The sequence below is a fragment of the Phodopus roborovskii genome, unplaced genomic scaffold (assembly GCF_943737965.1).
Source record: "Phodopus roborovskii unplaced genomic scaffold, PHOROB, whole genome shotgun sequence".
NCBI classification, from domain to species: Eukaryota; Metazoa; Chordata; class Mammalia; order Rodentia; family Cricetidae; genus Phodopus; species Phodopus roborovskii.
In genome coordinates, this window is record NW_026126567.1 from 15,496,210 (window position 1) to 15,640,388 (window position 144,179).

At 43.3% G+C, this 144,179-nt stretch overlaps 4 protein-coding genes across 4 annotated transcripts; 1 reads left to right on the plus strand and 3 right to left on the minus strand.

Moving 5' to 3' along the window:
• Window positions 1-4,328: 4,328 nt before the first annotated feature.
• On the minus strand, window positions 4,329-9,068 carry LOC127235340 (cytochrome b-c1 complex subunit 7). The gene is made up of 4 exons (XM_051202588.1): window positions 9,003-9,068; window positions 6,809-6,880; window positions 5,069-5,235; window positions 4,329-4,527 (listed from the first exon to the last, which is right to left on the minus strand). Exons 1-4 carry the CDS (start codon window positions 9,019-9,021, stop codon window positions 4,450-4,452), a joined length of 336 nt encoding a protein of 111 aa, XP_051058545.1. The 5' UTR covers window positions 9,022-9,068; the 3' UTR covers window positions 4,329-4,449.
• Window positions 9,069-11,064: 1,996 nt separating this feature from the next.
• Window positions 11,065-24,608, minus strand: LOC127235298 (transcription termination factor 3, mitochondrial). The gene is made up of 6 exons (XM_051202535.1): window positions 24,425-24,608; window positions 19,684-19,873; window positions 17,401-17,548; window positions 16,965-17,036; window positions 14,643-14,804; window positions 11,065-11,317 (listed from the first exon to the last, which is right to left on the minus strand). Exons 1-6 carry the CDS (start codon window positions 24,591-24,593, stop codon window positions 11,123-11,125), a joined length of 936 nt encoding a protein of 311 aa, XP_051058492.1. The 5' UTR covers window positions 24,594-24,608; the 3' UTR covers window positions 11,065-11,122.
• A 1,667-nt stretch (window positions 24,609-26,275) lies between these two features.
• LOC127235240 (transcription termination factor 3, mitochondrial-like) lies at window positions 26,276-29,355 on the minus strand. Its single transcript, XM_051202473.1, has 2 exons — window positions 29,074-29,355; window positions 26,276-26,629 (listed from the first exon to the last, which is right to left on the minus strand). Exon 2 carries the CDS (start codon window positions 26,627-26,629, stop codon window positions 26,276-26,278), a length of 354 nt encoding a protein of 117 aa, XP_051058430.1. The 5' UTR covers window positions 29,074-29,355.
• A 220-nt stretch (window positions 29,356-29,575) lies between these two features.
• On the plus strand, window positions 29,576-76,352 carry Ptdss1 (phosphatidylserine synthase 1). Its single transcript, XM_051202486.1, has 13 exons — window positions 29,576-29,847; window positions 40,315-40,406; window positions 47,095-47,139; window positions 49,771-49,895; window positions 53,696-53,854; window positions 57,298-57,449; window positions 61,292-61,433; window positions 63,329-63,441; window positions 64,629-64,694; window positions 68,231-68,330; window positions 73,246-73,314; window positions 74,334-74,403; window positions 75,924-76,352. The coding sequence occupies exons 1-13, from the start codon at window positions 29,669-29,671 to the stop codon at window positions 76,031-76,033; spliced, it is 1,422 nt and encodes a 473-aa protein (XP_051058443.1). The 5' UTR covers window positions 29,576-29,668; the 3' UTR covers window positions 76,034-76,352.
• The last annotated feature ends 67,827 nt before the right edge of the window (window positions 76,353-144,179 follow it).

Genomic DNA, 144,179 nt, shown 5'->3' on the forward strand with positions numbered 1-144,179 from the left:
ACAGGGCAGGCAATCAGTTTCTGGAGTCACCACTACGAAAAACTACTGACTGTGGTGAGGGGTAGTGATTTTGTACTTTCCCAGCATGTATTAATTTGTGCCAGATAATTAAAACAGACCAGATTAGTGGGTGCATAATTAGGGAACCTAGTTTGAGCCAGTGAATATTGAATTTCCAAACAGAGCGCTTTCCTTTGCAATTACGTGCTATGGAATAATCCTGCACACTGTGAAAATGTGTTAATAAAAAGCTGATTGGCTGGAACAGGGCAGGAAATATGGACAGCAAAAGCAAACCAAGGCAAGCCAGATGCAGAGGAGGCAGGAGATGAATGTGCCATGCTAATAAAGGTGCTACCAAAAGGCAGAGCACAGACAAGAAATATATGCCAATTCAAAATGTGAGAGTTAGTTAGTAATAAGCCTAAGTTATCACCTGAACATTTACAATTAATATTGCCTCCACGTGGGTCACTTGGACGCTGCCGGGACAAGAAATCTATGCCTACAAATATGTGCAATTCTGGTTGATACACTTATGTCACCTCAGAGATTTCAGAAACAGGCCATGTGTGTTTCAGGTTACAGATCTCAGCAGCTAACATTACACTGCTGTGCAATAATTGTTCTGTGTGCCGTGCATATGTATTACTCTCATTGGTTAATAATGAAGCTGAATTGGCCTATAGCCAGGCAGAAAAAGGCTAGGTAGCAAAGCCAAACAGAGATACAGGGAGAGAGAAGGATGGAGTCAGGGGAGATGTGAGCCAGTTGCCAGAGGAAGAAAACCTGCTAGATAGAGAACAGGTAAGGCCATGAGCCACGTAGCAAAGTGTAGATTAATAGAAATGGGTTAATTGAGATGTAAGAGCTAGTTAGTAATAAGCCTGAACTATAGGACAAACATTTTGTAATTACTATAAGCTTTTGTGTGATTATTTGAGACTGGGTGGTCTGGACAAAGAAAAGCTCTGCCTCAGTATGCATCAAAAATGATCTTATTAAGGCCAGTCCTCTGCAAGGGAATGGCCTGTTCTTTTCCAAAATCAAGATACCTATGTTTTTCAATTATATTTATCTTTTGTAAAAGTCAACTATTAGTTTCACTTTTTAAAATTGATTTTCAGTAAATGCATCACTATTCTAATCTCTTGTTTCTTTTTATTCTCCAATGTTTTCTGGTCATTAAGAATTTCATTTGTTTTTGTTTTTGTTTTTCCAGGTACTGTAGATTACTAATTTCTGTTTAGAACAGTTTCTCCTGTAGATCAGGCTTGTCTTACACTATGTAATTGAGAATTGCTTTGAAAATATAATCCTATCTCTGCTTGGAAGACAATCCTGCAACTATTTCCAGGCTGGGCCCTGACTGGTCTGTGAGAAGGAAAAATAGACCAGTGAGTGTCTTCCTGCTTCTCTGGCTTTTATTGAAAACTTACAAATGAAGAGGGACCTGTGCAATAATTGAATTCACTGACTAACTGGAAAGCAGGTGCATTCACAGAACAGAAAGGGATGTGCAAGAAGGAAGGTGAAAGCTTTCCTGCTGTGACAGTAGTTGACATTAATAATGAATATGGAGATAAACAATCTTAGCTGATCAATACCTGTCTCAACTGGCCACAGAGTAGGAAATCAAGAATCTGGATAAACTTATCATAAAAACAAATTACTGTAGTTACTCTAGTTCAGTCAAAATAGAAGATCTGTGTAAAACGGTGTGGGCCTGCCCAACAGGACTGATATTTTTCCAGGTTTAAAATGTACAGCCTCACCAGGCGCTGGTGGTGCACACCTTTAACCCCAGCACTCAGGAGGCAGAGGCAGGCGAATCTCTGTGAGTTGGAGACCAGCCTGGTGTACAAGAGATAGTTCTAGGACAGCTTCCAAAGCCACAGAGAAACCCTGTCTAAAAAAAAAAAAAAAAAAAAAAAAAAAAAAAAAGTACAGCCTGAAAGAAAAGGCAGAGTACAAATCCCTAGTCTCCAGAGCACATAGCCATAAAGCCTGTTTCAACTTTTTGATTTTTTTGGGGGGGTATAATTACATTATTTCCACCATCTCTTTCCTTCTTCAAAGCCTGAGTGTGTCAGTCATTCCAAGTTGGGCCTTGACTACTCAGTGAGAAGGAAAGAGACAGGAGAGTGAGTGTCCTAATGTAACTCAACACTCATGGAGGAGTAACAATACAGAGGTGCTTGTGTAAGAATGGGAATTCATTATCCACACAGAACAGAGAGGGCAGAAAGGATTATATCAGACAAACCAGTTAATTACAGTAATCTGTTTATCAATACTATGTGATTTGTAAATGTCCCAAGTGGCAACATAGATCACGTTCCGTGGACAGAATACTGACCGGTTCCCATTGAAATGTTAGGTCTGCACCCAGGATATTCTATTCTCTTGACCAAGGGCCTTCTATTAACACACCTTCATTATCACTATTAACTTTCCTCTTCGTGAAGCCACCAGAGTCACTTATATCAGAGATCAGAGCTCCCAAAACACTTTTGCCATCTATGGACACTGGCAAGGATGAAACTGCTAAGAATCCCAGTGACACTTGACTTTTAGTTAAAACTGGATACTTTTCTTTGGGGGTGTCTTCACCCTAAACTACCTGGTCTGTTTCTACCTCTATTTCTTAGCACATCTCCCTCTAGAGAGGTAACTAACCCTAAATGCTGTTATGAGCTTGGATTAATGACTGATCTGGCTTTTTCCAGTTGAATTTGAGCTATCAGGTGTCAATTTTGGGACAAGACCTGGAAAAGGCTAAAATGTCCAAAGTCTATTAGATGTTTCAGTTTGACCTCTACAGCATCTGTGTGGCCCTGAATGTCCTGGAAATATGTATATAAAAAACAGACTGTCCGACCTCCTGAGTGCTTGTCGGGAGCATCTTTGTAGGGCTGCAATCGGAACCAGACGAGCAGCCCCAAGTCGGTACCTGAGTGGGGGAGTGTGGATGAGGGAAAGACTAGCTATAGACAGTAAAGAAAGACAGACAAAATAAAGGTCAGGAGGGCAGATCAGTCAGTACTGAAATGCCACAGAGTTTATTTTTCACCATTCTTACATACCATAACCAAAAAGGGGAACACAGTATCATGTATATGGAACAAACAGATTTTTCTTCCTCACTTATTCTAAGGGTTCAGTAACCACATCTTAGCCCTACTTCTTGTTTTCTAGCCTCGAGGTCAGGAGTAGCCACACTTCAAATTCAACTTCTTACCTAGCTATGAGAGTCAGGAGTAGCCAAACCTCAGATTCAGGTTGTTATTTAGACTAAGACGGCCAAAACATCCTTCTATAGCCACACCTTTAGGTCTTAGGACTTGCTGACAGCTTTGAACTCTGTCCTTGTGCTAAGATGGATTGCAGCCATCTTTATGGGCACCCACAAGTCCTAAGATTAAAGGCATGCATACTATGCCTAGCTCAATACCTAGTTCTTAAAAGAATATTCTAAAGGTAATAACTTAGTCTGCTTTTCCCTATTATCTTCAGAATCTTTTTTTTTTGGGGGGGGGTTGATTGTTCTAATTTAAGACAAATAGCACTTGAGAGAAAGATGCCATGACGAGGTTCAAGCAGAGGGGTTTTATTAGGGAAAGGGAATCGGGGAGACAGGAACAACATGAGGAAAGAGGAGGAGAAAGGGGGGAGACAGAGGGAAAGCGAAGATAGGAGGTGGGCAGGGCCCTTTTAAAAGGGAACACAGTGAATGTGCACAGATGGTGCTCAGCTATACTGAGGCCGTAAGCCTGTCAGAACCTCAAGGACAGGCCAGTACAGGTGTCTGAATATTAACAGTCGTTTTTAATTTTCCAACCTACATATTGATTAACGTAGGGTCATATGCACCTGTACATATACAGGTTAAGTTACACAACCCCAGATTGGGAAACAAACTTTTTCCAATGGGAGGATGCAAAATACATCTAGGTAGAGAGCAGTGTTGGGAAACGCTGTGTCAAGTCCATGAAAACCATTCCCTTCTTCCCATCAGTCACTTTGGAAGCTGACTGCCCATCTCTTCAGTGCTGGGTGCCTCTTCCCTCGTCTCACATAGGCCCTTGCTATGACTTCCCAGTGTCTCACTAGCCCACAAAGGGAATCCAAAGCTGACTACTCAGCTATATTCTTTAGAAACCTGGCTGATTATCTAGCCAACGAAGAGAAGACAAAACAGGCTCTCTCATTTTCAGGCAGTTAAGCAGCAACTAAAACATCTTAGAAGTCTAGGAAAAAATGTGTCAGAAAAATGAGTACAGTAATCATCAAGAGTGAGAATTTGAATTAAATCCAAACATTCCAACAATGGTTATAATAGACATTTATTTAAAGTGAGGCATCTACAGAGCAAATAACTCAAATTGTGAGAAATAACTTCTTAAAATATGCTGAGACCAGGCACATGCACAGATCTCAACCACAAGTTCATTTCTTCGCCCATTCTTCTTTCTCCTTCCTTTCCCGAATAACCTCTTTCAGATAGGGTTCAAGGTAAAATTTGTCCTAAAGAATGAAGAAAAATAATAGGACTCAAACCTCAAATTCATTACAATGAACTTTTTTGCTTGTAACATAAGAAAATATAATCTGAACTTCTACGAACTACATGCTTTTTTAAATATGAAAAGCTCACAAAGATCATGCAGTGAGGAAGTCAGGAGGAGAACCAGGGAAAAATGACCCATAGGCCTACCAGGTTTCAATGACAATGCCCATGCTAGGAACTAGAAGATCACTCAGAGGTCTTCATATAACTAAAATCTTTTCATGAGAGCAGGGACTGAAGTAGAGGGGAAAAAGAGGCAAAAAACCTGGACTCTAGCCCAGGCCTTCCATACTAAAGACTAGCGTAGTAATTTCAGAAGTCACATCAGCTCTAAGTCTCACCATGTTGTTCTTAAAATCGAGTTTTCCGCTAACCTCACTAAGCACGACCTGGAGAACTCTATAGCACTGCATACACCAGTGTGTTTCTCTTGTTTCTGATACTGAATGCCTAGTGACCAACAAACACTGTTAGACAAAGCAAACATGTTGTATGTACCTCCTCATATTTTGTCCACTGCTCCTTAGGCAAGATCTGATGCCTCATGCTCAGGTCCAGGGCTCTCTTAATTCGAAACATTCTGTCATTATAAAGATTCTCGGGAAGCCTTCTTATGGCTTCTTTGACATCTTCAGTCTCATATATTGTATCATCTCTCATTAAACCTGTGATAGGAGTATAAAAACTAGATTAGACAGCTATCAAGAAGAAGTGTTTTTAAGACAGGGTCTCACTAAGTAGCTCTGGCTAGCTGTGAACTCAGACAATATGTTTCTTCCCACCCAGCCTCAGACTCACAATTGCTTGAAATGACCATCTTCTTGCCTCTGCTTCCCAGCTGTTAAAACTAGTTACAATTCACACCTGGTAGGAGCACCACATGCACACACACGTACCTCCACAAGCAGCACGTGGAGGTCAAAGGTAAAAAGTGTCAGTTCATGCCTCTTCCCATTATTTGAGATAGTCTTTGTGCTACATTTAAGAGGCAGCCCACCAGCTTCTAGAGATTCTTGTCTCTGCATCCCATCTTCCCAGAGTGGAACACTGGGATTACAGCTGCTTGTGCTACTGTTTCAGCTTTTATGTGGGCTCTGAACTCTGGTCATCAGGCATGTGTGGCTCACTGAGCCATCTATTCCATTAAGGATTTTTCTTTTCTTTCTTTCTTTCTTTTTTTTTTAAAGATTTATTTATTGTGTTTACAATGCTCTGCTTACATGTCTGCTTCAACACCAGAAGAGGGCACCAGACCCGATTACAGATGGCTGTGAGCCACCATGTGGTTGCTGGGAATTGAACTCAGGACCTTTGGAAGAGTAATCAGTGCTCTTAATCTCTGAGCCATCTCTCCAGCCCCCAGGATTTTTCTTTTCTAATGAACAGCATATCTTTATGATTTAAAACTCAAAGTTTGACTGAAAGAAGCACCAAATCATTATGTAAGATGGAAATCAAAACCAATTCAGACCTGAGTTATTTCTTGGAGGAATGTGTGGGTCTTTTAAACCACGATCATAAAATTTCTATTTCATATGAACCAGTTCAGGAAATATTTCCAATGTGTATCTTGCCACTGAAACCATGAATAGACCACATCTCTTATTCTAATCTGAGATGAAGGAAGCTATGAAATAACTAAGACTAGTGAGATGGCTAGGCACGTGAAGGTACTTACTGCACAAGCCTAATAACCCAAGTTTGATTCCTATACCCCATGGAAGAAGAACCGACCCCTAGAAGCCCTCCCCCGAACTCCACAAGCACCCCCTGGTACGATAAATGCTTTTTTATTTTTTCGAGACAGGGTTTCCCTGTGCAGCTTTGAAGACTGTCCTAGAACTAGCTCTTGTAGACCAGGCTGCTCTCAAATTCACAGAGATCCTCCTGCCTCTGCCTCCTGAGTGTTGGGGTTAAAGGCGGGTGCCACCACCACCCGGCTGATAAATTCTTTTTTAAAATCATAAAGAACTTAAAATTGTACTAAGGAGTGCCACGATCTGCCGATGCTTCCATTCAGCTTCTAGACCACAAGTGAAGATCACAGCAAATCAGATGGCTCTAAGGAAGCTCACCAATCATATAAGGATACGAATTGAAGCCTTCTCTTCAAAACATCAAAAACTCAAAATAGTTTAATTTTAAATTTGATACACACAAAAGTAAAACATCCTTTTGGAACTGTAAGAGTTCTTAAAAAGTACCACGTTCAGGAAAAACAAGAGAACAGATACTCACCCAGCTTGTTGAATCCTGCAGCATTATAATACCATTTTCGAAATCCTTCCAGCCACTTGCTTGACGCTGCAACTGTAAGTACCACACTGTTAACTGCTACACTTACAGATGAGTGCATCAATAGCCAAAGGACTCTTATACTCCTACAAACCTAAGAATGATTAGCCCTTTGTATACGATGTAGATAATCATTTCCCTATGACAACACGGGAAAAAAAAACGTGAGTTCAAAACTAAAGGTGACTGATACCCACAGGTATACTTCCTGCCACTTTGCGTTCTCAGAGCCCAGTGCTCTCTGCCCTGCCATCACCTGCTACTATCAGAACTGAAAGGACAAGGGGCAGGAAAGAGATCTGGAGCATTTCTATCATTTGTAGTGGAAATAAAATAGGGGCTGGAAATGTAGCTCAAGCCTAGCATGCAAAATACCCCATGCAAAAACAAATCATAACCCTTGGGGAAACGAGGCTGAACCCAACGAATAAGTAGCCTAAAAGGGGTCCAGGGAGCAGGAAAGTGCCTGACATTGACAGATATGGCAAAGGGGGCAACACAAGCCTACCTTTCTTTTTAAAATGTAAGGGCTGGGAGAGGGGCCAGTGTGGGCCAGAGGGCAACATTAGGTCCTAGTTACCCTTTTTCATTTTTGAGATGGCATCTTTCATTGGTTTGGAACTTGCCAAGTACACTTGCCCACCTGAGCCCCAGAGACCCACCTGTCCCCACCTCTCCAGCACTAAGATTAAAAGCATGGCTAGGGCACAGGCTAAGGCAGGCCTCACCATGGAAGTGGCTGGCCTGGAACCACCACCACCACCACCACCACCACCACCACCACCAAACCAACAAATAAAATGGGTTCTGGAGAATGGATTCAGGCCCGTGCTTGCATTACAAGGCAAGCACTTTATCAACTGAGCTCTCTTCTCACACCCTAAACTTTCTTTTAAAATTCTGTCTAGGGCTTGCTTCTTACCAAGTAAGAAAAGTCCTCATTTAGCGTCTTTTGACTTCCGACTCCTTAGTTTAGATTACTACATGGCTTCCTCCAAAAGTTAAAAGGGGAAAGAAAAACAGTTAAGGGCTAATCACTTTGTTGGTACAGTGCAATGCACCACAAAGCCCCCGAGTCCCAGTTCCAGCATAGATCGGATGTGGTGGTACATTCCAATTCCAGCACTCAGGGAAGCAAAAGGATCGGAAGTTCAAGGTCACCCTTCAGTACACAGTGAATTCAAAGCTGGCTTGGGCTACATGATACCCGGACTCAGAAAAAAAATATAAAATTTAAAGAGTAAAAACCAAACCCAAAGACAAATCATAGGAGCTGGACTGTAGACATACCAGTAGTTATGATAGCGATTAATAGTCATTTAACACACAGAATGTGCAAGGCACTACTCTGCACACTCTTTCCACATTAGCCAGGTTAAAAGCCTGTTGCAAAAGAAGAAAGCAGGCTCATGGAAAGGAGCCAATCAGAACGCTGTTGAAATCGAGTCTCTAAGGTAACAGACACTTAAATTTAGTAAGGCTCCTAAAAGTTTTGCCATGTAGAGGTGACCTTCACAATTTCTAGATACTGAGAACGGTGAAGGGTACTAGCATTGTTTTTTAAAAGCTATTCCAATTTAAACCGGCAGGGGGCAGAGATTTGCTTAAAAAAAAAAAAAAAAAACCACATAACAGGGGGTGAGGGATACTTACACCTGAAGTGCACGATTTAAATATTCTGTATTTTACCCCACAGTAAACTTGTCCTAGTAAACAAAAGTCCTTGCAGATCTGCAGCTGCAGCTCACGGTCCACACGGGCCTCACTACAAACCGACTCATCTCCTCCGCATCTGATTCTGACAGATGCTCGGGGGGCGGAAGGCGGGCTCGGAACGCCACTGTTTGCGATCCCCGCCTGCAGCCGGACAGGGAAGCAGCGGCGGCTGGAGCAGGGGGCAGCGTCGGGCTCCACACGCGCCCGCGGCTCACTGCGGCGCGGCCGGCCGGCTGGCCCAGGCCGAGGGGAGGAGGCCGCAGCCGCAGCCCAGCCACGGCGGACGCCGCCCGGCAGAGGTCCCCGTCCCGACCCTCGGGCGCCACGGCCCCCACGCTCACACAGAGCAGAAGGGGAGCGAGTTGCTGGGAAATAAAGCCGCCCCGCGAACTCCACCGAGAAACACCCGTCAGTCACTTACCAGCAGGCCTGCCCGCCATTCTGTCCTGAGTGGCGCGCTGCCTCCTGGGTAAGTCCTAGAGGACGCGCGGGGCTCACGCGCAGGCGCCCTGCGGACCTTGGGGGGCAGGAGGAGGGGGGCAGGAAGAGCGCTCACGCGCAGGCGCAGTCCTACTGTTTAGTCTGTGTCTTACTGGGTTGATGGTTTTGCGAGCAACGTTTTTTTTTTTTTTTCCCCGTGACACAAAAGGAAAAATAGCGAGCAAGAAATTAGGAGACGGTGTACTTCAAGGTTCTGTTGCAGGAAGGTACGTTTAACGTACTAACGGAGCCATTGTTTAGAGACAGGTAATGTGGTAGAAGATTCTCAGGCATACAGGTCCTCAGCACAAGAGGAGGGCATTCTACCGAATGCCCTTATATAGTGGTGCGGTGTTTTAAAACAATCTACTTACATTTCCTGTATTCTTTAAACCACATCTAGATTACCTCTAATACAGGATATAAAATGTTTCACTGCATTATTTAGAATAACACAGGAAAAATGCACAATACAGATAATACCTCTCACCAATCTGTGGTAGATTGAAATCCATAGATGTGGAACCTTCAGGTAAAGCAAGGTGGATTTTTTTTTTTTTTTTTTTTTAACTAGAATTGAGAAATCCAGATTCAAAATCAGGCTTCCTTATTTCTAGGTTTATATATGCAGCACAACTAATGTCAGAAGACAAAACCTCTAGGCTTCACTTTCAACCCCCAAGCATTCATCATCTAACCATTTTAATAGAAAGTTAGGTTGATAAACTTTAAAAAATGTTAACTTTAACATTTACCCCGCTGTCTTTTAGTATTAAGTTGAAACCTGGGATAGCATAGAACTGTAGCATTATGAATTCAAAATGTTATTTAATGGCATTAGTCACAAGTTCTAAAGTTCTGCTACCTTATCTCGCTCAGTTCTAAGAGTGTATGCAATGGTCAACATGAAGTCTGAAAGATAGGAATAAACAAATACATCTGCTTTGCAAAAGATGTTCACTTAACTCTTCATTCCGGCAAGTTTCAGCATCAGAGTGAAAGTGTAGAGTGGAAGATTACATGTCAAGGCAGTATCAGATGCCCAATATATATATCCAAAAAAAAAAAAAAAAAAAAAAAAAAAAAAAAACTCCAAAACCCAGCTTTATAGGCAGGAAGCTGAGTAAGGATTAGTGTTTGTTCATGCTTGTTAATGTTGGTTTAAAATGTCTTTAGGGGATTGGAGAAATGGTTCAGTGGATACAAACACTTGCTCTTTCAGAGAACCTGGTTCAGTTTCCAGCTCATCACCACCTGCAACTCTTAGCTCTAGATCTGATGCTCTCTTCTGTAGGTACTCACATGCACGTGTGAACATATATTCATACACATATACATGCAAATTATTACAGTAAACCTTAATGTTTTAAAAACTTTTATTTCTTTCCTTCTGGCATAGATGCATTGACACTTTAAATTTTAGACACCAATGCGATACTTTGGCACTGCCCCCGCAAACAAGGTTTAAAGAGTAATCTTCAACATTTCTTTCCCCTTTAGGAGATGGGTGACACTACAGTCATAACGGAAGCATCCGGGGTGCATCAGTCTGTTCCCTTAAACCACTTGCAGTCACAGGACAGACATGCTCAAGAAACAGACATACGAGGTTTGAAGTTGCTTAAAATTTTAGGATTGTTCAGCACAGCTAACCTATTCTTTGTTTACTTCTGTGTGTTTGCGTGTCAACATGTGTGTATATATATGTGTACTTGTATGTGTGTAGGTGTGTGCATGCCAGAGGTCTAAGATGAATGTCTTTCTCAACCACTGTTCTCCTTAGCTTTTGAGATAGGATATCTCACTGAATTTGGAGCTCACCAATCCAGACAAGACTGGTTGGTCAGCAAGCGCCAAGGGATTACATGAGCATTGTAGCCCTCAGCTATTACTAGGGTTCTGGGATCAAACTAAGGTCCTGTATGTGAACAGCACTTGGCTGACTAAGCCATTGCCTTAGTCCCGAGTTACCCTATTCTGCGGCATTTATTTTTAAAAATACACTGATTTATTCATGTATACATTTACTTTACAAGAATACATTTAAACTTTCATCAACAACTAAAGCGTCTTTAAGAATTTCTCAAAATCATTTACTGAAGTTTTGGCAATCTCTTTGCAGAATACTTCATCAGGAATAGATACGAACTTGTCCAAAGAGACATAATTAGGTTTTGCTGGATCGTACTGCGCTTTTCCCAAGTAGGCAAGAAATAAATGTCTTTCTTTAATTTTAAATACTCTTGTATTAAATACCTGGAAAAGAAAGGAATTTACAATAAAAAGCTGAAATACTAACAAAATCACTTGGTTATTATTTTAATAAGTTAGTGACATTGGCTGTATGTTCAATAAATATGATTACTGCTACAGGACTTAAATTCTATAGTTTCTGTTGAGAAACTATAGTTAAACAGACTGAGGGGGTAGATCAATAGAAAGATAAATGTCTAGGATAAGAGAGAATCTGAGTTTGAGTCCCAGCACACATGTAAGTATTATTAGATTAGGAATTATGAGTTGAACATAGTGGGTACCACCTGCAATTACAGCATTTGGTAAGCTGAAGCAAGAGTAGTAAGTTTAGAGCCAGCCTAGGTCACATAGTGAGTTCCAAAGTAAGCCTGAGCTATTGGGCAGAAATCCTAGGCTGTAGGGCAAAAGCCCATCTTCAAGAAAAATGAAACCAGGTGTTGGTGGTGCACGCCTTTAGTCCCAGCACTTGGGAAGCAGAAGCAGGCAGATCTCTGTGAGTTTGAGGCCAGTCTGGTCTACAGAGCTAGTTTCAGGACAGGCTCCAAAACAATACAAAGAAACCCTGTTTTGAACCCCCCCCCCAAAGAAAGAAAGGAAGAAAGGAAGGAAGGAAGAAAATGATTATTTAAGAGGGACTAAAAACCAACACAGAATGATAACGAAAGAAAGCCTTTGCTGGGCAATGGTTGTGTGCACACCTTTAATCCCAGCACTTGGGAGGCAGAGGCAAGAAGATCTCTGTGAGTTTGAGGCCAACCTGGTCTACAGAGCTAGTTTCAGGACAGTCAGGGAGGGCTACACAGGGAAACCCTGTGTGTGTGTGTGTTTCGTGGAAGACAGCCAACATGATGTGTGTGTGTGTGTGTGTGTGTGTGTGTGTGTGTTTCGTGGAAGACAACCAACATGATGACTCCAGACCCAGGAGAGCATTGGGAGACCAAATCCTTAGGCCTCACCCCAAAACCACTTCTTCTGAAACTTGGGAATGAGGCACAGAAATCTGTTTTAACAAGCTTTTTAGATTCTAGATTACCTGCTAAGTTTGAGAACCAGCATTAGAGACCAAGATCTGTGTTAGCAAAAAGGAATTAATCATCTATGTAGTGTTGAAGTGTCTCTGATTTGATCTTTAAGTTCTGTTACCCAACAAGAATCAAAGTGAAATGAGGCTGCCCTCTTGGGGGTGAAGAGGGAAAGCATGCCTTTTCCTGTTAAGATCCCTGGGACTAAGGAAAGCACAGTGATTTGACACAGGAATCCTGATATGGCTAAGTACCTAGAGCCTCCTGTTGCAGAGTTGAAAGGAGGCCCAGAGAAGGGACCATACTGCACCGACACTCCTGAAGGGGTGGTCTCAAGCACTTGGCTGTATTACAGACACTGTGGGACACTCCACAGGGAGAATACTTCGAGGTTTCCTTCCCAGTGTACAAAGTGCTAACTACACAAAGGCACCAAGTTGGGGGGGGGGTAACCTGTCTTAACTTAACTTGCTTTGAGAACAGTGACCAAAGAAAGTACATGCTACTAACTTGGTGTGACATCGGTATGCTTCTGAAACAAAACAAACCCTTGTCTTTGCATTAATGGTCATGAGGTCCACAGAAAAACACGAGATGGAATAACATGTAGAGAAAGGAGACCTGTATGGACTGGCACAGGCCATCAGTGCTGACTTCCAGACAAAATGCAGGACTAGACAGCCCTGTGTGGTGTTACAGAGAAGAGTCAGAAGAGAAAAAACAGATTGACTGCAAAGACACGGGGAGGAAAACTGTTAGAAATGGACAACTATCAAGACAGGCAGCCTTGTACCCTCAAGACACACCTGCAGCCTCCACAATCATCAAACCCACTGCGGGGTTGGTGAGTCAGGGGTGGACAGGAATCTCACTGTGTCCCCTTTCATCTTTTGTCAAATTGGGCTATAATGAGTCCAGACACTCAAAGCAGTAAGAACTCTATAGGTATTATCATTTCAATGATTTTCTCTCTCCTCTATACTGAATTAACTGCCCATGAGCCCTCAACTACTGTGTAAGCTTATTTTAAACCTTTGCCTCTCACACTAGATTACAAGCCACATGTGACTGAGTTTAGTGATCTTAGTGCTCACACACATTCTAACCCAGGCCAGATGGTCCATTCTATAACCAATGACTGGACCCCACTTGTTGCGGGATAATCTTTTAGTACACTGTAAAGATGTGTCTCTGCCTAAGATGCCTTTTGATTGGTTTAATAAAGAGATGAATGGACAATGGGTAGGCAGGAGAATAGGCGTGACTTCCGGGGAGAGAGAGGAACTGGGGAAGAGAAACAGGGAGGAGACCCCAGCAATACGCAGAGCAGGTTGGGCATACAAAATGGGAGAGAGGTAAAAGCCATGTGGCAGGACGTAGATTAATAAAAACTTTGATTCTTTACCTGCCTAAAACACCCGATGGTCTAATAAAGAGCTGAGTGGCCAAAAGTGAGGCAGGAGCACGATTAGGTGGGGCTGGCAGGCAGAGTAAATAGAAGGAGAAATCTGGGAGAAAAGGCAGGAGCAACATAGAACAAGAGGAGGATGACGGGGCAGCCACCCAGCCACCCACAGAGCAAGAGGAGGATGCGGGGCAGCCACCCAGCCACCCACAGAGCAAGAGTGAAAAGAAGATATGCAGAAGGAAGGAAAGGAAGCATCTCAGAGGCAAAAGGTAGTTGGGATAATTTAGGAAAAGCTGGCAAGAAACAAGCCAAGTTAAGGTCAGGTATTCCTAAGTAAGAATAAGCCTCTGAGTGGATTTATTTGGGAGCTGAGTGGCGGGACCCCAAAGGAGCAAAGAGTAAAAAACACTCAAACATGAGCTAGTTAGGAACAAGCCTCAGCTAAAGGGCAAGCTTTCATAATTAATACAAAGTCTCTGTGCCATTATTGGGGAGCTGGTGGTTCCAAGAAAAGTCCAACAGAAAACGTAATTACACCCACAGGGTAGGACAAGGTGAGATTTCTCATATAACCCACTTTCAAACATCACTCTATGTGAAGGAAGTGCGTGATGCATTCCAGGTCTAAGAGTTAATTAAGGTCATAGCTCTTTTCACATATCTATACCATGAACAAAGGAAACTATTTTTAAATTTCATGGAGAAAACCCCAAGAGACCATGTTTGAGTTTTTACCCGATTCCAACAGGAATAGGTAGGAGTAGGTAAAAGCTACAGCGGCAGAGACAAATCCTCAGGAGCCCTGCAGCTGTGAACTCCCTACAGACACAGCACGATGCCTGAAAGCCTGAGTGCAGGGAGGGCAGCTGTCTGTTAGAGTTGGGAGATGTGTTACCTGTGGGAATCTGACAATGATGTGGTGGGGGATATTCATCACGTTGTGTATATAATCAAAAGTCTCCGTAAGTTTCCTTTTGTTTGCAGTTAGCATCTTTGGGATTCTGGTGACCATATGTTGAATTTCATTTTTCTTAAAACCAAGTTCAAGGCGATAAACCTAGAAGAAAGTAAATTCTTGGGAGTCATCAGTAGGAATGGTCTTTTGGTACTATGCTGGAGGGAAAACTAGTTCTTTTTCATTTTAAATTAATGACCTTTTTAAAATTTGGGGACATTTATATCAGTGCCCCTCAACTCACTGGTTGGGGGTCACCCAAATTTCAAAGCCCTCACCCAAGTAAGTGCTTCTTTACATTGGTGGCCATGAGGTCCACAGAAAAAGAAACAGGAAATGGAATAACACATAGAGAAAGGAGGTCTGTATGGACTGGCACAGGCCATCAGTGCTGACTTCCAGACAAAATGCAGGACTAGACAGCCCTAGAGAAGAGTCAGAAGAGAAAAAACAGACTTGACTGCAAAGACTTGGGAGGAAAACTGTTGGAAATGGAGAACTATCAAGACAGGCAGCCTCGTACCCTCAAGACACACCTGCAGCCTCCACAATCTTCAAACCCACTGCGGGGTTGGTGAGTCAGTGATTTCTGGACCTGGGGTGGACAGCAATCTCACTGTGTCCACTTACACTCTGGTGTGCTGAGACTCTGTGCCATCTTGAGAGATAACATTGTTTGGAACTGGGATATGCCGGGGGCTTGGATTTGGGGAACAATGTGACAGAGAGCTGGAATCCAATCTGCAATAGTCTCAGGATGAGAGACAGCCTGGGGAGGCAGCTGTGGAGGCAGGAGGCCTACATGGTGAATTACATAAGGAAAGGCAACCACCCCTGCCCTTGGTTGCCAGGAGCACGTCAGCTCTGGAGGACCCATCTCCCACCCACCGCTAGGAAGCCTGAAAATTGTACCTGGCATGTTCTGTGACAGAAGTGGAGCTGAAAAGTGCCACAGGTGCCAAGCACAACAATGTCGTGGCTTCTACTCTCTTCCCAGAAGTTCCTTTGAGTTGGCCTCTGTACTGGATGATGTGGGTCAACTTGACACGAGCTAGAGTCATCTTTTTTACTCAGTTGAGGAAAGGCTTCAGTGAGATCTAGCTCTAAGGCATTTTCTCATTTAGTGATCTGTTGTGGAACATTACTTTAACTATGTAAAGGTGTGTCACATTTGTTTATGAGGCATTTGTTTAATATGTAAAGATGTGTTGCTTTGTCTGCCCAAGGAATCAGACTGGTCAAATAAAAAATCCGATTGGCCAATAGCTAGGCAGTAGAGCGACAGGTGGGGCTGGTGGGCAGAGAGAATAAACAGGAGGAGGAATCTAGAAGGAGAGAGAACAAGGGAGACGCCTGGGGCTAGCCAGGCAGCTTCCAGACAGACAGACATGGAAGAAGCAGGAAAAATAGGACACACAGAATGAAAGAAAGGTAAAAAGCCCCAAGGCAAAACGTAGATGAGGAGAAGCAGGTTAAAATAAGTTATAAGAGCTGGTGGGATAAGCATAAGACCACGCACTCATAGCTAATAATATGTCTCTGTGTCATGATACGGGAACTAGTTGGTGGCTCCAAAGAAAGTCTGCTACAGTGATCACTGGGGAGGCCCCAGCCCACGGTGGGCGGGCGGGGCCATCCCTGCGCTGCTGGTCCTGGGTTCCATAAGAAGGTGGCTGAGGAAGCCATGGGGATCAAGCCAGTAAGCAGCTCCCCTGCACGGCCTCTGTGTCAGCTGCTGCCTCCAGGATCCTATCCTGGTTAAGGTCCTATCCTGACTTCCTTCAGTGTCGAACAGCAATGCTGAAGCGTCAGTCTAATAAACCCCTTTCTCCCCAATTGGCTTTTTGGTTATGGTGTTTTGTCACAGCAATAGAAACCCTAAGACAGCCTCCAACATCCTCAAATCATAAATTCTCATGACAGTCAAAAGTGGTTTCACAAAATGGGAAAAAGGCCAGGAAGCACAGACATTGCCTGTCACACAAGGTAACAGAAAGCAGTTTTCAGGTCCCAGCTACACCTCAATGCTTCAGAGTCATGGGTCCTAATGTCTGCAGGAAGTGACATAGGGAGACTGGGTAGCATGTATGTGCAAGACCACTTGCCAAAATAAACCGTCATTTCTGTCCTTTAGAAACAACTAATGTTAAAATGTGTTTTCTTTTGTTTTGTTTTGCATGAATGGTAACAGCAATATTTAGTCTCTTAAGAAAACTTAAGAATGTAAAGAAATCAGTTTCTCATAGCTTGAAGATATGTTACCTTCATATTTTCTTTCACAGGCTCCAGACTTCCTGTTAGTAGCCTTGGAAGGCGAACAACAAGATCTCTAGTCTACAGTTAAAACACAAGAATTGTCATCACTATACATGCACATTTAACTAGTTTGGAAAACTAAGGAATTACAAGGAATGCCAAGCTAAAATTCAAAATATAACCCAATCAAAGACATGACAGAAAGCTTGAAAGTATGTATCAACTTAACATTATTTAATGAGAAATCCAACATGGAAACATTTTAAGGAAGCTATTTGAGGGTATACTAGAAAGGGATGGAGCCTCCTTTTTAATCTATCAGGCTAACTCATTTTGTACTCAAGGTATCATGCATCTATAGGACCTTAGAAGCATCATGTTTAAAGGTTACTGAAAGAGGGAATACATTTTCTTACGTTTTCTTTCCTTTCTTTTTCCTTACCTTCTTCACACTCAGTTGGAGTTCTTTCTGAAAGAACCCCAGTCTGTTATCCAGTCTTTCCACGGAGAGGCTCAACAGAAATGGTGCCTTTCTCACCATCTGGGCAATAGCCGTCTTACTGAAATTGTTTGACTGTAGATAAGCTACTCTGGAGAAATAATAAAAAACAAAACATATGCATAGTAAACAATACCCAGAGAAGGGACATCAGAAGTTTTTTTGAGGCTTTGAGTACATACAGGAGTACTGTTATTTACATAATTTCCACCCCCATTCCTCCTATGCTCTGCCCCATCTCTTTTTCAATTATTACTTATATATATATATTTTTTCACACATTTATGTAAAGTAACAATAAAAAAAGGATCCTATAACTTCCCCATAAAAAAAGATCAATAAAAAAAGCACTCTGTAAGCTGGGTAGTGGTCTTCACTCCTTTATCCCAGTAGAGGCAGGCAGATCTCTGAATCTGAGGTTAGCCTGGTCTACCGAGCAAGTTCCGGCACAGCCAGAGCTACACAGAGAAACTCTGACTCAAAAATGTGCCCCTCCTCCAAAATCTCTGTAATAGCCCAAATATGGACACATTTTCAGGAGAAACACCTGACAACTTTTTTTTTTTTTTAAATATTGGATTCCATTTACTTTTATTTAACAAACTAATTCTAATACAGTTTGGGAAGATCTTAAACAAATCATTAGCATATGTGTACCATGGGGGGCAGCCACATGCTTTGGTGCAAAGTGGAGGTCAGAGGGAGTCTTGGGGGTCAGCCCTAGCCTTCCACCTTGTTTTGAGACAGGGCCTTCCCTGTGTCCCCGGCTACAATTAAGCCAGGTTAGCTACGGTCTGATCTCCACAATATTCTACTCTCTGCCTCCCATCGCCAAAGCCTACTAAGGTTACAGATATGTGGCATAGCATATGTGGGTTCTGGGGTTCCATACTCTAGTCTTGACACTTGGATGGCAAGCACCTTGTCCACCAAGCCATCTATTTCCAACCAAAATTTTTAATTTTGAGACAGGGTCTTATATACCTAGCCCAGGCTGGCCTTGACCTTTTCATTTTCTTGGCTTAGTTTCCCAAGTGCCGGGATTACAAGCACGTAGAGCACCTGCCTCAGCCTCCTGTGTGCTGGGATTAAAGGTTGTACGCTACCACCCAGCTCTGGGTGGTACTCTTAATGTCTAACTCATCAACATCTTACAGTAAATGTTCTCACAGATTAATAACTCTGATAAATGAAGTGCAAAGATGTTTATAAATGTTCTATTTAAAGAAAGGGTTGTCAAGCAACATTGGTTGGCAACTGGAAAGAAAACACCTGGAATCAATTAAACCCAAGTTGCTGGGTACACCTGTGAGGGATTTTCTCAATCAGAGTATTTGAGGAGGAAGACCCACCTTAAATCTGGGCCACACCTTCTGGCGGCAGCCCACATAAAAAGACCTGGAAGAAGGAAGCTTTTGATTTTTATCTGTTGCCCTCACTCTAGCCGATAAGAAGTTCTTTTATTTCCGGTTGCTTTGGTATTCCCTTGATGGTATCAGTACCAAATTCTTTGGGATTCTAACATATACTGAAGACACCCTACATGCCAGGATTTCTTTGGGATTCAGCAGCTGTCTAGGTCTGCTGAGACTTCCAACTTCATGGACTGAACAACTAGAGCATTCTTGGCCTCTTGATCATGAGACAGCCATTGTTGGACTAGCTGAACCACAGCTTGTAGTCCATTCTAATAAATATGTATTAAAAGACTACCAGTTTTCTTATTTGGAGAACCATGACCATGACAGGGAATAACCTTTCAATTTATGGGAAAGTATATTATAAACAATTTGCTCAAAGAATGCTAAATGTCTGCCAGATAGGAGGGTTATTAGTTCAAGGCCAGTCAGGGCTACATAGTGAGACCATGTACAGGAAAAAGTAAAGAAAAAAAAAAACAGTAACAACAGTAACAATCTGCCCAACTTGTAAGTGTACTCTTAGATGATCCCATTATTTGTCAATAGAGACTTTAGAGAGAAATTTCCAGGTTCTGAAGAGAAATATTTCAATACTAACTCATCAGTATGCTGCAAAGAGAAATAATTAACAGTTGACAAAACAACTATTTTAAATACTCTATTTAGATTGAAGTCCATAACCAAAAGAACCATTCATAGTCATTCAGTAGATCCTTGCTAGGAGACTAGAAAATTTCTCACACATGCATAAGTAAGTCTTCCATAAGCACTTCCTAGGTTATGTGAGAATCATTTCAAACTTTACCTTATCTTAAGATTTTCAAGGTCTTCAGAGAAAATAGTATGATTTTTTGTCAGGAATGGTCCCAGGTGGTTATCTTCTAAACCCAAATCTTTAAGAAACAGGAGTATTTGCTTAATGTCTTTTTCAAAATCCAGCCTTAGGAGGAGGTTGGCTGAATCTACATGTCTTTCTATCTTAGACAAATCCACTCCTGTAACAAATGAAAAGGATTGGTTTGAGGACAATTTCTTATTCAGCTATTAATTTCATACAGGAAAAATTACTGATGAATAATCTAAGTGAGAAATGACAGACAGATGGAAACTTTTAAAATGAAGCTGGTTGCAGAAATAAATCAAAATCAATCATAGTGTTTATGTCAATGGTCAATGTAGAAAGGAAAACAAAACATTTGTGCTTACATTTTCCCCAAAGAGAAAAGTCACTAAATCACACTGACAGCTACTTGGGAGGCTAAGTCAGGAGGATCCTAAGTTTGAAGCCTGCTTGGGTTATACAGTGAGTTCATGGTCAATGTGAAAACTTGAAAAAACTATTTTAAAACACAAAAATAAAATAAAATTTAAAAAGGCTAGAGAGGTAGTTCAGTGGTTCAGTGCTTACTTAGTATAGACCAGGAGTTCAATCCTCAGTACAACGATAGAAAACACATTTGTTAGAAGCACCTTTATATTAGTCTTACTTATAAAGCAACAAAATAACATTTCCCCCTAATAGTGTCTATAATCAAAAATGTCATCATATTCACTCTCCAATTTTAGAAACAAATGTAATACGAATCTAAATGTTTTGATATGACAAATGTGTGCACACCTACCTACACCACACATGAAACAGCAACCAGAAACATCCAGAATGAACTATTTTACCACACACAGTGACAGTATTTTAATTCAACTAGAAAAATAATTAAAGTACAATGGAATCACTAGTTACACTGAAATGTTTCTGTGTTATATTTCCAGATTGATTAATAATCTAAATATATATTAGTTCATGTTGTACAAAGAAAACAAAGAATATAAGCGGATATTAATCATGGAATATAAAAAGCCCATGGCTAGTTTTCCACTTACTTTGTAAGAGAAAAGTTTGGAAAATTACTCAACAAACTGGTAATAGTGGTTATACTTGGGTATCTCTTGGAATAGCCGAACTTCTATCAACTACATGTAATTCTTTTGTAACTTAAAAATTACACAAAATCAAGTGTAATCAATGAATGAAAAAAAAAAAAAAATGAGATGGAAGCCAGTTTCAAAAGTCTGTGATAAATGGGGAAACATAGCTTTAAAGATAACCTAAAAGACTCGGACTCCAAGTGAGTTTACACATGTTGGAGGACCTTGATCTGTCACACCCTAGCTGTGAAGAAATGAAAAGCCACTTTTTAGCAGCAGTGGCAGAGTGGAATCCCATTAGGAGAGCTGATGTCACTCAGCTCACTCAGAATTCTACTAAAACAAAAAACCAGACACTGACTGTCCACTGTGGACCAGACATTTCTATTAGAGTATATTCTCTAATAGATACTGACACTGTTACATATATTTACTCATCAGTCAGATCCGGAAATCACTAAATGTTATCCTACAGAGCTCAAATAAATAGAAATGCAAGAGAGTGGTATGGGCAGAGCTAAGTGGACACACAAAGGCCGTCTAGCAGCAGAGGTAAGGAGACCAAGCCTTTTCTAGAGCCAGAGGGAACTGTGAGCTGTTAGGGAAGCGCTGGTAACAGGAGCTGTTGCCATGGAACGAGCAGTTAAAGGACCAGAAGAGTGAGAACGAGGAAAACGACCGGACCTGGCCCTCCTGGCCTTTATGCTGCTCTGGCAGAAACTGCCTAGAAGCCCCTGAGCACAGGACTGGCCCCCCTGGGATGTAGAACAAGCAGAGAAAGGAGGAAAAGAAGCAGAAGACGACCACGGCTTTATTACTAAAAACACAGAGAGACAACACGGGACCCTCTGAGTTACTGCCATTTACAGTTCTAAGACATGCCATTGATTAGCACATACAAAAAGAATGGCTGGCTCATATCAGAAAGCTCTGAGGATACTGTAAATTATTGACAGGTCTGGACCATGTTGCTCCCTCATCACCCTGAGTGCCTGCTGTAGGCTAGGGAAGCTCTTCTGGAAGGAAAAGTAACTTACTCTTCTGCTCGTAGCAGGTATCAGATGCCATCTCTCACCTCTGAACTTACTATAGAACATCTTTTAAAGCTGTGGACAATCTGAGGTTCAATAGATGCTTTAGGTATTTAATGATTAAATGAAGCCAATTAGCATCACCACATGTATTTTTTTGTGGGTACTTAAAACTTACTTAGTACATCACAGATTTCCAGAACTAAGTATGGAAACTTTGTACCCTTCCACCATCTTTCCATGGTCACCTCCCCTATCCCAAACCATCATTCTTCTCTCTTCTACTGATGAGACATGCCTTTGCATGCAAATCCCCCAAGTCCTGTTGGAAACGGCAATACTTCACTCTCTGCTACCGATGGCTAGTATCCCATTATGTATACGTGCAACACATTTCCTTTAAACATTCATTAACTTACGGGTGCTCGGGTTAATGAAAGAGCCTTTATTTGTATTTCTCATTTTCCCTCCATCTTCATCTTCCAGTTCTTCTCAAATAGGTATCTGTAATCCCGACTGGCCTAGAACTCCCTATGAAGACCAGGCTGGCCTTGATCTAAGATCCACCTATGTCTGGCTCCACATGCAGAGATGCTACACCTAGCCTCATGTGAAGCTTCTTGAGAACATAAGTAATTTCCTACACACTTGGGTAATATCTGGCTAACTAGGTCCCGAACATCGCCATATATTGTCATTAGTGCAGGCATAAAAGCAGCCAGAGTGGAACTCAGAAGGGACAACTCTGCGGGTAGGGCCAGTGAATACATTTCAGAAGCTGGTTGAACTTGAGATAAGTTCTCCAACTGTTGGTCAACCAAAGGAGGGAAGTGGGCAAGAGAGGAGCCTGACAGATGAGCCGGAGGAAAGCAGGGAGAACTCAAAGGCCTTGGAAGATTTTGAAGATTTGTAGCAGTTAACCAGTGCCATCAATTGGCAATTTAGAAGGGACACTAACACTAGAGAGATTTTTCAGGACCAATATAACTGAATAGGAAGTTATTCAGTCAGGGGCTGGAGTTAGGCTCAATAGGCCTTGTAAACATGAGGAGTTGGGTTTGATCCCTAGAAGCCATGTTAAAAAACAAAACAAAACAAAACAACAACAACAACAACAAAAAACCCTGGCAGGGTGATGTGCACGTGTAAAGCCAGCGCTGGGTAAGTAGAGACAGACAAATCCCGGGGGCTCACTGGCCAGTCAGTTTAGCCTATTTGCAATTCCAGACCAAGGCCAGAACCTGATTTAAAACAAAAGGAGCCAAGCAAATGAAAATAAAAATTATCTTTTGCTCACATGTATACATGGGTGCGCGCACACACACACACACACACAAAACCTCAGTGACAAATGAGTACTAAGGATAACTACAGGATAAGAGCAAACAAAGAGACATAGAATATGGAGGATAAAGTTCTGAACAGATATAAATGAAGGAGGGAGGAAGGGAGGGAGGGGAAGAGGGAGGGTATGGAGGGAGGGTGACAAGGACAATCCCTTAGGGTCTCTCTCACGGCACAGGCATTCTTTTCCCTTTTCTAATAAACAAAGCAGCTTTCCAAGATACGGGGAATGAGAAACAAAAAGGGGACTTCTTTGCTAAAACAAGATTTATCTCTATGCCCCAAACACAACATACACAAACAGACTTCTCAGACAGAATAAGAAACTGGAAGGCCTAAAAATAAGAATTCTAATGTAAGATGCCAGTATGTGAAACTTTTAGAATTTGGACTTTTGGGGGTTTTGGATGATCAACTGGTAAAGTCCATGCAAATATTACGAAAAATATGTAAAGGCCGTGAATCTCAAACACTTCTGGTTCCAGGTATTTGGGATAAGGAATACGTTGATTGAATGAAAATGACTCCCACTGGCTCCTAGGGAATGGTACTGTTGAGGTGTGGTCTTGTTGGAGGAAGTGAGTCACTAGGGGTGGGCTCTGAGGTGTGAAATGCTCAAGCCAGGCCTAACGTGACTCTCTTCCTGCCGTGTGGATCCACACGTAGAACCCTAGGATCCTCCCCAGCACCATGTCTGCCTGCGCACAGCTATGCTTCCAGCCCTAATCAAGCGTCTTCCTTTGTAAGAGTTGCCATGGTTACAGTGTCTCCTCACAGCAATAGAAATCCTAAAACTAAGACAGTAGTCAACACATATTGAACAACCACAACCAGAAACTGGAGGTCCAAGATGAAGTACAACAACAGGGAACTATGGATGGCTATTTGTGGGGACTTTGACTCCTCAATCTCTTACCTATCCAATTCCTCTCAACTCCTCAGGGTCATTACTGAGAAAGTCAAGTAGAAGTGGCAAACCAGACGCAAGGAAGACAGGTTCAACAAGGTTGCTAGGTTACAGACAGGACCAAAGGAAGGTGTGCAACGAACAGCTCTGGCTTCCTTTAATTACCTAGGTTCAAGGATAACCTACTAGCCAGCGTATTAAGAAAGTTATGGTACAGGCCGAGAGAACAATCTGGATGAGGGCGGTGGGCAAGGGGATAACTTCACAGAGAGCAGTGCACCATGGGTCAACAAATTAACACAACACATCACGGGCTGACCGGTCGGTTAGAAACTTACCAAGCTGTACTAGCCGCTGCAAAGTCTCGGAATGATCTATGTAGTCTCCAAGTGTGGAGGAGGAGAGAGGCAACAGAGGGTGAGCAACAATCTGAACAGCCTCCTCCTCTGAAACTGGTTGCATGGGAGACAATGGAGGTAAGTCGTCCAAGTCTTTGCAGTGAGTCATGAGGAAAGAGAGAAGAAAGTCAGCACTGTCATGTACACGTGAGAAGTTATTTCTACAAAGGGGCTACAGAAGAGTACTTATAGCTCTTGTACTTTGTATCCCAGCACCTACAACAGGGAGCTCACAGCCCTGTAACTCCAATTCTAGGGCCTCCAATACCATCCTGTGGGCTGCATGGGTACCTATACTCAAACGTATACACGCATACACATATGCACCATTAGAAATAAAATTCACCTTAAGAAAGAAGGCAACCCAACATCTATTTCTGTAAATATTCTCTTCCCTAGTTTGTGTCTTTCACTGAGTAAGTACTGAGATCATTTCAGAATTAGATGTTTATAAAGTTCAAGCCTAGAGTGATAGGTCACACTTGTAATCCCAGCATTCCACCGGGGAGGCTGAGACAGGAGAATTACAGCAAGTTTGAAGCCAGCATGGCCTACCAGTTGTGACCCCCACAGCACAAAGGTCCAGAAGTATTTGAGCAACCAGAGAGACCAACTATTCTCCCTTCAAAGTAAGAAGTTTGTTGGTAAGGTTCAAGGTATTCAATCCATTTTTGAGACAGTGATCACAAACATGGCAACCTCCCACCACAGCCTCCTAAATGCCGGGGTTACAGGTTACCTTGCCTGAGTATTAAAGATCTACTGGTCTTCAACCACATTCTGAGAGGCATGGTTTGTGAACTTGGCCAAAAGTATGACTTTTTTTTAATATCCCAAATCCACATTCTAAAGTTAAGCTATCTAGAATTTATTTATTTTGATCCAATGCCCTCCTCTCCAAATTCTCTTAAGAGAATTTCTATGTTCCTACCATCTGTAATCCTTTGTCCAACCTCTATTCTGGCCTGATACAGAGCTCTTTGCTATTATTTTTAATATGACTTGGTATGGGAGACATTTGAAAATTTAATTTTAAGGAACTCAGACTATGATCTCTTATTTTACTCTATTAACTATCCTTTCTCATTCTTCACAGCCAGCTTCTCCTCCCTGCCTCCTACTTAGCATTCATTCACATTTAATAATGGAGTATTATTCTACCTATGATATACCAATGTAATCCTGTGTTAACAGTCATGGAGAGGAGTGTTGACTATAAAGCAATTCAAGGGAAATTCACTGTTCCCATTTGTTAATTATTACACAGTTAAATATACATGGCAAAACTGTATACTTCTATAGTGGATTTTCTGGGGTGGCCTAGGGGTGTGGCTTCGGGTGTGTGGACAGACATGACTCCTTACAGGGAAGAGAGGGACTCTCTCTCTCACTCTCTCTCTCTCCCCCCTCCCTCTCTCTCTTGGGTTGTGGTCAGTGCATCTGCATCTAGTGTGCGGCCCCCGTCACAAATCCTCTGGCTGAACAGGATGCTGCTACAAACCCCAAAGACAAATATAATATCAACGAAACCCTAATAGTTCTAATTAATGCCAAAAAGGACACTTTCCAAAAAAAGCTACAAAATCAAATATTTAGAAAGCAAATTTTTTTTTTTTTTTACACATTTAGCTATAACATAATTTGACACAAATTAACCTGGGAATTTACTAAAACAGCAGTTTAATGGAACCGGCATTGTTCCTTTTCCTGCCGATTATAAAACAGGACATGAAATGGGTATTGTCTAAATATGTAGCATGATCAAAACTACCCCTGAAAAGGGGACTTTTCTCAGTGTCCAGAATTACCTTCCAGAGGCAGCTCAGACTCAAGACTGGGTGCCATCTCTGGCTTTTCTCTCACTGCAGGAAGCAGAGTGGTTTGCGAAGAACTTTTCTCTTGCCCACTGGAGTTGGCAGACTGGAAACTATTCCACAAGGAGGAAGTCCTGTAAGTCTTAACTCCCCACTGGAGAAAGCAATTGTCAGAGGACCACAGAGCCTGAGGTGAGACGATGTTTGACAATGTTTTTCCTGGTCTTGCAGGCTGTTTTGTGATTTGTGAAGCTTTAATAAAGGTACTCAGTTTAACTGAGTTGATCCATCTGGGTATTTGTCCCACTAACAGAGCCATTTTCCTCTTCATCTACAAAGGAAAAACGGGACCATCAAGAGAAGAAAGATTAACTCACTCAAATGCTTAAAACAGTAGTCAAACAGCAAATAATAGATAAAAAATTACTTCCTAAAATAAAGGATTTAAACACATATGTCCAGGGTAGTCAAATGTTTCTTACACATGAAAAGCCACAAGCAAAGGCAGTCTCAGCTACCAACCAAAAGAGGAACTTCACAACTGGAAAAATAAAGATATGCTTTACAATTTAAAAACAAAACAAAGAATCACTTTAAACCAAAAAAAGTCTAAATGCTCAAATTTACAACAGAGCCACATCAACCGTTAATCTGCTCTTTAAAAGGAAACTGAAACAGCAATGCGATGAAATGTTCTTGGAACTTGGTTTGAAGAGAAGTTAGGAAATACACTGCAGATCATAATGCTGAGCTATTAAAATGTGTTCTATGCATATTAATTAGTCACAAAGTAAACAAAAAGAAACCCACTGTTTTAAATGAGTCATAAATAACATTGCTAAACAGAAGACTGGAACTGTTGACTGAATCTGATACCCAGTCCTTCAAAAGAGAACAAAGGTGGTTTGGTAAAAAATCCCGCTGCAAGAAAAGCAACAGCTTTCAAACAGAAAGGGTCAAAATAAGGAGCAGTTAGGCGTGGTCATGAAGGCCTCCTCTAAGACACAGACAGCATCAAAAGTTTAAGGAAAGCTGGAGAAAATAAAAAATAACAAAACCCAAACAAGTAACAAACCAATTCCAATATCAAAACAGCAGAAACAAAGAAGTGACCAGCTATATTTAAATATTAATTAAGATAATCCATATATAAACCAGTATGGGGCATTATGCCTGAAATCCTAGTACTTAGTAGCCTGAGGCAGGATTATTCAAAGTTCAAGCCTAGAATGAGCTACAAATGTGAGACAGGTTCAAATATATAATATGTAAATGGGAAAGGCTCAATAAATGGTAGACATGATTATTATGGACTAGACAGACAAAAATGTTAATTATCAATTAACTCTTGCTTATGACTCTGTACCGTGTTTCTCTACACAATGGGATTCAGCTTGTTTTATGCCCTGAATTGAGTGTCTAATGTCTTGGAGGATCTAATAACAAACATCCTTCTGAGATGACCCAAGGAACGATGTGTTTGCAACAACCTTGTGGGATAGGTAACTCTTGCTACATTTTAGTTGAAAAGGAACTTCCCAACCTGTCAAAATTTCCCTCATCTTCTTCTGGTCTCCACAGTGGTCACATCAAAGTGGGAACTCAGTTAAGTCACCTAGACAAGACTAAACTTCTAGTGCAGCTTCAGCAAAGCCAGCCACAAATGGCTGAGGACAGCTATGAGAGGTGTGGCTCAATACAAAATCATAAGCTTTCTTAAAATATCCCCCCCCTCACGGGGGTGGTAACTTGATAGCCAGGTTCTTGATGTGAACTTGGCAATACCAAGACTGTACGTGCCATTCTAGCCCACGATGAAGACTCGAAGTCTATTCTACACACAATGGTTTTGCGTGTGCTGTGCTGGAGAAAACTCAACAGCTACAGTTTAACCTGTGCTACACTCTCAGCTCCCACGCATGTTTTTATAAAGGTGGCAAATACAATAAAACGATCTGTCAAAGCACTTGGCGATACTTCCAAACTAACGCCCAGAACCCCAACTTCATTCTGGAGTCTGTCCAGACTCAAATGCAGTCACTTTCCCACATCTACTGAACTCACTGTTAAATTGCATTTGCATTCAGAGGTCTGAATGCTGAAGACTAATTTTTACTCTCCGCTTTTACTTGCCACTACACTCCCCTCACATAACCGATTCAATGTCTAAACCATCTGAACAGAAGGAAAAAGCAGAGCTCCGCCCCCTCCTTGGACCCACTTTCCCAGGGACTCTTCAAACTAGAACCTTGAACCTCAGGGGATTCCAGTTTGTTGAGTGGGAGTGAATATACAGCACTCAGAAATGAGTACAGCTTTGCACTCCTGTACAATGCTCTGCGGTGTGTACATTAGTTAGACGAAAGAAGAAGAAAAAAAAAATCCTTAACATCTCTCGAGTCAACCTTAGCTTATTCCAGTTCTTGGAGGTACCTTTGTATTATTTTGTTAGGAACCGGGGAAAAGCGCGGAGACAGGCTTTTCTGGGTTCAAGATCTCTACCGTTAACTAATCCTGCCTGAGTTCCGGAGATGAAAGGCGCACTTCGTAATAAAGGGCCTCTAGGCAGCGCGGCCTCTCTCCCCATGGCCATTTAACCAAGCGTTCTGCTAGAACGCCTGGGAGTCCCCAACAGAACTTCCGCAGGAGGCCGGGGCACTCTCCGGGCCCCGTCCAGTGCTGATCAATAAGCCCGGCAGGCAGCCTTGCCTCTACAAGGTCCAGGACCGCACAGGACAAGCCCGAGCCCCCCTCTCCGGGCCACCGAGAACCTACCGAGCCGCGAGGCTCCCAGCTGCTGCCGGCTGCAGGCAGACCACACTCCGGCACCGCGGAGCCGCCGCCTGGCGCTCCCACTCCACCGGGGCCGGGTCCGCGGCGGCGCACACCGAACCGGGCCGCACTGCCGGGTCGCCCAGCAAGCCAGCGATTCGCCGCTCCCGCCCCGCGCCGCCACCCACGTGTGCGGCTCTCCGAGTGGGCGAGACCATCGGCGCAGGATCGGGAGGGGACACCGCAAGGAGTAGTCGGGGACAGAGGCTGCCGGGGTCTTGGACGCCCTGCACCCCGATCGACGCGTCCATAAGAGCCGTGTCTCCGCGGCTGTGTCGGGGAGGGTGAGCGCTCCGCGATGTCGCCGTGCCAGGGCCAGCCGCCGCCGCCGGCCGCGCTCTCCCCCCACCTCGGGCCGCGGTGGTGGCGCCGCGACCCCGCCCTCCCGCGTCCGTCCTTCCCTCTGCTAGCACCCTTCGCAGGGCGCCAGACCGGGTCCCAGCGTCAAGCGGCTACATCGCCGCGCTCCGTCACTGCCAGGGTCCCAGCCTTCGCGGGCCGGGGCCTCCCCCGCTGCGGCAGGACGGGGAGAAGAACCATGGCGTCCTGCGTGGGGAGCAGGACCCTGAGCAAGGATGATGTGAACTACAGGATGCATTTCCGCATGATCAACGAACAGCAAGTGGAGGACATCACCATAGACTTTTTCTACCGGCCGCACACTATCACCCTGCTCAGCTTCACCATCATCAGCCTCATGTACTTCGCCTTCACCAGGTGAGGTGGGCCCGGCGGCGCGCGGGGCGCCCGAGGGCAGAGGCGAGGGAGGGTGGCCCGGTGTGACTGGTGGTGAAGCGAGTAGCTGCTCCACGCGTGCAAGCTCACGGACACACGGCCCACGCAGCTCCTCCTCCCACCGCGCGTGCTAGCAGTCCTCTCCGCCTACTCTTCCACCTGCCACCCCTCACCTACGAATCCTACGTCTCACATTCGGTGCCTTGGGCCACACCAGGAGCTCATGCAGGTCACCTAGCCGGGTCACCCACATCTCTCGCTCTGCATCATTACCCACACGTCACTGCCGGGACGCTGTGCTCACCAACCACTTCATCCGCGGTCTGTTCCTAGCACACCGCATGAATCATTTTATGGCTGCACCGCTTTCAGGACAAACTACACACGTAAAACACACCATACACAGGCCTGGTATACACTAGATCTCCAATGAACTCCTCTGGTATTCAGTATTGTCAGGCACACACACACAGGGGCGGGCACACGCACACACACACACACACACACACACACTGCATATGTGAGGTGCACCACCCCCTTTCCCAATGCCACACCTTCTGTATGCATTGCATACAATCATCTAACATAACCTTTTCCGAAATCTCAAATGGCACCTGTCTATGCCACAGCCTCAACACACATCCCAGTGGACAGACACCTCGAATCAAACACAGCCCAATACCAACTAGCTCCAATGCACTGTACTGCATAGACTATAGCAGATCACACATCACATGGGGCAGACCCCGCCCGCCCTGTCATCCATCTCCTGGCATACACGCTGAAAGGAGATTGTGTAGTACCTGGAGACTACTAAACACTATTCTAAACAAGACACAGTGTACACAACATAACACAGCGCTTATAAGTGCATATGTTCATACTTTTCAAGGGCTTCTGCATCTGTGGCCCCTCAACCCCAGCCAAGGAGCTAATGGACCCCACAGCACACATACCCCATTTTTATTTATGATTTATATTACCTGAATTACATTTTTAAAGGGGGGGTTCATACCCTACCCACCACACCACTATGGCTTCTAAGAGTGACAGAGAGAGACTGTTGGTTTCAAAAACTGGCTGTGGTTTTAGTGGAGTTACTTATCTTTGTTCTGAGTGTGAGTAAAATGTTTGTATTCACCTCAGGGTTATGAAGACTAAACAAGTGTATGCAGACCTGTTGAGTAGAGCACCTGGTATATGATGCCCCATTCACAGCAGCTTTCTTCAGTTCCCAACCCTTTTTTTCTTTGTGATAGGATTAGACATGTACCCCAGGCTGTCCTTGAAGAATGATAGGGTTAGACATATAGCCCAGGCTATCCTTGAATCCTCACTCATTCTGCCTTAGCCTAGTGTTGTGAGCATAGGCTTGTACCCACCACACCCAGCTTCTCTTGATTCTCTTGTCCAATAATCCATCACAGTCAGGGGGAAATATAAAGAGATAAGTTGACCAGTCACAAGGACAAAGGCATGTAATGCTACATAGGAGACAGCACTGTACAACTCAAACTAAATTGCAAATGTTTATTTTATGAATCACTTCAAAGATAGAAATAGTAGGTAACAGTTATTCTTTCTTAAGGGTGCCGTGACCATCAGCATAAAGTCCCATGGTATTTTGCAGATGAGACCTATAGTCTCTGGCTTTGGAGAGAACTCCCTCCTGAGACTAATTATGGTTACATTCAACTACTCATCTTGCCAACTGATTTTACCACATAGAATATGTATGCCCACATGAATTTGTTAAGCCCCATTTTCCATATCAATACGCAAAGTGAAAATGTCAGTATTAACACCTTGTAGAATTTTCATGAGAATCAATCTTTCCTGTAGTTGTTTAGCTCAGTGCTTGGCACTGGGTTAAGTGGTTAAGAAGCATGATTTCACTGTTTGATAATGCTTTCTAAATTACATTTGTTACTGAATAGGATACACTTTGTTCTGGGATTGAGAAAAAAGGTAGAGGGACTGGCATATGAACTTAGTATGACATACCTACCTTTCACACTAGCTTCATCTAGTAAGTGGGTTTGAAATGACAGAATGGTGAGGTGGAGGGGGCTATCTTTTGAAATGTGAAAAGCAGTTACACTATTTTATTTTAGATGGTAAAAATCGATATGCCTTTAATATGATTGTAGGCCCTTTCAAAAATAGATCTGCCTTTCTCTTTTCTAAGGCAGAAAGTAATGTTCTGAAATTTTCTTTTTTATGCTATATTCTGTCTAGTTGATGCATTGTGGCAGTGAAGTATGAAAAATGAGTATGAATTTTAGCAGCTTGTCAAAAGTAATAAAAAAAAAAGCATAATCTGAACCTTGGGCTATGGACCTTTCCAGAAGTTATAGCAATTTTATTTCTTATGCTAATTTCATAAAGAAATCACACAATGAGGAACTAATTAATCATAGTTTACCTTACACAAAATTAGAAACATACTTAATAGTTATTAGTATCTATTTTTGTAATAATTTATGATCCATGTAAGTGGGATATTATAAAAATAGCTAAATTTCAGTCCAAGAAGGCTGAAAAATGTTCTTTTTTAATTTTTTATTTCTTCTTATGTTGTTTTGCCTGCATGTGTGAGGGTGTTGGATCCTCTGGAACTGGAGTTACAGACAGTTGGGAGGCACCATGTGGTTGCTGGGAATTGAACCCAGGTTCTCTGGAGAGAGCCCCAGGTGCACATAACCACTGAGCCATCTCTTCAACCCCGAAAGGGATGGTTTGTAAAATGAAAAATTTTTACTATGCTCTTTTGTAATGACTGACTGCAGTACATTATATGAACTTATAGTTAGACAATGTTCAGTGCAGTTCTTTCAAACTTTTAAAATATGGCTGAATGTTGGTTTTGCAGAGACCCAGTTCACTTGAGAGAATAGAATACTTTGGGAGTTTTTTATTACTAGGATGTGAGAATAGTGCCTGGTGAGATTACGCCCTATGATTACCCTGCAAGAATTTTGGGATGTGAAGGATTTGTTACCTCAAACAAAGGTCTGAGGTGAGGTTGGGTTTGTTCAGGAGTTCTTCTGTTAAAAAGTTCCTTTGGGTTGAGTATCACTCAAGGGTACTTATTGATGGGAGCTTAAGTACAGGGTTCGCTATTGGAAGATGGTAGAATCGTTCAGAGATAGTGCCTACTGGTAGGTTCTTATAGTCAGTCACTAAGGGCATATTCTTGGAGGGTCACTTTTATATACCGCACCCTGAAACATCACTAGTAAAGTCTTGTAAGTGGAGGAAACCTGTTCTCTTCTCTCCTACTTTAAATGCAGTCATTTGACATAGGGACTTTCCATCAGCCAAGGCTACCTAGTAAGAACCTGTCTCAAAACCAAAACAAAGCAACCCCCAAGATTACAATCACACGGGTTTCTGCTGTTGTTACCCATCATCTGAAGAGATGCTGTGAATTGGCAGCCTTGTTAGCACTTGCCAACAGGAATTGTTCCCTGTCTAGATTGCCTCATTGCAAATGGCTGTACCTATGTGATTGTCGCTCATTTGTTCTTTGGTTGTCAATCATTTGCTCTCATTTTCTCCGGATACAGAACCAAGAGAATAGACAACCGACAGAGGAGTGGGCAGATGTTTGATTTGTTTTTAAGTAATGGTTCTTACTTAATTTCCTTTAACCAACTTTGGAAGTTACACTTTTTCATTTTTCCTTGGACCATATTTCTGGCTCTCTTTGGAAGTTATACTTTTTCATTTTTCCTTGGACCATATTTCTGGCTCTCTTTAAGGTTCTCTAGGGGCTTCTCAAAGCCTTCCTGATTTTTCTCTGGAAAACACATAAAGACCCAATAGAAAATGCCTCCCAATGCTACCAATGAAGTTGTCTTTGTCCTGCTTTCCTATATCATATTTTTTCTCTATATAACAGAAGCCTTGATGTCTCTGGCACCAGCAATATTAATTGATGGCTCAAGAAGTACACAACAGAGGCTAGACCAACTCTAGAGGTAGACAGAGTATGTTAGGCTGAATTGTGTTGGGTTTCATTTGAAGTCCTCGCCATCGCTGTTTCCCAGCTATCTGAATCATTTTAAAATTAGAATTAAATAGACATTTTTTATGTGGTTTTAAACTTATCTTTCTTTCTTTGTTTTCTTTTCCCCCGATAAGATCCTAAACTTAATAAAGGCAAGAGCTATCTATTACTCTGAGGTCATCTGTAGAGAATAGGCCTTTGGATGACTCAGATGTTTATTTGGTTTCAATGGTGCCTTACCCTAAAGAGATTATATATCAAGGAATCGCTGCCTCTTGGGCTCCTCTTTAGTAAACAGTGCTAATTTAGATTGGTTCTTTCAAATACTTGTTTATTGTTTCAAATATCACGGTTTATCTTGGGATAGTATGCTTGGAGCGCTAGATTTATGCACAGGAGTCAGTTGTTTTTAAATTTCAGATAGTTCAAAAACCAGGACTGGTGCAGTGAGCTTGGTCTGCCTTGTGTTCAGTGCTGCTCATCAGCCGAGCAAACCCTATTCCATGGAGCCTACCTCTTTGCTACCTAAGGTTCACCTGGCGTATCTTTTGTAGATCTTTTGGGCCTTAGCTGTTCTCCTTTGACCATTTCAAACTTTAGCTGGGCAAATCATCAGCCCCTTGGGAGGGCGTACTCTCAGGCCTATCCGTCAGGCTCATTACCTGCCTGCCCCCTGCTGGTTGGGTAGCTGTCTGGGGAAAGGGCAAGCAGGTGTGGAGGCCCTACCTCATGGAGTAGGTTACTTGTCTTTTTGACTTTTGCTCTTCCATGTCTGCGCCCAGCGTACCCTTCAGGCTCAGGTAACTCCCTGGGTCGTCCCATACTGCTGTCTCTCTGTATCCTGGCTCCTCTGGCCCACTCACAAGCCCACAGCAGCCTTCACAGCTCATTTGGATGGTTCTTTTCCTGCACACCTTTCTTGGTGTTCCAAGAAGCACAGAGGATGACTTGTGTATATAGTTCTCAGTGCCTTTTATTATAGCTCTCATGGTTTCCTGTCAGTATTTGTTTCCTGTCAAATTGTTGAGGCCCAATATCTTTCATCCTTGGAAGGCCCAACCTCTTCCGTCATTGAAAGGATGAAGCATGTCCTATGCAAGCTTGAAAGAAGTTCTTTGGTGGATCTTTGAGCAAATAATTCTTGACCCAGCTCCCAAATTCCTTTAAGGTAGAATGAATGCTTTGTTAAAACCATGACGTCCGGTTAGCATAGGTCTACCTCATAATTTAGGATTACATTTTCCAGCGGAAGAGATGATTCTTGGTTGTGACATGATTTATCTAATTCAAGTACTCAAAGGAAACCAGAGGAGAATAGGGACACATGGCCTAGAGGTCTTTAGAGTCATAGTGAAGACTAGATCTTGTCATCTTTCTGGTTCCATGGAGAAAAGAGCCTTGTCTAAAGATCATGAATAAGTAGGGTTGTCTAGTCTTGTGGAGACTATACCCCATTTGTCCATGGGTGTCAGAAATGGAACTGACACAGAATCTGAGTCCCAGAGCTCAGCTGACTTGTCCTTTACCTGCTCTGGTCACACTCTCTCTGGGTAGTTTCTATACTACGGTGCCCATGCTCACTGAGTGGTGTTTGCAAGCCTGACTAGGCTGTTAATAGCTACTGTGGTCTCAGCAGGCTCCTGCAGGTGAGCAGAAAAAAAATCTGTCAGTGGACTCTCTAGGTTAGGCTGAGATCAGTGTCATGTTATCCAGTTCCCACCCGCTCTGCCATATCATCTGGAACATTCTTGCCACCCCACCCCCCAGTATATTGCAGATGCTTGCTGTAAACCTGCTGTGAGCACTGAGGTCCCTTGACAGAATCGGATGGTACCCGTGCCTTGGGGAACTAATGACAGTCTTGTTCACAGCTGGCACCTTTGCGTTGTCAGTGTCTGGCCAGTGCTCTTCAGCGCAGATCAAGTTTAGCAGAGAGAGAAGAGGACTTTGCCCCCACCCCCCCCCCCAGCCCATGTGATAATGAATGAGAAACCTTGACCTAGAACCTGCATTTCAAAGTCCCCCAACATAGCACCTATTAGATGAAGGAGCACATGGAAACAACAGAACAATGATGAGACATGAGCTAATGAGACGGGCCCTTTTGTACAGGGGATTCCTCTAAGTAGCAGCTGTAAGTCATTTAACCCTCATGAAGTAGAGCTTGCGACTAGTCCTTTTTAACAGAGGGGGAGCAGGTACGGAGAGGTTAAATGATCTGCCTAAGGCATTTCAGCTAGAGACTATATCCCTCATCACTGTACTGTGTAGCTTCTGCATGGGGAGCCGCGTGGGACCAGTCCTGGGACCAGGATTCATCCGTAAGGTATTGCTATGATCACCTCCCGCCTTAGAGTGGTAGGACGACTGAGCAGGTGGTTTGCTCACAGAGCAGGTGGTTTGCTCAGTGAGGCACAGAACACAGTAGATAACCATAGATAGAGTCTGATTTTCACCTGAGTGGGACTGCTGGCATCTCTAAGTATGGCCCTTTCTGCCAACTTCCTTGTTATGCATAACTGGCAACTGTCTGTGCCTCTCAACCCAAGGCTAAAATTTCTCCATGACTTGGAGTTTAGAGAAGACGGACTCACAGCAGGTCTTGAAGTATGGCCGTGCGTGCCCAGGTTACCACGAGGCTAGGTGGGCGTCCCTGCAGTGTGCATACGGCTCCTTTTGGGGACTCTCAGCCATGCTAAGTGTAAGAGACGCCACATCCTTTCTGTGCCCAAAGCATGCCAGATTGTGAAGGTAGGGCTGTGGCCTCACGGGACTCAGATTACTAACCTCACCTGTCTCCCTCCTCAGACTCACTACTGAGTTTGATTATCCTGTTCAAGAATTTCCCAGTTTATTAAAGTCCTTATTGTCTTTGTACATTTTTTCTAGTTAGGCAAATACAAAACTTCCATTGTTAATGTTGTCTCATCGTATTTTTTCCTTCCAGACATTAAATAGGCCACATTTGGTTTTGCCCAGTAATGTTGCTCAAAAATTAGAGGTTACAGGTTTGTTTTTTATCATTGATCATCGTAACAATTAATAATAATAACAATAATAATCACTATTGTTATGACTTATTATTATTACTTTGAGATACGGTGCTTGCTTTGTTGCCCAGGCTGACTTGAAACTGCTGTGTATTCCATGTCAGCCTCAAACTCCCAGGCTACTGAGCTCACCAGTGTGATTTACTCACTCAGCTTTGAGTTTATGTCCTTAGTATTAATCTCAAGTTCTTATGTTGATGTGTGTTTTGACTAGTTGGGAATTATTTTTGAATGTGTTATTGTGTGTGTGTGTGTGTGTGTGTGTGTGTGTGTGTGTGTGTGTGTGGCGTTGGGGGATTGTATGTATGTGTTGAGGTCAGAATACATATTTGTGTATGTGGAGATCAGAGCACATCTTTGTGGAGTCATGGGGACTGAACTCCAGAGGTCAGGTTTGCACACAACCCTTTATCCACTGAGCCATCTCACTTTCCAGCACTTTTAAATGGAGATTGGTGTGCTGGTTTCTGTAGACATTTATTTACATTGTTTGAAATCCAGGTTATAGCAGAGGTTTGTGTAGGGGAAAGTCTCTCTTTCAGACCCTAACACTGAATAAAGCCTGTTTCCCTGTTTCTTGAGTGGTTGTGTGCAGACATTTAGCTTATTTTCCTACATATATTAACCCTTATTTGTGCAAATAATTGCTTATCAGACCTACTGTTCTACTGCTTCATGATGTCTTTTTAACTCCATGGAACGGTTTAATTTGTAGAAACGCTCATTCTTTTTTTATGGCTGTGAGTTTTGTTCTATGAGACTAGACTGTAACTTAATAAGGTTTCTTTGGTGACTGTCTATCTTGTGTCCAGTCGTGTGTGTGTGTGTGTGTGTGTGTGTGTGTGTGTGTGTGTGTGCGTGTGCACATGTCACTTCACATACACAAGAGAGTGTCTGAAGCAGAGGTTCCCAGAGTGGAATGGCTGAGCCACAGAACATACATGGTTGTCACTGTAGACTGTAACCCACTTACCCGCCATAAAAGCTGTAAATTCATGCAACAGCAGTTAATGCACAGGGTGCCTGCTTACTTATTTCTTCATAGCTCCCCCTGCTTAGTCAGATAAAATAATGGTCTCTTGGTGTTACTTTAATTTGTTCATCTTTTCCCATGAGTGTCTTTCATTTCCTGCCCAATGGTAATTTATTCACAACCCTTTCCCCCATTTTCATGTTGATTTTGCTATGACCGTTATGCTTTGTTAGTTGGTTTTTGAAGGGAATGCTTTCCATGTTAGAACACTCAGCCCATTGTCTTCATGTGAGCCACAGGACCTTTCCTCAACTTTGGATCTTCTCGGCACTCATTACTGATTTGGTTTCCTTCACTTAATTGCTGTGCTAATATATTATTTGGTCACGGCTTCTGTGTGTTGTGCTGTGCTTCAGGAAAGTGTTTCCACTATGAGGCGGTTGACTTGGTTTTAATTAATCAAAATCTTTCGTAGACTCCCCTCTTATTTTCTAATAATACACAATATTTTGGAGTAAAGTGTGGATTGTGGAATCCCCCTTTCTTCCAACTAGCGATTAATTTTACCCTCAAGTTTAACTTGCAGCAATATATACATACACTCACACACACACACACACACACACACACACACACACACACACACACACACATATATGGGAGAGAGAGCCTGTCAAAGTCCTTCCTGCCTGCTGGTTGCCTCTGTCATGACTCACACTGACTTCCTGGGTCAGGAAAAACCCAGCAGCTGGGCATGGGAGAAGCCTCATCCTTGGGCTTCTAGCAGCTCTGGTTCCAATACCCATGTTGCATCTTCTAACCTGTACAGCTGTGAGAAAGTTACTCAACCTTCCTGAGCAGTTGTGTCATTTTTAAAATGTGGTTGATAATATCTATTTTTCATTTGTCTGTGAAAATTAGCAATAATGTTAACTGCCTGTTAATACAAACTAGATAGTTGATAAAGAGGAGCTGGTACTATCCCTGTCTCACTCACAGCAAGTGGGATGTTGGTCTTATACAGCCATTCTTCGAGACAGGGTTTCTTTGTGTTGCCCTGGCTGTCCTGGAACTCACTCAGTAGATCAGGCTGGCCTTGGACTCAGATCCACTTGCCTCTGCCTCTGCTTCTCCGATGTTGGGATTAAAGGTCTACACCACCACTGCACAACATAAATTCAGCTTCTTTTTTTTTTTTAATCAATTTTAGTTGCTTGCTACTTGTCTCCCTGTCTTTAAAATATCTCCTTCCATTCTGTTTCATGTCATACTTTCTGCCTACTCATTCTGCATTTTAAAATCTGCAGTGCTGAACTTTCTTCTCCCAGCTTCTTAGAAATTATCAATAATTCAGGAAACCTTCTTGTCTTACGTTTCTATTTTCTCCTTTGCGTTTGCTTTTCTTGAGTCCCACATGTTACCAGTCTGTCTGTCTCAATCTATCAATATAAAGCGTCCAACATAGTGTTAACATAATATCTCTTCCTTATAAACAGTCAGTCTGCAATATCTGTTGAGTGTGTTGCATGTGTCAGGTCCCAAGAACAGAAGGGAGTAAGTCCCTATTCCAGAAGTAATCTCTGGCAAGGTAGACAGGGAACACGTCAACCACCAAAGGGACCAGTAAAATCGCTGGGGTGATGGAACAGGAGACAAGTGATGTTAGAAGGACCATGCATGGGAGGAAGGCTAGCCATTTCCTTATCATTCTGCTTCTGCTCTGATTTTAAATCTCGTGATTTCTTTTTTCCCCCTCTTGATTTTCTTTTTACTGGTCACTTTCTTGTTACCTGTTTTCATGTCTCTGCCTCTTCCTACGTCCTATAGGTGTCGTGTCGTGTCCCCCGTCCCCCCTCTTCCCATTTCAAGAGTAGTTGTTACAGTGGGCCTCCCTGGTGATTTTTTTTGTTGTTGTTGTTCCATTCTGACTTTTTGAAATTTGTCTTGCCACTTCCTGTACAACCAAGTGCAACTGTTGTTATTTTTATCATCAAAAAGACAGCTCTCAAAAACAAACCTTGTGTTTTGACATCTGGGGTTTTGTTTTTGTGTTTGAAGAACAGTGGGTCTCAGATGCATGTCTGAGTAGAGTGTATGCTGGTGTTTAAGATGATCGGTTTTATTTGTATATTACTTTATATAATTTTGGTGGCGGAGATGAGCTTTGTGCATGCTAAACTCACCCATCACTCCTGAGCTGTGCGTTCAGCCTCTGGAAGCCTTTCCTGTAAGAGCTGGTCTTTATTATGAGAGTGTTGGTTTTAGGAAGTGACACAGACTGGTAAACTGTGTGTAGTGACTTCCTTCAGTGAAAGAAAATCTCCAGTGTCTGGGAGTTAGACTGTGGAAAGGGTACTGCGTTTTGGTTTCCTGTTTAGATCTGAGAATGAATTCTCTGTGTCTTCTATTTTCAGGGATGACTCTGTTCCCGAAGACAACATCTGGAGAGGCATCCTCTCTGTTATTTTCTTCTTTCTCATCATCAGCGTGTTAGCGTTCCCCAATGGTGAGTGATGTCCTGATCTGTTGAAGTTCTAATGTCTGTCATGCCCTTCTGACTCTTTGAGATGCAAGTCATCTATACCATGGGCCTTGTGTAGCAGTCATGGGCACAGACTCACTGAGCAGACTGCCTGCTCTGCCTCCCCTCAGCTCTGTGGCCCCCACTGTCCTTACATGTGTTTCAGATTTTTGGCTGAGTGATGGGGATAACGGGAAGATATTGTGAGAGCTAACTAATAATGTTAAACTCATGTGTTGGCTTCGTTTTTGTCACTATAACAAAATATACGGGGCTTTTGGCAAGGTTTCTCATCTTTGCATCATGGTGCATTGTCTCATGATGGGGTTATGTACAAGAAGGGGACCAGGGGACCTTACCTAGTAAGACTGAATTTGATTCTTTATAATGACCCTTTGATAACTAGGGTCCTGAGAGAACAGTAGTACTCATTTTGAGGACAGCACCCAGGACCTCCTGCTAGATCCTGCCTCCTACAGCTTCCACTAACTTTTAACATTCCTCCATTGGAATCAAGCTCTTGACATATGAGCTCTTGGGAGGCAAGCCACATGCAAACTGTGACAAATGCTAACTTTTCTGTAACTGTTCTTTTTGTTTGTTAGTGGTTTATTTGGGGGGGGGGATGGGAGGATGACACAAGATCTCCCTATGTATTCCAAGGCTGTCTGGAATTGACTATACAGGGTGACCTTGACTGCTTGATCTTCCTGCCTTGGCCCCTGAGTGCTGGAATCAAAAGTGATTATAGGAATATTATAGGAATATACTGCCATGCCATGCCCTACTCAACTGTTCTTTTCCTTGATATACATATATTTTTATTATTAACAGCTATATAGTACTCAGTTACTTTTTTTTTTTTTTTTTTTTGCTAAAGACAGAGCTAGCTCCAATGCTATTTATTACTTAAACAATTTGTCATCTGCTATCAGTTATCTTTGCTGATTCTGCATTTGGATTAGGCAGACATTTGATGATTATAGACCTGCTTTGTCAGGATTAGAGAAAGAAGCAAAAACCTTTCTTTCATGCTTCTGGTTAACTCATTGTAGTGAGATAGTCCTTCTGTGGCACTGACCACGCCCATTGGGGGGTGGAGCGATGGGCGGAAGTGACCTGTGGAAGGAAGGAAGTCGGAGAGAGCCGGGAAAAGCTCTCTTTCTGGCGTGACTCGGACAGGAGAGGACAGGAGAGGAGAGGATCGGGTTGAATTTCCTGGTGTTCATCTGTCTAGGTTGTAAGTTATTTCTCCCTGAATAAACATCTATTCGGCCTATTTGTTTATCCTGATCCTTATTTAATCGCGATATCTGGTGTCAGAAGTGGGATTGGGATTTTCACAGGACCTGGGTTTCACCCAGGCGGCAGACGCCGCCCCCCCTCCCCCACCTTCCCCAACGGGCAGGGTTTAACCAGGTGGACTCACCACAGCTTTGGGACATTTGCCTCTCCCTTATGGCAAAGGAGATCTTTGCAGCCAAAGCGGACCTGATAAGGCACTCACCGCTTCTCATTTTTTGCCCATTTCCGCACGGGACTTTGCATTCGCGCAGAGCCGCTCGGCACCCACCCTGCTCACTGCGCCAGCCCCAAATAACACACAGAGACTCTATTTGATATTATACTGTTGGCCAGTTACTACTTCCTTATCGGCTAGCTCTGTCTTAAGTATTAACCCATTTGTGTTAATCTATGTTTTTCCACGTGGTCTTCTTACCGGGAGCCGGCTGCCGTGTACTGCTCTCTCCAGACTCTCCATCTTGGCTCCTCCTTCCTACTACTTCCTCTTTCCTCCTTGTCTCCTAGTCCCTCCTATCTTCCTTTCCTATTGGCCAACAGTGCTTTATTCATTAACCAGTATGAGAAACATATACAGAATGACATCTCTCATCAACTCAAACCTTCCCTCTGAAGTGTTCCTTATAAGTTGCTATGTTTTGTTCCTAATCCCTTTCCATATCTCCTTTCTAGCATATATTCTGTGCTTGTTCTCTGTACCCATTTCTAAATGCTCAGTTTGTGTATTTTTCTTACACGTCTGAGATTTTTTTTTTGCCATCTTCTTTGTGGGTTATGCTCCATGAATCTTAGATTTTAAATATCATCCTTCAAGATGTATCCATCATGCAGGCTCCCATGCTTCATTAGATTGCTATATACGGCAGAGGAATCTCATTCTGTATGTTACTGGATGCTGTTGGACATGGTCTATGGCAAAGGCCTTCAGGTCTTCCAAGGTGGTGGCAGTTAAATTTTGTTTTGTTGTTTTCTTTCTCTTGTGTAGCACTGTGTTTATAAACTTATGCTAGTTTTTGCTAGTAGCCTAGAAATCAAGACAGTAAACCCACCACTCCTAGTTTCTTCAGTAAGGAACTGTAAGTGGTCTATTATTTGGAAGCTAAGTTTAGCTTTCCTAAAATTTTAGCCTGTATTTGTTTTCATTTGTGTGGTGTGTGCGCTTGTGTGTATACATTTGTAACTGTATGTGCGTGGAGTGGAAACCAGAGGTCAACAGCAGCTGTTTTCTTGGATCACTATCCAACTTATATATAAAGGTAGGCCTCTCAATTGAACCCAGAGGTTGTCAATTCCTCCAGAGATGCTCTGACTCTATGGCTTCTGCTGGGATTACAAGTAGTCCGTTATGCCGACCAGGCAGCTATGTGGGTGCTGGGAATCTGAACATTTTGGGGACAGTTTCCTTATCTGTTGAGCCATCTCTCAAGCCCCAACTTCAGCTTTTAAACTAAACTTACCTTTAAAATCTTGCACTGTATGAAAGCCTATAGGCAGATGTAATACTTTTTCTTTTTCTTGATTGATGGTTCCAATTATTCAGAGTTACTAGGAAAGGAAGACAATGTACATTATTGACCTTGCTATAAAATTTGCTAAGAACAACCCCCACTGTCAAATGCCTTTTGGCACTGCCAGCTTTCCTTTCCTTCCATAGATGAATTATTTAAGGGCTTCAGATTTTAAGCGTAGAAGGAGCTCTTGGTCATTATACAACCCGTTGTTTCCTTCAAGGGCGCCATGTTGGAATGTTGCAGACATAGCCAGCCGTGAGTTTGTCCCCTATGCTATGAGACTAATGTTCTCATTCAAAGGTGGCATAAAAAGACAGCTTAGTTCTTAGTGCTCACTTTTTCGTGAGTTGAAGGTACATTTTGTTTGTTTTCTGGTTATTTTGAGCCCAGAGCTTTCCCGAAAATTCCAGGTGAGTGTTGGTAGCAACACTGATTTGCAAGCATCTTTGCTGATGCTTCTTCAGTAACCAGGCACTGGGGTTTCTTTTACAGATGCCAAAGGCTCAGAAGTCGAGGGATTAAAGCTATTAGCAGTAGCGTTTGGTGTGACTTCTGGGTTTTCCTCCGTTCTCCAGTAATACTCTCCAACCATGCCCTCTCGTTTTGATTTGGGAAGATAAACCTGTGCTATTGGTCCTGATGCGTTACCTTATTCTTTGCCAAACCGTGCAGACTCTCTAGTCCAGGTGAACAGAGGAACACCAGTCTAGACCTCATCCAGTGTTTATAGAGGAGACAGCTGAAACCTGTGACTCTGGGGTCATCATCTGAGGTCGCCTGCCTGCCCTATCTGCCTGGCTTTCAGGCTTGAGTATGCATCTTCCTTCCTCAGCCTTGCTCCAGCCATCTCTCATGTCAGGTGCACTGTGTGGGGCCGTCACCTGACTGATAAATGCTTCCTTTTCCTTGTGTTTCAGTTCCTTCCTGTCAGCTTTTCTTTTCCCACAGTGTGGACTTGGTTGACCTACACAGAGCATGCTTTGGATATGGCAGAAGGCAGGTGAAAGTTAGTACGGGGCTGCTCTGCTACCCACAGATGGTCTGTGATTGGAAGAAGCTAGAAGATTGATCCGAGCCTTCCTGGGAAGAGATAAAACAGGAACTGTACTTCAGATAAATAACCCAGGCTTGTGAGACCAAGAACTTAGTCAAACCCATGAGAATTAACATTAACCTAGTTAACGAAAGAGCTGCACTAATCACCCAAACGCCTCTTAAAGGCCCCTCTCCCCCAGCATGACCACAGCAATAGTCAGCCTAGGCAGCAATCAGATTTCAGCATGCATTTCTAGAGCTTCCAAGGGACAAACCATATCAAACCATAGCGTCAGGCAGGCAGGCAGTGGGATTCTCTTGGAACCATACTTGCATAGCATATATGTTTACATAATTCCTTAAAGATCACTTGTTCACACTTTACATAGGCTGTAAAACTCACTTTTCTGTGTGGAAGAGTGCTGTAGAAGTAGCTTCAGGTGGTCCCTGCAGAGGGTTAGGAGCCTTCCCATCAGCTCCAGCTTTCAGGCTGCTGACCTTCCTGGGAGGCAGCACACAAGGGCGCATTCTCAAGTAGAATATATATTACACGACTCATCTCTGGCTCCAGTGTTGTTACCCTATTCTCTGTTACCCTATTCCCAAATGAATTAATGAAAATGAACGTGAGAAGGAGACATGCCTTCAAGAGGGTGGTATACCCAGAATGCTTCTGTTTTGGCAACTTCATAGGCATTTATCCTTGACCTATTAAAGGCTGCTCCAAACGCTTGTATGTAAGTCTGTGTTTGCTCATGACCATGTGCCTCATCTTGTGTGAATTCAGATATAACATCAGTGTGGTAGTTTTGGTCTACTTTCATGGCCAGGGCTCTGTGACTTTTTTTTTTATAGAGTCTAAATAACTTGAGTACCAGAATGCTCTGCTCGGAGTATCTTAAAGGATAAGGAAATCGTTTACTCTCTTACATAAAATCGAGTTAGAGAGGCCCTTGAGCTTGGATAATGCAACAGGTGGCTATAGAGACCCACATTCTTCATCCCTTCTCTGTCATTGTGAGGAGTTAACCCTGGGCCTTTCCGCCCAGATGGCCTTAAGTATTGTCCAGCAACAGCTGACTGAGCTTGGATGGTTTTCTATGTTATTAGGAGTGAAGCGACTTGTTTTTGATTTTTAATCATTGTGGTGTGTATGGTAGGTGTGCGTGGATGTGCCCGTGTTGATGTGGGTCATGTATGCTTTGAGTCGGTGATAAGCTTGGATGTTGGTCTCTTTGTTGTTTACCACTTCATATGTCAGGGCATGTGGTTTGTGAGCTTCTGGAGATTCTTCTGTCTCCGCCTTCCACCTCAGCATCGGAACTCTGGGATTATAAATGTATGCTGTTGCAGTCAACTTTCTGGGATTTGAACTCAGGCCCTCACATCTGCCTAACAAATGGTTACCCAGGAAGACACCTCCCTCGCCTCCTGCTTTTGATTTCTGAGATATGATCTAGTTGTGTAGCCCAGGCTGGCCTTGAATTCCTAACCCTCTTGCCTCAGCTCCCAGTGCTCTTAGGCCATAGGCTTGTGCCCTAACACTGAGCTTGAAGACTTCCTTCTTGGAACCCTTTTCGTGTACTTGTCCTCAAGTCTTGTGGAATTGGGTCATGTACTTTTTCACCTGCCCAGAACAAGGATTTATAATATGCAGAGCCCAGTGGTCAAATAGATGTCCAATAGGAGTATGCTGACTGACAAGTCTCAGGGGACTAGGATTACCTCCGATTGTTTAGAGTGCACCCGAGTTAAACAGGAGAGATATGGACACTCACTAGAATACCTTTGACTGTGTGCGTGTGTGTGTGTGTGTGTGTGTGTGTGTGTGTGTGTGTGTGTGTGAAGATTCAATTCCTAGGCTTCTTCCTAGTCCTGTAAGGAGGCATCGTTCTATAGGGAGGTATAGTATAAGCCCTTGGGAGGCCAGGAAAGGAGAGGGTATGATGTCTTCATATCCCCTGCCATCTCCTCCTTTCCTATTCTCCATTCTTCTTTGTTTCCTTTAGCAGACGAATAACAACAAAACCTGGAAGCTTTTAAGTTCTACCTCTATCCCAGGATAGCAAATGATCAAGTGCAAGTTTAATTTTAACTAAACCACCCCATCACTGGGGTTAGATGCAGCCCATTTGAATCTGCAGTTGGGTATGAGACTTCTTACAAGAGGACCTTCCAGTGGCTCTTCTAGCTTTTGTGGGCCCTGGGTATATTCCCTGGAACTCTGTGACCTCTCGTGACTGCATCTCAGTGACATGATTATACCATTGGCAGACCATGTGACTGGAGCCAGATTACTTAATCATTCTAAGCCTGTTCCCTCACTTGTTCCCCAAACCTGCCCACAACACCTACTTGATATGATTGTTTTGAGCAATGGATACTAAACAAACGAAATGAGGTTATACTCTGCTACTTCTACGTTGAACCCTACTGGAACCATCGTTGCCATGACCTCTCAGCCCCCAGATGAGGGTGCCATTAACCACTACTGCCCCTGCTGGCTGGAGTCCAAGACAACACAGAGGATAGCTGCGAATCCTTCCCTGTTTGGTCACTAGCTCCTGAGGTCAGTTCCATCACAGGGCAACTGAAGGCAGAGCCTGTGCTGTACCTGCCTGGCATGTCCCTCTTGGCATGTAGGGTTCGTAATTCTGCGGTTTTCCAAGGTTAAGCAGGCTGTTTGAAAAGGCATGGGGAAAGAAAAGAGAAAATAAAAATTAACAGTAGAGAGCCTTTCTTACTGTTCCCTGTATGTAGATTAACAGAGCTTTTTTTGTGTGGCCCAATCCTGTTTATTCTAACTTCATGTCCTCTCTTTGCAGGTCCATTCACTCGACCTCATCCAGCCTTATGGAGAATGGTTTTTGGTGAGTCCCATTAGTAGACGACAGAATTCTTTCTACTTTAAAAAAGGATCTTTTCTTGCCTGGCAGTGGTGGTGCACGCCTTTAGTTCCAGCACTTGGGAGGCAGAGACGACAGGCAGATCTCTATGAGTTCAAGGCCAGCCTGGTCTACAGAGCAAGTTCCAGGACAGTCAGGGCTACACAGGAAATTGTTTCTCAAAACAAACAAACAAGAAACAAAACAAAATCTTTTCTCTGTATATCACAATAGTGGTTTAATATCATAGCATTAAAATAAACAAAACCCCAGCCTTTTAGTGTACGTAATACAAAAATGTTTCTAAGATTCTTCAATGCAAAGGGTTGCAGATGCGTAAATCCCCATACATAGGTGCTGTTTCTGTTTCCTGTACCTGCTTCTAATGCTTGTGTTTCTTAGTGCACACAGTTTGGTTTCAGCAAATGCCCCTATTTTACTCCTGCCAGCTCATCTTCATGCTCAGAGCACATTTATCTTGTTAGCGTCTGTGGAAACCCAGCAGTGCAGTGCAGTTTCTAGGGATTTGGAAACAAGAAACTAATTCTGGAAGACAGAGCCCTCATTTGGTCTGAAGTTTGTTATTAAGCATTTTGATTCTGTCATCCAGAAAGTCAAATAGCCTGAATGAGTGTAAAATAAAATTTTAATACTTAAGAGGGTTTTGTCCTCATCACGCCTAAGTAAGACACACAATACATTTTTGTAGGTTAAGGCAGTGTAACCCTGGTTGGAAATGTAAGAGGTTATTTTGCTAAAGTTGCCCGCCTTACATCCTTCAGCTAGTAAAGACAGCTCTTCATCTTTGTTTTTGTTTTTTGAGACAGATCTGTGTAGTCCTGGCTGTCCTGGGTCTCACTGTGTAGATCAAGCTGGCCTTGAACCTGTAGAGATTCCCAAGTGCTGGGATTAAAGGTGTGTCTACCACACCTGGCAACTCTTCATCATTTCCAGCCATATTCACTGAGTATGTGACAGATTAGAAGACCCGAGGCTATCGGGGAGGATAAGACATTGTCCTTTGGAGCCCCTTCTCCAGCCATGGATCAGAGGACGGCTGTAGGGAGCAAACTATTAAAGTAATCACTAGTCAAAGATCATAAACTATTACTAAGCATTTGCTAGTTAAAGCTGGGTGAAGTGACAGTGGCTGAGTGGCTGGTGTCATTGGGATAAGGAGGAAAGGCCTAAGGGAGCGACTCTATCTAAAATTTGGATGCAACTAAGGGTCTGTGCATGTAGCACAGTCAGGGAGCCAGGCCTTAGTTAAAGAGGCTGCTAAGGTGGTCTCATGGCTGGAAAGTGCTGGCAGTTTACAGGCCCAGGTGGGCAGGGAAGAACAGTGAGCAAAAGAGCAGACAACCAGCATAGACAGAAACATGCAGGCTTGTGGGCAGGCTAAGGAGTGTGGTGTAAAGGGTATTGGGAGCAGTTCCCTAAGGTTGTTCCTTGGCCCTGGGATATGTGGCTGCCTTGGCCCTGCCCTACAGGGGCCTCAGTACAGTGTTCTCCTTGGTGAATGGAGAGGGGTCAAGCTAAAAGGCCTGGGGCTGTAGCCCTCCTTATGGATTCATTCCAGAGACACACATCTTTTCTCTGGGATGGCTATTTGGAGATCAGCGCTAAGCCAGTTTTGTGATTCAAAGTATGGCAGTGCCTGGATGCCCTGCATTTCTGATCTAATTCCAGCAGGCTTAACAGAAGAAATGATAGCCCCCTGTGGTGGCGGGGTTGGGAGGGGAGTGTCAAATCTTTTAGAAAAGTAACATACAAGCTTTTGCTTTTGCCTTGCAGTGTATTAGTGTTTTGTTTTTGGTTTTTTTTTTTTTTTTTTTTTTTTTTTTGAGATAGGGTTTCTCTCTGTAGCTTTGGAGGCTGTCCTGGAGCTCGCTTTGTAGACCAGGCTGGTCTCAAACTCATAGAGCTCTTCCTGCCTCTGTCCCCTGAGTAATAGGATCAAAGGTGTGCACCACCACTGCCTGGCTAGCTTTACTTTTTTTTAAGTGACATGGTGCTTGTTTCTTTAGGATAACAATTATGAGAGATGCGACAAGAAAATAATACTTGTCATGGCTAATTTGGAGGATAAGTCTCAGACAGAATATGAAAGTGTGACCCACCTGTAGTTCATTCACCTTTATAAAATGTTTCATTCATTCCCCCCCCCCCCCATTGACCTTGGGAGAAAAGCAGAAAGCCCTGCCTCCTCCTTGTCCCCTAATCTTGTCACTTCAGCACCTGTTAGAGCATTCCACTAACAGCATTCACTGCAGCCTCACAGCATCCCGAAGTCCCTCTCTCCTCCCTACCATCACCCCAGCCCCACAGCGAGGCCATATATTTATGGCCTTTCTCTACATCATACTCCCCCAAACCCACCTTACACATCAGCTGGCTGCTGGTCCTTCCGGACAGCTTAAGTAGCATTTCCTCAGAGAGGAGAATCCCTCTCCACCTGAATTAGGACTGTGTGTCGGATCCTCTTACCGAAGAAAATGCCTGGCTGTGACAGATCCTCAAAAGGCTGTATTGTGACATTCATGCGTACTGTTCACGCTGAGCCACTGGGTCTACTGTGTGTCTTTCCTACACTTGACCTTGTTTTGTTTCCATCAGGCCTCAGTGTGCTGTACTTCCTCTTCTTGGTATTTCTCCTCTTCCTGAACTTCGAGCAGGTCAAATCCCTAATGTATTGGCTAGATCCCAATCTTCGATATGCCACAAGAGAAGCAGACATCATGGTATGTACATGTTCATGGCCCCTGGGTGTAGGAATTAGAGTCCACATATTAAGTTGATCCTTTCCTTATTTCCTGGGTGTATAGCTAAAAACTGGATCTCAGGGTGCACCATTGTATGCGTTTCCCAAAGTGATACACTCCAGGAAAATGAAAACCTCTCATGAAACAAGGGCATATGCTAAGAACACACACACACACACACACACACACACACACACGCCCCACATGGCCTTGGTCCTGAATTCTGCTTGTATCACTTATCTTCTCTGCAAGGTGGAAATGGGAATTCATGTGGTAGATGGGGAGGGCTTATTATTGAACAGAGTAATGATGGCTATAAATCCCAGAAAGCCTGTGCAGTGCCTGGCACATATGGATCTCTACAGCTACTGCTGTACCGGTCAGGGTCATGTTCAGCACCTCTGCTGTTGTGCCTGCAGCCTGGTACTATAGTCCTTTACCTGCTTGCCACAAAGGGTCCGATTTCATTTGTTACGTGTTTAGGACACACGTGCATGAACCCTTTGTAGTGTCAGCTAAAACAACTATTGTTGTGACTTTCTTTTAGTGATAAGACTCTTTGGGAGGAAAAGTCAGCAATTTCTTTATACTCACAGCAATCATTTCTCTGATGAGATATTATGGGTTTTGCCTACACCCCAGTTCTCCAGCTCTTCTGATACCAGCAGCGTGAACTATGTTCACGAACTGTTAGCCTCCATAGCTAAGAAGCCAGTCCTCGGGACTGACTGTATCCCATGTGAGTCACAAGTCTAGACTGCCACCCGTGCTTCTGAATAGGTGGCCACACACAGGAGCATTGCACCATCTTGTGACTTCAGCCTGCAGGACTCAGGGATGCATTTTACCGATTTATTTAAAGGGATATGGAATGGGATGCAGATGAATAGCCAGGGAGGAGGGACTTGGCTTGAGGGCAGACAGGGTTCTAAATGCAGCAACTTCTGTCCTTTTAGAGGTCAGGAGTACCACAGTCCTAGTGTGCAAATGTGCCACTCTCCTCAAAGCTCTCCAAGCCCTTCAGTAGAGTGGTTGTCGTGATGGTTTTGTCACAGGATGCAGGGTGGGACTAGACATTTGGCTCCTGCTACTTCTTTGTCTCTTGGGTGCTGAGCTCCCATGCACGTGTTGCCTCATTACAGTAAGGGATGCTGCGAACATTCTGGGATTTCCAAAGCATTAGGAACTCCCTGTGAAACAGTTGAAACTCCATTAGTGCAGAAGATGCCCGCAAGACCCCTTCACCTCAGGGAACTGCAAGGGAGCCAGGGGCTAAAGCCAAAGTCAGTAGCTGTTGTTTTACTGTGACATTCCCATCTAGTGTTTTGAACGGCTCCTATCCAATGCAGGTTGAAGGAAAAGCTGATGGTGTGCTGGAGAAAGAATAGGCATTTGGGGCACAGACATTTGCTCTGGCAATGAAGAAATAGCAAAGGGATTAAAAGATCAGGAAATAATCATCATCACAGAATGGCTAGAACCTTCTTGGGATGATACTTCTAAATGTTAACTTTCCTGGGATTCACGGTGAAAGCAAAAACCAAGGTTCATTTGGCTTCCATGTCCCAGTTAGCTGATCACTGAAGGACATCATGGCAGGAACTCAAGCAGCAGCAGAGGTTGGAGCTATGGAGGAATGCTGGTTACTGACTGGCTTGCTTCCTTGGCTTGCTCAACTTGCTTCTTATACAGGGCCAAGACCTGCCCGGGCGTAACACTTCTCACAGTGGACTAGGCCTCCTAGTACAGAAAATATCCCACAGACTAATCTAATAAAGACAGTTACCCATGTGAGCTCTCCTCCTCTCAGGGAGGAGTCAAGCTGACAAACACCTAACCAGCACAAGGTTGGGATGGTGTGGTAGCTTGAATATAATTGGCCCCCATAATATCGTAGGGAGTAGCACTATTAGGAGATATGACTTCATTGGAGTGGGCACAGCCTTGTTGGAGGAAGTGTCATTGTGAGGGCAGGAGTTGAGGTTTCCTATGCCCAGGATATGCCCAGTGTCTCAGTTGGCTTCCTGTCGTCTGCAAGACGTAGGCCTCTTAGCTATTCCTCCATCACAGTGTCTTCCTGTATGTTGCCCTGTTCCCTGCCATGATCACAATGGACTGAACTTCTGAAATTGTGAGCAAGCCACCCCAAATAAATGTTTTCTTTACAGGAGTTGCCATGGTCATGGCGCCTCTTCATAGCAATGGAAGCCCCTAAGATAGATGTTGATTGGATGCTACTTCCTGCCCCATTATTGTGGTGTTACATCATAGTTTGTGCCATCCCTGATGTCATCCATGGTTTCAACTAACGTCAAGTCAAAAAATAGGAAGGAAAATTACCACTTTACTAAACATGTACAGATTTTTTTTTTTTTTTGGTCATTATTTCCCAAACCATTTAGAATATTTCTATTCTAGAACATGTAACCTAGAAATGACTTAAAGAATATAGGAGGATGTTCGTAGGTTTATATGCAAAAACTGTCATTTTATATCAGGGATGTGAACATCTGGATTTTGGTTATCCTCCATGTATTTTGGGACCTATTCCTTGGGAGAGAGGAGGCAGCCAAACTGCTATGCCTACACCCTAAGGGCGTCTGGAGGTGGTTAATTGGTTAATCTACTCTTTAAAATTCTAATGCTAGGATAGGCAACTTGGGTCTTTATAGTTTTTTTTAATGTCTTCCTATAACAAAAGCATAAATGTATGTTCAAAGCCCCCAGAAGCACTTCCGTCTGATTATTGCTAAGAGTTGCCACTGGAAACAGACACTCCCAACCTAGGTTCCTAACAAGCCCTAAGCAGCTCATTCCAGAGTAATCATAGGGTGAGAGGTTGAGAAATTCTGGGCTGGTGGCTTTAGCCCCAGGATGTTTCTCTGTCAGCCAGGAAGACCCTGTAAGGAGAACACGTTGTTGCAGGATTTGGAACTTCACCTCTAGGATTCCTGCAGTGAATGAAGAGATTTATAGGACTCCAGCACTCCCACATTTCCTGTTCAATTTAGAAAGGATTATAGCAGGATGCTTAGCGTTAGTGGAAGGACGGTTTCTAATTGGAAGTTTCTAAATGACGGTTGCAACACTGATAAAAAGGGAAGGAAAGTAATTCGGCGAAGGTTCAACATTCCTTTAAAAAGAGACATCACATGTACCTGGCCACTGAGAAGCTGAGTAAAAGCTAGCAATGAAACGTAATGAGTCTGATAGACTTGGAAATTTAAAAGCACTCTGTAAAAATCGTGGGTGGAAGAAGATAATCCGGGCTGAAAAATTTGTACATTCCCTGTGACAATGAAAATGCTGGGAACATACAGGTGAGGGACTTCTGGGGAAGGCGGAAAGCCTGGCCTGCGTGACTGGACAAGCACTGATTCCCTCCAAGGGAAGAGTCCCCACCCAAAAATGTATTCAGTATCACATAAACCCAGAGCTGAAAGTTCTCAAGCCTTAAGAATGTTGGTTCCGGGCTGCAGAGATGGCTCAGAGGTTGAGAGCACTGAGTGCTCTTACAGAGGCCCTGAGTTCAATTCCCAGCAACCACATGGTGGCTCACAGCCATCTGTAATGAGGTCTGGTGCCCTCTTCTGGCCTGCAGGCATGCATGCAGGCAGAATACTGTATATGCAATAAATAAACAACATCTTTAAAACAAAACAAGAAGAATGTTGGTTTTTCTAATCTTAGCTTTAATAGATTGTATATTTCTGAGTAATTTTAAATCTTACATTTGTTATGCAAGCAGTCATCACGTTTGAACTCTTTATGTTAACCAGGAGTATGCCGTGAACTGCCACGTGATCACCTGGGAGAGGATCGTCAGTCACTTTGATATATTTGCCTTTGGGCATTTCTGGGGCTGGGCCATGAAGGCCTTGCTGATCCGCAGTTATGGGCTCTGCTGGACAATTAGCATCACCTGGGAGCTGACAGAGGTAAAGCATGGAAAGGGAGGTGGGCACCTTGGGGGGTGGGGACCCCAGGGCCACGAAGTCACAGTATATGTAGAGGAACATTCGAGTTGTCAGATGGTAGTCAGTCATTTCGTCCTCCAACCCCTGGCGTACAAAGCAGAACTTAACAGCATCCCATGACAGCACTGTGTATTTTTGTTTAAGAAGCAAAAACTAAACAGGACTCTCCATGTCCTTAAGGACTTCTGCTCCTTTGTGGTAAGTCTTAAAGAAAAACAAATGAAACCAAGATAACAGATGAAGTTGGTGTCCGGGATGAGACAAAGGATATAAAGAGGAAGTCTGCGTAGGAGTGACTCGATTTGCCCACATACCAGCTTTCCTTTTGAGATCCGTAGAACTGGGTGTTCTGGATTACAAGGGCAGGTATTTTGTCTCTGGTCATGATTTCCCTGAGAAACTATTAACAGAATGAAAACTGAAGAACTCCTTCCATCTAGTCTTACATTTATTAATCATTCCCAGCACACAGAATTTGGCTATGTGTAGAGTGTGTTTCTCAATGCCAGCCACTGCTGACCTGGATTTACAGGGGCCTTCCAGCTAGGTGGGCCTCTGGCAGTGTGTACTCCCCCAGTTTGGGAGGCCAGCGTCTACTCAAGCTATGGGCAGGGTTGCTTCCGTCAGAGCACTGCTGTGGCCACCCTTCCAGGGCGTCCCTCTTAAGAGTCTTTAGCATTCCTTGACTTACAGATGCATCACTGTGATCTGTGACTTCATCATTTGGTAGCTTTCTCCCTGTGTGCCTGAGTTTTCGTGGGCTTCTTTTTGTAAGGGCATGAGTCATAAATGGATCGTGTTCTTACCTGACTCCTGTGTGGCCTCTACTTAAGTCACTACCTCTACAATGACTACACTTCCAAGTCCGTTTGCTTTCTGACGAACTGGAGCCCAGGGCATGAGGATTCCGAGAGGATGGGGCTACTCGTCCATAGCGCTGCTCAGTCCCTTACATCCCATCAAGAAACCTCCTAATTAGTGGGGAGAGGTGGTGTGTATATGTTCCCATTGTACAGAGAGAAGAAACTGAGTTTGTAGAAGAACCACACCTCCATCACAGATGTACGCTCTGCCTTTCTTCCGTTATATCACATTCTACCTGGGTAAACGTCCTCTCCCAGTTGTTCTATGACTGTAAGGCAACTGGCAGTTCCCAGCCTCCTCTGCTCTCCCTCACCTGGCAGGGGTACCTTTGCCCTTCTTTGCTGCTCCCCAGCATCCTGTGGTCCAAAAGACCTGGGAAGTCTTTCATTCCTCTTCTGCCACTCGATGTCTGATCCATCTTTTGCTGAAGTGTTTCTCTTCACACTCTGTGAAAGTGAGCCTTTTCAATCCTCCATCATATCGAGACTTCTTCCTACAAACTCTTTAGTGGTCCATTGCTCTTTAGAGTCAGCTTATGAGTCCCAAGCGGAACTGACTACTACCTCCCATCCTGGCCTCACTGAGCCCATCTTCCCAAGCTTATGGTGCAACTGTCTTTGTTCTTTGTATTTTTGAAGACTTTATCCATCAGAGCCTGGGCCCAGTCCTTCCCTCTCTCTGGCTGTTTCTCTGGCTGTACCTGAACGAGTGCCTATTTTATCCCTCCACTACATATCTCATGATTAGATGCAGAAAGGACACCTCCATCTTTCACACTGGGCAGTGGTGGCGCACGCCTTTAATTCCAGCACTTGAGAGGCAGAGGCAGGTGAATCTCTGTTGAGTTTGAGGCCAGCCTGGTCGACAGAGCAAGTTCCAGGATAGGCTCCAAAGCTACAGAGAAACCCTGTCTAGAAAAACGGACAAACAAAAAACAAATTTAGACCTTTCCTAGGCATCTCTTTTCTCCCTTAAGAGCACGAGTCTCATGTCCACATGTCCCACATCCAAGTACTATACCTTACACATCACAGGTAACCCACAATTCTGTTTTGAGTGAGTAAATGAAGGTGCCCATGCTCCCAAACTCCATCTCACCCCAGAATCTGTTACCTTTCAGGAAGCACCCATGCTGAAGGGTGTCTTCCCATGCCCATGCCTGGCCATAGTTTTGTTTCTTTGGCTTCTGTAGTTTCTTTCTTCCTAATCTTAGGACTAGTGTTCCAGCTCTGCCTGGTTGCTTACAACCTGGAAAAGGGCATCATTGGTAATGCCATCCCCTCCTAATGGAAGGAACACAGCAGCCACAGTCCCAGCACGCAGTAGTGGTTGTCCTGTGGCCTCTCAGTTGTAGGCACCTCAAGAAGAAATGTGTTTGCTAATGATGGACAGACGGAAGGAATGCTTTACTGCACTGCTGTAACTTCATAGGATTCACTGTTACTAGTGATGACATCTTTGTAATTTCATTTTTAGCTGGATCTTCTCTCAGTAGGGTGTAGTGCTTCAGACGCAGCTGACACACCTTTTGTTTCAGACAAAACAGTTTCCAAGAGACCTTTTCTCACTCTTGATCTTACTGGGGCCCTCTCAGGAATGGCCTGTTTTTCCATGTCTTGAACTCAGTCATTTCTGTTCACATTCCCACTCCAATGTGGCCTCCTTTCAGAGACCATCCTCAGTGCCCATCTTGTCACCACAGTCCATTGATGTCACCACTGTAGCACTTGCCAAGTCTGGTTTATTTTGAGATCTAACATTGCTGGATACTCAGCCTAGACTTCCTGTTATCTGACCACCATGAATACCATGGTGCCTGCTGAAAGGTGGCGTTGCTGGGCACCAATACTTTAAATGTCCTGTTTAGCCTTTCAGTTCCCTTCATTATACCATCAGCAGCCTTCTGTTCTTTTTTTTTTTTTTTTTTTTTTTTTTTTTTTTTTGGGGGGGCGGGGAGTGGAGACAGGGTTTAACAGTCCTGGCTGTCCTGGAACTCTCTTTGTAGACCAGGCTGACCTCGAACTCACAGAGATCCACCTGCCCCATCTCCCGAGTGCTGGGGTTAAAGGTGTGCACCACCACCGCCCAGCCCAACCTTCTGCTTTTACAGTTACTCACTGATTGGCCACCATATCGAAACTGTTCCCAGACACATAGCTTGTGTTCTCAGGCTTCCCATTCTGAGGATTTTATAGCACTCCGTTGTCAGCTTTTAAACCTTTCTGTTTATTCTCCATAAAGATGCTTTCTTGTGTCATTAGCCAGTGTGACTCACTGGGGCTGCCAGTATTCTTGAAAACCAGGGTTTTGTTTTATTTTCCTTTGTTTTCAAAGGAGAGCTATTTGGGTAAATGTTGTTTGCAGAAACCTTTCGATGTAAAAAGCAAGAGCCTGTTTCAGGCTTTGTTAGTGTTACTTTTATATACATTCGGGGGGGAAAAGGAAACGCATATTTTTGAAACTGTGTTATTATAAAGAGTATATATGCATGGTACTTCATTGACAATAGTTTTCCAACTGTCCCCTCTTGCGTTCCTCAGCTTTTCTTCATGCATCTGCTGCCCAACTTTGCTGAGTGCTGGTGGGATCAGGTCATTCTGGACATCCTGTTGTGCAATGGTGGTGGCATCTGGCTGGGCATGGTGGTTTGCCGATTTTTGGAGATGAGGACTTACCACTGGGCAAGCTTCAAGTGAGTCCTCTTTGGAACCTTTTCATGGCGTTATGTATGAATTGGGCCTTAGTACAAATGGGTTTTAGTATGCTCTCACAATAATGGATGAATGGTGCATTGGCAGTTGAAGCAGAGATGATTATAAATCTGATTTCAAACATGCTTCTAGAAAATGCTGCTGGGTGTTGTGATTCACAAATGTCATCTCAGCCCTTGGGAAGCTGAGGCAGGAGGATTTTGCAAATTCAAGACCAGTCAAGGCTATGAAGTGTATTTCAAGCCAGCTTGGGCTACATAGTGAGACTCTGTCTCAAAAAATGAAAAACATGTCTAGAAAATGCTAAATCATTTACTATTTCCTCATTGAGCACCCTTTTGGTTCGGAATAATTCTCTCAGCCACTCCTTTAATTTTATTCCTCAGCTTGAATCCAAACTCTTATCCACTGATTAAATGGTCTGCCCCTAGGGAAGGCTTTTCCACTTTTTATCAGACTGTTGTTTGAGTGAGCTCTTAAAAAACATTAGGTTTTAGCTGGGCATTGGTAGCGGACGCCTTTAATCCCAGCACTCAGGAGGCAGAGGCAGGCAGATCTCTGTGAGTTCAAAGCCAGCCTAGTCTACAGAGCAAGTTCTAGGACAACCTCCAAAGCAATCCAGAGAAACCCTGTCTTGAAAAACCAAAAAAAAAAAAAAAAAAAAAAAAAACAAGCAAACAAGCAAAAAACATTAGATTTGTCCTGTCACACACCCTGTCTTAGTTGGGGATTGGGATTTATTGCTGTGAAGAGACACCAAGGCCACGGCAAGTCTTATAATGAAAGCATTTAATTGGAGCTTGCTTACAGAGTTCAGTGGTTCAGCCCATTCTGGTCATGGTGGGAAACATGGAGGCATGTAGACAAGCATGGTGCTAGAGAAGGAGCCCAGAGGTTCTACATCTGGATTGACAGGCAGCAGAAAGAGGGAGTGATACTGGGCCTGCCTTGAGCATCAGAAACCTCAAAGTCCCCGCCACCCCCACCCCCCAGTGACACACTTCCTCCAAAAAGGCCACTCCTGCTCCCACAAGGCTGTGCTTCCTAATAGTGCCACTCCGTGCGTGCATATGAGCCTGTGGGGGCCATTTTCATCCAAACCACCACACACGTCTGTTGCGGCTTCTCTAGTCTTAAGTTCAAAGTCTCTACCCAGAGACTGGGAGGGCAGGCCCTTTCCGTGCCACAGCAGGAATCTAAAGCCCCGTAGCCACCCACAGGCTCCTTTACTAGGGACTTGGTCTGCAGTATGGAGACTAGGCTAGCCCTGCTTTTCCTCTGCTGAGCCTGCTTACTTGTCATCTCATCAGGGAAGCTTACCTTAGCCCTAGTTTGAGGGTAGCCCCCCCTACTCTGTGCTTGTAGGAGGGCAGTTTGTGTCACTGCCGTTACGTCATTCTGTTTCATTCATTGCTTCATTCACTACTTCATCCTCCTTCTCTGATTGCTTCATTCATTACTTCTGCTTTATTTGTTGCTCCATCCATTGCTCCTTAGCTTGTGGCAGGGACCGTGGTTGAGGAAAAGGGCTAAGGGTATGATGGTGGAGTTAGATGTTTACATCACAAAATGTGACCATTTCCCCAAACCAGCCAATATTCTTCCCAAAGATGACTTTAAAGGGCCTTTCCATATATGTTTCAATTTATACACAAACCATAAAATAGTGAGTGGTTCGTGGTCATTTAGTAGTTTTTTTTTTTGTCTCGAAGGTTTTACAGTTACAAAGGCTAACAGTGAACATCATGGTACATCTATATACCTCTCTCTGCATTTCCAGTCCTTTCTCCTTTTAACAGGAAGCTTCTTACAAGTGGAGGTCACCGATTTACGGTCTCACCCACCCTGAGTGTGTACGTGTATTCACTCACTGTTTCCTGGAATGGATTTTTAAACCTTTCAGGTTCATCCCACGTGAAATGGAAAGGACTTCCGCCCAGTTCTTCCGGAGTTTCTTTTTCACGGCCTTTTGTAGTTCACGAGTGCTTGCAGGTTGCCACCAGTGGTACTTTGCTTTCCGTTTTGACAGACCCCAGCCCCACAGTAGTCGGACTGAGCCCAGTACCTGCGTAAGCTAAGCAAGTTCTCTACCACCAAGTCATACTCAGCCCTCTTCATCTCCAATCACATTAAATTGCTCTGGTGACCTTGAGCTCCCTCTGTAGCCCAGACACACCTTGACTTTGTAATCCCCCTGCCTCAAGCTTTTAGTAGCTAGCTGTAATTGCAGGTCTGCCCACTTTCAGTGTTTTGATTGTGTGTTTTTCATTAGAAAAAATATATTTGATCTATCTCAGAGTTTTGTTTATTGTTTGTTTATCTGTGTTTTGTTTTGCTTGTTGATTTTTTTTTTTAGATAGAATCTACTAACATAGCTCGGACTGACCTTGAACTCTATCTTCCTGATTTAGCCTCCTGCATGCTGGGATTATAAGCCTGTATGACCATGTTCAGCCTAGGTCAGATTTATGTGGGTATGTGGTACAAAGGAGAGATTTTATACTTTTTGCCATAAATCATGTAGTTTATTTAGCCTCTTTAGCTTACTGATAAGCCCTTCTTTGCTAATGACTTGAGGATTTTGTAATTATTTAAAAGTGATCTACCCTGTAACACTATCTGGACTAGACATTGCTCCGAGTAAGTGGAGCAAAGTGTCACTTTCGAGCTTGCATCAATCCTGAGGATAGACACTGCTCCTCTCTTTGGGATGGTAATGGCGAGGTCCAGCTTCAGTAACTTGCCTAAGGAGGCACAGTCACTAAGCAGTGGAGGGCAAATTTATATACCAGGCTGACTCAAATACAGCCGCAGTACTTCCTTGCAAGTCCAACTTTAGAATCATTTGTCAAGATGCCAGAATATAAGCCCACACTAAGCAAAGGCTCAATGTTTTCAAAGCCACATAAACATATAAATGAATATAGACTATTTTAAACTAAATTAACCTCTTCAGTACATTAAATAATCTGTTTCGGGGTTGCTCTGTATTTCAGTTTCTGTTTTGTTACATTTGGCATTTTGAAAATACTCTCTTCATGCTGCTGTCATCCCTCCAACCTTGCTTGGATATCTTCCCAGCTCCCCCTTATGCTGGGAAGACTCATAAGGCGGGTGGATGAAGGACCTGACCTGTTTTCCCACTGTCTTCCACCTCTCTCCTTCTGGAAGGAACAGTCTGGAATGTTGTTATTTATGTCATTGACACTGAGCATACAGTCTAAATGCAAGAGTCCTCAGTATAAACCTCAGTTGAATTATAAGTACCACCAGGTAATTAAATGGCTTGGGTTTCGGTTAGTTGGAGGGCTGGCAGACCTGTGTTGACAAAGCTGGTCTACACCATCTTTGAACCTAAATCTTCTCATGTGTAAGGAGACATTTGAACGTGTGATTCCCAGGATTAAACTCATGAAAAGTTAAACATCTCTGTTACCACAAACTCTGGGGAAGGATAGGGAGAAATAAATGACTTTGGTAAGCTCAAGAACATGAAATGTGAGCCCTTTTACCACAACACGCCCTCGGGAGACGGAGTGGGAGGGAATAGTATACTTGTTCCATGTACATTCTTCCTGGGTCCCTCCATGGCATCTTTAATTCCTGTTAACTTCTTTTGACACCCCTTCACAGACTTAGCCCCCTCTTAGCAGCATCCAGATCTCTGATCTCGTTGACATTCACAAAGCCCCCTGATCCAGTGGACTTCCACTAGGAAGGGTCTTCTCTGTCCTGTGGACTTGCTGGAATATTATCAGTGCAGTTTTTCCTTTTTCCCTCTTCCTTACCCCTGGATTTCACGGTTCCCATTCTCTTCTTCCAGGGACATCCATACCACCACAGGGAAGATCAAACGTGCCGTGTTGCAGTTCACTCCTGCTAGCTGGACTTATGTCAGATGGTTTGATCCTAAGTCTTCCTTTCAGAGAGTGGCTGGCATATACCTTTTCATGATCATCTGGCAGGTAATCTTAGAGATGCGCATTCTAAGGGGGTAAAAACCAAAACGTGAATCTTCCTGGAATTAATGCTAGATAACATTTCATGTCAACTGGATACTTTGGAAGAGAATTTGTGGCTGGCATATAGGGTAATTACAATCTAGGTTACTGTCTGAGGAGTTGCTTCAGTGTAGAGAAATTATAAAATTGGAGTCTCTGAATTACAAATTAAGAACTTATTTCCTGGAAAAGGTCATATTTACCACCCATCACCCACTGTTCTGAAAAATATTTTCAAAACCAAAAGAACTGTGTGAAGACTTTTTTTTAAATTTTTATTAATTTTTAATTTTAGTTTTTGTAGTGTGGGGTATAGATGTATAGATTCCTAGTATCCAGGGAATGCCCTGGAACTCATCCTCAACAGATACTGGGGGCAGTTGTTTATAAAATTGAGACAATAAGTGGGTTGGCATTAAGCTTTGTCTTTTCCTTAATTAGAAGGAAGCACGACTGGGTTTCCTAGAGGCTTAGAAGCAAGCACTCTACCACTGAATCTTTTCTTATATTCCTAATTCACTCTCTCTTATACAAAATTGTATCTCAGCCTTTCCCGGTGGGTATTATTTTCGGAAAGCTGTGGAAATGGGACCCATGGATAGTGTGAGTCTTGCAGCAGATTGAGGGAGAGGCGCATTCCAGATGTAAGAAATCCCAGTAGTCGATGGGAAAGGATTCTCTCGTCTCTGGTTTTGGAGACAGACTTTTTTTTCCCTTCCTGTCTCCAGGGGTTGTCACAGCTTGTGGAGACTCACCATGGGAAAGTACATTTTGCTTAAAAGTTCTTGCAGAATCATCAAACATAAAAGTTTAGGACCTACGTACATTGACTGTATTGCACATGCACATACACCACATATGGAATAAGTATGTAAATAAATGGTAATTTTTAAAACATTAAAATATGACAGAAAAGATCAGTGTGTATCACATGTAAGAGTGAAAAATCTTGTCCACATGTGGAAAGCAGTTCCTTTCTTGATAGATGGAGTCCATATTTATAGAAGTACAAGCTAGTAAACCATAGCTATGGTTTGGAGAAGTCACTCTGCCTCCTTACCTATAAGGTCCATATCTGAAGATTCAACCAACTGCAAGAACAATACTTTTAAAAAGGTCTTAAAAAGTGGGAGTGGTGACACACGCTTGTAGTCCTAGCGCTCAGGAGAGTGAGACAAGAGGTTTGATGCAAGTTCAGTACCAACCTGGGCTGCACGGTACCAGGTCAGCCAGCACTGTAGAGCAAGACCCTGTCTCAGAGCACCTCCAACAGAAGTTGCATCTTTGCCCTGAACATACATACTACATGCCTCAGGTAGTGAGTGCTCAGATGGACCTCAAGTGTCTTTAGGTCGGTGCTGATTTATCTAGAGTTGGGTTTTCTTTAGACTGGCCTGATTCCTTAAGACTATAGAAGTACTGATTTGTACAATCTGTTCTGGGCTCAAAAGTCTGTCCTGACTGTCCCAGAAGGTCACACGGAGGAATGAAGTGACAGAAATGCAAAACAGGAAACTTTTCAAATAGCTGATGACCTTCCCACCACTCCAGTCATACATGTACAGGCACATGCACACACACACACACACACACACGCACTCATGCACGCACACACACGTACACACATGCACACATGCATGCACACACACGCACACATGCACGCACACACAGTGACCGGCTCCCAGTTGGTCAGTGGTTATGTATCATCTTTTACTACTTTATCAATCTCTGGGAGACCCCATATATTTAACGAGGATGCTTTGGGCATGCTGGTTATTTTTAGCTCTAGAAAGCCTGTTTAAGGAATGTATGCAGATGATGTAACCTGGCACGGGGTGACTGATCTCTCTTTTCTTCAGCTGACTGAGTTGAATACCTTCTTCTTGAAGCACATCTTTGTATTCCAAGCCAGCCATCCCTTAAGCTGGTGCAGAATTCTCTTCATCGGCTGCATCACAGCTCCTACAGTGAGGTAATTCTGTCCATCCCCACTGCCATTTGTTAAGGAAATATACTTGCTCTGTGTTTTCGTCCCTAGCATAAGGGCTGTCACATCAACTGACAGATTTTCTGTGAAAATATTGTTCTAAATAATTGTCCAGAATATCAAGAAAATGTTTTGATCCAAGACCCCAGTATAACAGTGAGAGTTTTTACAAGATAGTGGTCACTTCATGGCATTCCCGTAGAAATGCCCTGCAGTCTGTCCCTGCTGTTACAAAACGTTAAAGGTGACACTGGGTTTCCTAAAAAATGAGATTATTGGTAAGTAGAAAAGTTTGTGTGCAAATGTTATATTTCTTTGCCACAGAGTCTCTCAAACCCTCAAGGGAACCCCCCCCTTCCCACCCACCAAATGGTGAGCTCCTGTTTGGCTTGCCTTCTGCAGACATGGACAGGGCTCAGAGTACTTGTGGGTTCCACACCACACTGTCTTATCTGACACCCACTCACCAAACATAGCCGGTCCGTATTGAAATGTGTGGTACATGTAAACACATATTTCACATGAGTTAATTCAAGAGCTATACAAAATGCCTCATCCTAGTATTTTGGTATAGTTTGTATACTGGTCACTTATTAAAGTGTCTTGTATCTGTCTTTATCTTCGTGTCACAACTAGAAACATCTGAAAGCGGTCTCTGGCTCGTATGTAGTTCTGTCAGTGGGTGGCAACATCCAAAATCCCGTCATGCATCTAGAGTCATGCAGCTGGGGCCCTTCCAGTTCCAGCAAGGCAAAGATGTCTATGTTTTGACTTGTATAATCAGCACCCGTAACCCTGAGGATGCCAGAAGAGACCGTTGAAGAAGCCTGGAGCTGACCCTCTGGGGTGGTCTCCACCCTACAGAGAGGCTGGGTCAGGCCCAGGTTGACTTCCCAGGGCAGTGGGAATGGTGCTGGACCATTGCTGTCTTTGCCAACAGTGTGATCCTGTAAAGTGAGTTCCCTTCACTCTCACCCAACCCAAATTCAGAATCTCTTACAGGAATGTTTGAAGAACCCTGGCTGGCTGTTCCCTTGAGTGGAACTAGACCAGGCAGATGGAATGTGATAAGCGAGGCAGGGCAGGTTTTTTATTCCCTTTGTGAAAGTGATGCCGTTGTGTAGAACCTTGGCCTGTAGAGGTGCTCATGAATCCCCATTCTCCTCTTTCAGACAGTACTATGCTTACCTCACCGACACACAGTGCAAGCGTGTAGGGACACAGTGCTGGGTGTTTGGGTGAGTATCTGTGATTGCAGGGGTTTCAAAGCGTTTTGAGCCCCTAAATTTCTCTGAATGTTTCTTGTTTGGAGTCTTCTAGTGTAAATTCCTCAGAAAGGAAGTTGCTGAAGGTCAGAAACTTTTTCCCAAAGAACTCAAGAGTCCTTCCTTTACAAAATAAATTAGATCCAGTATGGATCAATTGAATTTCTCAATCTTGTTTGAGTTTGGGACATCATCCTGTCCTGGGCTAAGCTACATTTCATGTTATTTTGACCGTCGAAGGTCCCTGTGAAACAACTTACTGCATGCCAAAGTATAATATTATTGCTCCAAGAATTATCACGCCACATGATTGCAAACTGTGGGTACAATATGCTGTTAGTTAATATACTGTTTACTGTCTCATACTCCCTATCCCTCCTCCAAGCCCTTTTGTGGGTGAACGAGCCTCTTTTCCATGTGTCAGGTAAGTCATTCTGCTGCTTAAACTCCAGCAATCTGCCATCTTATTTCACATCCAGAGTTCAGGAGGGATCTGGGAAAATCTGTGTGGGAAGATCAGTTCCCAATAGCCTAGGTTCAAGACCTAATCTAGGTTCTAATTTGAGTGTGAAAGTATAGAATAAGTGACTTCAGGCAGAGTTAGAAATCTTTGCACATATGGTTAAAATGTCTAAGCAAAATATAAAAGAAACTCTCATGCAAAGATGATCCAGATATGATTGTTGTGATCTTGCCTTCCCTTCTGAATTCTCTTGTATGTGTATAAACATGGCATGGTAATGAAGATTCTAAGAGGTTCTCTATGATTTTAAAGAATAAAGATGTAGACACTCAAGTTAGAATTCACTAAGTTCTTCTCCACCCCACCCCACCCCCCCCCCCAGGAGACAAAGGGCCATTGTCACTAGTTTCTCCTGAGTCTGCGGGTGAGCCTATTTTCCTGCCCAGGCAATTGCTGCTTTAAGAATGACCAGGTGGATTAAGTTTCCTTTGTTTAGTGCTGTGTGGGAAGGAGGAGAATTCAGGTCTAAGATTCTGGTGGAACTCTGACAGAGGAGGTCCTCTGATGTCATGTGTTTAGTTCTGGAAAGGAGGGGTGTTAGCTGTTCCTCCCTATGTCCTTTGAAGGGGTCCTCCCAGCCGTGTGAGCTCTGTTCATTGTAAGGGATTGCCCCCGTGTTCAGGTTTTCCTTCATGCTTACATGTCTTCAGCAAAGGTCTTCTCCATAGAAGTGTACCGTTTACTAGTGGAAGTAGACATGGGTCAGACAGGTGGGTGGCGATGTGACAATTTCCTTCTAATTGCATATCCAAGAAATATAGTCCAGGTGGGTAGAAGAAACAGCAAAGTCAACAAGGCTAAGCATGGCAGAAAGCACAGTTATAGAAAAGTGTGCCTTATTATAGGACAGTGATTAAAATTAAGTTCCAGGGTCTTGAGCAGCAGTTCTAAACCTTTGGGTCACAACCTTGTTGGGGAGGTCGAATGACTCTTTCACAGGGTTTGGAAATCAGATATCCTGCATATCAGATTTTTACCATTTGTAATTGTAGCAAAATTGCAGTTATGCAATTATCAAGAAAATAATTTTAGGCCTATGAAATTGGCCTGTTTGGCACATTTTACAATTTGTAATCTCTAATCCCAGTTTCTTAAATCAGATAAATACCTTGTTTTCTGCTTGGTGATGGGAAACTTCTTTGGCATGAGTGACTCCATCCTGACTTTCAGCCTGTTCTATTGGGACCTGAGGCAAGAGCTTAGTTGAAAACAATGGCCTCCTATAATTTTTATTTACTAATGGTTGCAATTATTTTATGAGGCTTCTGTTTAAATGGTGTGTGTGTGTGTGTGTGTGTGTGTGTGTGTGTGTGTGTGTGTTGGAAATGGTTTGTTGCCAGCACTAGTCGGCTAGTCCTGTGAATTAATTACTTTTCTCATTGCTGTGACCAAATGTCTGAGAAGTCATCCTAAAGGAGAAAGGGTTTCCTCTGTCTCATACTTTGAGGGTAGAGTCTCTATTGGTGGGGAAGGCAGGTAGCAGAATGTGTCAAGGCATCAAGAGCTCCTATCTCTGTAGAAGCAGAAAGAGGACATGAAATGGAGCTAGCTATAAACCTCAAGGTTTGTCTCCCAGATGTCCACTTCCTCCAGTGAGGCACCATCTTTTAAAGGTTCCATATTTTTCTAAAACAACACTACTAGCTAGAGACCAAGTATTAATATTAAACATGAGCTTCTTGAGGGTGATGTTTTACAGGCAAACCATAACACTGTGCCTTTTGAAAATCTGAACGAAGTATCAGAATTCTCATGCTCTGCTCAAGATGTTTTGATGACAAGTGAAGATACTCACACTTGAGTCCTGGACTTAGCCTCATTGTTCTTCATCCCAGCACGAGATTGATTCTTACCAGCACCATAGGCTAAAGCTATAAAAGACAGCTGTTGTCTACTGTTATATCATGGCCTAGACTTCAAGATTGGAATGCTAAATCTTTTCTAACAATGTATGAGTTCAAATGATGCTTAAGCATGGGCTTCCAGGGGCATGGTAATTAAGGAGCATGATCTCCAATATTTCCAGGTGACTACCATTTAACTTTGTTTGGGTGCAGACATAGAAAAAGAGAATCCCAAGCTCTAGAAGATAGTATCAAGAATACTTTCTGTTAATTTTTTCTGCTTTTCTGAAATGGGTTTAATTGCAAACAGTCTTTTGTTTAGAACCAGCCATGTATTTGATGATGCCGGTGGACAGGGGGACCCAGATACTCATTCAACCAATAATTGTCTGGATTCTGTTCTAAGCACAGACTCTCTAAAGTGGAGTTATTTAACATCTGCATTCTTTAGCCATCTTTCTAATCCAGCTAACTCATAACCCTCACCTCATCCATTCTTTTCTCCAACCTCTGAGCCTTAAGAAAGGCCTAATACTTTTCTGTAATGTTTTCATTAAAAGGAAATTATGAATTATTTGTATGTTAACCTTTTTTTGTTGTTCTTAGAAAAATTGCTTAAGAGAGCATAAAAGGCTTATGTTGTCAGTAAAACAAGGGCTATTGAATCATGAAACTCTTGAAAGACTAGGAGAGGATATGGTTGGCGCCTTTAGGTATTGACAGACTCCATTAGAGGGCTCTAATGCTAATGCTACCTATGAATGCCAAAGGCATGCAGCACATAAAGGATAGTGGTAGGGTCTCTAGCTCACAACAACCAGCCCTCTAGTAGCTGGATTCTGAGCAGCAAACTGAACCACCTCTCAAAGATAATAAATTCAGAGGGTATCCAAGCTGGCAAGAAGGTCCACTGTCAGCTGATGTTGAGTGTTTCTAGGTAGTAAAAACCAGTGAGTCAAGGTTTTTAGAGAAAAGAAAAGGGGGAAAATATTTCCCGAAGAAGTATGGTAGGAACTGTGTCATTTTGTGGAGGACCTGCTACCCATGTCTTGACCTTGAGACCCTCTGTTGCATGTTCCTGGCGAAGGACATGCTCTGATAAGGTGAACTAACATTGGACATCTTGCTCCTTGTCTGTCTAGGGTCATTGGTTTCCTGGAAGCTATTGTTTGCATAAAGTTTGGACAAGATCTCTTCTCGAAGACCCAGATACTCTACGTTGTATTTTGGCTTCTTTGTGTGGTAAGTTATCACTCACACAGCCCAGAATGTTAGCCTAACTCTCTAGCTGTCTCTAAGGAAAGTGAAATACAAAAAATAAGATTCTCTTAGACACTAAGTTCCCTTAGAAGCTCATGGACATTTTCTTAATAACTTAAGATTGGACACCAGTCTAAAAGCTTAAGACTAAAATACAGCCATACAGCAGCTGAAATGGGTCACCTTGGCCGTTTCCAAATATCTGGTCCACCACCTATGTGATGACTTTGCTTCTGGGAGTGTGTCTGCCTACACGAGGAGGACTTTGATGAAGCAACAAGGACAGTTTCCATGTTCTCTCCTTCACCGTATTACTTTTATAATATAACATACATGTTACTATACATGGGTTTATATACAATTTAGCATCATAGAGTGGTTTTGGAAGCAATCAGACCACAGGTGTTCTGCTTTGTAGGCCACACTTCTACCCAAGAGAGGGACCCGTTCTGAAGAGAGGAGCCCAGCGGGGCCTCAGTCCAGAGCTCCATCCTTTTATTTCTGTCCTTTACTCTCACCTTTGAAACTGAAGTGTTGGAATGTTGGCTAGCTAATTCCATTCAGGTCTTGTGCCGAAACCATATGCTGTGAGTTCATGAGTGCAGTGGTCTAATGTTCAGAAGACACTTTTCATCCAGGCTTCCCTGACCTTAGATTCCACATTTTTACCATTTCTTTGAATTGCTGTCCACCCATCCCAAGTAGCTGTCATACCTGTCAAGTCTCTTTTGCTCTACAGCATTGTCTTATGTCTCTAGCACATCCTCTCATGCAGTAAGAGGGAGGAAGCAGCTCTTCTGTCCTATAGATTTCCTCACTGTCTTACCAACTTCATCCTGCCCTGTAATTAAACTCATCTTTGATTTTCTGTTAAGGTGTTTTTATTTTGTTTTGTTTGTATTTTTGCAGTGTCTATTTTTAGGGTTGTAGGTTAGCAATTCCGCCTACTCCAGCAACTTACATCTTGTCCCACCCTCCTTGACATTGGGCAGTAACAGGGAGCGAATATCTCCAATTTAAAGAGTGACTTGGGGTATTAGACATATGTGAGGTTTTGCTTCTGATCTTCTATGGTCACTCTAGGTTTGGACTGGGCTATGACATGCCTGCATGGGTAGAGGGATGCTCACCTTACCTGCTATAGGAGAGCCATGGGATCACAGCAAGGATTTGCCAGGGGGCCCCCACCCCCAGATGTGGTAGAAGGTACTTCTTACCATGGTGCATCATGGGCCAGCCAGTTAGCATGCCATACCTGGCTGTTTTAGTTCTAATCCTTGTAATGGAATTGACATGATCAGGTGTGACAGACATGGAGAGGACTCAGCTTGAAAAGAGGCCACTGAGCTGGTCAGCTTCCATTTCTGTAATAAATACCTAAGATCAGTTCAAAGACAAAGGTTTGTTCTGGTTCTCTGTTTTGGGGGCTTCAATCTACAGTCATTAGCACAGTAAGAGCAAAGTGTGCCTGCTTGATAGCTAGATGTGAAAGAAAGGGCTCTGGCCTGTTCCTTTATGTCAGCAACATTTGCCGAGTATCCTCTGAAGTTATTGTCCACCTAAGAGCCCAAAAGAAGGGAGTCTCGGTGATCCAGTTGGCTGCCCCCTTCTTTACCAAGAAGGTTGCAGTAGAGGCATGGTAACAAGAGAAAGTGAAACCCAATCCACATGCAAACTAGCAGGGTGGAATTTTAAAGAATGGGAAGGAGAGACACATCAGCACCTTCAAGAGTAGCCCCCTGTGGCCTAAGACCTGCTGGGCTCTGTTGTTTAGAGGTTCCCACCACCTCCCAGTTGCAACAAGCTGTGAACCACGGCTAACGTGGACCTCCGGGGAACATCCAAGACCCAGAGCATATAGCAAGTCCTTGCTGCAGTCTTGCATGTTTCACCACCAAAAAGACGGGAAACAAGGTCCCAACACTTTTCATACCAATGCCTTTATTAAAGATCAAGCTTGACTCCCCTCTCAGAAGGGAGGTAGTAATCATTCCATACGAGAGCAGTAGGTTAGTTACACTGTACCTACCATAGAAACAAAGGCCCTAATTCTTCCCTTTGCTAGGCAAGGCACCACACACAGAATCTGAGATTAGCATAGAAGCAAGCATCTCATGTGCTGGCTAATAATGTGGTTGAGTAACCATCATACATTTTTAAAAAGATTATTTATTTATTATGTACATGCGCACATGACAGAAGAGGGCACCAGATCTCATTAAGGATGGTTGTGAGCCACCATGCGGTTGCTGGGAATTGAACTCAGGACCTCTGGAAGAACAGCCTATGTTCTTAACCTCTGAGCCATCTCTCCAGCCCACCATCATACATTTTAATGTCCGTTACCATATTATAAAGCTAAGTTGGATTCTTCATGCTCGCTGCTGCCTCATCTGTGGGCTCAGACTGCCTGGCTTTCTTCCCATAGAGTTTTGTGTTCTCCCTCCCTTATCCCTCTTTAAACAAAATCTAAGCAATTGCTACTTTAAATCCAGACCCTGACATTTTAAGTAGGTACTTGCCTGGATTTCCACAGGTATGCTTGCAAACCTATAAATTGCAAGCTTTTGTCTCCTGAAGCTGAGTAGAAAATGGGGCCTCTTGTACCTAGGTGAAGTGATAGGTTTGGCAACCACATTCGGCCCTTTGTGTGGTGATCATGATGATGAGCTCTTTTTCCTTTGCCACCTGCCTGTGTTTGCCTGGTCCTTCTGCAAAGCCTGCTCTGTCCACTGGTTCCCATTGGAGAAAGCCCCAGCTGCAGGCTGACTGGAGATGAGAAAGAAAAGAGCTTGCACGCCTGACCTCTGGTGGGGAGAATCTGCAAAGGCAGGCCAGGGGAAGCATTACCTCCAGGCTCATTCCACAGCCACTACTCTGGGAAGCTTAAGACATTCCCTTGTGCCCTTGTGAGAACCCTAATACAACAGAGGCCCGTCCGTGGTACATTTTGGCTTATTGTTGTTCTTTCCCTTCCGTGGAAAATGGCAAATTTAATGTTAGTATATGTTAGAAATTTTGGACAAGTATTAAAATCTTCTGGAGGTTAGCAGTCATTTACATATTGTATCCCTGATAAATTCACTCACCGTAGTTTTTGTAGTGAGGAAATGCGAACTTCTCTTTGAATCTCCATCATTTAGAGACCTGCTAGTTTTCATGGGGGTTGGGTTTTGTGTTTTCCTGTCGCCGTGCCCCTGTCACAGCCTCCTTGGTAAAGAAGTCGGCAGCCAACTAGAATGCTGAGATCCCTTTCCTTCAGGTTCTCAGGAGAACCATGACTTCAGAGACACTTAGCAAACGTTGAGGGCATGAAGGAATGGGCCAGAACTTAGGCTCTTGGCCGTAGTGATAGGTTCACAATTCTGCTGCTCTAGCTTGCCTATGCTACACTCCCCAGGCCGCGTCTGTGCGACGTGGGCAAGGCTGGCATCTGCTGCTCTATGATGATGCCTTGTTTTTCTCCATGGGTGGAGGAGCTCCATGGAGGGATGGTGTTAGGAAGACGTAAAGACATAGAACCAGTATCTGATCACACCAATAACATCTTTAAATCTGGGGCCTGGCCTATCAGGAAACCTGTGTTCTGGCTCCAGGTTTTCCCCCCATGCCACCGGAGGCCCTGGAAGGCATTCACCTCTCTGGGTTAAAGTGCGAAGATTAAGAATCTCTGAAGTGGCCTTCTAGATCTAAAGTTCCAATTCTCGGAAAGAACTAAAATTGTGATTTTCATACCTGTCCCCATGGTTGGGATGAGGTAATAAATAGGTAACAACGTACCCAGGTGTCCATAAGAAATAGTGTGAGCTCTCTGGGTATTGGGAATGGCTTAGTGTAAGTGTTCTGGAAAGCAGGCTGTTTCGTTTGGTTGCTTTAGTTTACTTCACTTGCTCTTTCTGGTAGCCTCCTCGCCCTCCTCAGACCCCTTTTCTCTGACCCTCTTCTTCCCTCTGTCCTTTGCTGCTCAGTCTGGGCAGACAAAGACTTTTCCTAAACTTAGTTTTTGGACACATTTTGAAATTTTGTATTCTCAATGTCCATGAGAGAAGGATTCCATCCACCCCCTGGGATACACTAATCCACTAGCCATCGAGTCCTACATTCCCATTGTCACTGTGCTTGTAGAGTGTATGCATGTCCTCCTATAGCATTTAAATTGTGTGTAGATAAAACATAAACACTGTGTAACTTGTTTTTTGGGGAATGGTGATGATTATTTTACGGTATTTATATTTGGAGTCAATACATTTTTTTTTTCTCAAAATATGTCTAAACAGGTTTGTTGACTCTGAGGATAGGGAACCTCTCCATGCAGAGGGCCAATTGTCTGTACTTTTGTCTTACCCTGGAGTTTCATTTAAGGCGTGGTACCGGCTCGGTGAACAGTCAAGGCTGAGGTGGAGATGCCTGGCTTCTGGGTAGTCACTCATCTCACTCACGTCATTACAAAGTATTTGCGGTTTCTTTGCTTTCCTGTCTACAAAAGCAGCCCCAACAAGAGTCAGGGTGGGACAGCTGGTACCAAGAAGCCAGGGCGGTAAGCGCAGCATTGTCCCTCAGCCCACAGGTGTATGACAAGGCTGAATGAGACTTTCCTGTCCAGCTCCTCTTCTTAAGCTGAGTCTCTGCACTCCGCAGAGATGGGTGCTGGAGGGAGCCATATGTCTGGTCTCACCATAGCCCTTCTTACAAATGGAGCATATATGGCCTGCCCAACCCCAGTCCACCAAACCCATCCTGCTCATCTCTGACTGTCCATCTCAGCCATATCCCTGAAGACATAGGGCAGAAAAGCTCTGAGCTATCCTCAGGATTCTCCCAGAAGCCCAATTTCTGGGAAGTGAAGTATGTGTGCACTGTTATTTATCTGGGCACTTTGTGTCTTTCTGTCTTCCAGGCCTTCACCACGTTCCTGTGCCTGTACGGCATGGTTTGGTATGCAGAGCACTATGGTCATCGGGAAAAGGTAGGGGAGGAGTGGTCTTCATTTGAGAGACCCAGAGGGAAAGAAATAGCACAGCAGCCTTAGGGAGTGATGTCAGTGCTGCCATATACAAACTTGACATGTCAGAATGTGCCCCTGTTACACAGCTGTGCTTGCTTGTAGCTGGCCTGGTCAGTATTTTTAATCCACTTTTGCAAGGAGTTTAAATCTTAGTTATTTAAATAAAAAATTTAAAAATTAGCTAAAACGAACGAACGTAGCAGTTGGAAACCCCTGAACCCATTCTGGAGGTTGTTTTATATTCTGGCTCTTTTGCCTTTTTCAGACCTATTTATGTGTCCCAGTCCAGGCTCCCCACCTGCGCTGCCTGTGTCTTACAGTTAGAGAGTGGTCTGAGAGGGTTTTAACACTAGCATAGTCGTGTGTGTGTGTGTGTGTGTGTGTCTGTGTTTGTGCGTGTGTGTGTGTCTGTGTTTGTGTGTGTGTGTGTCTGTGTTTGTGTGTGTGTCTGTGTGTGTGTGTGTATGTCTCTGTGTGTGTGTCTCTGTGTGTGTGTGTCTGTGTGTGTCTGTGTATGTGTGTGTTAGGTAGGGCTTTTTTTATGTGGAAGCCAGAGGCTAGCTTCAGATACCATTCCTCTCTGTCACTTGTCCACTCTTTTGCTTTTGCAGTCCCTCTCACTGGTTAGAATAAGCACGAGCTGCATTGGTCAGGCTTTTTTATTTGTGTCCTGGTCTCAAGCTTTCACAGAAAATACTAACTGAGCTATCTCTCCACCCCCTTGTTTAAATAAAAGATAATGGCCATCATCCTTTATTCATAACTTTGTGCTTCGATGTACATGATATCACGTTCAAATCCGGGGCTTTGCCCATGCTATATCCCAGCCTCAGAACTAAAGCTTTCTAGAAGGTAGATTCTGTGTGGTCTGGCTTTCTGGCTGAGAAATCCAGAGTGAACTTTGTCACACTCAGCAGAGAACCCCCACCCCCATTTCTTTCCATCCTGCCAGTCCTCTAAACCTGTGTCTCTCTCTCTAGACCTATTCAGAGTGTGAAGATGGCACTTACAGTCCAGAGATCTCCTGGCATCATGGGAAAGGCTCAAAAGGTAACAACGGTCTTGCTCATTGTTTAAAGCTTTATTGAATCCTCTGTACCCTCAGACCTAGTGGAGATTTGGGGTCAGTGTTTGTCTTCTGAAGACATTGGAGAGTCTCAGCCCTACTCATCACGCCCCACCTGTCGCTTGCTGAGCAACACACAGTTTTCACAGAATCTAGCCAGAAGTTTGCTTTGTGAGACGAGACTCCATTCTGAGGTCTGCTTCCCTCAAGCCCCGTAATGGGAGCATTCTCCTGCTTGGCTTTCACAGTGAGTGCAAATGCTTAGAGAGCTTTCGAGAGATGACCCTTCAGAAGAGGTTGCTGGATTTGATGGGTTTTATTCTGGACTCAGAGCAATGTGAGCGGGACCCTCAGATGGCCTCTCTCTGGGAAGCATTTTGTAATGATCTAGGGTGACTGGGTTATCTGAAAAATTTAAATTTTGAAAACATCGACAGTGAAGAGGTTCCAGTGGCCAGTAATGTTCAGTTCTTGTGAAAACCAAGAAGCATTGTCTGAGGGGAGCAGACTGTGAGTCTGAGAGACCGAGTTTGATGTGACCTCTGATAAGGAAGGCTTTCTTTACAAACCGTACTTAGAGATGACCATGGGAAGCTGGTGGTGAAACTCTGCTTAGTTCCCTGCCACCCTGTAGATTGTTGACATGTATGGGCAAAGGGGCTCACCAGACTGACCTTATCTGGTTCCATCCAGTTCCATACCAGCCCTGGGCACTCCTGGTTCCCCAGTAGAAAGAATTCATGAGTAGAAGAGATACCGTTTATTAAGAATAGCAAAAAAGGGAAAAATTCAGAAAGACAAATGATACTTAGTATCATTTGGGCCTTTGGGCAGTGGGAGTAAATGTCTGTCTTTGGAAATATTCCCATGGAACTGAACCAGAACTCAGGAATGGGGTTAGGCTTAGCCACTGGTGTAGGGACTGGTCACAGGCTCTGTTGGAGGAAAGAGTCATCCCAGTGTTAAAATGTCAACCTCAGGCTGTCACTAATGAGCAGCAAATACCTTGCTTGTAAAGATGCTGCTCTCTCTGCTAATAGTTTTAATTTTATGAAGTCAAGAATCTTTTCTGACTGAGAGCTTACAAAGCCTGTTTAGCAGTTCAGTGTATACAGCTTGGGGACTCTGTACTGTTATTGTTGTAAGTATAAGATGAAAACTGATATTGCTGGACTTGTAATTATCCCTTGTTTGGGCTTTCATTTGTACACTATCACTTCTGGTCTTCGTGGATGCTGTGTCCAGTCTGTTTTACATAATGCCAGAATAAAAATTCCTCATGGCCCAGGTCTTAGGGGGCGGTTGCCCTATATATGTGAGGCACAGCCAGACCCTGTCAGCTTCCTGTGGCCTTAACTTATTGATGGCCACTAGAGGGAGAGCAAGTGTCCTGTAAGAGCTGGCTTCTAGAGGGCAGGCTAGGGCAGCCTGGAAAGGGTCCCAGGAGCCAGCTGCAAAGCCCCCGGGAGCCCCTGGTGATCGTGTGTTGGCTTCCTTTGGGTAGGTTCTGAAGACAGCCCACCCAAGCATTCAAGCAACAACGAAAGCCATTCTTCCAGAAGAAGGAACCGGCATTCCAAGTCCAAAGTCACCAACGGAGTTGGAAAGAAATGAAGGAGCCTCGTTAATCTCAGACGTTCCAGAGAGTGCCTAGACCTGAGAGGGCAGCAGAACACATTCGGACCTTCCTATGTGGAGATCAAAAAGTACAGAACATACAGAAGGGACAGAGGGGGCTTTGGGGATCATGGTTTGAGAGTGTAAGTCTTGTCTCCCATAACCCTGAACATACGTTAGGCTGACCATGACTGGGGTCCTTTGCCAACAGGAGGTGTCTCCTAACTTCAGCACGTGGCCTGTGGTTGCTGGTAGCTATACAGTGTGCTGGGAGGACCAGGGTAGCTAGCTGTGTGCTCCTGGTTGCCAGCAATGGCTCTGTGCTCATGAGTCTTGTGGGCGCTGTATGACCATCTTCGTTCAGATGTCGACTTAACCAACTGGTTAATGAACCGCTCACTGGGTTTTATTTTTATGACTCTGCCTTTCTATTTGATTGTTTAAGTTCAGTTTGCTTTTTTTTTTTTTTTTTTCCATCTTTTACTTTGCGTTTTCAAGTTAGAATGCTTAAAAGCTTCCAGAATCCACTGCTGAACTTGGGGTTCCTTCTAGAGAAACAATGGGTGGTGGGGGGAGCTTTTGTGTCCCGGCTTAGCATACTCAGTCCCTAGCCACGCGACAGATGACCGGCAGCCTAAGTGCGAAGGAGGCTGGCTGTTTGCACTGGAGCCGGAGCTCCATTCCAAACGCTGTTTGTCCCGACCGAGTGCACACAAGCGACCTTGCTGGTGCGCGAGGGGCACCGTGGCTCCTCTCCGGCGAGGTGCCTTTCCCATATGCTTGGTTTCCCTTCTCTGGTGTGTTGCCAACTTTGTCTTTCTGTCACATGTGAGGTGCTAGTGAGTACTAACTAACTTTCATCTGTGCCATGGTCTCCTACAACATTCTCCCACCCTGGATCCTTGTTTTAAATAAATCAATTCACATGAAAAAAAAAAAAAATCTTCTCAAACATGTGTCTGTGAGAGTGACGTTTCTCCATATCTTTTTGGTCTTTCAACTGTTTCTAAGCAGCCTCGAATTTTACAGTTGACTTTAGGATAATGCATATGTATGTGTGTTCTATATGCTGAAGGGAAAAAAAAAAAACAACAGTATTTTTAAAGGGCTTGTGGAGGTGTAGCCATTGTCTGTCACTATGGTCATGCTTACCAAGTTGGATTTTCTTTCTCAAACAAGTGACTTGCACAGATACAAATGTTCCCTTATTTCCCGGTGCACGATGATTTCTGTCTTTGCCCCCTTAAAGGAAAATCTTGAACTGCAGATGTTATGTTTTCCTTCTTTTAAGAAAGAATGCCCAGATGCGAGGTTAAATGAGTCATGAACAGTCAGGGCCACAGTCACTGTGGCTGTGGGAGACCACTTGATTTAGAGCCACCCACAGACTCGCTTCTTCAGCCAAACATGTCCTGAGAAGAGCATCAGCGGCGGCGGCTGGCCCACACTGGGAGTGCAGGGCAGGCCATTGCTCTCGGCTTCCTCAGCGTGTCCCATGGGCGTGTTTAAAGGGAGGCAAAGCAGTGCATGCTGTATATACCACCCGCCATTCCCCATCCCTCCCCCCCAGTTCTGGAATTGAACCCAGGGCCTCTATATGCTAGACAAGAGCTCTGCTACTGAGCTTTGGCCTTGTCCCCACATTCCATCAAGCAAACTTTTATGGACATAGTTAGGACTTCATAACATCATTTTGGAGGTAGGTGAGTTTGTTTTGCTTCTGTGCAATTATGATGAGCCCCAAATTTGTATCCCTCTTGTAGGTCCTATGGCATGCCATTGAGAGTTTCCAAATTCATTTTCCAGGATAGCTGGGTCTGTTGCTGTAGTACTCATGTAGTGGGTGGCTCACCCCTCCCAAGGGTCACATGCCTATTTCTACAGACAGGTAAGTGCCTGTGGAGTTACTGGTGAATTTGACATTCCTGCGGTATGGCTCAAGAACCGAAGTACACGTGAAGCAATGTCCTCTCTGCTTTGTAGGAAACAGCTAGGAAAGCACGTTGCATTCAAACTTTCTTTTTTCCCTTTGAGTAAGTGCTCTTAGCTGCTGTAATGACCAAACCAACACTTCCCATGGCTGTGTTACTGTTACGTCTCTATGCCATAACACTGATCCTGGCCTGCGTTTCCACCCAGTGCTGGAAATTGATCCCAGGTTGATGGAAGCAGAACACTGGTTCCAGAGGCATCCTTCACCGAGTGGGGTCCCCTCATGACCCCCTTGGCAAATTGCTGTCTTAAAAACACCACTGCCAAGGGTATAAAACAGGAGGAATAGTTTTGTGTGTCTTTCTCCCTAATTCATACTGCACTAAGTGTCAGACCCTCTTTCCGTTTGCCGTCCTTTGATCCTTATAACCTCTCGTCCTCCTTGTCCCTTTGACCATTTATAAAGAAGCCTTGACCAGCTGCTCAGATGTTTCCCTGCCCTCGAGCATTTTAATGATACCCAGCATCTGGTAAATGCCAGTCTTCTCTGGGACTGCCTCAGTGGTGAAGTGGGAGATCAAGTTCTCACCCAAGAAAATAAAATTGGTTACATCAGCTGCAGCCTTCTTGGTCCCCACTCAGAAGCCACTTGCCTCAGAGCACCCTGAGAAATGATAGGCCTGCATTTTGGAATTGGATTTCTAGAGTGTTTGGGGTAAATGGTGCATTTCGAGGCCCTCACAGAGTGACTAGTAGGGAGGTTGGGCAGAGAAGGGGAAGGCTTATTACGGGATGGGGAATAAGAGGTGGGACCTTTGGGAGCAGATGTTTAGCATCCACTGGCTGTGCTTAGTGACTGTTATAGGCCTGCTGGGCATACCACAGTGTTTACCAGGCGAGTGTGACTTAAACATCCAGAAATCCCACAGGTGGAATATTGTACCTGTGTATTTCCTACTTCTGTGATGGAAAAAGACCCCTGGCTCCTGCATCCCAGCACCCAGAGGAACCCCTCTAAATTTATGTGTATGCATATTCCCATGGTTATATTGGAGATTTGGTTCTCTGCAGTTAGTATTGGAATGGATGATACTGATGGCCACAATCTTACTACTCATCCATAATTACTAGGTTTTTAAATATTCCAAACCTTGTGATAAGATGGTCACAATAAAGGTTATAATTTTTTTAGCCAGACTTTGGAATTTGATACAATAAATAAATATGGATTTTTAATTTTGCTCCTCTGCAAACTTAATTTGTTAGCATATATTGATTGTATAAAATAATGGGTTTCATTTTTTCATTTTCTTATGTATGTGATGTACTTTGATCATATTCCTCGTTACTCTATTTTGCCTCTCCCACCCAGATGGCCCCTTTTCTCTTCCCAAATAATTTAAAGGGACTATTATTATTGTCTATAAAAGAAGAGGAAAATGGCTGGACTTGAATTGTTTAATTTGTAGGCATGCTGAACTGTAAAAGAACTTCCTTGTCTCTGATGTCCACTAAAAATGCCTTTGGTCCACTTTAAAGATTTCACCTGAGACTCTGTCTACCCTGCTATTATTTTCTTGCAATTGTGTTGGGTGAATTGAAAAATCAATCAATCAAACAAACAAACAAACAAACAAACCCCAAGAGTTTTCTATGTAGCCAAGCTGGCAATGAATTCACAGAAGTCTTCCTATCTCAGCCTCCTGAGTGCTGTGATTACAGTGTATACCACCCCAACTGGCTTTCTGGGTAGACATTTAAAGCTTCCTGACGTCTGACCTCTGAGGTGACACATTTTCCCACACACCCACGCTGTTCAAAGGTTTGCTATGGTCTGGGTCCCATCAAGGCTTCATATGGCTCAGCTTAGCTTAGACTCTTTGTAATTTAGTTTCTCAGTATTATCATCAAAATCTGATCTTTATGGTCAGTGTACCTTACTAGCTAGAGAAGTGAGTGCCAGGCCAGCTTTCTGCCCACAGTCCTAGCAAAGACTTCCAGGCCCCTAGCATGACTGCCCTCTTAAGTTGAGAAGAGGGTATTAGCACATCCCTTCCCCCCAGAGCCTAATAAGGACATGAGAATCACTGAGAAAATAGAATTTGTTAGAGGGCTTTGCTGAGTTAGAGACCAGCTGAGTCACTCAGGGGTCTCTTTAGCTGGTCTGGACTCAAGCTTACATATTGTAGTATGACTATGCGTTAATTATTGCATTTTCTTTGGTACTAGAATGTTATTATACTATTGAAACTATAAGGGTCTGCATATTGTGGACTCTAGTAGCAACCTGGGACAACAGGAAGGTTTCTTCCAGATGCCCACACCCTCTCCTAGTAGTCAGTTGCTACTCTTCCAGGCTAAAGAGCCCCCTCCCTTTTCTGGATGCTAAATGAAGGAATCTCTGGCTTCACAAACCACAAGAAATGAGGTTTGTGTGTCTTTAAAAGAAATAGTTTGTCTAACACTAATGCACCAACTGACTTAGTGGAGCCCATTGTATATGGAGAGATACCTTGCCCAGCCTAGACATGGGGTTGTGGGGGTGGAGAGATGCCTGGTCCTGCCTCAACGAGATGATGGGACAGACTTAGTAGACTTCCTATGGGAGGCCTCACCTTCTCTGTGGAGCAAATGGGAGGAACCAAAAAATTTACATCGCTATATGTAAGACACATACAATATAAGTACCAAATTACAGGCAGGATGACAGAATGCTCCCTTACTAGAAATGTACCTGACTTGTCCCACTGCCGTAACAAAGGGCTACTTGCTTTCGCTCTCTCGACAGTCTGATCGCTCTGTACCACAGGTTGATGAGTTCTTTCGAGACAGGTACAACTGGGGAAGACTAAGTTCTCTACTTTGCCTCCACCTTCTCTCAAAGTGGAGAATACCTAGCTCCAACTGCAAGAGAGTAAGTTTTAGCACCACAGGAAACAAGTCTTCAAGACAAAGGCAGCTCTGAAATAACTGGATGTAGCTCTCAGAACCCCTATCTTCCCAACAGCCTCCAGAGTACAGGGCTTGCTTCATCTGTATGCCAGAGTAATAGCCCAGTTCCAGAGGAAAGGTTGTTCTAGATTCTCACATGTATGCTCTGAGTCCTGTCAGTTCAGTGGTGTCTGCCTGTTTTCTAGGATGAGCTGGCATGGAGCAGTTGAGCCCTAGGCCTCAGGCACTGGACCAAAAAGGAGCTGTCAAGTCAATTCAGGGCCCCCAAGGCTCTTCTTGCAGATGTCTGGACATAATGCTTATGTCCCTGTCCTGTTTCTCCATCACCTGACAGAGCCTCCGTGTCCCTACCCACAGCCCTCCTATCCAGCGTCTTCAGCTCGCAGATGGCTCGTGGGCATTCAGATCCTTAGAGAATCAATCACTCTTTATGTACCCTTCCTCCTTTCAAAGAGATTCAGCTCTCTGGGCCTTCATTTGAGATGACCAGACTGTCTCTATGTTGACTACAAGAGAAATTACTGGCACTGGCCGTTAGGGTCTGTCCACAGCTTTTCTGTCCCTTTGAGCATGACCTGAAGTGGGCTAAGATACCATCCTTAGACACTGAAACTCCCTTTTCTGGTTGCTATCAACCTCAAAGGCAATTCGTTCCTGCTATTAGCTCCCTCTGCCTGCAGGAATGTGATTTACAATCTGGAGAGGCCCTAAAGCTCTGCCATTCCCATCTGAAAATCAGCAAGTATGGGAAAGAATGTAAATTATACATAATAAATTCCTATGGTCAGCAATAATGGGATGGCTGGGTGGGTTGTTTTTTTTAAATAAGGAATGCATATGGCTTTAATTTCTAAGGGGTCCACCATATTTCTAGGAAGAACAGATAACAGTGCAATGTCCTACTGAGATAGTGTTTTTCTAAAATGAAAAATAGCACTTCTTGGATGACTCACTAAATACTTTGAAATACCCGTTCTACACCAATGGGAATGGGACAGTAGGTGGCAGTAGCAGTCTAACATTTGTAGGATTAGTAATCTGATGTCACCACCGCATACCCACCTAACACACACACACACACACACACACACACACACACACACACACACCTTACAAATTTCACTCCCAGGAGCTTTAGCTAGAATAGCTTTGTTTTACTCTTTTGTTAGTGGAGATTCTGTTCAAGGATCACACTGCTTTTGTAAGCAGGGGGAAAAGCCACAAAGTTGTCCCGAAGTGTGGTGGGTCAGCTCAGGCTTTGGCTTCACAAGCTGGGCAGCAGCGGCTCTTGACCAGCCAGGAAGGGGGGGGGAGCCACTGGTGTGGAGTGTTTTCCTATTCCTCCCAGTTCAAAGCAGTGGCTGAAAGCTGAAAAAACATGTAGCGCTCAAACTTCCCAGGCCGCTGTCATAACAGCGCATCTCTGCCAGAGCACCTATTCAAGTCAACATGGACCTGTTTTTCTTGGTGTGGTCAGTGACTATACTAACAGCAGAGCAGTGTGAGTGGTGTGTGTGAGTGTGTGTGTGTGTGTGTGTGTATTGCTTAAAACCACATATCCACTCACTACAAACACCCATTCACTCACAGACCCCTTTTGCCTTCCTCTCATTTTCTTTGAGCCATGTTCCATTCATAGGATATTAGCTTCGGCTGGAGTGTGAGGTGCCAGATCCACGTAAGGTTTGGAGGAGAAGGACCAGTGTGGTTTCCCAAAATGCCAGCGTGTATATGAATGTGTTGCCCACTCCAGTTAGCTTAGCGAGGGGACCCCTTATTAAATACTGTCTGTTAGAAATTTCTATTTGTGCACATCTAAAATTTCAACCGGGAGGAAAGTCTGACGGTGGTAACAACAGGGAATGTGTGTGTCAGCCTCATTAGGTTTGTAAGTTATATTTGTAAAGGGAAACGACAGAGAGCCATGGCGATGATGGCTCGGCAGCTAAGTGTACTGGTCACTCTCACTAAGGACTTGTGTCCACTCACCACCCCTATGGTGGATCACAACCAACACTCCAGCTTCAGAAGATCAGGTACCTCTCACCAAGAATACATAGTGTACATGCATACAGGAAAAAACACTCATACAGATTTGAAAAGTAACTTTAAAAAGGAGGTAAATGACATAATCAAAGGCCTGGGACTAGGTAGAAGCTCAGTAGTAGAATGCTTGCTGCAGTAAAGAGCATGAAGACTTAGGTTTACAAGAGTCGGGTGTGGTGATGGATTTGCGTAACCTTATCGCTGCTGTGACTGAGACGCGAGTCAGTCTGACCGAATTGGCAAGCACCAGGATCAGTGAGAGAACCTGTCTCAAAAATAAAGACGAAAAGTGATGGAGGAAGACACTTGATGTTGCCTTCTGGCTTCCACTAGCAGGTACACACAGAAGTTCTGGAATACGGGCTGCTTTAAAGTGCATTGCCATATAAGTTAACTCACATTGCCACTGGTTTTTCCACAACGATGCTGTGGACAGCAGAATTACCTTTTAGGTTTTGTTCAACCTTGTAAGCATAACTCCTGGTGCTCTGCTACAGAACGGACTGGCATCGTGAAACTTAACCAAAAGGAATGTTACAGAGTTAAGTCCAAGAATTCACTGCCTCGGTTTCCCCATTTCACCTATTTCAGCCCTTGAATTGATTTTTTTTTAAAAAAAAAGAAGTTTCCAAGTTAGTTACGGCAGTGGAGAAAATTCTTGAGTGTCCAGCTAGCTGTTCAGATTGAGAAAGAAAGGGAATATTTCAATTTCCCAAGAATTTTGTTGCATTAATAAGCAGCCAGGTTTTACTGTTGGGTTGCTAAAGTGACTAGCAAGTGCTGCTTTTTGACAAAATAGTATTAAAAGCTAACACTTGGGCTAGGGATGTGACCTGGTTAGCATAATGCTGGCCTAGCATGCATGAAGCCTAGATTCAATACCCCTGTACCACATAAATCAGTGTGACGCTTGCCCACAATCGCAATGCTTGAAAGGACAGGCAGAGATTCAGGGTCATCCTTGGCTACATAGTTTGAGGCTAGTCTGGGTTGCATGAGACTGCACTACATGAATAAAAGTGAAACTAACAGTTGAGTTGGGAATATAGCTCAGTGGTAGCTAGCATGCATGAGAGCATGGGTTCAAGTACCAGAACTATAACCATAAAAATTCAAAGCTAATACTTAGGCTGACCATGTACCAGGGGCTATGCATAGTGATTCCCGTGGGTCATATGACTTAGGTTTGAAAATGGAAACCAATTGAGCACCATCCCTCTCTGCGTTCTCTCCTTGGACACATTGTGACCTAACTGCCTCACACGCCTGCCATTGTGAGTCCCCTCCATGATGTTCAACACACAAGTTCAAAGTAGGGACCAAAATAAACCTTCCTTTCTTCCGTTGTTTTTTGTCAGGTATTTTGCTAAAGTAGCAAGAAAAGCAAATAATAGAGGCTGATCTCATTTTCCTTGATTCTACAGGAGTTCTCGGTCCTCTTTTAGGCATATCTGGCCTACACCTGCTCTGCCACCTTCTCTTCCTCAGCCGCCACATTTCACTGTGTCCCTGAGCCCCACATCCTGCAGTTTGGAGGGCCATTTTGCTCCTTTTGTTTTCTTGCTAGAGTTCAGTCAACCATGGAAGTTGATAACCTTTTTACTTAGTGCTAGTTAGAAAATACCATAAGCTGGGTGTGATGGCACACACCTTTAATTCCAGCGTCCAAGAGGCTGAGGCAGGTCTCTCTGCAAGTTTCAAGGCAGCCTTGCCTACATGATAGGACACTGTCTTAAACAAACAAACAACCAAAAGAAAAGAAAATATGCAACGTCTTCCTTTGATGATAACCGAAGTCTAGTGGTCCGTCTTCAGGACTTGGAGTAGGGCACATGCCAGGAGCATACTTCCTTCCCCATAACTGGCCCCCTAGAGAAGGCCCAGAGTTTCTCCTTTAGATACTGGTTAGTGCATATCACTCAAAACTTCAGGCTTTGTGGGACACTCTTCTTGGGGTTTACAACCTTGAAGTCTTTTCTATGAAAAATAATACAAAATCTCTTAAGCATGATGTTTCACAAAAAGTACTGCCATGTGGCCTCATTGTTAACTACCCCTGGGAGTCTTGGAAAAGCCCGCGGAAGGAAGGGACTCAAAAGCACTGATTTCATTAACTTAGTGGAACCCACCCCCACCCCATCCCCCCAATAACTCACTCCACCTGCTTAGAGTTCAAACAAGCTACATCTTTTATTTTTTTTTCCCATAAATTGGGCAAATCCTAAGATGCCATTGTCCAAAACAAATGTATTCCCTTAACCTCTGGGTCTTCTAGCCTACCCAAATTTTCTGAATCTGGGTCTATCTGTTCCCCCAAGGCCAGCAAACTGGCTAGTCCCATCAACGCAGTCCCACTCTGAAGTGTTCCCATCCTTGCTGGCACAGCAGGAGGCATCAGATAAATGGTCTGCTCTTCCTCCAGGACCAGACTCAGCCCTTGTTGCTTATGGAGCCAAGTCTGCCATTCATGTGCTCTCTTTCTTTGCGAAGAACCTTCCTTTGGGGTCTTAGTATCACCGTCAGAATTTCCTCAATCCAAGAAAGTCCTATAAGGGCTTCTTCCAAAAGAAAAAAGTGTGACCCTCAGTCCCTTTCCTCCCCTTTGGTCTGCCTGCATCACTTCCCTTCTGGGCTTCTAGCTGATAGGGGTGTGGCTACCAAGTACCCTGCCATACCCACAGAGCAGAACTGAGAGGCTCTGCAGCTACAGTGTCCCACCTCCCACTTTTATCGTTCCTTCCCCTTGAGCTGCCAGGACCCGTCATCAGACCTGACAGTTTATAGAAGTGTTCCCGCTCCCACAGAACTCCCTTCCGTCTTGGTGGGACCAGTAACCATTCTGGTTTTCAGATGGAGACCATGGTTCTGGACTTAGCTGAGCTGCAGAATCTGGGATGCCAGGGGCTACGTGGGCTCTGTACCTAAGGAAGATAACCTCCATCTTGCAAGGCTTCTCGTTGCTTTAGTGAGTACAGAACTCACAAGAAAAGGCACTTCCACGGGTGGGTGTACCCAAACTGAACTAATTATCTTTCATCTCGCTAAGTCTCCTGCTGGGAACAGTTTAGTTGAAGGAACTATTTTTGCTTTTGAACACAAATGTTCTTCTTTCTTGCATCCATTTACCACAAGTTTACCAGATAAGCAATAATGGGCCACCGAGTTAAACATTTTCTTGTGAATAAAAATATGGGTTTTTGGTTTTTTTTATGTGTTTCCCAAAGAAAACCATTCTCACATGCAACATCCGTTGATGAGAGAGTGCCTACACTGCTCTGATTCTGGGATAATGGAGCCAAGGACAGATCACTCATCTGGCCTCAGGGAGAGGCCAGCCCCCCATTCTGCAAGATTACTACCCTGTAATCACCCGCCAGTTCCTTATGCTGATAGGAACCAGAGGCTTAGGCTATATTAAAAGAAGGCTGGGGAAATGAAACAGAATCACACATTTTCACTCCCTTTCCCACCCAAAGAAAGTTGCTTCCAGATGCTCTGCCTGTTGTGCAGTCTCTGATTCCAAATGGTTCAAGGAGGAGGAGTTAGCCTGGGCGGTATAGAGTGCTGTGGAAAAGAGTCATAGGAACAGAAGAAAGAAGAGCCAATGGGAAATTGGGGAGGAGGAGAATCCAACACTTCCTAGGTCAAGATACCTAGGCTCAAAATAATTAAAACACTGGGCCAGAGCTGGCTGTACCAGGGTATTCCTTCCCATCCCAACTGCTTGGGTTCCTGCCCTATGCCTGGTGTTCGTCTACAGTTGCCAAAGACTTGCCGTTGCTTGTGAATTGGGGGCCCATTATCTTCTCGATCAGACATCTCCCTGGTTTCCTCAGCTTGCACATTTCTTACCTCCAGGACCCAGATCTGTTCTATCAGGGCTTTTATCATCAAGCGTTCCAAACTTTAAAGGTAGTATGCAAAAACAAGTGTACACAGATGAAGGTATACTGTTAGTTACTTTATTCTTGCAGGGATCAAATTCCTGATAAGAAGCGATGTAAGGAAGAGGGGTTATTTTGGTACAGAGTTTGAGGGTGTAGTACACCATGGCAAGAAAAGTCAGCGGCTGGTCATATTTTACCCTCAGTCAGGAAGCAGGGAGAATTGAATGCTTGCACTCAGTTCACTTCCTCCTTATTCAGTCTGGGATGCTACCCACATTATTGGGCGTTGGATTCCCTTATAATCTTTTGGCTATAGGACTTAAGACTTATGGATTTTTTTTTTCTAATCCGCAGCTTGTGTTTCCTATTCTCTCATTGGTTTCCTTGCTGTGTAGAACCTTTTGTGGTTTGATGTAATTCCACTGCTCTTGCTACCTGTGCCTACCCAGGAAGCCATGGATGTGGCTTTAAAACCCACCTTCTGTTTTCTTTCTGGGTTTTCTAGGTAATGTTTTCTGTGGTTTGGGTGTGTTTTGTCTCTGAGCCAGAGCGTCTCTGCTAGCTCTTTGTGCCTAAGGACAAACACAGCAACCCTATGCTTGCTTTTTGTCCCACTCAGCTCCCTCACCCACACAGTAGGAATCTGTAGGAGACCTGTTTGCTCCATATGGCGATTGTTTGGGTCCAGGGAGGCAGGACTGACCAGCCCGAAACCCTGCCCTACTTAGCAGGGCTGCACAGGGTGAGCTGATGTGATCCTCAGATGCAAGGAGAGCCTGTTTTCAGACACAACAACCTTTGATGAGCACCTTCCTGGTGCTGAATTCTGTGTCAGTTGCTTTAGCAGGGCTAATCCCACTTAGTCTCCTGTCTAAATTGTATAAAAGCATGTGCTGACTTAAAGAAAGCATCCTCAGTCTGGTTCAACTGTGTTGTATGCACAGTGTCATACCAAGGCTGCAACTGGTAGAATCATCTACCATGGAGGGAAGACGTCTCCTGAATGGGAATACCAGCCTCAGGCTCTGGTTACTGGAGGGTGATGCTTTTAGCTCAGCAACCCCAGGACTCAGAGTTACTTATGGTTAGTGAATCACATTTAGCCCACAGATGGGTGTTTTGTTTTTTGTTTACAGAATCTTATTTTTTTCCCCAGTATTATAATGTAAGTTTTTTAACATCATTTTTTAAAATTGATTTTTTTTGGAATTTCACATCATGCATCCCAATCCCACTTGCCTTCCAGCCCCTCCACATCTGCCCTTTACTCTTGTAGCATCCCCCATAAAAGAAAATTATAAAAACAAATAAAAAATATTAATGAAAAAAAAGCAAAGCAAAACAAACAAACAGACAAATCCTTTCCCCATCTTTTCCGCCTCCATATCATGTCTTCATTCATCCAGTGGCATTGGGAGCTCTGCTATGTCACACAGAATAGCTTTTTGTCCAAACAGCTTTACTTGCAAACGATCATGTAATGAATTGTTGATCTGGATTAAGGCCTCTATCTTCTGATACATCATCAATTTTGGACTTTCATCAAAATGCCTCTTGTGTACACATACTGCTGTTGCCCCAAGTCATGAAGACCAGTGGTTATGGTCCCAAAAGACTGGTCCCTTCACCCACTCCAGCAGGTCATAGAAAGGGTAGATAGTAGGGGGCTTCAACTCCAAGTCCTAGATGTGTGCCTGAGTGGTAGGTGAGTTGGTGAGTCTGGGGTGCTGGGACCACCCCTTTCCCCCAGGTAAGGGGCAGAGCTCTCCCACACCTGTGATGAGGAGTGGGGCCAGTTCTCCCATGAGGACTCAGGCCAGCCCTTTAGTGAGGGGCAAGGCCAGCTCTCCTAGGGACAGTGGAGGGCTGGCCCGCTTCAGCACTGCCCTTGGATTTCAACACGCATAGTTTGCATGGGCACCCATGGTAACATAGGCAATGGACACTGACACAAATAACCAGCTGCAGCAGGACCATCGGCCCAGCAGCTTGGGCCCATATGTTACCATAGTCCTGGTGGCAGTGCAGGCCACCAAGATCAGCAAGGCTCCATCAGCAGCATGGCTCTCAGGAAGTGGACTAGACCTGGGGCATCTTCACAGCCTTCAGTGGTAACAGGAGCCAGGAACATTAACACAGCCCTGAAGTAGGGCTACAGATCAAGACACGGCCCTCAGCCGCAGGTCAGGCCTGAACAACACCATGGCCCCTGGCGGCAGCACAGGCTATCCAAATGGTCATGACTTCGTCAATGACATAGTCACAGGTGGTGGCTCAATCTCCAGGCGTCCATGTGGCCTTTAGTGGCAACATGGGTCACGGACATCAACATAGGCTCTGCCCTGGCTGTAGTAAGACCATGGATCCAAATATGGTCCTTGGCAGCAGCCCAGGCCGGATGTCACCATGGCCCCGCGTGGCAGTGAAAGCCACTCAGATTGGCATGGCCCCAGCAACAGCACAGCCCTTGGTTGGACACTAACATGGACTGAAGTGACAGCCCACACCCTGGGCATCCATATGGCCTTCATTGGTAACAGGAGCCAGGGACATCAACACAGACCATGGCTCAGTAAAGCCATGGACCCAGACATGGCCCTCAGCAGCAACTCAGACCTGAATGACACTGTGCTTCTGGTGGCAGGTGCAGGACAGAATCTTATTTTTTATTTTAAATCTGTTTTAAGAATCCCACACGTGAGTATTATATTTACCTGGTTCCCATCCCTCTCTTCCTCCACTCCAACTCCCCCATGCTCCCCATTCCTTTTCAAATTAATAACTTCTTTAATTATTATTGTTACATACATACATACATACACACACACACACACACACACACAAAACTATTGAGACCATTTAGTGTTGCTTTTATGTACATCTGTTTGGGGCTTACTACTTGTCTATTTGGGACTGAATGACCTATCTGTCCCTAAATAAAACTGATTCTTCTCTCAGTAACCACTGATCCTCTGTAGCTCTTCAACTATGGATAGGATCTTGTGAGATTTCTTCCATTCACATTGGCATGTCAACTGGTATTGTAATATGTGCAGATCTTGTGTAGGCCACTATATTGTTAAGATTCCAAGGCTGCAGCTTCCCTATCTAGAATATACCATTTACCAATAGAAAGCCTAGTTCTCTAACCCTATAATCTTTCTTCTTTGTCTCCCATGGTTTTCTCTGAGACTCAGGTTTAGGAGATGCCTTGTAGATGCATCAGTTGGGGCTGGGCTCCCCACAGTCAGTCAGTCACTTATTGCCTGCATTTGACTATTTGTGCAACTCTGTAATTCCCCCAGAAGGTTGTTTGTGAACACCACTTTCAAACCAGTCTGCTAGGAGAAGTCTGCTACAAATCCCTATTTGGTTCTTAAACCATGATAACGTGGGTGCTATGTATGAAACAGTCCTACTGGGTAACTGACATTACCCTTCATAGAGAATGACCGAGAATCTCAGGGTTGACAGTGAGAAATAAGACACAAGGAAAACCCATGTTCTTTAACTTAATCACTGTTTGTAAAGTAGGCAGAGTCCAAATGCAAACCACATTTCCCAAGATTTTTTCCCCTTAATTCTCCAATCCATGTGTACTATATGAAAAATCTAATCCGTATGTTTCTTACTCGTTTACACTTACCTCATCAAAGCATTTCCTCTGTAGAATTATTTGATGTCCAAGGGGACTTGAAAGACTTTTTTTCTTTTAATGAGTCTTTGTTCTTAGAAATAAAGTAGCTGCTGAAATTGTATATAGGCAAAGAATAAATGAACTTGAGCTCCAGAAGGGTCAAACTTTGTTTCAAGTAGGATCTATATTTGGAAGAAACAATTTGGGGAATGTGCTCTTTTTCCTTTGAGAGATTTCTCTTTTTTTAAAAGAGTTCTTAATGGATACTTGGATTTTCATGGAAAAACATATTCCTCTGGATGATGGTAGACATTATTAGGTGAATAAAGTCCACCTTCTTCTGGTGCACTAAGGTGGTATTCAGCTTTTTTTTTGTAGAAGATATGGGCACCTATTTTGACTATTGAGAGCCTGTGGCCAAATCTACCTCAAGGAAGTTGCCTCCTCCTAAGACCCTAGCCTGTCTTTCTCTTTTCATTTGCTGGCATTTCTTTCCTTGACTCATGTCTGAGCCGGACTGTGTACTGGAGCTTTAAGGGATAGGAAGAGGTGGAAGATGCTGTTCTTGCTCTTGAGAGATTAACAGTTTTACTGAGAGACTAAGCAAGTAGCATGTGTTGTCAATCAGTCAATGTTTAGTACTTCCAGGAAGGGAAGGCTGGTCAAGGTCAAGGTCTGTCAGAACATGGGAGACTTCCCTGAACAAGTTGACCTGAGGACCTGGTTACTGCAGCCTGGGCATTATTAGCATGACCTTGTCAGACATAAGTAGTTGGAATGCCATCAACTGGACACTCTTTTACATAGATGGGGTTAACATTTTTGTTTGGTGTTTCCATGTAGAAGAGAGTGTGGAGGGCCTGCAGGACCAAGGATGGTGGTATCCAAAATTTCTATAATTGTACACTCCTCAGCCAAACCCAAGCTGTATCAGTCAGTTTCCAAGGCTACGCTATGACCATCAACTATTATTCCTCAAGCCACTTGGGAGTCCTACAGCCCACCCAAAATGTCCTGCTTATATTCTATAGTAGATACACATTTCTTCATCTCACATTTCTAACAGGGTTTCAGTTCACTTTGTATTCTATTCTGGGACATAGGTCCGACAGATGACATGACATGCTAATATTTGGCTCAGAATATAAGAAAGAAAACAAAAAGCTAAGAGGAAATATGGTCTAAGGACCCATTTCTTTGTTTCTCCTATAGGAACATTACAAAAGTGGTACTTATTCCCCGTAACAACTCTGCAGAGTAAACACAATGATAATCATTTTACAGATGAGGAAGGAAGTATCTCAAGGCTGACCCACTTACCCATGGGCAGTCAATAAATAATGAGAGAAACCCAAGACAGGCTTAGGTTAACATACGATAGGCATTACTGGCCCAGCCATGGATATTCTTTTGGGCAGCAGCAAATCTTCGAGCCAGTAGAGAAGCAAGGACTTGGGGTGTTTACTTTTGGAAGATGAATGAACAAAGGAAGTCAGATCTGAGTGTGGAGGCTGAATGTTGATGCTGATGACAATTGGAGTCAGGAGACACATTGAGATGTCTCTGAGAAGCATGAGCAAAGGGAGAGACAGGGAACCAGGAAGCAGGGAAGTGGCCATGGCAGTGAGAAGTGGCTTCAGTGACAGTGCCACATAAAAGCATCAGAGGTAAAGGTGGCAGAAGAGGGTCCTGAGAAAACATGGATGGCAATGACATGCCATGGAAGGACACAGGTTTGAAGGGAAAGATGCTGAATATGTTGTATTAAAGATTCTGGGGGAGCATCTGTAGTTCAGGCTTTTGGCTCAGACTAGACCAGAGGGCCTCATGTTGAATTGATACAGGCCAAGATGGAAGCAGCCATTTCCAGTGCTGTCAGTCACCTGCAGCCGGTGGCTGCAGAGTTTGATAGTGAAGCCAGTGTCAACAGCTGACACTCAGGGCACACCTCAGGTGTCAGGCACTGCTGAGAATCCTTTACACAGAATGGCTCTTCATCTTCAAAAGTGCCAGGACACTCAAGCTCAAGGAGCATGCCTGAGGTCAAGAACACAGCAGCCAAGTGGGGAGGTGGACCCATGCATTCCAGATCCAGAGCTTAGCCTTAACTACTGTGCTGTGGGCATCTTTGTCAAACTCTCCCCTAGGATGCCTTTTTGACTAACCTGAGTCTGAACGTCATGGGAAATTACCCCCAAGTGTCTTTGGTGGGCCTGGAGTAGCAGAGCCCTAGCTGGGCAGGATGTAGGGCACTGAGTATCTATCTGTCTAGTAAACTTTTGTCTCCCTGCTTTCCTGTGTGAGTTTGATAGAGGTGGGGTTTCCGAGCAGCAGAACTTGTGTTTGCTATGCACACACGCATGCACACACGTACAAGCATGCACACCTGCATTGTTCTCTATTCCGTGTTTCCATTAGGGTGGTAGTAGGCTTTGTGAATCAGGACAAAACGCAGCTGTGGCAAAAGATCCTGTCCTGACACGCACATCTAATGAGACTTGCTACCAGGACTTTGTTGGTGAATTGCCTACATTCCAATACCTTTTTCTCCTGTGTGTCCCTTAATCAAGACAGAGCTCTTCATTTCCTGGGGCTCCCTCAAGATTATTCTGACAATTTCCCTATTAATTATCAAATTATGCCTTTTTGCAGAATGATTACATTTACCTCCTACCTAAACATCTCCCCTTGTTTATGAAACTAATATGCTTTTCACTTGCTTAATTTCAACACCTCCATAGAGGATCCTAATGACTTGGTTCCTTGCTTGGCTGGTCCCTGGGCCCTTCCTTACATTCTCTGTTCCAAGACCAGTTTTGATTCAGCTGCCCAGGAAAGGAAAGGGCATGCTCCTGGAGAGTAGTGCTTGGTTTGAGCTTTTCTGAGTGATGGGAAAACATAAATAGGTGAATCCAAACCACCCCCAAAAGTTGGGCTGTATTCCTTGTTTTAGCAGTGTGAAAAAGGGGACCAAAAGAGTAAAACACCCTCCCAGTTTTTACTGGGCAGCTTAATGAGTCATATAATTATACTCAGATTCCCTTTACAGGGATCTCTTGATTATTATTTAATAAAAAGATGATTCCAGGCTATGACCCACAAGGCTAGAGATATTACAATCTCAGAGCTGGTGATACGCTTCCTCCCAGAAGAGTTGTCCTCCTCTGGCGGGGGAGGGAGGGTGTAAGGGACTTGAAGACCTCTCAGTCCTGCCTTATGGAGAAGAACCTATGCCAAGAGCTCCTCTTCTTGGCACTGTCTTCCCCCAGGTGTCAGCTGGGTCACTTTGCTGGAGTGCTGGGAATCAGGTCAGTCTGTTCCTCTGATTAACCCTGATCTCATTCTTTTGGCAGCAGTCAGTAGCCAGATGCCCTGCTGCTTTCCGAAGGCTGCCTACTCATGCCCAGGGCACCTGGGAGGAGGAAAAGTGGTGAGTGCATCCTGCACACTGGGACCCAGGTGGATTCTAAGAGCTTGCAAAGCCCAGCCCCCCCCCCCCCGAAGCTTTCATGTTGGTATCACCATACTTCTCTCCTCATTTTATAGATCAGGGAACCGAGACACATGGGTTAGTAATATTTATAAGGCCACATAACTAATTACTGGGAGAGCAGAATCTTGCTGGACCAGAGGTCTGTCTCCAGAACCTAAGAACTTGATTCCTATGCTGTCTTGGCAAGGGTAATGGCGGGGAAGGAAATGCTGGGCTATGTTTGCATGTCTAAGACTTTAATAGTTAAATGTGGACATACATTGTAACCAGTGTTGATGGTACATCACAATCTGGCTCTTATCCATGAGTGTATGCACTCAGCCATGGTGACCTCACCCTATCCATAAGCCTTACACTGGACATGAATCTGTTATCCCCACCAGACCAACAGGTCTTTCCTGAGAATTTTCAAATATGAACTGAATAAAAATAGATGGATGATAATGGATAAATGTGACCCCAGACTGCCCAGGGCATCCTCTAGGCTAATGTAGCAAACAATAAAAGTCAGCACACAGAGAGAATTCCAATGGCATCTGACCCCCCCCCATTAACCCCTGTAGTATAACTCATATTTCCTACAGTGCAGATCAACTAGTTAAGGATGCCCCCTTAACCCAAGCTAGTCCTAGTCATGTTTCTGTCACTTATGATTAAAAGACGTCTTGTGTGTCATGCTCTGGACAAACAGGTGTCTCTATGGGGCTTTCATCTGTGCTTTAGAAAGGCTGGTGTAGCTCTTATGGCACAGGGGCTGAAATGGATGGAGTGCAGCTGCTTCCTGCAGTGGCTTCCTTGACACTGATCTGAAGGAGACGCGGGGAAGGTCATACCCAGCAGGAGCAAAATCAAAAGATGTCATCGGTGAGAAGTTCTCCAGCTCAGTGATTGTGGCCAGGAATTCTGGCTGTGCTGAGTAGTCTTTGTCAACTTGACACAAACCTCCATACACCTGGGGAGAGAGGAAATCTCAGCTGAGGACTTGCCTCCATCGGATTGGCGGGTAGTGTCTGTGAGGTGTGTTCTTGATTGCTAATTGATATAAAAGGGCTCATACCAAATGAGCACAATAAAGCTGAACAAGGCAGTTAAGCGTGATGGTCTCTGCTTCAGTCCCCGCCTCCAGGTTTGTGTCCTGCACACCTGACAGTTTGCAACCTATAAGATAAATAAACCCTTTCAATACCTAAGTGGCTTATGGCCAGTGTCTTATTATTGCGGCAGAGAAGCAAACCAGGGCAGTTGCACATGCCTGAAATCCTAGCACTAAGGAGTTCTTTCCAGTAGAAGAGGGGAAACTAAGAATTCAGGGGTCATCCTTGGCTGTATAACAAGTTTGAGGCCAGCCTAGGCTACATGACCCCCTGTCTCAAAAAGAAAGACAGAAAGAAAGAATGAAAGAAACAAAGAGGAAAATTAGATAGATGATGATGTCAGCAGCTAAACAGGGAACAGGTGGCAGAGCAGACTCTGAGGATGCACATGGCAACAGTGGGTGATGAGCGTGATTGCAGACAGCTCTGGTCCAGCTGGGGGAAGCTCTATTAAACTAGCACAGTATGTTCTGACACCATGACTGAGGGTATACTGTGCCATCACCTGCAGCTCACAGCTTCAGTCGTGACCACTCATCCTGACCTGTACCTCATACCTGGTTCTTGCTGCTTCCAGTACCATCAGTTGCTAACTACTTTTACGTTTGTCTTTGAATCGCCCTGCAAATTTGACAGGGCAGGTATTGACTTCCTGTAGGACATGGGCGCTTTTCCATGGAAATCTGCTTCTTCCTGCTGCTACCTTTGCTCACACTCCCTCCTGGAATGGAAAGGAAGGATGGCTAGCACTGTTAAAAACAAACAAAGGACCATGCTGTGGAAATGGGCTCCTGCCAATTTGGCTGTGTCTACTCAGGAAATTCTTTCACAAACATATCTAGAACCTATCCTAGTTAAAAGAAGATACAGGTACTAAATCACCTTTACTTCTGTCCCCATCCCAAGAGTACTGAACTCTGCTACACTTACAGCCATCAACAAGCAGCAAGTATGATTTCTCATTTAAGCCCCAAACCTTGCCTTTATGTCTGACATATACTTTGCTCGATGAGAAAATATTCCAGGAAAGGAATTCAATAGATCTGCTGGTCAGAAGCAGGCAACAGAATCACGTGTTAGCTGTTGTCTAAGGCTTAACAGGCCATTAGAAAGGGTATAAGCTGTTAGATGCAAAGAATTCTTAGAGTCTGGTCAAATGAGTATGGAGAGCCCCAGTCACATTCCCAGGCACCTGTACAGTTCATATACCGCTCTTGTCACCAATAAAAACTAATTTCATGAAATGGACAAACCATCTACTGTTGAAGGAAGATGAGGATTGCTGAGGTTCTTGCAGGAACCAGTTTTGGAGTGTGGACTTCCAATTAGAGTCTTTAAAAACTAATTGAAACACTCCAGAGTGCGTGTTCCTGATTGGGGTCCTTCACGCGTTAATGAATTGCTCCTATGGTGCTAATTAAAGCTAAAACACGTTCCGTGATCCAAGCTGGAGTTCATAAAATAAATGACATGTAGTATGGTTCACATTCAGAACTTTTGCATAAGCTGTGCTCTGCCTACAATGTCCCATCCCCTTCTCATGCCAGAACCCTCATACTCATGCTCAGTCCAGAACTGAGCATGGCAATCACCTCTTCCAGGAAGCCTCCTTGACCTGTCCCTCATCAAAGTGAAGTAGAGTGTCATTCTCATGTCTCCCTTTAGCGTCTTCACATAGTATTAGCTTCTTCTTTCTGAGAGTCATTTGGTCCTGTCCCCTTCATGTGACTTTTACTAGTCTCTGTGTCTTTAGTGCCAAGCAGACAAAGTATTCCATTTGTTCATGGAATTGATTTCTTTTCTTTCTTTCTTTCTTTTCTTTTTTTTTTTTTTGAGATAGCTTCTTGGTGTGTAGTCCTAGCTGACTTGGAACTGTCTGTATAGACCAAACTAGCCTCAAACTTGCTGTAGTTAATTATTCTGCCTCTGTCTCCTGAGTGTTGAGCTTTCGGGCGTTAGCCTGCTTGTAAAGTTGAATTAAGTTTAAAAGCAGATGTTTTTCTTCATCCCTACATATTGAAAGAGGAGGCTGCTAGTACATGTGGTCAGCTGAAGAGAAACTGTTTAGTGTGAGAGGGACTGGATGAGACTATAGGTACATTATAGTTTAGGAATAACTTAAAGTGAACAAACACAGAAAACTTTATCCTTGTCCATTTCAATGTCCCAAGGTTCTCCTGCATTTGTTCTCAGGGTAAACTCTGGAGCTGATTCTGTAGCAAGAATCTCTGGCATGAAATAGTCTTTGATTTTTATCCTGAAGAGAAGAAAGCAGCCAGAGGCTTCATTTAACCTACGCTTCCCTGTGAGTTGTGTGATTGCCACGGAGCAAAGGAAGGCAAGGGATAGTCAGACAGACAGAGAGCCCGCCAGGAGACTACTGACCTCATTTGTTCACCACCACCCAATTGCACAGGCTTGGACGTGACATTTGCCAAAGTGCAGCTGGATAAAGGGTGGTAAAATGGTGTTCCAGCAGTAAGTACCCCAGCTGAGGGGCTTTCTGTGTATCATCAGAAATAATATGTCTTCTTCCTTGGCAACTCAAAATAGGTTTTAAACTAAAATCAAGCCTGTGTTTCACTCAGCTATGTTTCCTTTAATTAAGCCATGAAGATGGTAAGAGGATGACGTGGCACTCATGCATTCAAAATGTGTAAAGCGTATGCCTTGGGATCATGTAGGAAGTGCTGTGATCAACTGATGACTGTTCCCTGGGGTCCCAGGAGAGGAACAGGAACCAAGAGAACATGTTTCCAGTTTCTCTTCTATTCCTTGGTTCCTGGCCTTTTACCTTCTTATCCCTCCGTCAAAGCTTTTATGTCATGAAGTCACATCAGGTCTGCCATTATGGGGCAAGGACACCATTTAGGAAAGCTAGATAACACAGAGTTGAAATCTTAGTTTGAGGAAACACACTGGACAGTGGTCCCCAAAGGATCCCTTGGCCTGCCTTCAATTAGAGCTGGGCAAGTCCTGACAAACTCTTCCTTATCAGTGAGAAAGCCACCCTGAGAGATGCTTTTGTTTCTTCACATGAAGGATATTCGGTGGGTGCAACTTCAACTCAATAGGCTGTGTTCTTTGCTCTGGAAACTAGTAAACATGGTTAGGGGATCATAAGAGGTGTCTAAAATCTTCTGAACTACTTTCTGAATTCAGAGTGAATTCTGATGTTGGATCTGTAATCAAGTGTTCCAGGGAGGCTATTGGCCAGCTTCGGATTTTAGGGAGGAAAAGACTAATTCCCAATCCCCTCCTCACGTAGGAAGCCCCTGTTGTACCTTTAGGTTCAGGGGAAATGAAAGGAACCCCCTGTCCTCTGCTGGCATTTCTTCTCAGAATTGTTCTGGCTCTCTGAGTGTGTGTTTTCGTTTTTCTTACATTATGCATTCTGCTTAAGGCAGCATGGCTTCCTCACCCATGTTGATCTCCAAGATATGGAAGCAGACAGAATAAGAACAGCTAAGGTCTGACACTATGCTGAGAAGTAGCTTCACTAAAAAATCTACCTCTGCACAATTCAGCAGTTTATCAGGTCCCAGTAGCCTCTCAACCCCTGAACTCCCTCTTACATACGTAAGATGGAAGCCTATAAAATTGCTGACATTTGTGGTATGATTGCTCTGTATTGTATTAAGAGTGTGTCATGGAGGGACATTTGACCAAACACACACTACTCCCATTTTATAGAAGAGGAAACTAAGGCTCAACAAGGTTTTGTAAGAGGAGGCACATTGTTACTAAATACGGATGCTGACTTCAACACTAAATCATCTAACTCTGTTGTCATGACTCATTAGGGTGGCTGGAGTTTGGGAACTGAGATGTCAAGGGCTGACGATGGCAGTGCTAAAGAAGGGTTAAGTATACAACAAACATCTAGAGTCTGAAGGAAGACCATTCATTGTGTCTGAAGGAAGACCATTCATTGTGTGTTGCTATTGCTAACGATCGCCAGCCAGCATAGTGCTCTACTTCTCGACTTAGAAACGACACCAACAACTCTCTCAACACCTTTTAAAGTCAGACTCAAGTATAACCAGCATCTAGATTTTTAAATGCTGTCAGTCTTTCCTCAATATTTTTTTTTTTTTAGCAGTGTTACAATGTCAGTGTCCTTGGAAACAAATGTACAGACTGAGATTTCTCTATAGAAAGTTTGTTGGGAGTATTCTGGATGACCACCCAAAGGAAGCTGGCTTGGGCAGAGGAGAAGTATACTGTAACGATGTTGCTCTTACTACTCCACGGGCTTGGCTGCAATGAAGGCAGACTATGATGTCCACTCTCTAATATACATACTTATATGTTTTTGTATAGCTGAGACTTTGTATAGCTGATGCTACTTATCAAAGTATTAGAAAGCGCCCTTTTCTATTCTTAGCCTTGGACTTAAAAGGGCAAGGTCCTTGGTATATTCTGATTGTGGGAGAAGCCCTAGGCACTAAATCTTTTCAGTCCTTCCAGGTTCTAGGACATGTTTCAATCTGGACTGTGATAACTTTGGGACTATGATTTGACTTTGCTTACTTTTTAGGGGGTAAGAAGACATCATGCCTATCTATGGCCAGAGCAGTATTTACTCAGTAAGCCAGTGCTAATATTTGGTTGTGGAATATTATTTTAACTATGTAAATATGTGTCACATTTGTTTATGCTGTGGGGTATGCATATATAAGTAGACCTGGTCAAGGCATGGTCCCCTGCATCGTTACTGTCTTACCTCTAGTCTCTTCAGCAAGGTGTTCTGACAAATTGTCATGCCTAAGTAAAATCTCTTTCCTATAGACAAGATTCCCCCCACCCCCTGATTGGTACCTGGCTTTAGACCTTTTCTTCTTCCAGCATGAGATTCTCAATGGGTACATCCTGACTTTTTTAGGGGGTGGGGAAGAACATTGTTTCAAAAATTCGAATGGAGGTGTACCTGTATCCCTTTAGAATATCGTCATTCCTGTCAGTCTGATTTCAAGGGAGTGAGGGGTAGTGTTTAGGAAAGGGTTTAGGTTGGTCTGTGTTTGAACCACTGCAGGATTGTCCTGCAGTAACTGTCAGTGATGATGGAGAATTGACAGAGAGGACTCACATGGTCTCACCAGCAAGGTGAAGCTGGGGAGGGACAACACCAAAACACCAAGTGGAACCAAACACAAAGTGGGGGGGGGATGCTAGGGCAGAGTGACAGGAACTGCTCTGGACAGGAACGGATGGTAGATGCTGACAATACGGGTCATGCTAAATTAGTCTCTGAGTGTCCAAATTACCCTGCGAAGTTTCCCTGTTACTTTCCCATTAAAGAGACCATACACAGACATGTGACATACAGAGAACTGATGATTTAAAGTGATTGTTTGAAAGCTGTTAGGGACAGGAAAACAGGAAAAGTCTCCTGACTTGAATATCAACAGGAGGGGTTCTTCCTGACCAGACCATCAAAAAGCAAACAAATAGTAATACACCACCTTGGGTAGAGTGTCTAAGCTTATCTTCCGTGTTCACGGTGTCTCAGATTTGGGACTATTGCTTTTACTTTCCCACAGGATAGTATATTTGATTTGAATGTGAAGAACAGAATACTGTTGGACTGGAAAAGAAAGAGTATCTAGTACAGACGTATTTTCTCACTGTTTAGGAAATTGTTTTACTAAGAGGTAAACATATTCAAATCTCTGTGGATAAATGCATAGAGGATAAATTGGCCTGCGAGAACTCATTCTGTGCCTTCAGTAAGCCCACTGATCCCTGAAACAGAATCACAGGGTTTGACTCTTTCTCTTGACCTTCCCCAAAGAGATCAAGGTGAAAATGCAGAATATGAAAACTAGGGAAGCCATGTAATTTGTTAACCCAAACTGGAACCATTTTCCAGTGGAAAACAATGCTGATCATAGTTGCTCCAGGGTAAGTCTCAAACAGCAATGCACAGTTACCCTAACAGCATAGGAAATACCATGCATTCTGGAGCCAGATCTAGATTCACAGTCTCACTTTGTTCCTTGTAAAGAAAAAGTATACTAATACCTACTTTGCAAGATTGTTATGAAGATCACATAACACAAGACTGAAACTCTCTATATATTCATATTCCTGACTTTATATCAACATGCTAGTATTAGTGGATTTACTTATTTACGCATTACTCATGCACCCATGTGTGACTAGGACAAGCATTTAATGAGTAAGGCCAATGGAGCAGTGGAATCAGTAATACTCCACAGGTGATGCTTAGATAATTCATGGAAATGCACTTGGCTGTCCTAGTGATTTATGTGTGTCTACCAGTACTCAGCAGAAGGGTACCAGGGACACAGGGCATCACATGTTGAAGGTGCTATATGATGAAAAATTAACTCTCATCCCTCACAGCCTCCCAATGTCTCACTTAATATTTATATAGTTAAAAACCATCTTTATAGTTTTTGAGCCTACAGACATTTATTTTACATAAAAGACAAAGCGATTTTGCAAAATCCTAATATGCATTGGGCTCTCCTAGAATGAATCAGCTGCATATATTAGGGAGGATGACTTTGTTCAGATTTTCACCGAGAGTTATTCATCAGCATCTGTGGATCTTTGTCACTGGCAGGGATACTGATGCTAGAAATGGTAAAGTAAGAAGGAAGTGGCAGACACCAATACAACACACCAGTTACATCAATCATGCTAATTACCTTCGCAGTCAAATGATTCTTCACATGGACGTAAGCATTTGGTTCATGCCCTCTAGTGTGACCATCCTAAGGATTTATATAATTAGTGTTACATCATTTTAATTATAATTTTAAATCTCTTTTTTATTATGGAACCTTATATTTTTAGCAGAAGCTTCTAGATTATCCTTGAGATCCAAATTCTCATCTCTTTCTTGCCTCCTGCAACTAGACTCTATTACCCAGTCACCTTTGCAGGTATTATTCATGTGACTAAGTTCTAACTAGTAGATGCTGAGCAGGAGGAGTAAAATATGCATCTCCCAGGCCTATAGCACAAAAACCTCCACACATACACTTCTGCATGTCTCTTTCTCTTTCTCACATGTTATTTATCTGCATAGTCCAGTTAGAGGAACAGAAACAAACTTCTGTTGTGTTGACTTCATTAAATAATGTAGGATCTGTTTATTTTAGCAACCAGGATACTCTAATATGACATTCTTAATTAAAACTTACTGGTGAATTTCATTGTAAACTATTAAAAAAGAACATTAAAACATTAGCTAATAAAAGAGATCGTAGGTCTCCTAGGGTTATGAATTGTTGACCTAGATTATGGAAGATGCCTTAGGAACTATAAAGAAGAGTAATAAGCGGTCAGTATTTAGCTGAGTTTATAGTTCAGTGAACACAATACACACACATGTGCAGAGGTAATTATTAATCCAAGTAAATGTATGATAAGAAACAATCTATACAGGCCCACCTGGCATCCTGTACCTGGAGGAGGCACCAATACAATGAATAGGTATATAATGGAGAAATGGGAGAGAACCAGGAGACGAGTGCTTTGTTCACCGTGTAGAGAAACAGAACTGAAGATGAAAAGATGGTGAGGAATGAGCTGATATGGGTGGTCTATGTTGCCATCTGGGGCCAAGTGATGTCTGTACCTGTGCTACCCCCAAGGGCATGTCTGTATCCTTGGCCCTACAGCAGCTGAGGTCCATGGTCTATGTTACTAGAGAAGGCCATACGGATGCCCTTGGTCTGGGCTGCCACTTGAGGCCATGCTGATGTCCAGAGACCATGCTGATGTCTATGGCCATACTAATCTGAGTGGCCTATTATGCCACCCAAGGCCATGGTGACATCTGGGCCCAAGCTCAATTGGAGTGCCGTGTCTGGGTCCATGACCTAACTACAGTTGGGGTCCGTGATGATGTCTGTGTGTCTTGATACCATGTGGGGCCATTGGAGAGCTGGTTCCGCCCCTCGCCTACTGCCTCAGCAGGAGAGTTGCCCCCTTCCTGGGAGAGCTGGTTGCAACGGTGTGGGTTCAGGAGAACTGGCCCACCTTCCATGGCCTTTGCATACTGCACCCCCAATGGGATGCCACAATAGGAGAGCTGCTCCCACCTCTTGCCATGCACCACAGAGCTCGCCCTGACCTTTGCCGGAAGGGGGTAGTCCCAGTGGAGGTCCAGACTGACCACCTAGACCCACACCCTGGACTTTGATTTTGACACAACCCCCCCCACACACACGCACATCTACACCATCTACGACCTGATGAAGAGAGTGAAGGGGCTGATCCTTGGGGCCACAGCCATAGGATCTCCATGACTCGGGCAACAGCAAGATACCTGAGAGAAGTTTTGGTGAGGGCCAGTGTTGTTGGTGTACTGGAAACTAGAGGGCTTGAACCAGACCAACAACCTGTTGCAATGAACATTTGCAGGTAAGCTATTTGGGCAAAAGGGTACCCTGTGTGATATGCAGCAGTTCCCAAGGCCACCATAACAAATATGTGATGGAGAGGCAGAAAAGATGGAGGAGTGAAATTTTGTGGGGAGGTGGGCTACAGGAGTGGAGGGAAGACACGGAAGAACTGGGAAATGAGTGGGATTGGCTGCATGATGTGAAATTCCCAAAGAATGAATTTTAAAAATTATGAAAAAACAAAAGAAACAATCCACAACACAGAGTACTAACTACCATAAGGTCATGGTCGGAAACAACCCTGGTTGCAGAGTGATCTTCAGACTCCTTTGTTTTGCAAACTTATTGATGCTAAGAACTTTTTGAGTAACACTATGTATATGTGTGCAATATATAATATACATTATGTGTATTAGAACTCAAGACAATACCAATGATACACTATTCATGTTATATATCATAAAGAAAGAAAAATAACATTGCTAATTAAGTCATACCTTAGACTTTATTTAGGCATCAATTGTAAACTTTCCAAATATGAAAGATATTAAAATGAGACATACCATGTACTTTAGAACTGATTAAAAATATATTTTTAAATTACTATGCTATGTGCATTTAGAATCATACAGAAAAATTGAATTTCTAAAGGGTTGAGAATTTATAAGTAAATATTCTATTATTTTCTTACTGAATCCCACAGGACTGCCATTGGCATTTGGAAATGGCATAGACAGATGTCCTCAGTAGGCTCTAAAGAAACAAGGTGTTTCTGTTAGCTGTGTCTATGATTCTGGATAAGCTAAAGAACATTCCAAATTAGAAAAGTTGCCAAAGCACATAAACAGAGTGAATTGTCTGTCTCAGGGGTGTTGAGAGACAATGAATAAGCCTTGGGGCTAGAAAGTAACTGAACTTTGGAGCCTCACCACTAGGGCCAATGAGAGGAGAGAAAGGACAGCCAGGGGGAGGAAGCTACTCTGGGGAAAAGATGAATGACATAGCACAAACAGAGGTCGTCCAGATGGAGCTGAGCAGGAGAGAGTAAGCAAATGACAGCTGGAAGTTGTGTTTAATGTCAGCATGAGCAAAGAACAACAAAAGGATTTTCATAGGTTCCACTGCAGGCCAATTTTATAAGCCGGGCCAAGGATGATCCTTGTGAGGGAGACTGACCCAGGTTCTCTCCGTCCAAGGTATCAGGGTGCCTGAAATTTCCCTTTTGGAAATTAATCCTTCAAAGGTAAGAGACAGACAGCCCAATCAGGAAACAACCTCCTCCCAAAGGATGTAACAGATGTCTTTGTTTCTTAGGAGTGGACTGGAAGGAGGAAAACACTGTAGACATATAATGGGAAGAGTTGGAATGTGGTAGGCTGCCCCTGTAATCCCAGGACTGGGGATAGGAGTAGAGGCAGAGGTATGAGGAGTTCAAGGCCATCCCCAGAAATATATCCAGTTTGAAACCAGGCTGGGAAATATCAGACCCTGTCTTGCAAACACACACACACACGTGTGTGTGCGTGTGTGTGTGCGTGTGCGTGTGCGTGTGTGTGTGTGTGTGTGTGTGTGTGTAAAGCAGGCCCAAGAGGAGAGCCACTGCCTTAACAGGATGTGACTAGAGTCTACCTAAGAGGATCTGACATTCACAGCTCCAGAGAGTCCCACCTTCATTTTTCAGTAAATTCTCCCCTCCTGCTACTCTTCCATCTCTGTCTGTTCAGCTTTTCTCATGAGGTGGTTTCTAGAAAAACAATAACCCAGAAATAAACATGAAAAAAAAAAATTTTTTTTTGGCCTTCCTCCTTTGGAGACAGGGTCATCCGGTTGTAGTCTGGGTTGGCCTGAACTCACCGTGTAGCCTAGATTAACCATGAATTCATGCCTCCACTCTGAGGCCAGACTCCACGACAGCACTTTGAAAGCTTAAAAACAAAAGATGAAATCAGAAGAGAATAAATGGATAAAACTGAATACATATTCCGCTTTACCCATAGATGCCTATCATCATACAATGTTTTTTCCTAGGATAAAGTTAAGTTTATACGTGAGATACAATAATATATTAATTAACAACAATGGGCAGCCATCAAAGAGAGCAATCATAGCATATACTTTGCACAAAAGATTTTATTTTAGTTAACAAATTGTTTACTTCTAGAATTTTCCATTTAATATAGTCAGATCACAGTAGACCACAAGCAACTAAAACCACAGAAAATGAAACTGTCAATAAAGGGAGACTTCTTAGAGAACAGTCTTCTTCTTTATGTCATGAGACCTCCAGGCTGAACCATGTGCAAAGAGAGTAAGTACAATGACACTTTCATGTCGGACATGTTATTCAGCACTTTGGGAAATAATCACCTCGTTTGTCTTTGTGAGTGGATATCTATGGAAACAGCTTACTCAAGGGAGGTAATCCTTTATGGACAAGCTTCATAGACCTAAGTCCTGCCAGGACAGCTTCTTGTGCTATGTGAAAAATAAAAACCGAAAAACAACCCTTGTAATTTATATACCCTTGTAATAGTCAGGGGAAACCATCCTGACACACTGAGACACTCAGAAAGAGGAGACTAGCTTGAGACCACTCCATAGGGATCACAAGACTCACAGTGTTCTGTGCATACCATGTTCAAGAACTCATGAAACGGAAAAGAAAAACAGATTTGCTAAAACAGCAGCATCTTCTCCAAACCTGTCAGGGTTTCTCCCAGTGATTAGAGAACAAGCTGCCTGTCACCTAGGTGGCTGCCCATCTCTTCCAAACCTGAACTTCGGCATTCAAAAAATGACGACAGATGACACAGAGTCCCCAAAACTCTGCCAATACATTTGAGCCAATCTTTATTTTATCTATCATGGGAGACCCTTCAGCACCGACTTGAAGACAACAATGAAGCCAAATTCTATACCTGAGGAGCTCCTAAGCCTTCACTGCAGGGTAAAAGGGCCAACCAAACAAACACACTCTGACCTTGAAACCAGAGGAGGGGAAAGAGGGGAAGCTTCAGCTGGGATACAAAATGATTTCCTTCTACAGTTCCCGAATGAGCTTAAGAAATTTAAATCCATGGGCTGAAAGTATAGCTCGTTAATAGTGTTTTCCTAACTTGTTCAAAACCCTGAGTTTGATCCCTAGCATTGCATAAAATTGGGTGTGGTGGTTTAACCCTAGTACTACGGGGGGGGGGCAGGAGGATCAGAAATTCAAAGTTATCCTTAACTACATAGAGAACTTGGGACTAGCCTGGGCTATTCAAAAAGAAGCTGGGCATGGTGTCTTATATCTGTTATCCCAGCACCCAGGAGGTCAAGGCAAGAGGATCACCATGAATCTGAAGACAGTCTAGGCTACAGATCCTAACTTAAAAACCAAAGTAAATCAAAACAAACAAACAAACAAAAACATTAAAAGAAAGAAAGAAGAAAAAATAAAGAATAAAGAAAAAGAAGTTTAAGTCAGTCTTAAAACATGCTTATCAAATGGTTATTCTTCTGTACCAGATGTGGTAGTGCATTCCTGCAATCCCAGCATCCTCTGGGGCCGAGGGAAGTTTAAGAATTGAAAGCCAAGACAGGATATAGGGAAAAAACAAATTCAGTGGCCATCATTGATAAGCCAGTCAGAGGACCTTCGCCTTGGGCTTAGAAATAAGCATCTATTGCTTAAGCTACTGCTCTGTAGAATTTTATTTAGCAGTCCGAACAGTCTGACAAATGAATCAAACAAACAAAAACCCACCCAGATAAATACACAGATGCAGGTATTTATCTGAAGACTATATCTACACAGATCTTGAGCAATTAATTTATTTATCAAACTAGTTGCCTGAGTTCATATAATCTGATTGAAAAGACTTTTAATTATCCTTCTGATTGTCTTAATTTTAGAATGATAAACTGAAAAGATTCATTGCTTAATCGAAGGTGTGTCTTAAGTGCATTAGTCCTGCTCCGATGTGCATATTCGCAGAACTCTATTCATTCCACTTTTGGTCTTTTAACCTATCTCTCTCTCTTTTCCTCCTCCTCCTTAAGCCCCCCCCCCCCATCTCTCCAATTTCTTTTGGACAGGGGCTCAATGTGCAATTAACATCCTAATTTAATTACTTATTCATCAACATTCCTATGGGATTATGTATTGATAACTTCGATTCTGTGTTTCCTTTCGATTGTCTGTGAGTCATGGCACAGAGCTGGGCGCATACAAGGCATATTTGTAGAATGGGCAACATGACAGGTGTCACACCTTTGTCTTTGATATGCTCTGTGCTTAGGTCAGAAGCAGCCATAGGGGATGCTCAGTCAACATGGGAGAAGGAGATGAAGGAATGGGGGGAGGGGAAAGAAGTGCACACTTCAAGGCCATTCTAGGAAAGCTGGCCCAAGGCCTGGTGTAATTCGACAAACTACACAGCTTTCTGCATCTTACTTCCAATGCGCATTTTATAACATGACTCACTTATTCCCTAGAATTTTTGAAACTCAGAAGTCTGCAGAGCACACTGAGCAAAGGGTCCCCATATGAAGGTTGGCATGGAGCACACCCAGGCCAGTGGTGTTTATCGGGCTGGGTTTCCTGCCAAGTGACTGGCTGTCTTTCACTCACTGCTTCAGGTCTCTGCACAGATGAAAGGTTTTTTTTTTTTTTTTTTTAAACTCTCTACATTAAATAAATATGATCTTCACCAGGCAGGTCCCAGACCTGGTGCCGACAGGCTAGAAGTCAACTGTAACTTAAACACCCCAAGACCAATGGTGGAAAAGATTTCTATGAAGTCTGAATGAATGGTACCATTGATATATTAACTGTCGCACTGGCCCTGGAGATCTAGCATTGGAAGAGGGATCAAGGGTTCAGAAAAGGCAGAGATGTGTCAAAAGAAATGCTGGTAAAAATGTACAAACAGGACTGGAGACACAAACCCAGTGATAGAGCACTTACCTGGCCCTGGATTAAATCTCCAGAACTTTAGCCCAAGGGTGGAGTGGGGGTGGGGGATTTCCATCTTTTCAGAACAAAGTTTGGAGACTACCTTCCAAGACCACTGTCAATTATCTGGTGTTGCCTTGCCATCCCTCCCAGCCCCTCTTCAGTCTTCTCCTCATCCCAACCCACCCAAGACCTTACCCATAGCTTCACTTTTCAGCCAACTGATGATTGACACTGGTGGTGATCACATGCATGTCCTCCTACATTAATGGTATAACATGTCTTCCTACTGTTTTGAGCTCCAATAAATCAGGAGTCACAAGAGGAAGCTATTCATAGGCACTGCATCAAGTCAGAGTTTCATAGATCCTTGGGAAGAATGTGTTCTCTCCAGTCTATGCCAGCTTTCCTGTTCACTGTCTTATCATAACAGGATGGGTGTTTTTGCCCCTTGAAAACCCGTATGTGTAAGCCCTGCACCCAGTAGAATGGTACTGTAGGAATTAGTTTTAGTTGCTGTCCTGAGGGCAGGTGTCTCATGTTGGGATTGGTGACCTTAGAAAATGAATAAGGATATGATGGGAGATGTGATTCTGTAAATATGTTTCTCATACTGGTTTAATGAATAAAGCACTGTTGGCCAATAGGAAAGCAAGATAGGCAGGACTAGGAGCCGAGGAGGAAAGAGGAAGTACTAAGGAGGAGTCAGCATGGAGAGTCTGGAGGAAGCAGAAAGCCGGCCGGCTCCCCGGTAAGAGAAGACCACGTGAAAATACATAGAACAGCAGAAATGGGTTAATACTTAAGACAGAGCTAGCCGATAAGAAACTAGTACTGGGCCAGTAGCATTATATCAAATACAGAGTCTCTGCGTGTTAATTGGGGCTGGTGCGGCGGCGGGACAAGACCAGGCGGAGGGCAGAAAAAAAAAAACCATACTCCTTACAAGGATCCTGCCTCCTTTCCTCTCTTTTCTCTCCAAAGGAAAGGCCAAGGGAAGATGCAAGGCAGTGGCCATCACTGGTAAGCCAGTCAGGGAGCCCTCACTAGGAACTGGGCCTATCAACACTTTTACCTCAGGCTTAGAAGCTTAAGCTACTGGCCTGTGGCATGTTTTTAACAGCAGCAGCCCAAACAGACTGACGCATGTATCATTGCATTCAATTCTTTGTGTGATGACAGAGACCCTCACTTAGACTGTAGCGCTGCAGGATCTTCTCATTCAGCCTTGTCCCTCACAGTCTAACCATTTGAATGCAAACACAGTTATTAGATGTTTGTTAACCCTTCAGCTTTCTTCCAAGGAGTTTGGATTTCATTGTTCACGCTATGGAAGTCACTGTGCCTAACTTTGCGCCTAATATATAGATCTCAGGCTGGCCTTGAATTCCCAGGGACTCCCACCTCAGTCTTCTGATTCTGGCATTATAGGTATGTGCTAGTTTGTATTTTAGAAGGCCTTGTCTCTACTAAAAAAAAAAAAAATAGGTTACAGAAGTACAAAAAGATGGGCAATTATTTAACCCACAGGTCCCTGCAGAAATCCAAGCTTTCCCTAGGCTTTCTTACAACCCTCTGGCATAGGCATATCATCTGCTAAAAGACCAGTCTGAAGCACTGACTTTATTTTCATTTATTCAAGCTGCACTGACCTTGTGATTGAGTCATTTTTTTTTAAGCAGGGAAAATGTCCAAATGTGCAGAGCATTTGGAATCCTTCATTATGGGGGAAATGTCCCATCATGACTTGCATCTTTCCTTCTAGGCAGTTAAGTGAAGATTCCTTTCTAAATAGCTAAGCTTCAGTTTATTGTCCAAGAACTACTGAGAGGGATCAATCCTTGACTTTGACTTGCCAAATAACAAGTGTGAAACTCTAAAGGCTATCCACAGTCACAAGTGCACACGTGGGTGCTCGCACGTGCACACACACACACACACACACACACACACACACACACACACACACACACCTGTTGCTGCACTTTCATCCTCGGGGACGGCTTAGCTTAGAAACATCACAACACACTAGGCACTTTCTAAAATGTATCCCAGCTAAGTGATATTTCCATATATGGGAGTGTGACTAAGGGCAGGGGAGGAAAATGTGGTAATGAGTGCTGGCTATGAATCTTGGGTAATTCCCTGAGGAGCAGGGAGAACAGGAAGCAGGGATCACAAACCTGGATGCCACAGGAAACGCTTGGCTAGCATAATGGAGAACACACTCATGTGGGAAAATGCACAGGCTGGCAGGCGCGGCTTTTAGCAAATGATGACTTCCAAATGCTCTCTCATCGCTGTCCTTTCAGAGTCCCCAGACTTTCCGTAGGGGCTTTTGAAAGGGATGGTGGCTGCCCAGGAGGCCAGGACATTTTGAACTTCCTTTCTCATAGGGTTAGCCATATGTTTTTGCAAACTCCTAAATCCTTTAACCTTGAAAACTCGTTCTGAAGTCATGAATTTCCCTTTAGGATTCTTGGTTTTCAGAAGCCAGCCCAGCGTGTCCCATTTGTGAACAACCGTAGGAAAGCAACTTGAATGTTGAAGTAATAGAGAAATATGTAACCTGCCTTGGCTTTTAAGTTTATATAAAGTTATGCCCTGTCTGCCAGATGTGGGTATGTGCTATGAAATTAGTTATTTAACCCTTAACATCTGCACTGACCTTTCTGGTCTAAAACTATGCCAGCAGGCTAGAATACAAGGCCCAATGAACAAATGTAACCGAGAAGGGGTGGGATGTAGTCTCCCTAGCTTACCTATAAAACCCCACACTGCGTTCAAGGGCTGCCTACATGCTTGTTCATTTCCTCTGTGCCCTCGGCAGGTACTTCTCTCAGCTTCACATCCAGGAACATGTGTGTCAGTTATTTTCCCATTACTGTTACTGAATACTTGACAGAAAGAGTTTATGGGAGAAGCCTTGTTTGGGCTCCTGGTTTTGAGGCAGACCAGCAGAGGAGACAGGTTAGTACCCTGGGACACCACCCGCCATCTGGGTGTGGTTGTGCATCCCTCTTCTTCTTCACATGGCAGGCTAGTTCCTTCAAATATGTACTCACACACTTGACCCCCAAACACTGAACCTCACAACCTCTGAACCCTCTTGATCCAATTTAGTTTCTATTCAAGTGCATTCCAACACATCGGGTATGAAGACTACAAGGGCTGGATCTGGACTTGACTGGTTTTGAGTGCATATGCAAAACTGTGTCCTCTAGGAGGAACCTTTTAGTGAGAACTCCATATTTACCGTCAACATCCATGTACTACTGGGCATGCATATGCCTAGTTCACATGTAATGTGAGAAGGAACACACATAATAGGGAAAAAGCAAATGTTATGTAATCTGTCAATCAAAATAGAGCATCACCCAAAGCATGCCTGTTATTAACCAACGTCTCTTGACTCCCCCCACTCGTGTGTCTGCTCTTGATCTTAACACTGTCTCTTCGGTAACCTGCACTATCATTTTGTCCAAAATAAACTTATCTCCCCGACTTAAAAAGCCCATGTAAATCCCAATTGTCAAGTCTTTCAGCAAGAGGCCAAGAAAGTAGCAACACCTGACCCTGACCTCAACAATTGTCAATAGTTTTGAAAAGTGCAATTCATTGTGGCAGGGGCAGCATGCGGGGGGCGCTTGCTAGCAAGAGCATGTGGAGTGTGCGTGTGTGCGCGTGTGCGCATGTGTGCATGTGTGTGTGTTAGAGAGAGAGAGAAGAGAGAGAAGGGAGGGAGAGAGAAAGGAGAGGAGGAGAGGGGGAGAGAGAGAAGAGAGAGAGGGAGAGAGAGAATACTCACATACTAGACTAGAAGAGTTGGGTTAAAATCTTCAACAGCCTGACCTTAACAACCTATTTCTGACAGCCAAACCCATCTCCACAAGAGCACAGAGTCCTCCTAAACAGCACTGTCAACTCAGCCATGGAACAGGCACTCAAAACACACGCCTTCGTGGGGACATTTGAGATTCAGACCATGATAGTGCAGTGGAATCAGGCAGATCAGCCACATTGCAGCCCAGCCCATCCTTCACACCGTGTGTGTTTGGGAGAGGAGTCACTTCTCTTTACTGGGCCTGAGGTTCGGATTACAGGAAACCTTTTCTAGAGACAGGTGAGGACCAGATGGATGACAGGTGTGAAGCACTTGGCGCAGTGCCTTACGATCTATCTCATTAAATGAAAGGCCGTTGTCATTGGGGATGGTCCTCTGTATCTGGGTGTCATCTAAGAGAACAAATTGAGCACTGGGCTCAATTCATCTGCGTTGTCTCTGATACAGCCCAATTCTGTAAGGACCGTTACACCAAAAGCCACAAAAAAGGAAGGGTTTATCTGGAACAGCTTTAAGATGCAGGCCCAGGAGAGCTTTGAAGCCAAACACAGACTCGGAGCAGTTGATAATACGATGGTGAATCTCGGGTGTCAACTTGACAGAATCTGGGATTAATTAAAGAGACTACCCATGAGTGGGTCTAAGAAGGTGTCACTGAGGGGAGAAGGGTCTTCCCCAGAGTGGGCAGCCCCTTCCGATGCATGGCTCGGATATAACAAGGGTACAGCCGTGCTGCCCGCTCGCATGTGCTGACTGCAACAGCGGTGGTCTGCTGCCATCACACTCCAGCTTCCTCAGCCTTCCAGTGTGCTCTCCACACCTCTAGACATCCTCCTGGGGTTCAGCACCAGGCCAGGACTGCTGAGGCATCATCAGGCTTCATGGGTGATTCAGCAGATAGGCTTCTCAGCCTCTCCACGGTGAAATTGGCTACTGTTTAATTACCCAGTTAGTATTATAAGTATTACATTGTATCTAGTGAATACACACACACACACACACACACACACACACACACACACACACACACACACACAGGCATGCACCTTCCATTGTTTCTGTTCCTCTAGAGAACTCTACCCAATACAGATGACATAGTTACCATATCAGTCCTCTGGAAGCTCTAGATTGGGTGTCAGGTCCCTTACCCCACCTACCTCAGCCACCTTATCTAGAGCAGGATGCTTGTGAAAGCAATTCATGGCTGGAGTCTTTTGTGGTGTTGGCGCTGGTGACACAATGCTCATACTAACACTTGTGTCGGCTTTCCTCTTTTAAGTGTCTGAGTTGAAACTTGTTATTCAAATACTTAGCCTCTGGATGTGCCTCGGTTTCTCCAAATATAACATAACCCTGAACAATAAAATACCCACTTCCTGACAGCATGGGGACCAACTTTGCCAGACAAATAAAATCTCTGTCTTTTAAGTCTTCTTTAGTTTCTTTTAGTGCTCTCGTTTAAAGGCAAATTTGTTCAGATAAAAATGTGCAGGGAACCAGGGCAATGCTTTTTTTGTGGATGTAAAAAGAAGATGTTTTAGTTAGAGTTTTATAGCTGTGATGAGACACCATGACCACAACAAACCTTACATAGGAAAACGTTTGATCGGGGCTGGCTTCCAGTTCAGAAGTTTAAGTCCATTATCATCATGGCAGGAAACATGATGAGATGTAGGTAGACATGGTGCCAGAGAAGGAACTGAGAGTTATACATCTTGATCCACGGGCAGCAGGAAGAGGCGTGCCACATAAGGCCTGACCTGAGCTTCTGAGACCTCAGAGTCCACCCTCGAGTGACACTCCTCCTCCAACAAAGCCACACCCACTCCAACGAGCTCAGACTCCTGGTGAACTTACGGGGGAGGGGGTATTTTTATTCTAACCATCACAGAGTTATAAAGCACTCAGAACGATTCCCAGCACACAGCCTTTCTTTCCTATAGTCACATGGTAGAGTCTCTCTCCTTGCTGCAGGTAAATATCAGAGGAGGCGGTGGTCATCCTAGATGTTTGTCCCACTCAATGGAACCCCACACTTTGATGTGGCTTCCCCAAGCACCTAGTTGTAGGCTGTCGTCTTACAGCAGAATTGTAGGGTAAGGGAAGCAATGGACATGCCTTCTCCACACAAACTGCAGGGCAGTGCGGCCTCATGATCATTTCAGGTTTGAGTTTTGTACGTTATCAAAGCCTAACACTGCTGCCATATTGGTTGTCCATTGATGGCCCCTGCGGTGTGTAGCTTAGACAATAGGAAGCGGCTTAGATGATAAAGTACTTGCTGGGAAAAGCACAAGGACAGAAAGTCAACTCCCATGCACCCATATAAAATACCAGGTGGGATGGTGCGTGTTTGTGCGATAAATTATTGCCATTAGACAGAACCTAGAAACACCTGGGATCTGGACCCCTGGCCATGGCTGTGGGAGATCGTCTTAAAGTATTAAGTGAGGTGGGATGGTTCACCCGCTGTGTGGAGCACCATTCCCCAGCTAAGATCCTGGACTGAATAAGTGGAGAAAGGGAGCTAAGTAGCAGCATGCATTCATTGCTTTCGGCTTTCCAATTGTGAATTCACCGGGGAACAGCTGATTCAAGATCCTGCTGCTTTGATTTGCGTGACCTGTGAACCAGAGCATTTTATGAAAGAAACTAAACCCAGTGCACAGAAAACATGAGAATCCAGGAAATATGGCAACAGTCTGTAGGTGCCTTAGCCCTGGGATGGCCTTGCTAGCTACCAGCTAGCTGTGTTGGACTGGACACATCAGCTTCTATCATCCTGCAGTTCTGGAAAGAGTGAACTTCAGATCCTGGACTTCAACTGCATAACTCTGACAATTTCTCAACAGACATCTTGTGAACTATTAAAGACTTACTTATTAAGCCCCGATGTTTTCCTAGAAAAATCCATCTCACTCTGCTTAAGGTTGGGCAAAATGGGATCACCTGATTTTGAGGTAATCTAAAATCCAGTCTTACCTTTGTTTCCCTCTTGAACTTTCTGGAAATGTCCAGAACAGACCATATAGAAGGAGCAAGAGCTGTCTTAGTCCAAATGTAGAAGCTACATGCTATCCACCTAGAGTTGCTAAGACCCAAGGGACTAGTTTAAAGTTATTTTTATGAACATCTTGTCTCATTTCAACTGAGTTAGCATCACACATATTTGGTATTTCTTTGATGAAGGCTGCTCCATCAGCCAGAAGAACATGAAATGGAGCTGGGAGCCAGCAACGTCAATGTTGACTGCACTCGAAGTTATTAAATCTTGAATGCATGAAAAAGAAAATGTTATAGTGCTACCAGTGGAGAAGAGAAAATGCACAAAAATCTGCTAATGTGAAGACAGAATGTTGGGAAATGAAGCAAGGGGAGTTTTCCATCGCCTCTATCTAGCTTTATGTTCCAGGGAAGAGGATTGGCTCCTTTGGTTGGTTTTATGTACACCTACTGGAAAACTACATAGAATTTAATTAAATATCTTGGTTTTTAGCTAGCAAGCACCCATAACAGTAAAAGAGAGAAAAAAAAAAAAAAAAACCAAAAACCAAAAAAAAAAAAAAAAAAAAAAAAAAAAAAAAAAAACAACAACAAACCAGACTTGAAGTATTCCTGTCTTGGACTTAATAAATGTTCCTTTTCAAATTCAAGTTGAAAAGAAAAGATTCAGAGATGGAGACAGGGGAGCTAGCTTTCTCGCTTTGTATTTTTTACTTCCTTAGACAATACATTTACTTTATTGTTCGCTCCTGGGATTCAATCTCAAATTGCAATGCACTGGAACTCATTTTTGAAGTAATGTTGGAAATAAAACATCCCATTTCTTTAATTAATTTCTCCCATTATCAATAAAAGTCAGCTGAAACTTCCCCTATTATTTTTTACTCCCACATCCTACCCCAATTTTGCCTTTTGGTTTAAACCTGTCAAAGCAAAACTCTGTCTTCTCAAACTATAAGAAACTTTGAGAAACGAAATTCAAGCCACACAACTTTGGCAATGAGGACAAGGACACAAGGTTCGGTTGAATGTTCTGAGTATAATTTATTGTAACGTTCACAAAATCTTATAAGCATTTATTTTTAATCCTAGGAAATAGGTAAGGGCCTCTGGGGGAAGGTAGGAGATAGTATAATTTAAAAAAAATGTATTAATTCCTCAACTCTCCAGTGAGGTTCCTGATGGCCTCATAGAGTCCACAAGTTAAATTTATGCAGATATCAGAAAACTGCAGTTGGGTATGTTGCCACTGCTGGTGAGGGAACCTCGAGAGAGTCCGGGTGGCTGGAATCCACACACTGAAGTATGTTTGATGAAGGTGCTGGCCTATGGGTACAGAGCCCCTGCCTCTGATGCCTGAAGTGCACTAGGAGGAAGCAGTGTGACTGAGTTCAGTCACTCAAAGTGGCTCACAGAATGAAGGACTATGCAAAGGAGCTGAGCTCAGGTCATATGAAGAAACACACTGTGGTGGTTTAGGTGAGAATGCCCCAACCCCAGGTTCATTTATATGAATATTTGGTTCCTAGTTTGGTGGAACTGTTTGGGGAGGATTAGGAGGCATGGAGAAGGTGTGTTACTATCACTGTCACTGTTACTACTATGCAAGTCTTTATGAGGCTCACTAAGGTTCGAAACCAGATTGGGTTTTGGAGCTCTTAGAAATAAGAAAATGTAAAAATACTGTTCTGTTTATGCAGTATTCCTTAAATGTCTTTACTAAACAAGTATCCAATAACGAATACTTAGAGGTACAAGGATGTAGTACATACGAAAACAATAGACCCCAAAGAAAAGTCCCAGGATTTTCTGTGGCAGCTTGTCTCTAGATTCCTGCCTCCCCCATCGCTACCCCAGAATCTAATAGGCATTTTTGGGGTCAGGCTCAGTGTTGCCTAGGCATCATTTTTAGGCAGCTACACTCTGAGTTCTGTTGTGCAATTGTCACTTCATAGATGATAAAATAGAGACTCAAAGGTCAAAGATCAGGTCTATCAGTTACAAGGGTGATTGGCTCTTAGTTGACAATCTGTTCCCATGGAAAGGTCCCCAGTTAAAGTGATGATTATTGACACTATATGATTAGGATTGTCACTTGCAACTGGGAGAACTTGTTATTTCACAGGCTCCATCAAAATTTATCTTCCTGTCTTCTGAAATAGTAAATATTTCATAGAAGGGGGAAATTTATCCCTCAAATTATAATTTCATATAGGTTTTCATTTTAAAAAATTCTTAACATGGGGGGCAGCCCATCCCGGGGGACCAGCCCATTTTGAGTCTCCCAGCATCCTAGTCCCACCCCAACCACAGGAAGAGGTAAGCTTGGAGCTGTTTGGTCCCTCCTTCCAGTGCCCTGCTCAGAGCCTCCTGAGTCGGCCAGCTCATCCAGAATCTGCCAGCACCCTACTCCTGCCACCACCACTGGAAGAGGAGAGCCGTTGGAGTATTGAACCTACTTACACCCAACAGAACAGAACTTTGGTCCTATGCACACCAGGAGAGGGAGAGACCCTACTCGAACACATTGGAAGAAGGGATAAGTAGACAATAGTATGAGAACACAGTCAACAACAGAAAGATCAATAGGATGCCACCAAAGTCTAGGGATTCCACCCCAGCAAGACCTGAACATCCCAACACAGATGAAGCAGAAGAGAACAACCCCCAAAACAACTTCATGAAGATGATAGAGACTCTAAAAGAGGAAATGAGAAAATTTTTTATAGAAATGGAAGAAAGACAAACCAAAAATTGCAAGAAACAATTCAAACAGTACAAGTTTTGAAAGTGGAAATAGAGACAATTAAAAAAAAAACACATACAGTCTGAGGTATTGCTGGACATAGAAAAGCTGGGTAAATGATGAGGAACTGCAGATGCAAGCACAATACAAGAGAGAATCTCATGCATCGAAGAACACTAGGAGAAACAGATTAATAAACCAAAGAAAATCTTAACTCCAACAAATCCCTAACACAAAATATCCAGGAAATATGGGACACGGTGTAAGGCCAAACCTAAGAATAACAGGTATAGAAGAAGGTGAAGAAACCCAACTCAAAGGTGCAGAAAATATATTCAACAAAATCATAGAAGAAAACTTTCCTTACCTAAAGGAAGACATGAAAGTACAAGAAGCTGGCAGAACACCAAATAGAGTGGACCACACACACTCACACACACACACACACACACACACACACACACACACACACACACAAAGAAAGAAAGAAAGAAAAGAAAAAAAAAAAGGCCAAGTAACATATAAAGGCAAACCTATCAGAATTACACGTGAATTCTCCATGGAAACTCTGAAGGCCAGAAGGTCCTAGATAGATATTCTACCAACACTAAGAGACCACAGATGCCAGCCCAGACTACTATAGCCTTCAGTCATTATAGATGGAGAAACCACGATATTCCCTGGTAAAACCAGATTTAAATAATACATATCAACCAAAAAACCTATGGGATCTTGTCAGGCAAATTGATGGAACTGGAAGAAACCATCCTGAGGGAGGTAACCCAGTCACAAAAAGACAATCATGGTATGTACTCATTCATATATGAATTTTAGATATAGATCAAAGGATCACCAGCCTATAATCAACACTGCCAGAAAAGCTAGGAAACAAGGAGGGCCCTAAGAGAGACATACATGGTCCCCCAGAGAAGGGGAAAGGGACAAGATCTCCTGAGCAAATTGGGAGCATAGAGGGTGGAGAGAGGGAGTTAGGAGAAAGAGAAGGGGAGAAGAAGAGGGGAGAGAAGGACATGAGGGAGCAGGAACACTGAGTCGGGGGAAGAATAGAGGAGAGCAAGAAAAGAGATACCATAATACAGGGAGCCATTATAGAGTTAAAGAGAAATCAGGCACTAGGGAAATGTCCAGGGATTTACTACCCTACCTAACGAAGAAATAGTGGAGAGGCTACCTTAAAAGTCCTTCCCTGATAATGAGATTGATGATTACCTTATATGCCATCCTAGAGCCTTCATCTAGTAGCTGGTGGAAATAGAAGCAGACCCCCACAGTTAAACCCTGAGCCAAACTTCTGGAATCTAGTTCAGAGAGGGAGGAGTGATGAGCAATGGGGTCAAGACTAGGCTGGAGAAACCCACAGAATCAGCTGACCTGATCAAGGAGGAGCTCATGGACCCCAGTGTGATAGCTGGGAAACCAGAATGGAACCGACTCAGACCCCCTGAATGTGGTGTTAGTTAGGAGGACTGGGCAAGTCTATGGGGCCTCTGGTAGTGGATCAGTATTTATTCCTAGTACAGGAATGAACTTTGGGAGCCCACTCCACACAGAGAAATACTCTCTCAGCCTAGACACACGAGGGAGGGCGAAGGCACTGCTCCAAATGGTATGACAGACTTTGAAGGTCCCCCCTATGGAAGGCCTCACCCTCATTGGGGAGCAGAACGGAGATGGGATGGGGATTGGGGACAGACAGGTGACTAGGGGAGGGTGAGGGAACTGGGACTGACATGGACTGGGATTTTGATGCAGATTGAATTGAATCTGTAGATTGCTTTTGGCAATTTTTACTGGGACTGACATGTAAAACAAGCTTGTCTCAAATTTAAATAAACAAATATTATCATGAATTTTTTAACACGTATTGGGAAAATACATCTTGATGGACGAACAGAAAGAACACCCACTGTGAACTGCACCTAATACAGCTTTCATATTTCAGTTCAGATGTATTTCCTATTAAAAATTCACTCACTTAATTAACATTCATTGAGCATCTATGTTTGGAAAAATTTACACAGAGTCAAGAGATAAAGACGTGTCACAGACTATAGGCCATATTTCCAAAAACATTTCTGACAAAGGACTATGCAAATGACTCCTGAAATCCAGCAATTGGATTGTAAATAATATGGTTCAAACTGAACAAAAGACATGAATGGGTACCTCCATGAAGAAGACATGGCAGAATCAACAAAACACATTAGAAATGGTAAGCAGCATTCGGCATTAGGTGGTTTCCCTTTCAAATAGCATGGGAGGGCAAGCTTAGAATGGCAAACATCAGGCTGGTGAGGTCCCTCAGAAGACAATGGTGCTTACTGCTAGGCCTGACAACCTAAGTTTTTTTTTAATTTCTCTTTTTATCAATTTACTTTTTTACATTCCAATCCCAGTTCCACCTCCCTCCTCTCCTCCCCCTCCTCTCATCTGCTCCTCAGAGAGGGTAAGGCTTCCCCTAGGAAGTCTACTAAGTCTGTCCCATCATCTTGTTGAGTCAGGATCAAGGCGCCTCTCTACCCCCACACCCCTGTGTCTAGGCTGGGCATAGTATCTCTCCATATAGAATAGATTTCACTAAGTCAGTTTGTGCATTAGTGTTAGATCTTGGACCCACTGCCAGTGGTTTCATATATTGTCCAAGTCACACGATTGTCACCTATATTAAGTGAGTCTAGTTTGGTCTTATGCAAATTTCCCATTTGTAAGACCTGAGTCAGTGATCTCTCACTAGCTCAGGTCAGCCGAATGCTGCGTACCATTTCTAATGTGTTTTGTTGATTCTGGCATGTCTTCTTCACGGAGGTGCCTGTTCATGTCTTTTGTTCAGTTTGAACCATATTATTTACGATTTAGAGTAGTAAAATGAACACTGAGTCTATCAAAAGCCAGCAAGAATGCAAAAGAAAAATCTCACTTACTGCTAGGGGGAATGTATGATGATACAGCCGCTGGGAGGTAGTTTAGCAGTGTCCTAGGGAAATTTCACCACATAGAACAACAACCATATTCTCTGATATCTGCCTGAAGGCAGTAGAAACATCGCTTCACAGAAACCCCTTATGGTGTTTGTAACAGCTCTGACATAATCAACCAAACTTAGAAGAAAATATTATGTACTTCTGAGAGTCAATGGATACAACAACTGTGATTTCTTGGATTATAAAATACTATTCGGCAGTGAAAGGAAACCATGGAAAGATTCAGAGGAAAGCTAACTGTGTATTACCAATGAAAGGAGCCAATCTGAAAAGGCTCCACGCTGTACAATTCCAACAGTATGAAAAGGCAAACTATGGAGGCAGTTAAAACATTAGTGGTTGCCAGGGGTGGGTGAAACGGTAGAGTACAGGACTTTTTTAGGGTCCTGAAGCTCCTCTGCATGATACTATAACAGTGACACATGGTCCTTGCATACATGCGTCCAAGCCTAAAGACTGTACAATGCAGCAGCATCAGGGAACTCTAATACAATCTGGGGACCCTGGGCGACACTGATGGATCATGTAAGTTCACTGACAGTACGAATGAATCATTCCTTGACAGATGTTGCTAGTGGGGAGAATTTTAATAAGAATGCCATCCACGGGCACATATGTTTCAATGTTTAGTCACCAAATGGTGGAACTGTTTGAGAGATTATAAGGATTAGGAGGCGTGGCTTTGGAGGAAGTGTGACGCTGGAGATGGGCTTAGAGGTTTCAAAAGCCCATGCTAGGCCAGTAGCCTCCCTTTTCCTGCTACCTGCAGATCAAATTATCAGTTCAGATCCTGTACCATGTCTTCCTGCAGTGATAACAGACTGACCTCTAAACTGCTTTGGTCATGGCCTCTCTTCCCAGCAGTAGAACAGTGACTGAGAGAGGGAGGCCATGAAAGTTTGAAGGCAGAGGATACGTGGGGCTCTGAACTTTTGCTCAGTTTTTATGGAAACTAAAACTGCTCTAAAATAAAAAATAAAGTCTGGTTTTAACAAGATAGCCAAGTGGAAGCTGACATTAAGAAATGTAAACCGTAGTCTCACAACTCCAAGAGCTGGGCAAGTTAGTCTTTTCTGAAAACGGATCAGGGTCCCCCGCTTCAACTTCAGATCCTGGGTGATAAAAATTTTATTCGAGAACTTAAATTATTCCACAAAGCAGTTTGTCGTTGACCAACTGAATCCTCTTTATTTTTAATATTCCCCTGTGACAATGACAAGAAAAGTTAATCACATTATAAGAGCGTTCTAAAATTGTGAATAGTTCAAGGAATACAAACTTCAAACAAACCCATGAAGGGAACCGAGGGCTCCTTATCATCATAGCCCCCTTTCCTTACCATTTATGTCTCCTATTGCCCAGCATCTTTGCATTCTTCCTGTCTCCTTTACAAGGAGGCTGTCAGGAATGGATCTCTGCCTCTTTCAGACATAGCCCCTGCCTTCTGTTTCATGAGGAATCAAGTTGTCTCCTGGCTCCTTCCCATCTGCCTGGTGCGAAGACCTGCCAGATAGGGAAATGCAACTGTGGTTTTGGCTTCTCTGTCCACACCTGGCCTCTGAGCCAGGTTCTAAGTTCCCTGAGAGTCAGAACCATCACTCTCTCTGAGGCTTGTGGTGCCTCACAGAAAAAGACTTGCACCTTAGATGAGTGTCCTTCCAGCACGGTGTCGGGGCTCCTGGTCAGTGTCAGCAAACCATCAATATCCACTGAACTAAACCTCTTCAATCAGAGACACACAAGAAGCAGGATTACCCCTGCATTTCTTCTGGGGTCACTGGCTCAGCATTCTCTTGTTCTGTGTTTGAGAAGACATCTAGATCCTCACCAGCATGAAGTGTGAGAATCTGGTGTATTTTCATTTTTACCTGGAGAAAAGGTCTAGTTCTCTATAGAGATCCTCTGAATGTCAGGAACAAACAGCCGTACAAGCCAGGTCAGTGTGAAGTCACAATCCACCCCAAGTCCACAGCTCACAACATTCTACACAGTTGTCCTGAAAAGTGGAACTGTATCCAGCTGTTTCCCCACTTCCCAGCCTGTGGTTTTACAATGAGAAATGTGAAGTAAAAAGTGATTATTTTCAACACTTACACTCTGCTAGAGAACCAGTAGATGATTGTGTGTGTGTGTGTGTGTGTGTGTGTGTGTGCTCTATACAACTTATTTTAAAGAAAAATATAATGTTTCATCTAACCTTCAGGTCAATAATATTCTAAATCCAGATTCTTTATTAAGGATAAAAATGGAGATAAGCATCAAAATGTAAATCATACCAAAGTTCCACAAAACTCATTAGGAGATTAATATTGAGCAAAATAGGTCTTTACTACTTAAATAAATGGCTTCAAAATTTGCTATTGCTAACTTCAGTCTAGGCTCTATTAACTTTGTATGATGTTACCCCTCCCCAGAGAATCAGAGAAATAAAAGGAACTACATTAAAAGCAAAGAGCAAAAATAAAAAGTGTAAATTGTGGCCACAAATAGTTAAGTGGTATATTAGTTTCCTGTAGCCTATGGAACAAATTACCATAGCTCAGTCTCTTTAGATGACACAAAGGTATTTTTCTCCAGGTTCTTGAGGCTAGAAGTCCAGATTTAATCTCGAGGCAGAGTCCTTCTGCTCCAGAAACTGTAGAAGGATCATATTCCCGTCTCTCTCAACTTCTGGTGGCTGGTGGCATTCTTTGCTGATAGCCATACCACTTTTTCCAGTCTCTCTCAGGTCCAAGTCTTCCTCTCCCTCCATACTCTGAGGTTCCTAAGATAGCCTGGAGGGCCCAGCTGGCTAATTCAGGATCATCTCTCCTAACTGTAATCAGATTTACAGTGTTTCTTTTTGCTACACAAATAAACCTCATAGATTTCTGTGATTGACTCATGGATTTCTTTTAGGAGAATGAGAGTATTATTTTCCTGCTATAACTGGCAAAACCAATACTAAATACATCAATGACCTAGGGCAATGAAAGCTGAGGCAGTTGCCTGGTGGAACACTACCCCTGACTTCTGTCCCCGTACACAGGCCAACTGTGGCCTCAAAGCCAGAGTGAGGGTTGGCACTAACATTGGCCCAGTACCTGTTGTCTGCCTGTTCCTGTCTTAGGTTCCTGTACTTGAATCTGAGGGCCCTGCAACTCTGGCAGGAGACCCATAGGTTCTGATACTTAACACATGTGGAAATGGAAAACAAAACAAACATACAAACAAAAAACTAAATCTGTGTCAATGGCTAGAACCAGCATTAAATGCCAGAAGGTCTGCTCCCTTGTCCCTCCTCTGGTTCACTGAGGTGAACCCTGCTTTCTGAAGAAGAGCTCAAGCCAGGCAAGGACACCATTACTGTAGACAGACAGTGCCCAAAATGCTGAGCTGAGACACTGACAATGTCCCTTCAAGTCACTAAGAATGGCACAGCTATTTGGTACTGAGGCACAGCTTACTTTTCTGCATCTCAAAGGAGCAAGTCTAACATGCAACTTTCCATTTTTCCCTTTCAGATTCCAGGCACAACCGTGGTTGCACACAGGACCACGGACTGCAGAAACAGTGGTTTCTGTCACATTGAGACTGAGCAGGGCAGGAACAGGCCAGACCCAGGAAGTGCCTTTTGCAATGTGCCAGACACACAGCTTACATGGATTAAATGGGTTGGACAACCATTTTCTAAGACAAATGGCTCCTTCATTGTCCTGTAACAAGCCATCTCTGTGTCCTCTCGCAAATTCCCTAGTTACCCAGTATTCCACATTGAACATGTGTGATGGCCTTGGGCTGACACTGCTCAGGAAAAGGCCTCTTAGGAGTCTTTCCAAGGACTGAGCCAAGAGTTATATCACAGAAGAAAAGAGGCAGCAGCATATTCCAACATTCTTATTCTGCTAGGAATTACTTTCCCATTCAGAAATTATTTGGGGCCATTCACATTGCATCAGGAAAATAAAGGAATAAAAATGCAAGTAACAAAATAACATCACCCAGACTGAGAACAAGGGACCTGGTGCTACTCAGAGGTGTTGCAGATCTCTCTTGATATGACAGACATATAGGAGTTGGCTAGACCCATTTAGAGAATTTTCCAGACAGTAGAGTAACCTCATAGGCTGGGTATAAAGGACCAGCTAACCTAAGCCTGGCAGTTAGGTCCAGAACTTGTGGGACCTAAATATCAAGTAGAGAATTCCAGACTTACCCCAATGAGAAAAGGAAATCTTGAAAATTTTGAATTTTTAATCAAGTTGATTTTCTTCACAAGAAGCACCTAGATATGCCACACAATTAAGAAGTTTGAAAAGTGTATTTGTATTATTCATTTTCTATTGAAACTTCAGTTTCAGTTTTACTGTCTTTCAATTGTATGTATAATATAGATATGTATGAAGACCAGTACAATTTTTTATTTTATTTAATTAAGTTTTTTTCATTTATTTTACATAATGACTACAGTTTCCCCTCCCTCCTGTCTCTTCACACCTCCTTCCATCTGTCCCCTTCCCTATCCACTCCTCCCCCATTTCCATTCAGAAAGGGGCAGGCCTCCCATGGGCTTGAAGAAAGCATGATACATAAAGTTGAGGCTGTAATTTTCCCTGGAAATTCTGTTTCTCTTCAAATACTTTACCCAAGATTCAGCAGAGGAATAATGTTTCTCAAATCTCTTATACGGAATTTCTAAATACTACTCTTAATCCTGGGAGCTTTTCTGACTTAATAGAGATAGTTAGCTATATATGAGAAAATGCTTGGAACATTAACCATGTCTCAAAGTTCTGGAAAGAGACTAAGACATACACACACAGGATAGGGAAAAAGACTCAAGAATAGACAAAGAGCCAACTGTTGAGAGTAAATTCCCTGGACACCAATCATATAGAATCAATAAGGTCTAGTATATTTTGATGGGAATAATGGAATATAAAATATCGGTAGATAGATCCATCTTGTATTGGTGGGAGACAGTATGGTATAGTGAGATGGGAAAAGAATGCTTTGTCAAAGTCTGCCTTTTGCAGGGAGATTGAGACATGGGAACCTCTTATAGAAAAGGGAACTATATAAAAATATATCTTGCAGATATGAAATAATTATCTGTGTTTGAATATTGTTGTCCTTAAAGCATTGTGCCCATGTCTATTACTTTTTAACTTAATGATCACTATGTATTCCTTAACTTGCAAAGTATTTTTTAAAGTCAAAACTAGAAGCCATTAATAAAGCTGTTCATGTCACCCTGGTAAGAAAAAACTCTGTTTAGGCATAGCCTGAGCTATTCAGGGCCACTTGGTGATCAGAAGTTTCCCTTGCGCCAATGCCCCTTCTGTGACTCAAGACCTGGACCCAAGCCGAGGCTGGACCCCAGCACTGATAACAGAGAAGATTAGAAGACACTTGCCCTCTAGCATACAAGTTAAGGACTGTAATGAATAATCTGACTTACCTCTTCGGTCCTCTTCAGTGAATGGTTTGTAGACTTCACTTGAGGGAAAGCTTCTGGACAGACAGACATACGGGCAGATTTTATCTGTCACTGTTTCCCCCCTCCCAGAAACTGCCTCAGTCTTAGGGACCTTCCTTGCTTGAGTAGCAGAGGCAATCTTCCTCAATGGCCACCTACGTACAGATATTCTGTGCAGTCACAATGAGTTTGTGTGTCATGATCCTTCAAGGAGCAATTCTGGCTCCATAACTTTTCATGGAGTCAGTTAAGGAAACGGCAGGACTTCATGGTGGCTTGGCTTTTCCCTTTGCCCACCCATGATGTCCCCTTCTTTGCTGTATCCCCAATGGCTGTCTGTATAAGCCCTAACAGTTTTCACTCATGAGTCTTCTTCCAGATATCTCAACCAAGTCAAGGAGGAAAATGTACCTGTCTGGGGTCACTGAAAGGGTAATGGGATAAAAGGATAGAACATGTGATTTCTGCACATTGCCACGGTTCTATCATCCTGTTTCTCCCGATATCTGCAGGCTGTGTGCATGTGTGACTATAACAGTCTTGAGATGCCTCCCCATGTTCCGTTCTATCTGTGGAGGTTTGTGAACCAGACAGAGCTCATACTTAGTTAAATAAAACTGTAAAGAGAGGTGGGCAGGTACTACCCTGGGAGGTGGTGCTTCCTGCATGTCAAGTGCCCAAGGGCCCATGGGTAGAACATTTACTCTATCAGGCTACTCTGGGAGTTCTTTGGTTTCTTTCTTGGCTCTAAGTTGAGTTTCAGAGAGTGAAGCAGGAAGCAAATTGGAAGGAAGAACTTCTCTAAGTCGGTAATATTTGTTGTTATATCCCAGAAGTTGTGTTCCTTGCTCTCCTTGGTGCATCTGGAGCTCAAGCTCAGGATGGTCTCTCTTTAGACAGCCTGCTTGGGTAGTCACTCACAAAGGTCTGCCCACATCCATGTTGACCTAGGAAGGAACACAGCCTCCTGGGCTCTGAGTTGTGCGTGAAGGGTATTCATGATTAAGGCAGGGAACATTAAGGGACTGGCAGAGGAGCATAGGGTCCCTCATCATCCAGTCAGTTGTCACCTCTCCTCCATCTGTGGACATCAGTTACACCAAAAGCTGAGTGGCAGAAGTTGCTTTTCATCATCATGACTCAAAGTTGATGTTATTTATAGAGTACCTATGAGTATGGTCATCTGGAGAAAAGGGGATTTGTGATAGGAAAAGGGAAGTTGGTCATTGGCTTCTCTGGGAAGTATAAATTCCAAGTAAGATGGCAGCAGATGTTCATGACACAATTTGTGAAAGGAAAGGGAAGTTGGCCATCCGTTTCTCTGGGAAGTATAAATTCTAAGTAAGAGGCAGCAGGTATTTGCGACACAAGTCTGCATGCTGTGTGACTTTAAGGCTTTCCTCGTCACAGATCTCTTTGCTTGTTCTGTTTGTCTCTTTACTTGTTTGAGTTTTTCAAATGGACTTTTTAGTGAACTTGAACAACCCCACCACACAAACATTTTCCCAGGCAGGATTGTGAGCAGCCTGCTGCTGTTTTCTTCTGGCTTATTTTAGGGGAAATGGAAAATATAGCTAAGCAGACAGACATAGGTAATTTTGTTTTGGAGGTTGACTCCCATGTATTTATTTACATAGAGGCTTTTATTCATCTTCCACTGTTGGGCAGCCTGTTGCCTCCAGTACAGTAAATAGGAAATGAATACAGTGATGAATTGAATACTCAAAGTACTGAGTATGGTGGTTAGCTTTAATTGCTGACTTTACACAATCTAGAATCACTTGGGGGTTGGAAATTCCAATGAGGAATTGTCTACATCAGGTTGGCCTGTGAGTATGCATCTGGGATATTGTTTTGACTGCCTTAACTGATGTGGAAAGACCCATTCTAAATGTGGGTGGCACCTTTGGGTAGTGGCCCAAATAAAAAGTCATGGAAGAAGCTTTGCTCTTTGCTCAGTTGATCTTTACTCTGAGTTTATCTGTCCAGCTGCTGCTGCTTGCTCTGAAGCTTCTTTGAACTCCCAACATGGGTCTAAAGCCTTATGATTCCTTTGCTGACATTAGAGTCAGCTTTTTTAGGCTTCCAACATGGAATGATAACCAGAAGCTATTAAGAAATGCCCCTCCCTAGACTTCAAGGGCCTGATTGGCTTCCTGAGGCATCTGGCCTTGTAAACTGATCAACTAATGAGTCCTTGGCCTCTCCAGTGTGAGACAGCCATTGTTGGAGTAATCTGACCACATCAGGCAAATCAACCAATAACTTCTTTAATGTATATTCATTCTATCACTCTGCTCTTCTGGACAACCCTAACTAATGGAGTGGATAATAAACAAGAGCATGAGAAGTGGAGGACAGTGATGGTCTAGGAAGTATATAACAGGTATGAGACAAGAACCAAATGGTCACTCCAGGTTAGATGAGTGACACTCAGCCCTACCTGCATATTGGAGTCACTTGTCAGGGCCTGCATAGGATAGGGCTGAAAATCCCAAAGCCTGGGCTGCACTCAGAATGAACAGATATCCTTATTTGATTCATGAACTCTATGTGCAAACAGGGTAGACACCAGGTATGGAAAAGGGTCTTGTGTGCGCACCCTTTGACAACAGCCATCATTTTGACTTGTTGAAATGTGGGAACACGGTAATTAGCAAGGCCTGACTCCTTTTCAGCTCAACCACAACTCCATCCCATCTCATTTACCTTGTGCAGACATATGGTAGGGATTTTCACAGGGCATCCAAGTAATTAAATAGTTTGTTGTTGTTTTTCTTTCCTGGGCTCACCTATGTGAAAGCCAGCCCTTACTTAAGGTATATAAAGGGCTTAGCTAGGGATCTGAAAAGAATTCCCTCCATAGAGATGACTTCAGGGGGTTGCCCATCCTCAGGAAATATCTGCATCATCTGGAAGAATACAGTTCATGTCTCTGTATGAAAAGACAGTAAAATGCAAAGGCTTGCTTCCTACTTTCTCCATCTTTTGACTCAAGTCCTTGAAGCCAAAATTATAAAGTCGTCAACTGTACTTGTAAGGTTGTACTTGATGTTACTTGGCATTCTCAACAGTCCCGCCAGAGCATGATTGTGTAAATACACAAAAATTGTATGTCATAAAAATACAATAGCTAGAGACAAATACAAAAAATAATTGGAACACAGAGAATAAAGAGAAAATTAGAGCTAGTAGAGGAGCCACACAAAGAATTAGCAAGAGATGCTGAGGAAATTTAGGGTAAGCCTTTGAAACAAGTTAATGGTTTAGCAAACAAATGAGCCTTTCAGATGAAAACAAATTGAATCACTCAAGAATGAGATAGTCAGTTTGAGGTTCAGCTCAAGCCTGAGGGGTCAAGTGAAAGAAACAACTCAAACCACAGACCCAACACAGAGAGGCGGTCATCAGGAAGGCAAGCAGCTGTTCCGCGCACACAAAGAGCAGGCCAGTGAAGACACAATAATGCCAGAACCTTTCCTGCAGATAAAGAAGTATGAGTGTTGTAGGAAACCATAGTAAAGGTTAGGCGGGACTGAAGGAGAAACATACACCCCTGCATGTCCTGGTAAAACTTCCAAAAATTTAAAAGGGAAAACTTTAGTTTCACAGGTTATAAACGATTATGTAATTGACAGTTCATTCTGCTGTATTGGAAGTAAATAGCACCAGCTTTACTGGTTTTTTGACAAAAGAAGGACCAGAGTAGCCCGATGCCTATGCAACCATTTAATTCACATAGTTCTGTTATCCCCATATCCCAACTGTAAACAAACAGAGAAGACTGTAATCAAACAGTGACTTAATCAGGACGTGGGACTCGGGATGAGGGACTATCAGATTGGGAGCAGAAGAGAGAGGGGGGGGAGAGAGAGAGCTCTAGTGCTTGTTCTTCATAAAGATAAGGGCAACAGCTGAACATACAAAACAGTGGTCTGAAAATGTATAAAATAAGGTGTAAATAAGATCCCAATAATTATTTGGAATTGAAAACACACCTATATCTTGGTAAAATCTAAGAACAGGAAAAAGAATGATGGGCAAGAGTGTTGGACAGGAGAGTGATGAAGATGCACTCTGCAGGAGGGGGAAACGTCATAGCTGGGTTAACAACGTTGGAAACAGAAACAGTGAAGTAGTTTAGCTGGTTCTCCAAAACTTCAACCCAACTACTAAAACATCTCTGAAGTCTCATAGAAAAGAGAAAACAGTGAATAGACAAGACTGGAAATGAAAATAGCCATAGCTACACATATAGAGGGATTTAAGTAATTTTAAGATTTATTATATACCAGCTCCACAACAATAAAGCTGAGTATCTAGATGAAATTGCCAGATTTAATCCTGGAAGTGAAACCCTGAATAACTAATTATAACTGGGGAGAGGAGACAAATTATTGAAGTCCTTCCATTGAAAAGGGTATCAGGATATATGATCCCACAGCACAACTTTCTAATCTTCAAATAATATCCGTGTTAATTAATTTAGTCTAACCCAAGGAAAACTAAAAGTTTCTCAATTTAGGAAGCCAGCATAACCTTAATACTAAAGCTGAATAAAGACAGTTCAAAAAGAGAACTATGAGCCAATCATAAATCTAGAGGCAAAAATACTAAGTAAAAGACTAAGAAAGTGTCTACCAATGTCAAAACCCTACCTGAGCTGGCCATTCTACGTTACAAAGTTCCAATTGGGGAAATTCATCAACAAATATTTTTACCAATAAAGTAAAGGTAGGACTATATGATTTTATAGTTTCCAAAAGGCACTTGATAAAATTCAGCAGTCATTCTATTTGAAGGTTTAAGGAAAACTACAATGAGTTGAGTGTTATTGGCTATAATAAAATCTATCAAAATCAATACTGTAACAAACATTCTAATGAGCAAAAGCATTTAAGTTAAAGAACGAGACAAGAACAGCCAACATTACTATCTTAATTCAATTATAATGAAATGGCTGCCATAAACATTTGAGAAAAGAGACAAAGTATTGAATGTTCTTTTGTGCTCAGGATTTTATAAAGATTCGTGCCTGCTGTTACTATTATAGGTTAATATACTATTGGATCTTTGCAAGAAACACAAAAGTATAAAATTGATGGGCATAAACAGTTGGCTATATTTTCTTTTGCTAATGACATGATTATTTTTTTAAAACTGGGTAAATTCAAGTTTTCTTTAAAATTTTGAATGGAGATTACAAATAATTACATAGAAAAATGAATCATTTATCTTTACTATAACACAATTATGTAGAAAAAGAAATAAGAGAGCAAGCACAGTTTTAGTGATAAAAATCTATAAATTATTGAAGAATACATACAAAAGAAACATTCAGGACTATGTTTTTAAAAATTGTGTAAAAACATGAAATTTAACAAGATCCAGAAGGGTCAGTTTTTAAGGCAAAAGACAAAACACAAAATCTAAATATACAGTTTGTTGAAAGAAATTAATACTATAAAAATCAATTCTCTCAAAAGATACAAATGTAATACTGTGGTCCTAGAAGGCCTTTTTGTTTGTTTGTTTTCCAGACAGGGTTTCTCTGTGGAGCCCTGGCTGTCCTGGAACTCACTTTGTAGACCAGGTTGGCTTTACAGAGACTTTCCTGCCTTTGCCTCCTCAGGACTAAGATTAAAGGTATGCACCACTACCACCCAGCCTCCTAGAAGACTTATTGAGTATTAACACATTTTTGTTGAAGTATAACATATATGAATAAAATTATGAAAATAGCAGCAAGCCCCTGCAAATTGACCTCTTATAAAGAGAGTGTAACAAGCAGCTCTCAAGTGCCATCCACTGTCACCCTCTGCCCTGATTTGTTTCCACTGTAAAGCATTTTCTCTTAGTTTTTACTACCATGTATTTATTTAGTGTCAAACGCTCTTATTTTTTGCATAAAATGTGCTTAGAAGTTTATATAGAAGGAGAGGTGATGAGAGATGTCATTCTGTATATATGTTTCTCATACTGGTTAATAAATAAAGCACCGTTGGTCATTAGGAAAGGAAGATAGGAGGGACTAGGAGACAAGGAGGAAGAAGAAATAGTAAGGAGAGTCAGGATGGAGAGTCAAGATGGAGAGTCTGAAGAAAGCAGTATGCGGCAGCTGGCTCCGGGTAAGAAGACCACGTGGAAATACATAGATTAACACAAATGGGTTAATATTTAAGACAGAGCTAGCCAATAAGAAAATAGTAACCAGGTCAACAGATTATATCGAATACAGAGTCTCTGTGTGTTATTTGAGGCTGGCGCGGCTGCTGGACAAGAGTGGCGGCGGGTGGAAAAACTGAACTCCTTACAAATGGCGCCCACGTGGCTAGTAAGAACTTCCACTTAAAATTTAACAAAAGCTTAAAAAAGGGTTTTACAAACAAAAGAACAGAGACAATCAAGGTTTCTTGGTAGCAGCATTTTTCTCGGTTAAACTCTGCATTGCGAGAGACAAGCAGATATTCATGCGACTCCTTTAAGGGAAGGTTCCTGACTCATCATAAGGGACAAAAAAACCACACATCTTTTAAGAAATTCTGCTAACAATTTATTGGTGTGTATGAGAGATGGCAATGGCAGTGACCACATCTCCAAGCCGGCAGCATGCAGACCAAGGCAGTGAGCGCAGCTTTCAGTGCTGGCGGTAAAATAGCAGCCGCCAACTTTTATAAACCGCGGCAGAAACAACAAAGACTTTCATTTTAACAATGTTGTTGTTTAACAGATAAAGACTTGAGGCCAGACGAAGATAAAGATTTACAGTAAAGACAGATTCATATTAAGAAAAACCTCTAAAGGTTTACAGTGTGTTTAAAAATATATGTAGGCTTGGGAGAGAAAAGAAATAAAATGGTTTTAAAAAGAGAGTGAGGAGCTGGGTGTGGTGGCACACGCCTTTAAACCCAGCACTCGGGAGACAGAGGCAAGCAGATCTCTTGTGATTTCAAAGTAAACCTGGTATGCAGAGTGAATTCCAGGACAGATAAAAGTTACACAGAGAAACTCTGTCTCAAAAAATGAAAAAATAGAAAAAAGAGTAATAATAAAGCCACTTAAAGATGGAAAGCTCAGAGAGAATCTGGATACTGTATGGTATTATATTGTCTTTGTATTGTTTGACTGCTGAGGAAACAACTGTTAAAACAAATGCTGCTGAATTAATTCAATTTATATATTTTAAAAATGCTTTGACTCCAAAATTTAAGTTCAAGGACAAGTGACTGGGGAAAAGGATTTCTATTTTTGTTTCAACAGGAAATAAAAAGCTGTGGATTCCTTCCAGACTTATGTGGTTTGATCAAGCCAGACCCCCTGAAACAGAGGACCAGGTGATCCTACATTCAAAACAGCTGAACAAAGCAGCCTTACAGACTATAGCCAGGATTTCTGCGTCTTCTTAGGATTCCCCCATGACAGCGCCCTTTACCAGCAGGAAGTAGTTTGGAAAGAACGACGCCCAAATTCCCAAATATTGTTTATAAATGTTTGTTTTCATTTAAATGGACTTGGTTATAAATGGTTAATGATCACAGCCAGTTCTTTTTAAAGGTAAAAAGGGAATTATGGTATAGATATGAATACTTTGTTTTGGAATGGATTTTCATTTATTGATACAGTTTAAGGTCAATTTTGTCATATGTATATTTCTCCTCTTGTTTGTATAGCTCATTCAGAAATGTAATGTATAATGTAGTACAGATTATAGATAATTACCTATGATAGTCAAAGCTTAGAGTTTAGTTAGGGTTTTCAAGATACACAGAGATGTATTTAAGATAGATAGGAATTCTTCAAACCTTTCAAAGACCTACAGAATATGGCATTTAAAATGATTTAGGGTTTTACTTGACAATGAGACATAAATGCTCCTGGTAACACCACCTGCGTCAAAAAGGAAGATGGACATTAAAGAAACACGTTATGGAGTTTACTTCCAATATGGCAAGACTAGCCATTTGGACAAGATACTGCTCTTGTCTGGACTGTTTGACTTTATGCTGTATAAACTGGACATGCAGGACCCACAGAAAAGTGACTGCTGATTCAAGATGGACATTGCTACATAGTTCCTGCTTCATGGAAGAGTCTGCGAGACAGTATGCAGGACACAGAGAAAAGTGACTGATAAACTGCCAATACAAGAAGACAGTTTAAAGTTTCCTGCGTTGCTGAAGAGTCTGCTAGACACACTATGGCCTATGGGCTGAAGATGGAAGATTACAAAAGAACTTCAGGTGACTGAAAAGGCAAGATGTCTCTGTCATTTCTAGAGTTTATAGACTATCCTTCTGTGGTCTTTGAAGGAGTTGAAGACAGATAGTTATAGTTATAGTTTTCCTTAGTATTAAAGATAAGTTACTTTAGACACACAAAGATAGGATAGATGATGGAATATTTTCTTCAAATCTTGCTAATTGTTAATGGAGTAAATAGTGTTAACTGTGATTCTTATTTGATAACTGTTATGTGATATATTCTGCTATATTAAGGTTAAAACCCTTTTTATTTAGACAGAAAAGAGGAGATGATGAGAGATGTCATTCTGTATATGTTTCTCATATTGGTTAATAAATAAAGCACCGTTGGCCAATAGGAAAGGAAGATAGGAGGGACTAGGAGACAAGGAGGAAGAGGAAATAGTAAGGAGAGTCAGGATGGAGAGTCAAGATGGAGAATCTGAAGAAAACAGTATGCCGCCGGCTCCCCGGTAAGAGAAATACATAGATCAGCAGAAATGGGTTAATAATTAAGGCAGAGCTAGACGATAAGAAACAAGTAACCGGGCCAACAGCACTGTATCAAATACAGAGTCTCTATGCATTATTTGGGGCTGGCGGCGTGGCAGCAGGACAAGACCAGGCGGGCGGAAAACCGTACTCGTTACAGAGAGGGGAGGGGGGGGAGGGAGAGAGAGGAGAAAGAGGGGGCATTTCAGTACTTTTTATTATTTATAGAAAATAAAACAATAAATAACTTAAGGGTTTTTTTTATTAATTAGTACAGAAAACAGAACTTCTAGAAAGAAGAGATGTATTTTACTTAAACACATTATGGATAATGATAGGCAAGTGATGGATTGGAGTGGGTTGCATAGATGTTTGTATTTCTTTCTGCAATTTGAAGTTCAAGAAAGTGGGCAATGGAAGTTCAATAGGAAAATGGACAATGGCTACAAATTATAGTGATTACAGAGAGTACACCCCAGTGCTCAGCCAAAGATTTGAAGGATGTTCAGGCTCAATAATCATTAGCCATCTACACGAAGTCCAGTCTCCCTTGAGGTACAGCTTGAGGTCCCACAATGGAGCACATTATAACAGCAGGACAGCAGCTGTTATAGTTAGTAGGTCTCTGGGTAAAGAGTACTATGTATTTTGCTTCTGAAAATATATTCCACAGTTTTTGATAGCAATCTTGAAATAAAAAAAAAAAAAAAAAAAAAAAAAGCAAATGCTATTCAGACCTGAAATCCATTTACTGGTTATAAAAACATCAGTATATGAGCTGTGTGTGTGTAAGAAGTTCTATTGGGTCATTGGAGGACCCGTTAAAGGAAATACTTATACGTACAGAAAGAGCTGGATAAACCATGGAAGAGCCTCACCATATATTATTATGTACCCATTACAAATAATGAACATATCAGAGGACTCCGAAGGGGACCAGAGATTACCCCTCTCTGTATATGAGCTTGGTATGTGTTCGCGGGGGTGGAGGTGGGCCTTTGAATGCCAAGGTACACATGTGAAAGTCAGAGTACAACCTTTGAGTTTGTCTGGTACAGTGTGGCTCTGCTGCTTTGTAAACCAGGCAAATTGACCTGTGAGCTTCTGGCGGTTCATGGCCCATTAATAAGCCAGAGTCCAACTTGTTACAACACTTACATTCTAGTCTTCTTTTGTGTTTGTTGAATTCCATCAAGGGAACCAATTCCCAAAGAAACATCCAAAAATGTTCTCTCCTTTGGAGTGATGTAAACATTTCAGAATGAGCAGGAAATGGCTGGTTGCATAGCTTTTTGGATAAAGAATGCGCCTCTGAACTCCTTATTTACAATGGCTATGTTCATGTTATAAGAATGCCATCCTATTTCCAATGATGCCATCTCTTATAATTCAGCTCCCCTATCCACTGGGGGATGAACAGGAGAGACTGTCACAGTGAAACACGGACTGACTGTGTGAATATTTAGGATAAGGGTAAAAGAAAACAGGATGAAGAGTAGGGCAGAGTTTTGCTGTGACGCTGCAATTTGTAACACAAAATAATACCTCAAGAAAACTTCTGGGGGAACAGCCACACTGTCCCCAGAGACTTCAGCTACTGCACACCATCATATCACCTGTAAGGTGTGCCATCTGTGATTGTCTAGGTTTCCTGTTTACATGCATGTACTGGGAATGTGCATTCGTGTGTATGGGCTCTAGCTGAGTCCTCTAATTGGGCTGCAGTGATGGCTGTCGATGCCTACTTTACTGGAATGATTTACTGCATCTGATGGAAATCTAACATGGGTTCTCTTCCCCTATGAGCTATTTTTACTGTGTCATGGGCTGCAGTCTTCATCTTTCTGTGCTCTGAAGGAATAGTGCCTATGTATGAACTAGAAAGAGATGATACCACACCTTACAGACTCCATAACTCAAATGACTGCTGTTAATTCATGCTAGTTTTCCCTTAGGGGCTCAGATAGTGTGAGTTCTCCTGGGTGGGAACTTTCTATTCCAAAGTCCTTCTTCCATCTTTGTTCCTAAGCTTCTAACATCAGTGACATCAAGCCATAAAATTGAAAACAGCTCTCTACTGCCCAAGCTAGTAGAGTAGTTTCTGGTTGAGAGCTATGAGATAAGTAACTCTTGGAGACTCAGAGGTCACACACAATCCTTTGGTAGCCCTAGGTCTTGCCCAGGTGTCCCACATCTCCTGCCAGGCCTTTTCATTTCCCCAGGATGGGTATGGAGAGTGGCTGTTAACGGGGAGGCATTTTGCATGGCACAAGGAAGTACTCTAATTTAAGAGTGAGGTCTTTCTAAGTGGCCAGACTTGGGATTGGAGCTTCCTGTCCTGCTGTTATGTTCTTGCCTTATCTGGTATCCTTATCAAAGTAGGAGCCGTTCCTACCTGTTAAAAATTTCCTATTACAGTTGAGAAGAAAATTTTGTCAGTTTGTAGTGGGATATTTACTTTGTCTCCTTTTGTGGCACCGACCACGCCCATTGGGGGGTGGAGCCAGGGGCGGAAGTGACCTGTGGAAGGAGGGCTGAGGAGGAGCAGGGAATGTACTCTTTCTGGAGAGTCTCGGAGAGGAGAGCATCAGGTGGAGCCTGCTGGTGTTAATCTGTCTAGGTTGTAAGTTATTTCTCCCTGAATAAACATCTATTCGGCTTATTTGTTTATCCTGATCCTTATTTAACTGCAATATCTGGTTCCCTAACTCAGGGTGCTAAAAACAAGACTTGCTCAGGAAAGCTTCAGAAGAGAACAGTTTCCAAGCTGTCTTCCTGTGACACTCAAGAGTGGATGGGACACAGGCCAGTGGATTGCCAGTTATATCAGGTAACTCATCACTGTCAATAGTCACTTCATTCCCTGAGGAAAGCAGTGAGAATGTGTACAAGGAACTGCAATCCTAGTCCGTATTGGGAAATTTTAATGTTGCAACATCTAATCAAATCGTGAGTGTACTGTTTCTGTGAACCACCAGAAAAGCAAATTTAAAAAAAAAAAAAAAAGAATGCCATCCTACTAAATTATTGCAAGGAATAGCCTCTCTCATTGCCTAAGATTGCTTGGCTATCGTACTCTCAAGTCTTTCCCAAATCCTCCTGGAAGTCCAGCCCATAATTTTCATAGATTTCCCTTCCTTCCCTCTTCTCTCCTGATTTCTCTCTGTGTACCTTGTCTTCTGGTCCCACATCTCAAAATCTCAGGAATTCTCTATTTGGATTATGGAAGGGATGGGGACCACCCACAACTACAGGATATTTTTTTTTTCTTTGTCAGGTGGTGAGAATGGATGATAATGAGAAAATTTCCTCATTAGCAAATTTTGCCTATTTGCGTATGAGAACCCATGGTAATTTTATGAATATCCACCTTCTGCAACCCATTTCTTCTGCATCCAGAGTTTCTGTCTCCACTTGTCACAACAGTTAGCCACTGTGGTGGTGGGGGTAGTCCCCAAATGAAGAGAGCTCCTTTTGAGCTGGGTCAAGGCATCTCTCAGTCTCCATCCCAGCCCATGCGTACTCTCTGGGGGAGCCAGGGATGGATAAGAGTGCGTCAGGCTTGGCAGACACAGGCTCAGAAACAGGTGGCTTTGTTTAGTTTTTTTACCATTTGATTTACACAATTTGTACCCTTCGGTAAAACAGCCTTGAGGCCAAGCACAAGAAGTGCAGGCACAATGAGATGACATTTAATTAAAACACAGCAACGCAACCAGCAGGCAGCATGAGGGCGTGGCAGAGATGGCCAACCAGCAGGCAGCATGAGGGCGTGGCAGAGATGGCCAACCAGCAGGCAGCATGAGGGCGTGGCAGAGATGGCCACCAGCAGGCAGCATGAGGGCGTGGCAGAGATGGCCAACCAGCAGGCAGCATGAGGGCGTGGCAGAGATGGCCACCAGAGGAGTGCCATTCCGCTGCCAGAGAACAGAAAGGCCAAGGAGTTAAAAGTGTCACCTGGTCAGGCGAGCCTGTTACCTGTGATGACGCCAGCCTCCTTAACGTTACAATCTGCTCCACTCCCCGCACTGTCAGAGGCTGCCTTCTCAAATATTCTTCCTCCCCACCCAGGAGTGCCAGCTAAGGCACAGAACACCAGCAAAAGCGGAATTTTACATGAACAAATAATTCGTTAAGTATGCCTCATTTGACACTTTCATCTGCACCCGCTCGATGCCGGGACACCTTCCCCTATGTACAGAGCTTGGGGGGTGGCAGTTTGGACAGACTGTTTTGCAGTAGGGAACACACTTACTAGTCCTATGGGCATCACAAAAATGTTCTGTAAGTTAGTGCTGTGCAAAGGCTTTTGGTGTGTTTGTGTGTGTGTTCGTATACGGGTACACATACGTGAGTATATTTGTGAAGGCCGTAATTCAACCTTTGTTGTTGTTATACCTTGCAGTTTACCTTGTTTATGACAGGTCTGTCATTGACCTAGATCTTACAGATTAGGTTAAACTCTCTGACTAACAAGTCCCAGTGACCCGCCTATGGCTGTCTTCTCATAACCACACCTGTTTGTTTGTTTGTTTGTTTTTCATGTGGGTTCTAGGGAATTAACTCGGGACTCCATGCTTGTATGGCAAGCACTCTGCTGACTAAGCTGCCTCCCACTTCCTTTTTAAAAGGAGTATTGATTTGCATTCAAGTCCTAGTCATATCACTTCCCTGCTAGTTACACTTGTAGAAACCATGTCCATTCTCTAGGCAGAATTATAACAGCGGGGCTTGTGTAATGGTCGCTCAAGCGAGGTATAAATGTGAGATGGTCCATTCTTCTGTGACTCCCCCATGGAGTGTTTCTGTCCAACCCCATGTCTCACTGAACACACTACCCAGATACCTTAACCTTTCAGTGATCTCTGTAAAGCAGTTACTGTGGGCCTTTATGATTCTGATCTCTTCATTTTCAAAATTCAATCCATTCAGTCCATCTATTTCTTCTCCTCAACTACTATTGTCCGACCGAAGAGACACAAGTGTCCCCAGGTGTGCTTCGTGTAGTACTTTTATTTCTGTCTGCTGGGTATAGTCACTCTTTACTCAAGTGCCCTAGCTTTAGAGACATGGCTCTCAGTCTGTGCTGATCACTAAAAATGTCAACGCCTAGGTTCCAGTTCAGAACCAGGGTTAAACCAGGGTACCTGGCCTAATGAAGATCGTTTTAAAGCATCCCCAGTGCAAAGAAGCGACTTCAGAGTGGCCTGGCTTTTTCTGGTTTTATCCCTTTTCTCCAAGCATTCTCTGCTTTGTTGATGGAAAGAGGAAATGGGGTGGGGAGCTTACTTTACTTGATTGCCAGCCCTAATGCAAGCCTGAAATCCTCTCTGTTTGCTCATCGCAAATTCTCTATTTAACACAAACAGGGTATTTGTTTCAAGTATATGGCGGGCATCAAATGTGGGCCGTCCCACACAGCCCACTTGTTGTCCCTGCAGGGTTTTGGGAAGATATTCTTTCTGCCTGGACCCTGGATGAGAGATCAGTACTAGTCTGCCCTACTCAGATTAGCTCTCTGCTGGGAGTCAACTGTTGACATCTAACAGCTGTGGCGGAAGGGTCCCTTATACTGGTAGCTATGGGTGGTGTGTAGGGTGTATAACGGCAGGAAATGTATTTGTGTGCCTAGTCTAGTTCCTTCCATTTTTTAAAAAAAGTTATAAACTTTATTATTAAAAAATGTGTAAGTGAGTAAAAAAAAAATCATCCATCAAAATCAAACAGATCCAAGTCTATGCAGCTCAATGAAGAAACGTCAAGAGGAAAAGAATGTTTACATGGCCTAGCCTAGATGCTTTCCATTTTATGATAACATCCTTAATATTCAAGCATGAGGCCCCACATGGTGACCTTAACTAATTGCAATTATTCTCGAAAGCCATTGTGCAAATCACTGATCAGATTAAGTTCCTCCCTTCTTAATGCCTCATAATGGGGATTAAACATCAATATATAAATGCTTGAGGGACACACTCAAACCATACTCACAAACATTGCAGAACTGTTTTCCAAATAAAGTCACTTTCATAGATTATAAGCATTAGGACAGAAACATAACCATTACATTCAGTCATTCAATGCATCATTAACTCAGGACAAAATTACACTGTGATGTCCTTGGTTCTTAGTTTCATCCATCCATATACAAGCACCCTCAACTTTTGTCCCACTTAGGAAATCATCTGATGTATTCCATATTATAACTAGCCTTTCTCAATGAAAACATAGTGATGACAGTCTGTCTCACATAACATCATATTCAATGACTAAATAGCTTTCAATTGTGCAGATTATGATTAATTTACTTAATCTATGGATTATAAACTTGTCTTTTTGCATTTTAAAATCTTTATAAGCAATGCCACAGTGAAGCCTTTGCCAGTAAGACCAGATACCTAGCCATGATGATTATCTTAAGATAAATGCCCAGAGCAAACAGCATGTATGTTTTTAAAGAATCCGAATAGGATTCAAGCTCCCTTTATAAAGGTCACGCCAATTTATATTCCTGGGTCATGCTGACAGCACAGAAGCCTTTCCAATGTGTCAGGAAAGTGCACCTTTTAAGATATTAATTCAAGCATTGCGGAGATAAGCTTCAAAGTCAGATCTGGATAGTAATCTATGGTTCTTTCTAGTTATATGACCCTGAGCCACCTTGCATTTCTGTGTATCAAACTTAATGTACAGGACACAGAGGGCTCTCTTCATGTCATCCAGAGAGTAACAGTTGCTTCTAGCAGGGCCAAGTCACGTTTACAGAGGAGGAGAGGATGGAGTTGGACCAAGAGAAAAGGTATGTTATCTCTGGGCAAAAGATAAGAGAAAAGGAACTCCATACTTTGGGAACAGTGCATACAACTTGGGAGCATGGCAGACACTGTCTTATTTGAAAATTATAGGTATTTTCCAGTGTGCTGCTCCACAATGGGGAGAAGCAGACAACGAAAAGCAAAAAGTGGGTAAAGGCAGTGAGGGGCTTTGTAAGTCCTAAAGTAGACCATGCTGTTATTTATTACCGTTGCTCAGTATATCACTATCAGCGACAATTCATGTGCTCAGTAGCCACTAGCACAGGTGGCTGTCACATTGTACCATGTACACAGACCATTCCTGTCAACATGAAGAATTCTATTAAGAAGTGCAGCCCAAGATTTTCTCTCTCTCTCTCTCTCTCTCTCTCTCTCTCTCTCACTCTCTCTCTCTCTCTCTCTCTGTGTGTGTGTGTGTGTGTGTGTGTGTATGTGTATGAATGACTCGCATACAGGCTATGGTTCAACTAGTCCAGCAATGGCTGTCTACCAAAGAAAGGTCCAAGAATCCAATAGTTGTTCAGTCCACAAGGCTGCTCTTCAATATGTGCCAGAATTACAAAGAAGTAGGTTCTAATGACTGTGCAGGAAAATTAAGAGCAAGCAGGCAAAAAGCAAAAGTTTCTGTTTTCCGTTTATATAGGCTGCCATCAGAAGGGGTGGCCCAGATTAAAGGTGGGTATTCCCACCTCAAAAGATCCTGATTAAAAAAAGATCCTTTCTCCTTCAAATGATTTCTAAGAAAAACTGTTCCAAGGCAGCAGGAAGCCACAGGCCACAGGTCTGGCAGAAGCCAGCTGAGTACCACTAAGATGCGCAAATATGGCGGAGAGATGGGGGAGAAAGAGCAGTTCCGGTGCTGTGGCGTGAGATGAAACTGGAGTCACAACACGACCGGCTGTGCATAACAGATGTGAGTGGCCTGTGTTGCCACCTGGGGACATGAGGGTCCAGTATTGATGGTGCAGCAGTCCACAGGCCTTGACTCGGACCTACAACTCTGCCTTACTGTAATGAATGATTATGAGTAAGGCTGTTTGGACAAAAGGGTGTAATGAATGATGCACTGCAGGTCCTAATGCCACTATGATGAACGAGTAAGTGATGAAGAGGCAGAAAAGACAAGGAGTGAAGTTTTCTTTTTCTTTTTAAGTTTCCTTTGGTGGGGAGGCTACAAGGGTAGAGGATAGACCTGGAAAGACTGGAAAATGAGAGGGATTCTGGGTGCATGATGTGAAATTCCCAAAGAATCAATAAAAATTATAAAAGTAATAAATGGATCCTTCACAGATGTGCCCAGAAACTTCAGTTTTAGCTATTTCCAGATGTAGTCAAGTTGATACTAAGAATAGTCATCATAAGGCCACCCCCCTTGTCAACTTGATGTACAATCATATTTCCTTATGTTATGTTTAGTTCCCAAATAAAAATAATAACCAGGTCATAATTATGCTCAATATGATACAACTACCCCATGTGTAATCAAAAACACATTATATATTTAACAGTAAGTATGCCTAATGTGATATAACTATCCCTCACACAACAGCAAATGCATTATAAATTTAGGTATTATATCCCTGTTCTTTTGGTGCTTCACAACGTAAATGTGGTTACTACTGATACTCCTTTAGTTTCGGTTATATTAAATGATAAAGAAATCACAGTATTTGTACATCCTTAAAATAACGTGACAGAAACATTCATGTCAATTATAATCCTTGTCAATGTAATTGGTCACCTGGCTGGTATTTGTAACCTCCTTCCTTTACTATTGCTTCAGTGTTTCCTCTACTCTCAGCAAGCACTTGGTTCTCTTCTCAGAGGGATGACTAAGAATAGCCATGACACCACTGCCCCAGGGACATTCATGAAACAAATAGCGTGTTTGAGCATACAAGGTAGCATGTTAGCCTTACCAGAGTGAGTGGTGTGGAAGGCCTGTATGGCACAGCTCAAGGGTACCAATGAAAAACATTAAGCCACCACTAGAGGAGGTGTTGTGTGCAAAGGCAGAAAGTGACTGGCATACAAAATTGAGGACCCGCCCTATAAGCGCCATCAAGGAGTGCTGGCCTCACATCATGTGCGAACGGGAAGCCCTGGCCTGTGGAGTCCCTGCTTCATTTCCCATCAGGAAAGTCATTAAACCAATTTCCTTCACCAGGGCTGTATTTCATCT

Coding starts and splice junctions, on each gene's coding strand:
- LOC127235298 (XM_051202535.1), bottom strand. CDS start 24,593: ATGACTCACTGCAAAGACTTGGACGACTTACCTCCATTGTCTCCCATG. Junction 17,549..19,683: donor CTTGAAAATCTTAAGATAAG/GTAAAGTTTGAA, acceptor TTATTTCTCCAG/AGTAGCTTATCTACAGTCAA. Junction 14,805..16,964: donor CTGTGAAAGAAAATATGAAG/GTAACATATCTT, acceptor ACTTTCTTCTAG/GTTTATCGCCTTGAACTTGG.
- LOC127235240 (XM_051202473.1), bottom strand. CDS start 26,629: ATGAAGAGGAAAATGGCTCTGTTAGTGGGACAAATACCCAGATGGATC.
- LOC127235340 (XM_051202588.1), bottom strand. Junction 5,236..6,808: donor TGCAGGATTCAACAAGCTGG/GTGAGTATCTGT, acceptor CTCCTATCACAG/GTTTAATGAGAGATGATACA. Junction 4,528..5,068: donor AGTGGACAAAATATGAGGAG/GTACATACAACA, acceptor TTCATTCTTTAG/GACAAATTTTACCTTGAACC.
- Ptdss1 (XM_051202486.1), top strand. CDS start 29,669: ATGGCGTCCTGCGTGGGGAGCAGGACCCTGAGCAAGGATGATGTGAAC. Junction 47,140..49,770: donor CTTATGGAGAATGGTTTTTG/GTGAGTCCCATT, acceptor TGTTTCCATCAG/GCCTCAGTGTGCTGTACTTC. Junction 53,855..57,297: donor TCACCTGGGAGCTGACAGAG/GTAAAGCATGGA, acceptor TGCGTTCCTCAG/CTTTTCTTCATGCATCTGCT.